This window comes from Tamandua tetradactyla, chromosome 10, assembly GCF_023851605.1.
Source record: "Tamandua tetradactyla isolate mTamTet1 chromosome 10, mTamTet1.pri, whole genome shotgun sequence".
In the NCBI taxonomy this organism is placed as follows: Eukaryota; Metazoa; Chordata; class Mammalia; order Pilosa; family Myrmecophagidae; genus Tamandua; species Tamandua tetradactyla.
In genome coordinates, this window is record NC_135336.1 from 4,897,869 (window position 1) to 5,042,047 (window position 144,179).

The 144,179-nt window shown below is 41.4% G+C and overlaps 2 protein-coding genes and 1 long non-coding RNA gene across 9 annotated transcripts in view; 1 reads left to right on the forward strand and 2 right to left on the reverse strand.

The window, feature by feature from the left end:
* Positions 1-25,584: 25,584 nt before the first annotated feature.
* Positions 25,585-85,169, reverse strand: ETV5 (ETS variant transcription factor 5). 4 transcript variants are annotated; one of them, XM_077117817.1, is made up of 14 exons: positions 85,034-85,169; positions 84,220-84,408; positions 81,719-81,837; positions 81,500-81,587; positions 81,316-81,363; positions 81,170-81,220; positions 58,381-58,510; positions 57,160-57,450; positions 45,433-45,692; positions 43,263-43,322; positions 36,315-36,383; positions 35,971-36,140; positions 31,634-31,735; positions 25,585-28,032 (listed from the first exon to the last, which is right to left on the reverse strand). In XM_077117817.1, exons 2-14 carry the CDS (start codon positions 84,311-84,313, stop codon positions 27,811-27,813), a joined length of 1,704 nt encoding a protein of 567 aa, XP_076973932.1. In that variant the 5' UTR covers positions 84,314-84,408; positions 85,034-85,169; the 3' UTR covers positions 25,585-27,810. The 4 variants fall into 4 exon arrangements, with proteins under 4 accessions (XP_076973932.1, XP_076973933.1, XP_076973934.1 ...); XM_077117818.1 differs by lacking the exon at positions 84,220-84,408; XM_077117819.1 differs by lacking the exons at positions 84,220-84,408; positions 85,034-85,169 and adding an exon at positions 84,906-85,012.
* Positions 85,170-112,280: 27,111 nt separating this feature from the next.
* Positions 112,281-144,179, reverse strand: part of DGKG (diacylglycerol kinase gamma) — a 206,791-nt gene continuing 174,892 nt past the window's right edge. For all 4 annotated transcript variants that reach the window (XM_077117823.1, XM_077117820.1, XM_077117821.1 and 1 more), the window contains 3 exons: positions 127,831-127,951; positions 125,501-125,561; positions 112,281-117,763 (listed from right to left, as the gene is read on the reverse strand). In XM_077117823.1, coding sequence (XP_076973938.1) covers positions 117,665-117,763; positions 125,501-125,561; positions 127,831-127,951 — 281 coding nt within the window. In that variant the 3' untranslated portion in view covers positions 112,281-117,664. The remainder of the gene's footprint in view (positions 117,764-125,500; positions 125,562-127,830; positions 127,952-144,179) is intronic.
* Positions 114,356-125,370, forward strand: LOC143648175 (uncharacterized). The gene is made up of 4 exons (XR_013158422.1): positions 114,356-114,380; positions 115,052-115,151; positions 117,646-117,748; positions 125,137-125,370. It is a non-coding gene; the product is annotated as an uncharacterized LOC143648175 (long non-coding RNA).

The following is a 144,179-nucleotide window of genomic DNA, read 5'->3' on the forward strand; positions in this document are numbered from 1 at the left end:
ATGCTCCTTTTATCTACCTTGTCAACAGATGAGTAGAACGTATGGAATAAAAATAAATAATAAGGGGAACAAATGTTAAAATAAATTTAGTTGAAATGCTAGTGATCAATGAAAGCGAGGGGTAAGGGGTAAGGTTTGTGTAATTTTTTTTCTGTGTTCGTTTTATTTCTCTTTCTGTTGTCTTTTTATTTCTTTTTCTGAATTGATGCAAATGTTCTAAGAAATGATGAATATGCAACTAAGTGATGATATTGTGAATTACTGATTATAGATGTAGAACGGAATGATCACATGTTAATGTTTTAGTTCGTTTGTAAAATTTTTTTAAATTAATAAATAAATACATTAAAAATTATGGTGTTTTGTTGTTGTTGCTGTAGTTGTTCCTAAAAGTAATGTGAGCTACTATTTGTTTTCTTTTCAACTTTCTATTTTCTCATAATTTCAGACTTACAGAGGTTTGCAAGACTAGTACAGAGAATTCCCACATACTTTTCACCCAGCTTCCCAAATGTTTATATTTTACCGCATTTGCTCTCTCTGTCTCTCATCTATCTAATTTCTGTCTCTCTATCATCTATCTATATAACTTTGGCAGCAGCATTTATCCATATAAAATCTTAATAAAATTTTGTATAAACTTAAGTCTATATATTCTTCCTGAATTGTTGCACATAGGATACTCTATACCCCTAAATACTTCGGTGTGTATTTCCTATCAACATAAGTATAGAGATCAAAATCAATACATTAACATTGATATATTATCTAATATAAAGACCTAATTCAGATTTCACCACTTGTCTAACAATGTCCTTTATAGCAACAGTAATTCTGCATCATGTTTCACATTCAATTGTCATATATTTTTTGTTTCGTTGTTTTTTTTAAAATCTGGAGTAGTTTCTCAGTTTTTTCTCTGTTTCATGACATTGACATTTTTGAAGAATAGTGTCCAGTTTTTTGTGGAATATCCCTCAATTTGGATTTGTCTGATGTTTCTTTACAATTAGAATCAAGTTATACTTTTTTGGTAGGAACACTACAGAAAAGATTGCTGTGTTCCTCTCAGTGCATCCTATCAGGAGCATGTGATGTCCAATTTGTCCTATTACTGGTAATGTTAACTTTGATCACTTGGTGGTGTCTACCAGGTTTTTCCACTGTAAAGTTACTATTTTTCCCCTTGTAATTAATAAGTATCTTTTGAGGCGATGCTCTCAGACTATGCAAATATCCCTTCAGTTCTCAAAATTTTCAGCTCCTAATTTTAGCATCTACTTTGATGATTTTTCCTTGACTCCATTATTGTTATGATGGTTGCCAAATGATGATTTTCTAATCCCCTCATTCCTTTTATATTTATTAATGCATGCTCTCTTAATATTGTCAAATGCCTTTTCAGTGTTTATGGAAATGATCATATTATTTTTCCTTTTAGACTTATTAATATGAATATACCAGTATATTTGCAAGTTTTGAAACTATTCATACATTCTTAGAATGACCCTCACATGGTTGGTATTTACTTATTTTTAAAAATGCTGCTGGAATCTATTTGTTAATGTTTTATTTAAGATTTTGCATCCATATTTATAAATAAGATTGATTTATAATTTTTATGTGTGCAATCTTTGGTACTTATCAATATCAATATTATAGTCTCATTATAAATATAATTTGCAGGTTTTCATTTGTTTCTAATCTTTGGAGCATGAGTATTAAAATGTTTGGTGAAAATTCTTTGTGAAATTCTCTGAGCTTGTTTAGGGGGAATAGCGCTCTACTAAATTTCTGAACTTCTTTTATGGATATTGGTTTATTTGTGTTTTCTACCTCTTCTAAGATAGATTTTGGAGAATTATATTTTCCTGGATATTTATCCATTTCTTTCAGGTTTTCAAAATTATTTGCACAGAGTTAGGAAATTAAACTCATAATTCTTTAATTTCCTCTAACTCTAGGTTTATTTCTTCTTTGTCATTTCTTAGTTAGTGAAGCTGAACTTCACTTTTGTATTAGTTGTCTATTGCTATCTTCCCTTTAGCAATAGACAACTAATGTAACAAACTACCACAAATTTAGTGGTTTAAAAACCGATATTTATTATTGTTCAGCAGTTCAGAAGTTCAACAAGGGTCTCACTACGCTAAAATCAAGGTGCAGCAGGGCTGTGTTACTTTCTGGAGATTCTTGGAGAGGCTCTCTTTCCTTTCCTTTTTCAGCTTCCAGAGGCCACCTGTGTTCCTTGGCTTATGTTCTCCATGTTTCCATCTTCAAGCCAACAATGGAGGATTGAGGTTTTGGGGTACATGGGCTGGGAATTAAACCCAGATCTCCCACATGGCAGATGGGTATTCTACCACTGAACCACCTATGCACCTTCTTTTTTCTTTTTTGATACAAGTAATTTAAGCTCTAGAGTTTCTTCTGAACTCTATTTTAGTTCTATTCCCTTGGTTCTGACATGTCGTTTGCATTATCATTGTTTCTAGATGGTCTGTAACTTTGATTATTTTCCCTCAAACTTAAAAGTTTTAAAATTTTCAAGTGGAAGGATCTTTTTTTTTTATTATAACTCTTTTTGTTTTTATATTGATCTGAGAATGCTTTCTTATGGCCTAATAGTCAAGTTTCATGAATGTTACATAGGCCCATTCTTTATTTTCAGGGTACAGAGATCAAATTCTATTTATCAGAACTTCTTTACTAATAATTTTATATTTAAGGTTTTATATGTAATTGCTTGTCTGCTTACCTGTGATAGACTGAGAAGTGAATTAAAATCTTCTACTAATGTGTTTCTATTTCATCTTGTATCTTGTATAAATTTATACAATGTGATAGTTATTGTTATATTACTTGGTGTGTGGATTTTTATAAGATTATATCTGCATTGTGGATCTTCTGTCATGGTATATATATTTTTTCGGTCATGGTATTTTTGATGCTATGAAAGCTTTTAAAGTTCTATGTTCTCAAATTTTATTGAGGTTATCCTTTATGGTTTCTGTGTTTTGTGACATCCTTTGAGGGGCTTTCTATAATCCAAGATTTAAAAAGTATTCAGTTATGCTTTTCTTCACTACTTTTGTGATTTTATGTTATTTTACATCTAAATTTTAGTTCATTTGGGATTTATTTTGATGTAAAAAGTGAGTAGGTGCCTAGCTTCACCCCCACTTCTCAATCTTGGTTTTCTCAAATGGCTTCTGATAAAGATGTCTAAACATCTTTCTTGAGTAATCAGTTAGTTATACATAGACTTCTATTGTTTTTGCCTCTTGCCCAGCTCTCTTTGCCTCTGCTTTTAATCACAACCTCTCTATTTTCCTGGGGGAGCCATCACCTCTCATATTGTTCATTTGAAACTGACACCAGCTCTTGCTCCAGAGTTGAGTATGTAAATCAATCTTGGTCACATCTTCCTGGTCTCAGTGATTGATTCAGTGATGGCACATGATCCAAGCTAGGCCAGAGTCAAGAACACTCAACTCTAGGATTTCCATTGGTATCTATTCAGAAGAGACAGTCTTTTTCTCTTGAACTTGAAGCTGTAAAACCTGGACTTTTCTAGGATCACCATCAGCCCAAGGATGAAATCCAAAGAGACTAGGTACTGGTGAAATCATTTGAATCTCTGCATCTAACTATGCCCTACCCCTGGACTTTCCAATTGTGTGTGCTTTATGAGTCTGTTCATATACGTATATGTATATATGTACTATTATTTGTTCGAGTTGGGATTGTCCTTAGTAATCAAAAACCCTAAAATATCTACTGATGTGAAATAATGCTTTCATCATATGTAAGATTCCACTATGAATTTTGTCCCTCTAATCTGGCCCATGTATCTATTCCAAGGGTTCTAAACAAGAGGAACATAGTCTTCAGATTCTTTTGTTTCAAAACATTTTGAATTTGAATGCTGCTGTGAGTTGTGAGTGTTGGCTGCTAGTTCTCATTTGTCCCCTACTTTAGAGATTGTGTTTAGCCAAACAGAAGCGCTCCCCCTAGGGAGCCTATACCCCATGGCTACCTCCAAACTCTGCTAATGATTGACTGGCATGGGGAAAAAAGGCCAACCCTTTTGCCTCAAGGTGGGACTAACTTTCTGTTCCAGAGAATTCTTGCTGAGTTTTCCCTCCTTGCTCTATCCTGTTACCTATACTTCCACCCTTATATGTAGTGCTTGAGCAAGAAACCCCATCAATGGCTCTGCATCTAGGGAATCTGGCCTAAAAGAGAAAATGATTCTTTTCAGCTATTCTCAATACTCATGTCTAGATGCTGTCACTAGCAAGAAAGATCTTATAACAACAGAAGCAATGCAGTTTAGAGATGTTAATTCTTTTAATTGTATTTGCAAAGTTTTCTGGATCTACTAAAGTATCAAGATATATAAGACACTGAACACTGGACAATCATAAATGTGTAATGTGATTCAGGCAAGATCACCAGAGGATGATAAAACCATTGGGTGAAAATTAGTTGGGGAACATGTTACTTTTGAATTGCATGAAGGTAAAGTTACTTTTGTAATGAAAAGAACTGGCGTGACTGCCTAACCAAGTGATCAAATTCAGCATCACTAATAATTGGGCAAACTGACATCATGTGCCTCCTGAAGTGATGTGATAGAGAGCACATAATAACACATACACAGTATTCCTCCCAAAAGTGTTTAACCTAAATCCAACCATGAAAAAATATCAGATTAATCCAGTTTATGAGACATTCTGGTAGACTATAGACCCAGAGAATGTCCTTGCACTTAGGAGCTGAAGTTCATTAAAACATGTACAGACAGAAGAATAGATGAATTTAAGTGAAGTGTTTATATGTGTTCGTTATACTGTTCTTCCAACTTTTCATAGATTTGAAAATTTTAAAAATAACAAATTTACAAAGAAAAGTGTCTTCCATATAAGTATATGAAATATATGCTATATACAAAGCCTCACATGCTTTCAAATTTGTGTGTATCATTCAATAAAGTGATAATATCTATTTTAGCAAATCTTATTGTGAAATGTATATTTTCATAGTCAATACTCATCTTATTTCAACTTATAATAAAATTTTCTAACTCTCGTTAACAAAAATAAAATTATGTCCTAGCTGCTGGACCAATTTGTTTTAGCAGTATATACCTTTCTTTTTCATTTAATACATGGGAAATTTAATCATAATGCCTAATGAAATTAATGGAGCTATTTGGGACTTTTTATTACATTATTTTATAGCATTATGACCCAAAGCTGTCCATGAGGGTTTAATACCCATATGGACACACATGCACCTTGCCTTCAGTCATAATCATCACATCAATAAGAATCGATCGCTTCAGCCACATATCACATTAGATAAGTATAAAATAATGAGAAATATCATCATCGCTTGTTTGGCAACTTACATATGATTGATTATATGGGATCTGAATCCGTTTGCTCTTTTTTTTAATTAATTAAAAAAAATTGACTAACAAAACATTTAGAAATCATTCTGCATCAGTTTACTCTTGACCTGACTGCTTTTAGTCATCTTCCTTACAGTATGTGTAACAAAATGTGTTACTCCAGGGTTTCTATATCACTCCTTAAAAGGTGCATTAACACATTTGTTTGAATTGAAAACTGACATCGGGGATTCTTTCCGATAGAAAGTAAGTCTGAGTTGGCTGGTTGGTATGACAAATAAGATCTGGCTCTGCCAAAACTTCCTGATAAGCATTTTCCAGAATGTTTATTTATTGAATGATCTAAACTGAACCTCTGAATTTTTTGATAAAATATCAAAGCCTGTGATGAGACAAAGGCATTTAAGCAGTATGTATTGGGTGATGTGACCCCATGCCCCCCACCTGCCTTTGTGTAGCCCCCTCCCCTCGAGTGTGGGTAGGACCACACTTCGCTGACAATACAGCAAAGACAATGGGATGTGTGTGATTATGCGCATGTGATTATGTTGCATAAGGTTGCAACAGCTGTGTCAGGAGAGGCTATCCTCCGCTAGCTTTAAGGAAGCAAGTGGCCCATGGGGTGAGTTGCTGAGGATGGGCTCTGGCTGGTAGCTATGGGGGTACTGAATGCTATTAACAGCCACATGCTCTCAGAAGTGGCTTCTCCCCTAGTCATGCCTCAGATGAGCCACAGTCCTGCCCGAAGGCTCGATTGCAGCCTTGTGAGACCTTGAAGCAGAGACTCCAGCTAAATTATGCTCAGACTCCTAACCCACAGAAATTGTGAGATGATAAGTGTGTGCTGTTTTAAGTTTCAAGTTTGTGGTAATATTGTTAGGCAGCAATTGTATACTAATACAAATGCCAAAAAGTATGTTGAAATGAATATTTCAATTTTTGAGCTCTTTGGAATCTATCAGATTAAACAAGGCTCCTCTAAGTGAAAGAGTTACAGATACAATGCAGAGTAGTTGGTAAACTCGAGCATGCATCAGAATACCTGGAATCTTGGATTGTTGGTGAAACAGATTGCTGGGCCCCCTATCCAGATGATTTAGGGTAAGTCCCAAGATTTTTTGCATTTCTCATTTTTCCAGGTAATGCTGATGCTGCTTGATTGGTATTCACATTCTGAGAACAACTGATGTAGAGTCATTTGGTAGCTATCTCTTAAGTAAACTTTTTTGGTATGCTTCTCAGAAACAAGGAAAATGAGTAGCTTCTAGTGAGGGACCACAAATTCCTTTGCAAGTTACATTGTTTCCAATTCTTTTATTTTCAACAAATTTGAAGGAGGACCTAATAGAGTTGTCAAATGATAGATCATTAAAAATAATTTCTGATGAAAGATCAGTATGTGAATTTTGGCATATAACTTGGACGGCCTTCCAAGAATTGATTGATGTTTTTTATTGAAACACACACAAACACATACAAACACACACACAACTCCATCCATTCCTAAATGCTTATTTAAGTGAACAAGATGTATTAGTTATGCTACATTAAACAGCTGTTACAAATAGACCCAAACATGTAATGGTTCAAACATGCAGAACTTTATTTCTTACCTGACTGCTGCTCTCTTGCATTTGGAGAATCAGAGACCCACGTTCCCTCAATCTTGTGGGTCTGTATCCCCCAGGGTCTTGTCATCATCTACATTTAACTGCGTGGAAGAGACACACCTGTTCTTTTAATAGCCATGCCTCCCAAACAGCACATATCATTTCTTCTTATCTTTATTATGGAGAACTAAATAACATGATCCCTGTATCTCTCAGGATCCAATCAGGGGAGAGAAACCATAAAGTAATTTGAGTAGGGAAAGTTTAATTGAAGAATTATTAACTATAACAGGGTATTGGAGTAACAAAAGATTGGCAGTTAACAAGTAAAGGGATAGCAGATATAAAGAACACAGCTCTAAATTGAACTGCCAATGGCTGAGATAGAAGTGCAAGGAAAAGTCCCTCCTTTTCCTTCCCTCAGGGCTAAGATCCAGATCTTGTTGGAGAAGCAGCCTGTGGCTCACTGAAGAGCTGAGAAGTCATTGAGATGACTTTCCTGCTGGAAATCTGCCCCCTGCCCCCCCAGGGTGCTGGGAAAAGCTGTTCAAGACATCAGCTACGAAACTGCCTGGGAAGGTGTGGTGCCAAGGGAAGCACAGGCTGCAGGGTGCTGCTGACCATTATGCACTACAGGACGCAGGCCCTGGAGAAACTGTGAGCGCTCAGAGTGCTTCAAATTAGAAACTGTCTGCTACAAAACCACTCAGGGTGAGAGGTGCCAGGGGAAGTGGCTGGAAACTGGCTGCAGTGCTGGGCACTGGAGAAGCTGTGCTCACTCATCTAGGAAGTAAACTCCTTTCTCCTACATTGTCTCTCCAGCACCCTCTCCTGATAAAGCTTCAGTGCTAGCTGGCAAAGGAAAAACGTTCAAAGGCCCAGATTTGTTTCACAGAGCAGACAAAAAGTATTAATTTGAGCTGAGAGGTAATGTAACTGGCACAGCATACTACTAGGGTTTCTGGGAGATAAAGTCCAGCCTTGTGTCTGGCTACAATCTACAATCTTATTACCAAGGAAGAGGGGGGAAAATGAGCTTGGTGGATAGCTAGTGTTCTTTGCCACACTTCTTAGCACTTACTCTGTAAAATTTAAAAATAGGAATAGAACTGATGCTAAACCCTGTATCATTCTTGTAGTGAAAGAACTTTCTTATCTATCCCGTTGAGAGATTCATTTGTGAAAAGTTTTTATCTTTTATGTTTAATAATTATATGTCACATTTGGTTACATTTGTGTTTCTTTGATCAGTTATGAACTAGTAATAATTGTAGTAATAACTTAATACAGAATAATATTTAACCTGCAGACCCTATTGCAAAGGAGATTTAAAAAATAATTTGTTATATGCAAGTATGATAGTGTAAAATTTAAAAGTGGATGTAAGATTTCCAAGCATACAAATTGTATTGTATAAAATTCTTTTGAGGGAAGTACATGGAAATATGAGTTCAAGGATAAAAAGAAATGACATAAAATTTCTGTTAAAGAAGAGATTGTGTATTTTGGTGCTAATTAATGTTCATAATTTGGTAATGGTGACATTGCTATCTATATAGAGTTCATTATGAAACTGAAATCATTTTTTTCTCTTTAGTGTTTATTTTTATTGTAGAAATATATATACAACAATAATCTTTCCATCTCAAACTTACCCAAACATACCATTCAGTGGAATTAATTGCAATTCACAATGTTGCAATACTCTAACCACCGTCTACTAATAGAATTTACTAGAATTTACCCTTCATTCCAAACAGAAACCTTAACACATTTTGCATTAACTCATTGCCTCTCCCCCCACATCTGTTAACCTGTAATCTACTTTCTGTTTGTCTAAGTTTGCTTATTTTCTGACATTTTCTTTGTGGTTACCATGAGGCCTAAGTTTAACATACTAAATCTAGAACCGTCTCGTTTTTGTTTTGTTTTGTTTTGTTTTTTGCATGGGCAGGCACGGGGAATCAAACCCAGATCTCCGGCATGACAGGTGAGAACTCTGCCTGTTGAGCCACTGTGGCCCGCCCAATCTTGTTTGTTTTGATACCAAATTAATTTCAATAGCATACATAAATTATGCTCCTTTACCTTCCACCACTCCACCCTATGTAGATCTTGTCAGAAATTATATATTTGTTAATTATGAGTCCAAAATCATTTACTTATCGTTACATTTTATGCATTTACCTTTTAGATCCACAAATCATGAAAGGTGGAGTTACAAATGAAAAAATACAGTAGTACTGGTATTTAGAAGTCCCATGTCACATCTTCATTGGAGGTCTTTATTTCTTCATGTTGATTCAGTCAATTGTCTAGTGTCCTTTCCTTTTAACCGCTAGCATTTCCCGTAGGGCTGATCTAGTAGCGATGAAACCCTGCCGTTTTGTTTATCTGGGAATGTTTTAATTCTTCCCTCATTTTTGAAAGACAGTTTTACCAGATATAGAATTCTTGGTTGGCATTTTTTTTGCAGTCAGTACTTTACATATGTCTTCCTACTGCCTTCTTACCTCCATTGTTTCTGATGAGAAATCAGCATTTATTCTTTTGCTGGCTTCCCTATACGTGAACTGTTGCTATTCTTTTGTGGTTTTCAGAGTTCTCTATTTTTGGCATTCAACAGTTTGATTATAATAGTGCCTAGGTGGGTTTTATTTGGGTATATCCTGTTGGGAGTTCATTGAGCATCTTGAATGTGCATATCCATGCCTCTCATTAAATTTGGGAAGTTTTCAACCATTATTTCTTCAAATATTCTTGTTGCCCCTTTCTCCCTTTCTCCTTCTGGGACTCTCGCAATGCCTGCAGAGGTATGCATAATTATATCCCACTAGTCTCTCAGGCCGTTCACTTTTTTTCATTCTTTCCTCCTTCTGCTCCTCTGACTGAATGATTTCAATTGTTTTTTACCTTCAATTTCACTGATTCTTTTGCCAACTCCAACCTGCTACTATACCCATCTAGGGAATATTTAATTACTGCTACTATCGTCTTCATCATCTGTTTTGGTTTCTTTTCATAATTTCCATTTCTTTATTGAGATCATCGTCATACTCATCTGTTGTTTTCCTGAATTCCTTTATTTCTTTGTCCATGTTTTCCTTTTGTTCTTTGAGGATATTTGAATCCATTTTTAAAAAGTCTTTGTTATGCCCAAGTCTGATCCTCCTCACTGATGGTTTCTAATGCTTTAACTTTCTCTTTTGCTTGAGCCATAACTTCCTATTTCATTGTATGTTTTGTAAACTTTTGTTAAAACCTCAATATTGTTATTATTCTTAATGTGTTATAGCTGGAATTGATATGCTAATTATGCTGGTTTGAAGCTATTATGTAACTCCAGAAAAGCCATGTCCTTTAATCCTCATTCAGTATTGCTGAGTGGGATCTTTATAATTAATTAATTTTTAAATCATCATAATCGGCTTTTTTTCTTTTTTGTGAAAATAACATATGAACAAAAAAAAGGAATACATTTCAAAGCATATCACAGCAGTTAGTTGCAGAACAGATTTTAGACTTGGTTTGGGTTATTCCACATTTTTACATTTTGACTACTAAAAATTATTTTTAAATGTCAGAATTTATAGTAAATTGGAGATTATATTAATTTCAACTTTTTTATTATGATAGAAAATATTAATCTTCAATTTAGAATACTGCCAAGAGATACCTAGCTTTTTATTTATTTATTTGATACCTAGCTTTTTGAAATTATTTTAGTATGTGACAAAAAAAAAGGGCATCTAGCTTGGTACATGGTACAAAATAGTTGTTCAATAAATGCTATTTGAACAAATACATTACAGATAAGGAATGAACAGCAGATATAGCTATAAATATAAACTATACCCAGCATAGACAAAGGCTGTAAGAACCAATCTCCTGCTAGTACAGAAACAAATTAATGCAGTCTTTCGCTATTCATATAAATGGCCTTAAATAAGTATAACTTTTGATCAAGCAGTCCATCTTCTAGGAATTTATCTCAAAAGTCATAAATGAAAAATGATGCTCATTATTGTATTTACTTATTTCATAGCTATTTCTTAAGCACCTAAAATATATTGGGGATGATGCAGTTAGCAAAAATAGATACACCCTCTCTTCACATAGATTACATTCATTTGGGGAAAAATAAACTAATCTTGCAAATAAATGAATAATTAAAAATTATATGATAAATGCTGTGAAAAAAAGATAGTGGTGCTGAAAGAGTATATATTGGAGACAAGGAAGTCTAGGATGACCAGGAAACCTTCTCTGGGAGACCCTTTAATTGAGTTTAAAGGATTGGTGAAGTTTAAACTAGTTATAAGTGTGGGGTGGACTCAGTGGAAGTATAACATTTCAGGTCCAGAGAACAGTTTATGTTAAGACTAAAATGGAAGGAGCAAGGTAGATTTGAGAAACCAGAAGAAAGCTAGGGGCACCAGGACATATAAAACCAGTGAGAGAACCATGCAAGATGGGGCTGAAGAGATAGGCAGATATTCTGTTAAATTGAACTAAGGATTTTGGTTTATTCCAAGAAATAGCCATAAATAAACTTTGGAGTTATAATTGACATAAAATAAAATGCACAGACTTTAGGGGTTCAGTTTGACAGGTGTGATAGCTAGGTTCTGGTGTCAACTTGGCCGAATGATTATGCTGAGTTGTCTGGTCAGACAAGCACTGGCTTGACCATTGCTGCAAGGAAATTTCATGGCTGGTTGGTAAACTGGAAGGCTGGTGTATTAAATCGTCTGTCAGTTGATTGCAAATGTGGATGATTACATCTGTGGTCAACTAAGGCCTGCCTTCCATAATGAGATAATCCAATCAACTGAAGTCTTCTAAGGAAGGAGAGACTCTTTCACATCCTCTCCTGAGAAGTTCATCCAGATCCTTCATCAAAGGGGCCAGCATCACAGCCTGACCTATGGATTTTGGACTCTTCCATTCCCATGGTTGCGTGAGACACCTTTATAAATCTCATATTTATGGATATCTCCTATTGGTTCTGTTTCTCTAGAGAATCCTGACTAACACTGTTTGGTACCAGGAGTCTTGAGAAACAGAATCTTAATGATGGGTTTTTACAGTTGGTTTTCTACTCTGACTAGACTCAGAGGTACTAATGACTCTGTTTCCAATAATCAAGATGGCACTGACAGTCCATGGGGTGAGTTGGCAAAAGAGATACTCAAAATATCACCAGTGGATTCTGCAAATTGTATGCTTATATGAGGCAAGGCTCTGGTGAGAATGTTTTTGACACATTTACAGAGTTTTGTGGAATAAGAGGTACAATGATGCTGGCTGGAAACAGTGATGAGGGAAAGGAATTACCTGAAGGCTTCAAATTTGAAACTTAAGCACTGTATGAATGATGTAACAGCTTCCACATTTGCACTGAAGGAAAATCTTATTTCCTGTGGTCACAGAATTGAGATCTCTGAAAACCAGACACAGAGCCTCATTGTGTGAGTAGCAGATTTATAATGCAAACTAAAATCTCAACCTTGCAAGGTGTCTGTTGTTAAACTAAGGGCTTTGATTGGAATAGAATGGGATCCTGAAACTTGAGATGGGTATATATAGCTTGATAATGATGGCAATGGGGAGATGAACTCCCTGGAATCTGCTGAGCCTTTGCTAGATGGACCTATAATGAACAACTCCGAGAAAAGAGTTTCCTGACTTCCAACCTGCCTTAAGGAAACAGTTTCCCAGCCTCCAGTGTTCCCAGAGGAGTCTGCCATCCAATCTCCACCTAAAGAGAATAATCTTGCACTGCCTGCTAACCCTGTAATTACCTCCCCTGGGGAATCAACCCTCACTCCTCTGTCTGGAGCAACTAATCCTGTTTCACCAGATGAGACTGCAATGGAATACTCTGAGGTAATTGGCTTAAAAGACACTCCCATTTCTTTTCATGACCTACCCCCAGTACCCCTCTTTTCTTCAAGACCTATAACTAGACTAAAGTCCCAACAGGCCCCAAAAGGTGAAGTACAAAGTGTGACCCATGAGGAGGTGTGCTGTACCCCAAAGGAACTGCCTGAGTTTTCCACTCTATGTAGACAGAAATCAGGGGGATGTATTTAGAAATGAATATTAATGGTGTGGGATAATGGTGGAAGGAATATAAAGTTGGATCAAGCTGAATTTATTGATATGGTCCCACTAAGCAGAGATTTTGCATTAAGTGTCATATTTTGAGGGGTTAGAAAAGGCATTAACTGTTTGGATGCTTGGCTGAAACATAGATCAAAAGGTGACCAACATTACCTAAGGTCAAAATGCCAGAACTGCCGTGGTTTAATGTAGATGAAGGGATCCAGAGGCTTAAAGAGATTGGAACATTAGAGTGTGTTTATCATGGAAGACCTGCTCACACACCCCAGAAATGTCCAGAGGACACATCTTACATCAGAACCTTGAGAAATAAATTTGTGAGACTAGCTCCATCATCCCTGAAGAGCTCTGTAGTAGCCCTTCTTTGTAGGCCAGATAATACTATGGGAGTTGCTGTCACTGAGCTGGAATCCTTAAACAGAACGGGGATGATTGGATTCTGAGTTGGCAGAAGTCATGTTGTGACAGTTAATCACCATTAATGGACAGCAGACTCAAAACAGCGGTCAAAATAATCTGACTCACAGAGACTTGTGGCATTAGCTAGTAGATCATGAGGTACTTAGAAGTAAAATATATGGGCAGTCTACTAAATTCTTGTTTGAACTGTATAAACAGAAGAATTCTCAGTCAAGTGAACAGAAGTCTAGCTTGAATTACAAAGCTCCTTAATCAATTCCCAGACTTGAGACAGTTTACGAACCCAGAGCCCCTTGAATGAGCAGAGAGCTGGGTAACTTTGGAGAAGGAACCTTTGACACTACCCCAAATTTACAGCGTTAACCTTCCCCCCAGCCTTCCCCAAGGAGACCAACAGCATTTTGTCAGGGTGACTATGAACTGGGGAAAAGGAAATGATCAGATATTTCAGGGATTATTGGACACTGGCTCAGAAGTGACACTAATTCCAGGAGATACAAAAGGTCACTCTGGTCCACCAGTCAGAGTAGGGGCTCATGGAACTGTGGTCATTTCCCCAGTTCCAGAATGCATAATGGAATTGAAATACTCAGCAACTGGCAGAATCACCACATTGGTTCTCTGACACATGGAGTGAGGGCTATTATGGTAGTAAAGACCAAGTGAAAACTATTAGAACTACCCCTACCTAGCAAAATAGCGAATCAGAAGCAATACGCTATTCCTAGAGGGGTTGCAGAGATTAATGCCACTCTTCAAGGACTTGAAGGATGCAAGGGTGGTAATTCCCACCACATCCCCATTCAACTTTCCTATTTGGCCTGTGCAGAAAACAGATGGGACTTGGAGGATGACAGTGCATTGCTGTAAACTTAACCAGGTAGTGACTTAAGTTGCAGCTGCTGTTCCAGATTTGGTATCATTGCTTGAGCAAATGAACACATCGCCTGGTACCGTGTATGAAGCTATTGATCTGGCAAATGCTTTTTTCTTGATAGCTATTGCTAAGGATCACCAGAAAGGCCAGCAGTATACCTTCATTGTCCTGCCTCAGAGGTATATTAACTCTCCAGTCCTATGTCACAATCTTGTCTGCAAGGACCTTGATCATTTCTTCATCCCACAAGACATCACACTGGTCCATTATATTGATGATATTATGTGGAATGGACCTAGTGAGTAAGAAGTAGCAACTGATCTGGACTTATTGGTAAGGCATTTGTGTGTCAGTAGAGATAAATCCAACAAAAAAATTGGGGACTTTCACCTCAGTGAAATTTCTAGGTGTCCAATGGCATGAGGCATGCCAAGATATCCCTTCTAAAGTGAAGGATAAGCTCCTGCATCTGGCCCCTCCTATGACCAAAAAAAAAAAAAAGGCACAATGCCCAGTTGATCTCTTTAGATTTTGAAGAAACATATTCCTCATTTGGGTGTGCTACTCTGGCCCATTTATCAAGTGACCAGAAAAGCTGTGTGTTTTTAGCGGGGACCAGAAAAAAGAGGAGGCTCTGCAACAGGTTCAGGCTGCTGTGCAAGCTGCTCTGCCACTTGGGCCAATTGATCCAGCAGATCCAATGGAGCTCAAGTGTCTGTGGAAAATAGGGATGCTGTCTGGAGACGTTGGTAGGCCCCTATATGAGAATCATAATGCACACCCTTAGGATTTTGGAGCAAAGCCTTTCCATCTGCTTCAGATAACTACTCTCCTTTTAAGAAACAGCTTTTAGCTTGCTACTGGGCCATAGTAGAGACTGAACGCTTAACCATGGGCCATCAAGTTACCATGAAACCTGAGTTGCCTGTCATGAGCCGGGTGTTGTCCGACTCACCAAACCATAAAGTTGGGTGTGCAAAGCAGCACTTTATCATAAAATGGAAATGGTATATTAAAGATAGGGCCTGAGCAGGTCCTGAAGGCACAGGTAATTACATAAGGAAGCAGCCCAAATGCCTTGGCCCCCACTTCTGCCACATTACCTTCTCTTTCCCAGAGCTATGGTCTCTTGGGGGAATTCCTTACAATCAGTTGACTAAGGAAGAGATAACTCAGGACAAGTTTACAGATGATTCTGCATGATATGCAGGCATCACCCAGAAGTGAGCAGCAGCACTACAACTCCTTTCTACAATGTCATTAAAGGACAGTGGTGAGGGGAAATCCTCTCAGTGGGCAGAACTTTGAGCAGTGCACCTGGGTGGTTCATTTTGCTTGGAAGACCTTGGAAGGCCAGAGGTGCGTTTGTATACTGACTCATGGGCTGTTGCTTATGGTTTGGCTTGAGGGTCAGGGATTTGGAAGGAGAATGATTGGAAAATTGGTGACAAGGAGGTCTGGGGAAGAGGCATATGGATAGACCTTTCTGAGTGGGCAAAGAACATGAAGATATTTGTGTTCCATGTGAATGCTTACCAGATGGTGACTTCAGCAGAGGAAGGTTTTAATAATCAAGTGGATAAGATGACCTGTCCTATGGATACAAGTCATCCTCTTTCCTGAGCCACTCCTGCCATTGCCCAATGGACTCATGAACAAAGTGGGCATAGTCATAGGGATGGAGGTTATCCCTAGGCTCAGCAACATGGACATCTACTCACTGAGGCCAATCTGGCTAAGGCCACTGCTGAGTGCCAATCTGCCAGCAGTAGAGACTCACACTCGTTCCCCTATTGGCATCATTCTCTGAGGTGATCAACCTGCTGCCTGGTGGCAGGTTGATTACACTGGACCACTTCCACCATGGAAGGGGCAGTAATTTTTTCTAACTGGAATAGACAATACTCTGGATATGGGTTTGCCTTCCCTGCATGCAATGCTTCTACAAAAGCTGCCATTCATGGACTCATGGTTTGCCTTATCCACCATCATGGTATTCCATACAGCATTGCTTCTCCTCAAAGAGCCCACTTCACAGCAAATGAAGTGCGGGAATGGGCACATGCTCATGGAATTCGTTGGTCTCACCATGTTCCCTATCAGAGGCAGCTACGTTGATAGAACAGTGGAATGACCTTTTTTTTTGCATGGACAGGCACTGGGAAACGAACCGGGGTCTTCAGCATGGCAGGCAAGATCTCTGCCTGCTAAGCCACCATGGCCCTGGAATGGCCTTTTAAAAACCCAATTAAGGTGCCAACTAGGTGGCAGTACACTGCAGGACTAGGGCAATGTTCTCCAGGAGGCTGTATATGCTCTGAATCAGCATCCACTCTATGGTGCTGTTTCTCCCATAGCCAGGATTCACGGGTCCAGAAATCAAGAGGTGGAAATGGGGGTGGGCCACGGTGGCTCAGCAGGTAAGAATGCTTGCCTGCCATGCCCGAGGACCCGGGTTCGATTCCCGGGGCCTGCCCATGTAAAAAAAAAAAGAGGAGGAAATGGGAGAAGCACCACTTACTATCACTCCTAGTGATCCACTAGGAGAATTTTTGTTTCCTGTCACAAACCTTAAGGTCTGCTGGTCTTCAGTTCTTAGTTCCAAAAGGATGAGTGCTCCTACCATGGGAAACAACAATGATTCCATTGAACTAGAAATTAAGACTGCCACCTGGCCACTTTGGGCTTGTCATGCCACTGAATCAACAGGTACGAAGGGGGGTTACTATTCTGTCTGGGGTGATTGATCCTGACTATCCCAGGGAAATAGAACTGCAACTACACAATGGAGGCAAAGAAGAGTTTTTCTGGAGTACAGGAGATCCCCTAGGGCATCTCTTAGTACTACCATGCCCTGTGATTAAGTTCAATGGGAAATTGCAACAACCCAACCCAGGCAAGACTACCAATGACCCAGAAACTTCAGGAATGAAGGTTTGGGTCACCCCACCTGGCAAAGAACCATGGAAGCTGAAGTACTTGCTGAGTGTAAAGGGAATTTGGAATAGGTAGTAGAAGGTAGTGATAAATATGAACCATAACCATGTGAACAGTTACAGAAATGAGGACTGTGATTGCATGAATATTTCCTCCCTGTTTTGTTATGAATATATTTGCATTTGTACATCAGCAAATATCTTGTTTTCCTCTTTTCATATGACATAAATTGTATTGCTCATGTTATAGTATTTGAGTTATAGGATATGAAATTTAAGAGTGAATGCTACCTAAGGATTTGCACCCTATTCTGGAGAGATATAGTGCATTTCCATTTGTACACAGGAAAGTTGAGCATTGTTAAGCGAAACATATGTCTGTTATTGTGTTCTATTTGGAAATTAAGCATGTTTCAAGGTGATGTGTATATCTGACAAGTTGACAAGAGTTGGACTATGATGATTAGATTCTGGTGTTTACTTGGGCAAATGATTATGCCCAGTTTTCTAGTCAGTCAAACACTGGCCTGACTGATGCTACAAAGATATTTTGTGGCTGGTTGATAAACTGGAAGGCTGATGTATTAATCATCAGTCAGTGTACTGCATCTGTGGCTGATTACATCTGAGATCAATTAAGGCATGCCTTGCACAACGAGATAATCCAATCAGTTGAAGACTTTTAAGGAAGAAAAGAGAGTTTTCCACTGCTTCTTCAGTCAGTGAACCTCTCCTGTGAAATTCTTCCAGACACTTCATTAGAACTGCCAGCTTTCCAGTCTGTCCTCTGAATTTTGGACTCTTGCATTCCATGGTTGCATGAGATACCTTTATTAATCTCATATTTATGGGTATCTCCTGTTGGTTCTGTTTTTCAAGGAACCCTGACTAATACATCACGTTTTAACAAACATATATACCTATGTAACAACCACCCAAAAGTAGATAGAGAACATTTCTATCACCCTAGAATGTCCCTTCTGCTCATTTCCAACCAATTTCTGCCCATCCAGCTGCTGCTGCCACTTTCTGATTTCTTTCACCATAGAATAGTTTTGTCTATTCTAGAATTTCTTAGAAATGGAATCATACGTCATGGATTCTTTTGTGTCTGGCTTTTTTAAAACAATGTCTTTGAGAAATATCCATGGTACTGTGTGTAGTTCATTCTTTTTTATTGCTGAGTAGCATTCTGTTTCATGAATATCCCAACTTGTTTATTCGATCTGTTGATGGACATTTGGGTTGTTTTTAGTGGCTATTAGGAAACATTCTTGCATGGGTCTTTTTGTTAATACATGTTTATCTCTCTCTTGGGTAAATACTTAAAGTTGGAATTGCTCGGTCATAGGATAGATGCATGTTTACCTTTATGAGAAATTGCCAAACAGTTTTCAAAAATGGTTGAACCATTTTACACTCAGACTAGCATTGTATCCTTGCCAACATATTAGTCTTTAATTTTAGCCATTCTAGTGGGTATGATTGAAAAGTCTTAAGTGGGAGAAAGACAGTATCCATCTGGGGCTTTAAAAAAATTACTCAGACTACAATATGGAGGGGCTTGGAATGGGCATGAGTACATGTGGTGAGACCCATTAAGTGATTGCAACAGTTCAGGTGAGAGATGATGGTGTTTTGGATTATGGTAGTGATGACAGAGATGAATTTGACATATTTAGAAGACAAAATTAATAGGACAGGCTTAATGATTGAGAACACTTTAAAAAGGTCCAAATTATTATTATTTGTTTTTGAGGGTGGAGATCATTTAGTTTGGTCTTGGATATATCATATTTGTGGTGCCTTAATCTCCAGCAAAGGGGACTCCTTAAATAAATTATGCTACTTATATGCTATGGAATGCCAGGCAGTCTTTAGAAATGATGTTGTAAAAGAATACTCCTCAATATGGGAAGATATTTAAAATATATGTTTTAAAAAAAACTATTACAATATAGAGTATGATCACATGTTTATATTTTAAAAATAGTATAGAGAAAAGCCACTGGACAGGATGTACAAGAAAGTGTTAACTAGGATTTCCAGATCGAATTTTCAATATATTGTTTAATTTGGTTATGGCTTTTTCCTCTTTTTTCTTCTACAGAGAACATATGTTAATTGCATAATATGGAAAAAACAGTTATTAAAAAATGCCTACTATTTGAAAAATATAAATTTATTTTAAGAACACAAAACAATAGTCAAGTCCTGGGGTGGGGAGAGAGGGTGGGAAAGGTGGTGGTGTCTACAGCAGTATCTATTTTCTTTTTTCATTGTAAAAGTTATGTCTTCGAACAATTGTCTTCAAGAATCCACGCTATTGGAACACAGCTCACCAGTTTCAGGTACTTCCCTCCAGCCACTCCAAATACACCTTAAACTAAAAAGGGGTATCTATATAATGCATAAGAATAACCTTCTGACTCTGTTTGAAATTTTGCAGCCACTGGAACTTTGCCTTATTTTTCTCTTCCCCTTTTTGGTCAAGAAGGCTTTATCAATCCTTCAGTGCTGGGCCCCAGCTCATTTGGGAGTCACTTCCCACACTGCCAGGGAGATTTACAATCCTGGGAGTCACGTCCCGCTGAGAGGGAGGGAAGGCAGTGAGTTCACTTGTCATGTTGACTTAGAGAGGTCACATCTGAGCAACAAAAGAGGTTCTCTGGGTGTGACTCTTGGCCTAATTTTAAGTAGGCTTAGCCTATCTTTTGCAGGAATAAGCTTCACAGGAGCAATCCTCAAAATCAAGGGCTCAGTCCATTGATCTGGTTGTCCCCACTGCTTGCGAGAATATCACAAATTCTCCAAATAGGGAAATTGAATATTTCTTCCTCTCTCCCCAGTCTCTCAAAGGGACTTTTCAAATACTTCTTTATTTACTGCCCAAATTATTCTGGGATATATCGGGGCATCATACTAACCTGGACAGCCAACAAGATCTCACGCCCTAGTGAAGATTCCATGTACTTATGGTGTTCAATTAATTGACCATACAAGTTAAATTTAGGTAATGTGCTACCCAAAATATAAATTTTGTACCAAATAAACGTCTCTCTAGAACATGTTCAACTCTAAAGTTGAGGCTGTAAAATATGGATGATATAATCTTTAACCCTGTATTCTAATCTACCTTAGTCCTATCCAAATCGGCTTCATTCATATCTCTAGTCAAAGTCTGATCCTTTTTCAACTTTTTAAACAGTTTCTGTATGGGGTACTATTGACTTTCATAGCTTCAGAGCTCTAATTCTGAGTCTCAGGTGTCACATAAATACCCAAAGTTTCTGGGAATAACCAGGTTATATACAAACAGCTCAGTATCTCAGAATTTAGAAATCACAGTTACAAATCCTGAATAAATTACAACAGTATCTTAGCCCCTCTTCTTTTATCCTCAAATGGCTCTTTCTCACCCAGTAGCTTTTGGGTAGGCTGGGATTCCTAGTCTTCATTCAGAGATGGCAATTTTGGGAGTCTAGGAGGGCAAGTGTTGGTGAGAGGCACTTAGCTGAACTCTAACTCAGGATTTTGGAATGTATGGAGGTTTCTCTAATCTCTACCCCAGCTGGGAGGCAACTTAAACCTCCTTAGGATTCCAGTAGTATTGCTCAGTTCTATTACCTCTACTCCATGGAAATAGCTCTTGCAAGTCATCTATGACCTCTGCATTGTAAATCCAATTGTCAAGTACCACCCTTCCTTCCTCCCAGAAACACCCCCCTGGTTCGATTGACTTCATGGTCCACTCTTCTCTTTTTCAGTCTCCTTTGCTGGTGCCACTTCATTTTCCCAGCATTTTGATCTTGGCATCCCCTAGGACTTGGTTCTTGGAACTTTTCTTTTTTCTGTTTATGTTCATTCCCCTAGTGACCTCACGCAGTCTCAGCTTTAAATACTTTCTTATACATTGACAACTCCTAATTTCTATTTCCAGCCTGGATCTCTCCTTTGAACTAAACTTAAATATCCAAATCAGTGTTCCCATTTGGATTTCTGTATAGGCATCTCAGGCTTAATATGCCCAAAACAGGACAGTCCTTCTAATGGTGAAAGGTAGGTAGAGCAGATACCACTGGTGCCTGCTCCCTGTCTTCTCAGTCCATGCGAATTCACCGTGTTGACAGATAGTTCCCAGCCCTAATGCCTGCATCTACTCTCTTCTCTTCCCAAGTGTGAAGTACATGGAAGCGTTATCATCCCTGGGGACATCCCTCAACCAGTTGGAGTGGGAGCTGGTGAATGCCCCAACCCCCTCAGCCTCTGGTGGTGGTGATTCTGAGGTGAGTTTCACAGGGTATATCTGAGGGTCCTTCAGGATCAAGCCTGTATTGCTCCTGCTGCTCATTCATGCAACATGTTCTGGCCCTTCTCCCTCTACAGGCTCCTTTTTCCCACTTCCTTATTTGTGCTTTCAGGGCTAAATAACCTATCTGAATGCAAGTCTTTGACTCAGGTTTTTCCTTCGGGGAGACCAAGCTAGTTAGTGGGTCTTCTTTTCATTTCCAGAGGAAAGTAGTTAAAGTTTCCAACAGGTTGACTTGAATGCTGCTCAAGATTGACTTTAGTTGAGAATCCAGGTGTATTGGGGGTGGGGAGGATCTGGGGTCAAAGCATTAAACATAAGGGTATTAGAAAAGGCTAGGGCCTGGGGCTTCAACATGTTTGGAAGGAGATGGTCTGAGTAGTGTTTAAGAATGAACTGTTTATTCAAACACCGTAATTACATGGAACCATGAATAGGGAGTGAGACCTTGTTGATTTGATGCTCCAATACATTCTAGAGTAAGCTGGGTGGCAAATTAAAAGTATTTGCAAAGTCCCCTTAAGGGACTGGGGATAAAAGGTGAAAATATTAAACTTCCCCACCTGGAGAAGACCTGATGTTCTCGCAGTCATTTGGGATTGCCAATTTGATGGGCCAGGCCCTTGATCTTTGGGATTGCCTTTATGAAACTTATTCCTGCAAAGAAGAAGCTTAGCCTACTTATGTGTATGCCTAAGAGTCACCCCCAGAGAACCAATTTTGTTGCTCAGATGTGGCCTCTCTCTCTAAGCCAACTATGCAGGTGAACTCACTGTCCTCCCCGCTACGTGGGACATGACTCCCAGGGATGAGCCCAACCCTAGCAGCATGGAAATGAGAAAGCCTTCTTACTAAAACGGGGAAGATAAATCAAACAAAATGTTTCAGTGTCGCAGAGATTTCAAGTAGAGTTGGAAGGTCTTTCTGGAGATTATTCTTATGCAGTATATATGATAGCCATTTTCCATTTTTAGTGTATTGGAGTAGCTAGAGGAAAATACCTGTAACTGTTGAACTGTAATCCAATTGCCTTGATTCTTGAAGATGATTGAATAACTATAGAGCTTTTAAGGTGACTGTGTGATTGTGAAAACCTTGTGACTGACACTCCCTTTATCTAGTACATGGATAGATGAGTAAGAAAAAAAAAAAGACAAAAAAAACCTCTCAAAACAATAGCAGGTGTGCGGGTACAGATATTCTTTTTACTTTTATTTTTATTGTTATTGGAGTAATGAAAATGTTCACAAATCTATTGTAATGATGACTGCAGAGCTTTATGATGATACTGTAGACCACTAATTGTACACTTGGGGTATTATATCTCAATAAAAAATTATTGAAGAAAACAAAAGAATGAGCTGGTATGAAATGGCAACTAGAACACTTAAACACGTGTATTACTGGGCTAAGATATGGCTTTAGTTTGAAAATGCCACCTTAAATCATTTATTTTTAGCATCCAGCAGTGCCTGGCATTTAGTAGATTCTCAGTGGATGCTTGGAAAATGTATAAACATATGGCTTTAATGGTGGGACTGAGCAATCTTCAGAGCTTGCTTAAGGCTAGTGAGTTGAGAATGATGTTCTTAACTGTCAAACTCACCCTCCTCCCAACTTGAGTTTCCCGGGAAGCTTCTCTCTCTTTTACATCCTAAGAGATATGGGAAGTAGCAGTTGATCTGAGCCTTCACTGGTGTAACAGGTCAGGACTCAAAAGGCCTCTAGTTAAATCCAACCAATCCCAGAGCTGGAGGACTAGAACCCAGTGTCCTGCCTCCAAGATTTAATCCTCCTTCCACAACAGCCACTGTGAACATTCAGGGGAAGAAGGTAATTTTGGAGGCTAATAGCCCGGCGTGTTTTCAGATTCAATTTCAACAAAGTGTTACCATTTAAGAAAGCCTGCCAAAAAGATAATGGGGATGAAAAAGTGCTCTGTAAACTGTGAAGTGCTATCCAAAGGTTAGCTATCTATCTGTGGCTCATTGCCAAGGTCAACAAACCCAGGCAGGGGTGTAGAGCCAGCTCCTAAAGTGAAGGAGCTCAGGAAAGGCTGGTCATTCAAAGGGCCCGTCTAAATGGGGCACCAAGCTCCTACTTTAAGTACAATACATTTATGCTGAAATAGAATCAATGCTTGCATTATATATTTGTATTAAAGCTTATCATTTTCTGGCCTACTTCCTTTCACTTGTGTTTCAAAGGCCACACACTGAGCTCCAGCCACCTGCACTGCCGGGCCACGGGCTGTCTCTCCGAGGCTTCCAACCGTCTGGGACCATCAGTGTTTTTCTCCTACATTAGTTTACATTTATCCCAGCTGCATTAGAATTTAGATTCTGCACATACTCTGGCTCTCAAAACCACATTCTTTTGCCTCACACTACCTCTTTGTCATCTAACAACTGAATAAGCATTGTTTCTGCGGCTTGGCTCGTGAAAGGGGATCCTGATGCAGAGTAAACGTCCCATTTGCTGGGCTTCCTTATCCTAGCACCCAACACTAGAAGGGCGGCAGTGTATTTGGTGACCTCCCTGCAGCGGGTTAACGATTTGGGTCTGGGCCCAGGCTGGATAATAAGCCCGTGTATAATGGGGAGCTGATTGTCAAAGCCTTATCATGGTGAAGTTGAGAAGCAGGGCTCCTTTTGTCCTGCACTTCCCCATCCTTCTCCCCAAGCATCTTTTCTTAATCTGTCAGAGCTAATGGGTTTATGTGGAGACATTCATTCTTCACAAGCTCTGATTTGAGCGGCTGTGCATGGATTCAGTCTCGGATGTTTCTACACTTAAGGGCTTGTAAAACAGTGAAAGAAAGAGAGTAGATAATCTTACAGAAAGCCTTCTGTTCTAGGCTTGAAAAACAGCACCACTTATTCCCCACTGTAATAGGAGTCTTGAAACGTCCAAACTAAGGGTGCAGAAAAAGAGTGAAATAAGAACACTAAAAGGCACAATCAAGCTGTACACAGCCCTGTCAACTTTATTTTCCTCCACACATTTCCCGAGTGATTTATGTCCATGAGAAAGAGGCAAAGTTGGAGCAAAGATATTTACTGCTGCATGGATGGAAAAAAAACAAAACAGGCAAAACCTTCTAGTTTATTTATTTTGTTTAGGGACCAACCATTAGTCAAATTTTTACTTGTTAAGATCAGAATGTGCTGGGGAAAAATGAGGACATGAAAGGTCTTTCTAAGCTCTAATTGTTTTTGAAGTATCTGTCTAGAGGGCTGAGCTAGAATAATTCTGGGACTCAAAATCAGACTCGTTAGTAATCTTTTTGCACAACCCAGAGTTTCAGTAAGAGCTAAGCCTCTTTAAGAAACAGAGTTGTGAGTGGGTGGGCTCAAAGGGATGGAGTGGTCTTAGCTCACCATTGGCCAAGAAGAGTATCCCTCTACCTTCTACCTCTTTGGATAAAATTTTTAGCCATGGCTTAAGAGGTGAGACCAAATAGCAGCTAAGCATTTCCATTCCAGGTAACAATTCCTTCAGCCCCACCATCTACTGGTGAGGTTAAACAGTTTAGGGAGAGTGGTGAAGACACAGTTTTTGATTGTTTTGAAGTTTAAGCTTTGGCACAGTATTTAAGATCTAGCTCCATCACCTACTAATTTTATGATCTTAGACAAACTTTTCAACGTATGTTCAAACCTCTTTTACATTTCAGTTTCCTCATCTGTAAAATGATAAAAATTACAATGGTTGTTTTAAAAATAAATTGGAATCATAGAAGTAAAAGTGATTTACGATTTGATATCGTCTCGCTTATTTGCTCATTCCCCTTTACATTAATAGGCACAATAAATGTTTATTAAATTATTGGAAAAAAAATTAAAGCTTTGGGGGGGGCAAGAAAGAGGCGGATTTCAGGCATGTGGTAAACTGAAAAGCAAACTTCTTTATTGTACACAGTACAGAATATAACGCAGCTTGGCAGGATGCATACGGCCCTGCGCAGGGGAAAGCATTTCAAATCAACCGGCAGGCTAAAGCCTTTCTGCACTGTAGTCTCTCCTCACTCTGGAAAAGAAGCAAAAAACCAAAAACCAAAAACCAAACCACCCGGGAGGTGCATGAGTCCGATGGAATGCAACGGTGATGCCGCCGTCCTGTGCCCCGCGGCAGCACAGGACCACGGGTTACGGCAGGGCAGGGGTGGGTAGCTTGGGCTACGGAGGATTCTTCTCATACTTGCTAATACAGCATAAATCCATCCCCAAATAAAAGGATCCCAAACCAGGATAAGTAAAGATAAGGAAAACAAATCCTATACAGCATTTACACAAATAAATCTCTAGCCAGCTGGAGGTAAAATACGCACATATATATAGACTATGTGTAGGTTAGAAAGCTATAAATATGGTCTGTACGATGCTAATTCAAGCCCAAGATACAGATTCAATACCTTTGTGGGTCAGTAAGCTTCCAATAGAGGAAAAACCTTACACTTCCATGGCTATAAAATGCACCCCTCAGCACTGTGAACCACTTCACAAGTGTGCTGCTGGTTATAAGGGGGGGCTGTTTAAGACGATGGAGACAGAAAAACGCAAAGCGTGTTGCACGCTCACCGCCTCAGCACCATCACCTTCATGTAAGAAGCACAGCAGTCACTTAACGTGCTTAGTGGCTCAGGGAGCATGGAATTCTACCCAAGAAGCAGGCAGTGAGGCACTACCACTTCCTAATAGCTTTTCCTCTACTATGAGCTCAACTTTCACACAGCTTTAGTTTGGCTGCTTAAAAATTTTCAATATAATACAGCAATCAGAATAAAACGTTTTCAAAGAAAAAGGTGGCAGGAAACTAAAATGCTAGCACTGTCTGACCTGTCAGTGGCATAAATCAGTACCAAACCCTACTGAATCACAGGCAGGGTTTAAAGTCCAAGACAGAAAGAAAAAGAAAAATAAAACAAACCGATAAAATGGAAATTGTCATCAGTCATGCCCAGAGAAGAGTCCCTGGGGGTCCCACCAGGTGACCAGGTTTTCATGGTCATGATATGTATTATGTACATATGCTTTCCAGAGAGGGCATGTTAGTGACTATGGGGAACTATACACATAGAATCTAAGCCGTGTGTCCAGGTGGCCCTGCACACTTCAAAAATGTACAACTCAGGTGCAAATGTTCCATCAGGTTGTCTGGTGCAGAAAGCACAAAGCAGGCAACAAAGTGGGCTTTTACATGGCTAAGGGGAAGCCCCCAGCAAAGCCCCTTTCAAGCTGCAGCGTCTTCGTAAGTCAGCACAGCCCTGTCTAAAGGACACGGTGCACAGTTACCAAAAGGTTTGTTTTTTGCTTTAAATACCAAAACTACAAAAATCAGTTTATAAACTGTTTTTCCAAAACAACCACCAAAAAAAAAAACAATCCCCCAAATCAAAGCAAAACAAAATACTGCCAAAAATGTTAATCACCCTTCTCCTGAAATTACAGCCGTCCATACATAGCAGTGTGACTGGGGAGAGGAAGGGGAGCTTGCTCGACTTTGTGACCACGTGGGCAGAAGTTCCCAAGAGTGGCAATGGTTCCTTGTTTGAGAGCCATGTAGTGGGTAAAGAGCTGCTCCCCAACAATTCAGATTAGAGCTCTTCTCTATCTCCTAACTCTGAATTATGTTATTAACCCCTCATAATTTTGAGCCTCCCCAGTTTAGCCTACTTACTGTTCTGTGGGATTGTGATTTCTTTTCCAATACATTGTACAAATCAGAGCCCTTCTATGGAAAGGCATTTAGTAGTCCGTGAACAATGTGGATTGTCACACACTCCATCCCGGTCTGCAGGTACTAACCTGAACAAGGTATTGCTGTGCATGTGTTGTCCATGGTACGGAGGCTCCATTTCAATCTCTTTCCAGAAACCTCGTCTGAATCAGAGCCAAGGTACCAGTTCTTGGTGGTTCTCTGACCCCCCGTCCCCACTCTCCAGCCAATGAAACTGCCTTTTAGGGTGCCAATCCAAAGATGGCTTAAGTTCTCCAGAAAATACTCAAGGGCAAGCTTTAGGAACAGCCAGAAACACAAACAAAACCATTGCCCTCATTTGCCTGGATGGGAACTGCTAGCTCTAGGGTTTGGCCGCTCAGCCACTCAGAAACTTAGTAAGCGAAGCCTTCAGCATAGGGGAGGCTGCCGCAGCGATCCACATCCAGGAGGTAAGCAGGGTTGTCTTCAAAGTGGGTCAGTGGCAGAGTTTCCTCCTCGTTGAGGTGGCACTCAGACTCCGCTTTCAGGAACGGACGCTGATTGTCAGGGAAGGCCATGGAGAAAAGGGCATCTGGGTCACAGACAAATTTGTAGACGTATCGTTCTCCTGCCACCTGAGAGAGAAAACGCACCTTCAGAATCAGCTGGAATAGGGCTTGGGGATTAAGGGAAGAATAATGAGATATTTTTAAGTCATCAAGCTCTCAGGGATCCAGGGACCAAAGGAAGTTCATTAGCTAGCTGACTCTTCAAATCACCCAGATTTATTTTGATAAATCTTGGGGACCTTGTTACCTACTGACAAAACTGCCAAGTGTTTTGTTGACATCACAGCTCAGTGGTTGAAAGCGAAGCTATCTGAATTTCAAATTCATATCAGACAGGCTCTTTTAACAGAAAACACTCACTTTCTGTCTTATACACCAAGTTTAGAGAGTCTAGAAGGCACGGCTACACAGAGGCTGGGGCTTGGTGTTATAAGATATAAGGAGTGAAAGGTTCAATGCACAACAAGTGAAACCACGTTTTCAGTTCCTTCCAAAGTTTACAGTTTTCACAGCAAGGCTTTATTATTTTGAAGGGTTAGGAATTTGATTAGAGGGTATATGTGGAAATTTTCAGTATGTTGCAAAGCCAAACAGAATTGCTTTCTGGCTTACCTGCAGTTTTAAATTACTCATACCACAGTTCCTCTATACTGATGGAAGATAACTGTTTTACTGCCCTTATATGGATGCTATGAGTTATAATATTATCAGAAAAAAGGGTTTTGATGATTCAAGGGCCCAAAGACACCACTGCTGAGCCATGATGTAGTCAACGGGATCGCCTGCTCTTTGCTGCTGGTCATTTAACAATGTTTGACAATAGTATGAGTGGGCACACACCCTGAAAATCAAACCTAGTAACTGGTTTTGGTCAGGTAATGCAGAGGGGCAAGGGAAAGTGGCTGATATTAATAACAAAATGAACATTTTAGATTAAAAACGTCTAAACTGTTGAGCTTAGTCCTGCCCTTCACTCATAGCAAACCACAAGCCAATAATCCTTTATCACTCTTATGGTTCTAAAATCTCTTTTGAATTGAAATATGGCTTTGCTTCTAAATCTCTGTTTAAGAAGTCTGTTGCTACAGTAGCTGGTTACAGAGGAACAGGATAATTAATCTAATGGGTCATAAACTTATTTTATGGTGACACTTCTATATCTAGCTACCAGGACACGGGTTCTGCACCAACCTTCCTTGGAATTCCAACAAGGAGCAATCAAGAGCTCTATGCATAAAACTGGACAATTAACATCTCCACCAAAGAAAGTCTAGATTTTTGGGGAACCACAGCTTCATCTTAATTCTGGGTTCCCAAACCCCCAAATCAGCACATGTATGTGGGGAAGTGAGGCAGGGCAGGCAGAGTGGAATTGATACTAAATGGTTCTAGTTTGAGTTCAGTGACTAACAAGCCTTCACTTCTGTGAACCTCAATTTTCCCTTTCCAAAATCGAAGGTATAGGACTCCAGCTTTTCTAAAGTCCCTCCTTACGCTGGCATGTAATCATTCACCTTTTAATTAGTTCCTACTTACTCAAGGGCTATATAATAAATATAATAGCAATTCCTTACACTGAATAACACATTATTATTTCTGGAACATTTTCACATTTATTACCCTCTGAGATTAGGGCAGGGATTATTATCTACATTTTTATAGGAAATACAAGCTTTGGAAAGTTAAAAACTTGCCCTAAAGCATATAGCTAAATAAATGGCAGTGTTAGGATTTGAACCCACCCAAATCTCATTCCTGGGCCTTCCAGTACTTTTTGCCTATTTATTCTCAAAAATAAAGTTCTCTTCTACTCCCTTAAAAACCTAGGAATTGTTCGGTGTGCATTGGTTACACTGCTTTATATTGGATCTGGAGTTGTGATTAGCAAAGGAATAATGATTATCTCTCCTGAACTTAGGACCTGATAATATTAACACTAAAAGGCAAGTACAGGGGTTAGGAGGAGATGGGAACTGACTGCTAATGGGTATGGGTTTTTTTGGTGATGTAATGAAAATATAGTAAAATTGTGGTGATAGCTGCATAATTCTGTGAATATAATAAAAACCATTGAATTATATGCTTTAAAAGGGCAAATTATTAACTATGTGAATTTTATCTAAATAAAGCTATTAAGTAAATAAATGTATATTTAAAAAGAAGGGGTAGTGTAGGGTAACCACCCATCCTACAGTGTCTTTTAACTCTGTGCCAGGCACTGAAGTCAGACCCTGAATTCCTACTCCAAAGGAGCTTACAATCTTGTGTGTGTGTGTGTGTGGGGGGTATCAACAAGTAAGGGAGCAATTTACAATACAGAGAGAAGGGCAGTGATAGAGGTAAGCAGAGATGCTATTTCAAACAGAAAAAGAGATCACTTAACCTAGGCTGAGGACTTAAGATTCTGGAGGTGTGAAGAGATGATATATATTGAAGGAGACAAGAAGTAGGAACTGCCCAGGTAAAGACGTGGCTAGTGCTTGGGAAAGTTCTAGTTCATAAGTAGGATGGTAGCTTAATAGGCCTTTTCATTTTTCCATTTTATCCTACACTTGAGAACTTACATACATGAAACATGTATTATTTAGTAAACAAATACTACCTGAAAAACATAATTAAGAGGGAAAAGTGGCTGTGTTAGCGAAAGTAGTCAAGCACAAGTGAGCAAATGGGAGGAATTAGATGTAACCAGACTGGGAACAGCTTTAGATCCTCTAGGCAGAGCTAAAAAATCTGGACTTTACCCAGGAGACCATGTTTAACACTTAAGGTGTTACGGGGATAATTGGCTCCATTATCATCTGCCTCTGAGAATGATGGATCTGGCTTCACCGTGGACAAGTTCTCAGTGATCTGGCCCATATACTTCTGCCAAAGGAACTTGTTGGCTACTACAATATAAATTGCCTAAATGTATAAATGCTAGATTCTGGGGACCACTACAGTAGAAAACTTGGTGGCCAAAGAAGACCAACCAAGAACTTGCTATTCTTTTCCTCTTACCATCCGTGGGATTTTAAAACTGTGGTTCCATCCTAATAAGAATTTTTTTTTTTGGGTGCATAGTCCGAGAATCAAACCCGGGTCTCCTGCATGGAAGGTGATTGTTCTACCACTGATCGTGCACCTGCCCAATAAGAATTTCGTATTAGCTTCCTCCAAACAAGCTTCATCTTCTGCCCACAAAGAACAAACTGTTACCAGTTGATTCTGCTGCCATTTTATAAACCTTGGGGTTCTACTCTGAGTTCTAGCTCTCAAGGTTCTCAAGCCAAGAGCTTTCAAAGTCAAAAGGTGTAAAACTAAAGCACAAGAAGTACAACTAAAGACTCAACCAAGCTCCTGTGGGAGTAGACACCTTCAAGTTGATTTCCTCATGTACTTCTTTACGGTTCACTTAAGTTTCTGGGTATCTTTGTAATCAGAGGCAGTGTAAGTAAAGCAGAGGAGCCTAGTTTTCCTACTGTATGCTCCACATCCATCCTCTGTTTTCCATGTACTCAAGAGCATTACCGGCCTCCTACTATCTCACCTGACCCTTGTCTTAAGTTTGTTTTTCCAAGTCTTTTTCCTATCATGGAATTACTTATGAGGCTAACATTCTCAACTACCCTTTATAAACAGTTTTACGAGAAATGCCCTTGACATTTTACTTCAATTGCCCCACCTTTTGCATGATTCCCTTTTCATAGTAATAGCGCAGAGAACGGCTGAGCTTGTCATAGTTCATGGCCGGCCGGTTCTTTTGGATGCCCCAACGGCGAGCAACCTAAAGAGACAGGAAAGCAGAGAGCAATGGAAACATGTTCCCTGGGCCTAGAGGTTTTCTCCCAATCCCCGAAGAGCCAGTTCTCTAACCCAAACACACTGGTTAATGACCCATTTCCCTGACCTGAAAGGGAAAGGGTTTAATATTCTCTGAAGACCAAACTTTCAACAAAGATGATGATGATTCAGTCACAACTGCTGGGAGGTGAGACCTGGAGGCAGAAGAATCCTGGTGCTTTAGATTGCAAAGGGCCTGGCTAAAATCCCCGAGGAAGCCAACTCTCTGCCGTTTTTCCATATATGAATTATTGACCAATACTCATAGCCCATTAACATGTTGCCATTAAGTGCTATGGTTTCTGTAGCAGTCAATAAGGAATAATTAGAATGGTCATTTCTGAAACATTAGAAACACACTAGTGAGTTGCTAATGGGCCAACAGAGCAAAAGTTCAATTCTAATAAGATTGGAGAGGGGTTGGGATATGTTTACTGACTGCAGCTTGCAATGTAAGGGGGAATCAGATAATTTCAGCCTGCTGCCATCCAATCCCCCACTCCCAGCAGACTTGCAGAATGGACACTAAAGCATATAGCACCATTATCCACTTAATGAAAAATTAACAGGGCTTCCCAAACAGTTCTGCAGTGCATTATATCCAACCCAGTCCACCTGAGGTGCAGTGACGGAGAGATGTAATTGGTGCTTTGGGGAGAGGAGCCTTATAGCAGAAAAACTTCCTAGCAGAACAGTCAAGCAATTTCTATTCTCAAGTATCTCAACATCCAAAGTGGTATATAAAAATCAAGGAAGGAGAATAACCCTGGAAATCTGAGTCTTCTCAGGAGTCTTTAAATTCATGCAAATCAAGGACCATGTTTTGAGCATTTTAGGTCAGTTTTAGAAACTTCTTTTTTTAAAAAAAGAAAATAACTACATTCTTTTCATCTTTTAAATGTGGCGTGGGAAGAAGGGAGACTGCCAGCAACTCACTTCAAGTATTTCCTTAACGTATTTGGGCAGAATGAAAGCAACACATCTTCCGAATTTAGGATTCTAAATGACCTTTAATAAATACCAGAAATGATCAGATGAGTAAGGAAGAATGCATCTGTCCTGATTTCATTAGAATAATTCAATAGCCATGATTCACTCTGCTTTGCAAGAAACCCTGTGAAAGTTACATTTCCATTCATTTGCTTCATGCCCCTATGAGACACATGATGGCCTTGGGTCTCCTCTTTTCTCCTCTTGCAGCCATTCAACTTTACCATCAAAACAGCCAAACAGGCAAAATTCACCAAAAATCAAATTCTGGTTCCAGAAAGCAAACATTTTTAAACCAGTGGAAAATACAGTGCTAAAAAGGGAGCCTCATAACCAATATGTGTCCTTCTATCCAGTTTAAAAAATGATACTCTATGAAACTACTTTAATTGCACTGGCCACAAGTGATGCAGGGAACTTTAAATGAAGCCCACCTCATTATTTACTATGTTCAAAGGTGGAAAACAATTCTTGAATATTCTTAACTTCAGCCATGACCTCTCTGTGTTGGCACTTGCATATGCAAGAGCTTACTGGGGAGAGGTTTTGTATGCACAGATTTCAAAGCAGCGCTGGTAGCCATAGTTACTGACTCATCCTCTCAGGCCAGAGCCCTCTGATTCAGGACTGCTCCTTCTACACTAATCATGATGCAGCACAGCTCTGGAATGGTTGAAAATAACGGCCAAACTCTTATTTTTTTATTTTTAGTGGGGTGGGGTGTGAGGAGTAGGAAATAGCTTTCCCTTTAGTTACTTTGGCAGCAGATGTCTTGAGGACTTAGGTTGAAGGAGTTAAAACATTCACATCTCTCCCTCTCCCCTTTAAAGAGAGAGCCAGCCACAGCACAGGGAATGGCTCTTTCTAGCAGCCCATCCTTTTAAACCTCCCCATGGCATCAGTTATCTACCACATGTTCAACAAACAACCCTACCCCCCAAAATATTCATTAATGCAGATTCATAGTTAGAATGGCTCCAGATTAAAGCCGAGTCAGTCATAATTGAGAGGGTGCTAAGCTGGATGACTATCAAAAGACATTTGATTAGGGGGCCTGCCAAAACGCAGTTCTAAAACCACAATTTCCATGCACAGTGTAATGGATATTATGGATAATTACCCAGAGTGCACTACTCAGCCACACAGCTGCCTACAATTACGTCCCAAACAGCTTCCTCCTCCACTTCACCCTTCAAGCTCCCCACATGTCGACTCCTTACAGTTTTTCTGAGGGGTTGGTATCATCCTGAGATTAGCAAAAATACGATGTCCAAACTTGTATATAAGGAGTAGAGGGGGAAAGACTCAACAAATGCTGCATCCCAAGGCCAAAGGGCACAAGTGGAAATAAATCAGTCCTGGATCAAGAGAAGGGAAGATTCAGAGCTTAAGGAACACTCAGGGACTTCTCAAGTGGAGGGGAAGGTAGGGGGGTGGGGAAGCACTTCGTAGAGAAACTAAGCTGCTTGGTCAGCTAAGGTGGACCAAAGGCTACCACAGGCCTCTTACGTGACTGGATACTTGGCATTTAAGGCATTCTGGATTAATAATAGTTTCTTTATTAAGTAAGGAAGCAGGGGCGCTTTGCCATCTGTTCATCATTTTCTTTGGTACTGGTAGGAGAGCAGAAGATTCAATAACAGCTTTACAAAAGGTCATAAACCAGGTATACCTGCAGCTGTACAGCCTGTGCTTAGGCCTGAGGCAGTGGCAATAAAGTAATAAAAGCTCCTGTTTGTGAAACAAGATAAATCAGTAAGAGCTGCCCACATAACAGACCTACTTCCAAAAAGCCTAGGTGACATGCTTTCCTCAAGTCTCATATAAAACTAGGCCATGTTATTAGGAAAGCAGAGGGGAGAAGAGTGGGTCTATGTGGGATAGATGACCCTCCAGTATGGCTGGAAGCCTAAAACGTGGCTTAGCCAACAAGAAACACTTAGTAAAACATAGCAACACTAAACTCTGGCCTAGAAAATAGACTGGGCCTTAACAGAAATTATTTACATTACAAGATGTTGATAAATTTCCATTGTCATAACGATTCAAGAGACAGGGAACACCATACACAGATCCTGTTTTACAAATGAACCTTCAATGAACCTTTCTTTATTCTCCTACCATTCAGGATTCTTCCTAAATTTCTAACCCAAACATTCTCCTTCTTTACCCATCTTAATTTTCAGATCATTTTCTTTTTTCAAATCTAGTGCCAAATTGTTGCCACCTGTTATTAATCCCCATGTCAGCTTATCCCCTCGTGCTACAATAAGCCCTAGAGTTAAATGAATGCAAAGTTCTTGCTCAGATGCTTTGAAGACTGTTGCTTCTATTTCAATCACACCCAACCCAATGATACTTTTTTGCACTGCTGGTTTAATATATAATATATGCTACCAAAAGCATGCCAATGTGGGGGGCAGTTATTTCTTTTCTATTTATACTCTCTCTAGATTCCAAATCAAATAGAAATGAAAATCAGCCTCTAAAATGACAGCCTGATCTAATTTACTTTGTTATATGATATTCAAGAAAAGGGCTCTATGGTGTATCTTTTCAGACATTGAAGAAATACTTCTGCTTCTGTTCATAAGCTTTCCTGTCAATAGTTTTGGGTAAACAGACAGAAACAATGTCTCTTCTTCTATTAATAAAATAACGGAGGTCTGTACCATCTTTGAACTACTGTGGTGCCATGTAACACACTCTAAAAATCTAAGCTCTGAATACTGATCAATTTCTGATCATTTTCTTTCTCCAGGTTAGAGTCATTTGAGATATGCAATGCAGTAGTTGCATCCTGAAATATCTTACCAAAATGTCAAACAACATGCATGTGTAACCTGAGATATATATATACTATAACATATAAGGGTTGAGGCCAAAATAAGCCTGCAGCACTGTAACAACGCTTGAGAAAGACTTTGCAAGACCATTTGGATATGTTTTCATAGCCTCACTCCCCAGATATGGCAGAAGTGTTACAAATCCTTTCTGTATTCTATAGTGGAGAATTCTGCCTGTCCCTGTATTATAAACTGTCCTTTTAATAGGACATTGGCCAGGTCAGAATGTGGATGAGAAGGGAGAGCATGTTTCATATAATAAAAAGCCTCAATGCCTATCTAAACAACAATTATCATCATCATAACAAATCCAAACCATCTAAGCCTGGCATCCGGTCCTTACCTCCTCAGGCTCTATCAGCTTGAACTCCATACCTCGGCCTGTCCAGGCAATGAAATGGGCATTGGCCGGGTCATCAAGAAGCGTAACCAGGAACTGCCAGAGCTGGAGGGACCCTCGCCTCTGGTAAGGGGGCCCCTCCCGATACATGGTGGGCTCCTGTTTGACTTTGCCTGTTTGGGGCAAAGATACATAAGCAATGTTTCAGTCTCAGGTTTCTTAGGTGGTTTGGGTAAAAAGGAGTTGTTAACAACAATTCAATCATTTAACTTGGCAAGACTGACTGAGGTTCTCTGACTTCTTCAACCCTCCGTTTTAGCAGAAAACCTCAGGTGGGGGCTACTTACCTTCCAGTCTCTCAGGCACAACACAAGTGTCATCGAAATACAACCGGGGATCTTTTTCAAATGAGAAACCTGAAGGAGAATTAAAAAAAAAAAGACCGTGCTGCTTAACAAACTCTGTTTGTGTTGTACTAAAATGACAGATTTAAGGACTAAAATGGGATTCTATCATGTCAAGCCCTAAAACCTACTGCTGTATCTATGCCAAACTGAATTTTCAGGGATTTCAAAGAGGCTTAGGCATTGCTGTTCTGATGTCATCACCTGACCATTGGTCCAGAGCAGCATCAATTCTGTTATTAGAATTAAGACTGTAGGGAAGCACTGAGTCACCAGTAAGTTCTTTCACATCTTGTGTTGCTATGATTAAGCCTTTATATCTGAAAAAACATCTCATCTATTTTAGTCGGCCTAGCTGGAAGGATTTGGTTTATCTGTGTATAGTCCTGCCATTTTCTATTCAACTAACATTAATTTCAACCTTTCCTACAACATGTCCAGACTACCTACATACCTTATTCAATTATGAAAGAGCTTGGAGAGTAAGGCACTCTCCAAAAGGAGGAAAGATTTGGGCCAGTGGAGGATTGCTAGCAGCAGTAAACTTAAAAGCAACTTCGAGTTATTATCATCCAGTGCAGGGAAAGAATTTTAAGAGATTTTGTACCAATAAGACTTCTTCATTTTATAGATGACAAAACAGAGGTCAAGAACGGGGAATTGACTGGTCCAACAACATATGCATGTGGAAATAAGAGGAAGGTAGAACAAAAGATTAGAGGGGTCAAGGAGAAGGAAGCCAGGGATACTCAATCCACAAACCCATTTCAACCCAGCTTTCGGTGTTGACCACCATGTCACCAAGCTCCCTGACCTCAGTGGTTCAAATCAAAGCTGGTTAACAGACAGCCTCAATGGACCCATATCCTTCCCTGTGGTCTATCCTGTTTCATAGATGTGAGGCCTTCAGTGTAACTCTCCTGTATCAACATCACTTCTCAGGAGAAAGCCTCAGGAAGCTACTGCCTGTAAACGATGCGTCCCTGCGGTTGGCTTTCCATTGGACTCACCTGGCTGTAGGCACAGTGTGTGAGTGTTGGGGTGCAATGGGGCAGGCAGGGCAACATGCCCTCCAATGAAAAGCTTTTGTGCGCGTTTGAGAGTCAATGTAACTTAAATAGTCCCATGGGAAAAGGAGCCAAGAAATAATCTGTTTTCTCTCTTTTTCTGCAGTCAGCCTGGATTAGGTAGTTTCCTGGCAGGCCTGGCACCATGCTAAGAGGCCCAGCACTGAGAGGAACAAGCCCAAGTTGGTGGAAACTGAGATTGTTTTGAGGTTTGTCTTAGTCATTTGTATTTCCTCAGGCCCAAGCATGACTTCTTTGTTGCTCAACTACATCAAAGGCTGTATATTTAATTGACGTGAATTTATTATTTAATCCAATAAATATTTATAAATATTTATGCCAGCACTGTGCTAGAAGGGAATAGCGATGAGAACAACACGGACTCAGGCCTTGCTCTCATGGAACTTATGTGCCAACTAGGGGAGACAGACACTAAAATAGAAAAAGGAATGAATGAAACAAGGTGTAGTGTGGAAGACAAAGGTGCAGGCTTTGATGCTAGACAGTTCCACCCATTAGCTGAGTGACCTTGAAAAGTTAATCTCTGTGCTCCGGTCTCATCATCTGAAAACTAGGGATGATAATAATTCCTAACATATAGGGTTGCTGTGATGATTAATTGAGTCAATGTATCTAAAGTGCCAAGAATACCTTCTGGTACATAAGCGTGCAGTAAATGATCAAGAAACACAATAACTGCACATTGTGATAAGTACTATAAAGAAAACTCACTGAAGAATGTGAGAACCTATTTTAAATCCTGTTATGGATTCTAAATTCTTTTAGGATAAAGACCAGGTCCTGAAAATCTTAGTATCCTCACAGTAGTTTGCATATAATAAGTGCTCAAGAAATACTTAAATAAATGTGGGAGAGTCTATAATCTCCCCTAAAAAAAAAAGATTTAAGAATACAATGTTAGCTTTGAAGTCAGGGATTCAGTGACTCTTGTGATAAATTTATTTTCCAATTTGATAGTAGGAAAGAGTTTGACAAATTGATATTCTTTATTTTAACAACAAGAATTATATGCATAATCCATCATGCTTCGTGCTTTTTCTCTTGCTGCCAGGAAACTATGTATTTCCCAATCCTCCATATGGATTTTGATATTCCAGTGATGTTTTAATGGCCTTATTATAAACTCATTATAAATGAACTACTTCAAAGGTTACACACCTGTCAAACTTGCCATGTTATTTTTAGAGCTTTTCTTCCTCTGAGGCAAGGATAATATATTCACAGTAAATAGGGGGGAAAAGTAAATCTAGATTAAATTCTAGGTAGAGTTTTCAAAGCTAATCAAAGGAAGGGTGGCTGCCTATAAGGAGCGCCGTTTTGGTGTACTTTGTGGTTTCCAGTCAATGCCACATATGGTTCTCTAAAACATCTGGAAGATGTTGTGGGTTTAAATAAAATGTCAGTTGAATTTGCACCAGCAGTTGCATTAGTTGTGGCCACAACCATCAGATCATTCAAATAAAGGTGGCAGGAAGGAAAAACCTGTTTGAGGGGGCAAAGTGGAAATGAAAGACTCAAAACAGTATGCAAGGATTCCAGGTGAGTGTTTAAGGCGGCACCGCAATCTCAGCAATCACAGATGCCAATCAGAAACACTTGTTTCACTGAATGTTTTAAGGGCATCTGTGGTCAAGCCAGTATGAGAAGGATAGAAAAACCTCCTCAGGGTAATTTAGAGCAATTAAGAATGCTGGCCTCTTTCAAACTAACTTCTTTGGATGTGTCTGGGGTCAGGGAAAGGAATGGGAAAGAGTGTGGGGGGGAAATCACACAAAGCCACCAGTTATTCTGTGCGTAGTGAGCAATCCATTACCTTAATGCAAATATTTCTGATGGCTTAATAAAAAAGTATGTGCTTTCCTAGGTGTTATAATTATGAAAAATACTTTCTTCCTTCTTACTCTCTCCCCCCTTTGCCTGCTGCAGACATCAATTGCTGCTGTAGAAACACTTAGGAACCTGGAAGAAAGTTCTGCACAGCTGTGCCCAACATGGCAGACAGTCCTTCCGTTCCAGGTCTAGACGCGCACTCAGAATATCTCAGGTCTCTGGTGCAACAACACTCAGTCCTCTATCTAACCAAGTCAGTAGGAAGCAGCTACCAGTAGAAGCCACTGCTGTGAACTAACCAACCACTTCCAACCGACCAATGCCTTATGGTGCTGCTTCATCAGTTTTCTTAACCTTCCTCTAAAACTCTAAGAGAGGACTGGTTCTCAATCTTGGATGCACATTGAAGATCACCTGCAGTACTTTAAAAATATTTATTTATTTAAAAAATAAATGAAACCTGGGTCCCATTTCAGATTTTTTTATTTAATTATGCTCAGTGAAGCCTAGACATCAGGATTTTTAAAGCCCCCCCACCACCACTTTTATTCTAATGTGCAGGAAAAGTTGAGAATCACCACCCTGGAATAGGAGCCTTCAAACCTGAGTGTGCATCAGAATCTCCTGGATGTCCCACCCTCAGGAGTTTCTGATTCTGGGGTAAGGCCAGAGAAGTTGCAGGGGAAGCGAATACCACTGGTTTGGGAAATCACTGCTCTAGATGGAAATAGAGAAATCTACAGGACAGAAGACAAGACATTCTTCTTGAGGAACCTGCTCTAAAGAAAAAAAATCTTTCTTATTTCAATGTTCAGTAGGGCAGTCCCAATTTTTCCATTTAAAATTGTACCCTTGACCATAAGAATAACTGTAAACATCTGAGCCTATCTCTCAAAGCCTTTCATGCTTCCCAAACTTCACCTCAGTTCCCAACAGGGCTCCTCTCCACCAACTGAACCAATTCATCTGCTGCTGCACCCCTTGTGCTGGAGCTGCTCAGTAAATGCTCCTTCCAGCTCTGGAAGCTCAATTATCCTCCCCTCACAAGATGTCTCCCCTCCTTTCCTTTGATTTCACATCTAATTACTTCTTCTAAGTAATCTTAAATTTTCAAAATCTGTGATGTACTAAAAACAAACAACAACAAAAACACAGGCCCTCACAAAAACTGGCAGCAGAAGCTTTAAAAATGTCATACCCATTTTAGCCAGAAATTTCCCTTTCAGGAATTTATCCTCAAGAATAAATCAAGGGAGTGTGAAAAGATTTAGCTAGATGGCTATTTCCCTCAGTTTGGTTTAGTTTGGGAATAACCTGTAAACGTCTAAATTTTTAGTAACAGGTGACTGGAAAAATGCATACCCATGCAGTGAGTGCTGTAAACAGAAAATTGTACAAAAATGTGTGATGTTGCAGAAAAGGACATCAGTGTTAGCATGTAGAGGGAGGTGAAAAGTGTGCACTTTGGAGCTCACAAGGTGTGGCTCAGAATTCTGGCCTCTCTCCCAAATTGTGACCTTTAGCAAGCCTTTTAAACCTCTGAGCCTCAGTTTCCTCATATAACAAGTACATAGTGGGAATATCCATTGTATACTGCTGCTATGAGGATTAAATGATTTAAATAATCTGAGTGCATGTAAAGTATTCAGAACAGAGTTTGACACATATTAAGGGCTCAATATGTGGTAATGACTATTATTAAAAGAAAAAATAGACTATTAAACCTGACATCAGTATCACCTGATACTGTGTCAAACTTTAGGGACACCTAAATCAATAGGCCATGCCCTCAATCATGAGGCTTACTCTTGTGAAGCTTATGTAGGTAGCATAGAAGATTGAACTACCTATAGGCATGCCTAAGAGTTACTTCTGGAGGACCTTTGTTGTTACTCAGATGTGGCCTCAGTCTCTCTAAGCCCAACTCTGCAAGTGAAATCACTGCCCTTCCCCCTACGTGGGACATGACATCCAGGGGTGAAAGTCTCCCTGGCCATGTGGGAGAGGACTCCCAGGGATGAATCCAGAACTGGCATCAAGGGATCAACAATTCCATCCTGACCAAATGGGGGAAAAGAAGTGTAATGTATAAAGTATCAGTGGCAGAGAGAGTTCAAATAGAGTTGAGAGGCTGCTCTGGAGGCTGCTCTTACACAATCTTCAGTTAGACCTTGCTACCTATCATAACCTGCCAACCCCCAACCAGGACCATTCCAGCCAATCCTAAAGAACACCTAGGGCAATATATAAGATTCCACAAGGGTTCCAGGCACTAGAACCTTTCCAGAAACCTACAACCACTAGATGGGTCCCTGGTCCAGATAAGTCCTGAAACTTAGCCCAGCCTCTCCAGAACATCAGATAGTTCCATCTCCCTACCCCATATTAGTGACAGACCTTCTAATAGCAAAAATTTAGAAATGCCATAGCCCAAACAACCCCAATGAGAGGTATGGAAAGATCAAAGGTGATAGTGGAATTATACATAGAAGATAGGACTTAACAAATGAGTATGAATGCTGAATCGTTAAATTGATATCTTTTAGTCTCCAGTATTTTAGAGCAGCTAGAAGTAAAAACCTAAAATTATGAAACTGTAATTCATGTCAAAGTCTGAAATAAGTTCTACAACTAATTGTGGTGCTGTGCTTGGAAATTTATAGCTTTTCTGTATGTATGTTATTGTTCACAAAAAAGAAGGAACATAAAGTCAATTGTGATAAAAAATTTTTTTTTTAAAAATAGACTATGAAACCCTGGGTCCTGTATGATTCTATATTTATGTATTTAGGAAAAGACCAGAAGACTATACAGCAAAATGCTGATGTTGATCTCTGGATGGTGAAGTTTAATTTTCATCTTTTCATTTGTCTGTACTTTCTAAATATTGTACAACCATCACTTATTGTTTGTGATAATAAGCAACAAAATTTAATCATTTAAACAAAATGAGCTCAAAAGCAAGTTCCTCCAGGAATCTTTGAAATTCTAGGCCCATTCTGACCACTTCCTTAAAGCCATCTCCTGGGCAAAACATATGCATCTTATTTGTACTAAATTAGTTTTGCCTCATTTAGGTCAGGTCTAATGGAGGCAATGTCACAGGTTTAATCCTGGCCACTGCTTCTTCTCTTAATTATAGTCAGATTATCTCAGAGACTCGCTGAATTAGTTGGTCCCAAAGGGACAGGGCCTCAGAACTTGAATAAATATCATAACTTGACATCAAACTATCACCTACACACACAAATAAATGTCAGGACATGTGACGATCCAGGCTTGTGGGTCAATTGCTTCATATCTGTTCTCATGTTTCTCTCTTGAGTTTTTAAAAAATCTATCCAGTTAGACAACATTTCTTTTGTGTCCTTCTACAGAGCATTTTGTACATAATATTCCTCTTTACAGTCTCCTTGACTCCTTCCCTCTCCCCAGCCCACCTTCTCACCAGCCCTCTCAAGGTCAGCAACACAAGACCACAGGATAAAAGGCACATCTCAGCTCTCCCTCCTATTTTAAAAGCAGTAATCACTTATCAACTAATAATAATTACAATTAAGTGTTACCCATGTAAGCACCCAAAGCAAGTGAAAACTAGAAATGCATTGTCAAACTCTTTCCCAACACATTCTTGATCCACATAAACCTCCCTTCACTGACATATTCCTATTCTTCTATGGCTGACAGTGTTATATTCAGCTATGTAACTTCCTGTATGAAAATATGAACATCAAGTTGGTTCATTTTTACTATCCTAATGGACTCTTAAATGCTAAAGTCGCTGCCATTCAAAAGGGTGGCAGCCCCATACTGCTTAGACTGTGCCCCAAAACCCTCTGTGCAAATAACTGAAGGTTACGATGAATTCATTCTCATATCCATGAGCAGGTTTAACCTGTGATCTCAAATCTTAGCCCAGAAACAGAACAATTTTAAGCTTCCTTGTTTTTGTTTTGTTTTTAAAGCTCCTTACCATCATGGCTGCTGGAGAAATATCCGCCTCTCAGGTAGGACGACTGGCAGTTAGGCACTTCTGAAAGGGAAGCACAGACATGTATACAGCCCTATCAACTGCTCTGCAGTAGCATTAGCACATTGGTTCAACTGCAGCTCTGCAGCAAAGTCCCTCAACTCTCTCCTGGATCCAGAGTCATGTCTTTTGTCTTGGGAAAGATACAACACCCTGATAACCACACAGGAAGTGAGACACCCTCAAGCAAGAGTCCCAGGAGGAAAAAGTTGATACCTGGCTCGCCTACCTCACTCATGTTAGAAATCAATTGACACTAAATCTAGGGGGAATTAATGGTAGAAAAAAAAATTGGCTTTTAAAAGACCAAGCCTGGTCTTCTGCGTATCATTGACTCAGGGGCTCCGGGAATTCGGAGGGAGAGAAGGATTGCTTTTAGATCTTTCCCCATCTGCTCTCCTTTATGCTGCTTGTCAAAACCAGTTCTGCTCCAAGTGTCCAGGGTAGTTTTAGGCCAAAATATTAGGGTATTTGAAGTTATGAAGCCTGAACAAGAACTGGCAGGGCTGGGGGATTTGCAGTTTCGCAAGTACATTTTAGCTATGCTGGAACTGTTCTCCTGAAACTAAACGACATTCAAATGATTTCTTCCTCAGGCATCACGTATCAAGCTGTTAGTCAAGAGCAAAGATAGTTAGTTGAGTTGTGCCCACTGCAATGAGCCTTCATGCCAAGAATGCCAAAGAATTACAGATATGGTTAATATCTGATCAAAGAATTACAGATATGGTAACATATGCTGAGTATCTTGCTTTAATGGAGTTGGTCAGCACAGATTAAAATGTCAGTCTCTGAAAAAAATATTGCTGGTCGAGTTTGCTTCTGAGAAAAATACATCAAAACCTTAAGGAGGATTACCAGTGGTAATTTTTCTGACACAAAGCAACAGATGTCTCCATTTTTCTACCTATCTTTCCAGACTTTCCCATTTCAGCCCAATTTCAGCCGAATGGAGCATTCTATGCACTATTTCAGAGCAGACCAAGAGCAAATTCCATATTCCATCCATTTGCAAAAAGCCATTTGTAACCATGTAGCCCAATCTCTCTGCCGGATCTTCAAGAAAACTTAAGCACATAGGCAAAGGGTGCAAACCTACCAACTACTCTCAAATTCCCTTAGCCTCAACTTCAAAAAAAGAGTGAAAAGTAAAATCAATTCTGAAAGGGGAATGGTAAATATAGAGGAGCAAAGTGTTTCTACGTGTGTAAGCTGCAAAATTCCAATTCTTCTTTTCCCTGAGGGTTTCATTGTAATGTCTGCAGAGTATGTGTGGGTGGGTGTTTGTGCGTGTAGGTCCTTGTAAGTACAGCTTAAACTTCCTAGAGAAGAGATAGCCCATAATTAAACAACAGGTACCTTCACATGTTATACCTCTCCCTGTATAAATCAGAAGCTGCTGAAAGACATAGGAACTTTCCTAGTCAAAAGAATTACAATACAGCAGTGAATCCCATCAAGCAAAGAATAGGACAATCTTTCCCACGGTGTATCCAGTGCTCCATAAAGCCATGAAACAGCTGAAAACCATTTCAAGAACAGAAAGAATCATGTTTTTACATGTCTGCTATCTTCCTTATACTTATATTGGGAGTTTTATGGATTTGGTGTGCTTAAAACAAAAGGAAAAAAAACAACTAGGGGTAGGAGTGAAATGCAGAAATACCATGCCCTGTGTAGTCCAGCAATCCTAAAGTTAAAATACTTTAAAAATGGTTCCAAAACTGGAACCCAGCAATCTTTAGGCTTGGACTCAGAGGTATACTCTGTGCCATTTCTGAATGCCTACCACACTTGCTGCCATTCACGTGACTCTTGCCTTTTGTTTTGTATTCAGTTATGCTAACATGTCAGCTTTACTAGACCTAAAGTTCTTTGAAAACAATCCTTTTATTTATTTTTTTTGCATGGACAGGCACTGGGAAATGAACCTGGGTCTCCGGCATGGCAGGCATGGCAGGTGAGAACTCTGCCTGCTGAGCCACTATGGCCCCAAAGACAATTCTTATAAAACAATTTCCCAAGGCCTGGCACACAGAGGACACCCAATAGCTAAGTATCCGGCAGATGAACGGCACAATGAAGAAATGAATGGGGCAATCTGTATGCCAACCTGAGTCAACGCAGTAATCCCGGGGCTCCTGTTTGATTCCCATGGGTGACTGGAACCCATGTGCTGGGGGCCCCGGCAGACCTGGCACCCCATGTTCATAGAGTGGGTCATGGTATTCTTGCTTGAATCCCTGAGGAGGTGGGGGTGCTGCATGGACAACAGGTTCTGACATCTGACGGTGGTAACCAGGGCGATGATCTCCGGGAACGCCTGGCTGAGGAGGGAAGGGGTGGCAGGGCTCAGACAGTTGTCTCTGAAATCTGTAAAGAAGGGAGAAGTCATGTTGTTTAACAGCAACATGATGAATACCCACTATTGTTTAGCACAGGGACTAAAGTTCAGATTAGTGAAATTATTTTTAATGTAGGTATTAGTGCTTATTTCTGCACATTTTAGCCTCTTCCCCAAATTACAGAGCACATTACAAATCTATGTCAGGGAGTAGTAAAACAACAACAAAAACAACCAGCAATCAAAGCAATGATGTAGTAGGCTCTCATCTTCATTGACTATTTACTTCACGCAGTCTATTTATGTAGTTGGCTTAGACCAAAGATCTGAACGTATAAGACCAATTATGTGCAAATAGCAGTAAAACTGCATATATGTTTGTTCACTAGTTTATTGCCTTTTACCTGTAAAATGAACTTGTAAAGACTGAAGAGTATAAATCAACCAGTTAGAAAATGTAAAATAAAACGACAACAAAAAGCCCATTCATAACAGCAATCAAAATGATAAAAATCCCTACGGATAACCAGGAATTGTATAAGAATAAAACTTAAACAGTGCTCACTGAGGAACAGAAGGATCTGAGTAAAGAGAAAAACAGCAAACCACAATTATTTAAAACTTTGAAATGGTTGATTCTTTAAAAATTATTCTATAAAAGCAATGTATTCCCAACCAATTTAAAAGGATGACTAAAAAATTTTATCTAAGATATCAAATAATCTTTTTAAAGAAATAATGCCTTACCAGACATTGACATACATTATACAACCACAACAATTAAAACTGTAATACAAGACATGAAAGATAGGCAAATCAAAGGGACTGAATGGAAAGGCAAAAACTGTCAAATGTATTTTAAAATTTAACATTTGTTAAGGTTAGCATTTCAAATCAGTAGGGGGAAGAAAGCTAGACCTTGTTTTACATCACATGCCAAATTTCATATGGATTAAAAATTTTTATCTAGAAATGAACCTATAATATTAAACATATACACAATAACTTACGTAGTCTTGGAGTGAGAGTAAACATTTCTAAGCATCACACCAACAGCAGAAATCATCAAGGTAAATATGGCTATAACTTATTGTTTAAGTATGAGCTTTACCAGAAACAAAACCAAAAGAAAACTCGGGGAAAATTTCTAGCAGATATAGCAATGTTAATACTGTTGAAAAAACGAGCTCTTAAAAATCAGTAAAAGATAAAGGTACTAATAGAAAAAAAAATGGGTTAAGGGTGTAAACAGGAAAATCACTAAAGAAGAAATAGTAATGACTATAAACAAAAAGTTTATCAGGAACCAAAAGGTAAAAAGTAGCCTAGAAAAATATTTTTTCCTGATAACTTAGAGGATGAGTAAGGCAACTAATAATTGTAAGGCACAAAAAATGCGCTTAAATCATGAATATGATCAGCTGTAGCTACAAACATGGCCCTCAACTCAAATGGCTAACAAGGGGAACTGGCTAAGTTACACTGAGATAGCGTCATTTAGTTGAATGCAGCCATTAAGCATGATAGATGTGCAAATACATAAGGTTCTGGACAAGTATTTTTGATACATTTAGAAAGGCAAGTTACTAAACAGTATATGGGGCATCAAATTTGGGAGGGGGGAGCATTTACAGCATCACATAAAATCCTGCAAAGATTTAACCTATATATTGCTAATGCTCATCTTTGGGTGGTTATGATTTTTGGTGATTTTTCTTTCTTGCTCGTAATACCTAATAAACATGTGCTCATAATACACAATAAATATGTATTAAAGATAGAGCAAGTTTTTTGCATTGTTATTAACCAGTATCATTAACATTCTTTAGCTGTCAGATAAATCCACATGGATGCCAAGTGCCCCTTCCTTGTTAGGCAGTCAGTATGGCAGAGGGAGAGCCTGAGGTCCTGAAAAAGGGCAAATTTTCTTGGCTCCAGTTTCTTCATCTGATACCTGGAGATATGATATTTCTTCAAAATGCTATTGGAATGACAAAATGAAATCATGTCTATAAAGCATAGTTTCTGCCATAGCTAGGATCTTCTAAAGACAAAAAGCTGTAATTACAGACTATGGGTTGACCTCAGAAGGGTAGCTACAGAGGTTAGAGATGAGTGACCCCCTGCCCCAAGACTGCTGGCCTAAATTCACAAAATATTCAAGTGCCTACTCTGCATAAGGCACTAGTCTATGTGTATATAAAAAAAAGCACTTGCCAACATACATCCTCAGGAAGAAAGTAGGAGCCAGGGTTCCTAGAGAAATAAAAGAATTGAGAACAGCCAGTTTTGTTGAGGTTGTAAAAAATCAATATAATTCCCTAATACTACTGCCTTATTTTCTAATTTTAGCCTAAATCCTATTAATACTTTAAATCAAATAATTTGAATTTGATTTGCATCAACCTGTGGCAGTAGGTGGCCAATAGATTTCTAGAACATCAAGATTTAAAATCTTCAACTGAAGAGATCTTATGTACAGATAAAGCACCGTTATAGCATGGTATCATGTGTTCTGTGTGATTCTTTACTATCAAAAACAGCATGGTAAGATCATTTTATAACATGAAGATCACTGAACAATTTTACAGTCATCTGTTTATCCCAGACACCAAAAGCATCAGAATCTGTCCAGTCAATGTCTTAAACAAGTTTTACAAACTATATAAGGTTCAGCGGGGTTGAGAGCCTTTTATTAGGGATACTGAATACACTACAATGTGACTTCATCAGGAATGTGATTTTCAAGGTTGTTGTTATTTACAGAAACCCTTCAATGGTCTTTGAAGAGGTGTAAATTTGAAACTCAGGTTTAGGCTTCACACTTAGAATATGGGCATGAGCAGCACACTGCAAACCTGAAGGTAAATTCTGAAGCTGAGGGTAGAGAACAAAGACAAGGTGTAATTAAAGCCTTATTTTACAAAGTGCCCAAACCTCATGCTACTTGGAAGGGACAGTAACAAGGGTACACATTTTCTCTCCTTTCCCCTCTGCCATCAGTCAGTTTCTCTGATGGCCCAGAGCATGCACCACTCACTTCTGTAACTAGAGTCTCTGCTGCTGACAGGCCCAAGCTCCACTACCGCTCAGTGCTCATCTTACCTCCCAGAATGAAATCTCACCTGGTACTGCCTCTTCAGGAAAGGGTACTTCCACCCAGGCACCAAGCCTGCAACCCCCACCTCTTTACCCAAGCATAATTTTAAACATGCAGGATGCTTAGAGGCCTGTGGTTCACAGGAGAGACCCTGTAATTTGGAATAGTTCGGTACTGGTTTGTTTTGAGGAAGTGGGAGTAGCAAAGGGGATCTTAAAGGTAAGTCACAAAACCAATACATTTGGAAGAAAGATTCTCTCAGAGCTTGCTGCCGATAACGGCTTTTATTTGCAGAGATTAGTAAAGTAATGCAGTTCTTGTTCTCAAAATACATTCTGTGAACTTTACTCACCTTCATTTGAACTCCTCCTTTTCTCCACATCCTTTTGAAGGATCTAAGAATGTGCTGTATATATAACACAGCTATGACAAGGATTCCTCTTATTTACCGAGGCAGGCAACCATTTTCAATTGTGGAACAGCTCTGTTCCTAATAAATCTTTTCTTCTTCCCTCTAAAACCCCTCCCTTTCTTCTATCCACCCCCTACCCCCACCAAATGATCCCGAGAGAGATCATGCCTTAATAAACGCACATTCGGGTAAGCAAAATAACACTTCTGACTGCCAAGTAGGTCTAAATTCAATAGGTTACAGATTAAGGCTTTTCAGTTCCAGCTTATTTAAAGAATCATTTATTTATTTGTCAGATTTATATAGCACCTTCCTCCAAAGAGCTCACCCACGCTACCAACATTTTGGTTTACGTTATAATAACCGTTACGTGCTTTTTCTGCATTTCCTTTTCAGTTTCTGCTGCCAACACGCAGAGTAAACCCAATGCTCACAGGGAAAAAGGAAAAAAGAGTGGATCTATTGAGGGCTACACAGTGGCTATGAGTGCCAGGTGAAGTAAAGACAGTCCTGAGGCAGGATGAAAGATGATACACAAAATCTGTGAAGAAACTGACACCATGTACTTCATATTTCTGTTAAGGCTAAAAGAAGATGCTGGAAAACAGAGACGCAGCATAGCTGGGTAAGAGGCTCTGGCTGTGGGGTCAGACCATCCTGGCCTGAAATTTAACTTTCACCATTTACTACAAGTTCTTGGGACCCTGAGCAAGTTATATAACTGCTCTTAGCCTCAGTTTCCTCATCAGTGAAATGAGGACAACCAGAATATCTGTCTTAAAGGTTTGTTGTAAAAATTTCATAAGACAATTCAGGTACAAGGAGCCCAGTTCATTGGTAGATTCTTATACATTACCTTTCAAATCTACCATCGACTGCCCTCCCACTCCTAAAACACTGAACTCAGAAGCTATGCAAAATAAGGGAAGATCTTCAGGAATTTGGAGAAGACTATCACATATTCACAAACCACACACTAGTAGAAATAAAAGATACCACTACTCGCTTACCCAATATCCATTCTCCTTTCTCAGTAAGAGAATGCTGATTTTATATAGGCTGGCAACGTGCTACCCAATTTCACTTCATTATTTATTTTCCATGTAAACAAGGGCCAGACACTGCTGAAAAACAAAACCCAAATCCAGTTCCTAAAAACACATCAAAGTACTCTGAAATGAACTCCAAGGGCTCGATGAGGCTTGCCAAGGCTGCTTAGGCTCAAACTGGCCCATCTAAGCTGTAATAAAACATTGAAAGGTGGGCAGGCCATGGTGGCTCAGCAGGCAGAGTTCCTGCCTGCCATGTGGGAGACCCAGGTTCAATTCCGGGCGCCTGCCCATGTTAAAAAAAAAAAAAAAAAAAAACAACATTGAAAGGTGAGGAACAAAATATTTCCTTTCAAGGCCTAAATGTCTGTCTCATTGTTCAAGATCAAATACGGGAAAAGGAAGGTGATGCAAATATGACATGCCCCCAGGTATTTAAATGGTGAAAGCATTAGTTTCATATATAAAGTATTAATAAGTCTGATGATAAAGAGAAAAGATTAGGGATATAAGGGAACTTTACATTTTAAAACTTAATATTAAAAGATGAAGCAACTGAACTGTGTTGAGTTTGTGATACATCATTTTAGAGGATTCTTTTAGTACAGTTTTCTTTATGCAAAATTAAAGTGATCTTTAAAATGTAATACTGTCACAGAAGCTAACATTTACTGAGCACTTCCGCTCAACAAATATTATTTCATTAAATCCATTCAATAATTCTATGTGGTATTTGCCCCATTTTCTGATGAAGGAACCCAAGGTTGGAGAGGTTAAGGGCCTGCCTGAGGTTACACAGACAGCGAGTAGCAGAGCTGGGATTCAACCCGAAGTGTTCGTTCAGGCTGCCTTACTCCAGAGACAGGGCTGGTACTGTTTCTATAATTGCTTTAACATACTCTCTTGATGATCTTTAAATAAAAATCATATAGTCTAGACAATTAGAAAACTCCTTATGTTTGGAAATTAAGAAACATACTTTGAAAGAACTTAAGGGTCAAAAGAAATCATAATAGAAAACATTCGGAACTGAATTTTAAAATTACCACAAATCAGAACTTATGGGATACAGCTAACACAGGACTTGGCTAGAGATCAAATAATTGCTGGTCTAAGCCAAGATACCTTGGGAAGTGAAAGGGGGAAACTATTGGCTATTGCTTCCATATAAGGCATAAATCATAAGTGATATGGGCAAACCAGATTGTATGGTAGCTCCAGCCTTAGAGGAAATTTTATTTGGTTATATGCATATACTATAAAGAAAAAAAGCTGAATATTAAGGAGCTAATCATTCAACTAAAGAAACTAGAAAAAGAAAGAATAAATTCAAAGAAAACAGAAACAATATTTTAGTTAAGAGAAAAAAAAACACAAGGAAACAGGAAATACCCAATAGAGAGAATAAACAAGGCCGAAAGTTGATTTGTTGAAAACACAAATAAAATTGTCTGGCCAGACTAAGAGTGAAAAAAAAAAATCTAGTCAAATAACATAAAAAATGAAAAACGGACAACAGATGCTACAGAGATTTTTCTTTTCTTTGTCCTTTTTTGTTTTTTTGCATGGGCAAGCACCAGGGATCAAACCCAGGTCTTTGGCATAGCAGGCGAGAGTTCTGTCACTGAGCAACCGTCACACTGCCTGCTATAGAAATTTTTACAAGGACATTATGAAGAACTTTATTCCATTAATTTAAAAGTGTCACAAAATGAAAAAATATCTAGAAAAAATAATTCAAATTCACTCAACTAAATAGAAATCTAGAACGTTCAAGACTATAAACGGTAAAGATATTGAGCCAGTAATTAAAAATCTTCTCACAAAGAAAACCTTAGACCCAAGTAGTGAATTCATCTAAAAATCAAAGGAATAAAGGAATTCTAATTTCATACAAACTATTTCAGGGCATGAAAAAGAAGAAATACTGCCCACTCATTTGATTAGGATAGCTGGTTGTAACCTCGACGCTAAAACACGAGCACAATCTAAAAACTATATTTTATTCTCAGACATCAATATAGATGCAAAAACCCTAAATATGTATTGGAATACCAAGTTCAGTGATATATAAAACATAATATATAACAAACATACCTAGTTTATCACAAGAATGCAAGGTTGGGTTTATATAAATCATATACTTACCACATTAAGAAATTAAAGGAGAAAATCATCAATCATCTCAATAGAGAGGAAAAAGTGTTCGATAAAATTCAGCCTCCACTCATGTTAAAAATGCACAATAAGCTCAAAATAAAAGGAGATTTCCTTTAACTTGATAAACCTGGTGAAATGCTGAAAACAAGCCCTGTTAAGATTCAGAACTTAAAAAAAACTCTCACTGTGACCATTAAAAGTACATTATTGAGTCTGTCAAAGAACGGTCCATTAAGTATCCATGAAACTCAGTTTTGGATCCCAAAGTTAATTTGTGCTGCCATATATAACATGCTATTAAAAGGGGTGTGTGGAGAGGAGATGAGTCAGACACATTGATTTCATTCCAGGGCAGGCTACAAACGTGAGTCAGTCAAGCTTTTCCCTCTCTAAAAACTTCAAATTTTGAAGGACAGAAATAAACGGCAATTAATTAGGGATGGACATTATGATGGGAAATAGAAACAAGAGAGAAACTTGATGATATTCAACCTCTTAATTTATCTGGCATCTTTAGGGATGAGTGGTTGTTATAAAGCAAAATTCCAGAAAACTTAATTCATCCCTTTAAGCTTTGAAATCTTGATCATAACCACCAAGAGAGAAACTTTTCTCTAACAGGCTATTTAGGATATATATTTCCTCTTTCAGAAGATATTATGCATAACTGATCTTTTCTTGATGACTCAGGGCACTATATTATGACAATAAATTACAGCATGATAGCCTACTATAATACTGTTGCCCTTAGGAACTGTCAAAGAAACTTAGGCTTTTCCATCATCAGCAGGAGTATTTTCTTAAATTTTGCCTTTTCATGAGTTTTGCTTCTTTTCTGGATGCCAAATAAAGAGCAGTATACTACAAAATTCTTAGATTATGAGTTTGTTAGTGGAGCCTCTTCGGCTGAATTGTGGGGCCTTGGATGCCTCCGTCAACCGGAGATGTGATGAGAAGACGGTATAATAAAAAATACATGTTCAGCACTGTGTTGGTTTGAAAGGATATATGTACCCTATAAAAGCAATGTTTTAATCCTAACCCCATTTTGTAAAGGCAGCCGTTTCTTCTAGTCCCTATTCATTACTGTATGTTTGAAACTTTAATTAGCTCATCTCCCTGGAGATGTGACTCAATCAAGAGTGGTTGTTGGGCTGGATTAGGTGGAGACGTATCTCCACCCATTTCAGGTGAAGGGTCTTGAACGGTTTACTGGAATCCTATAACAGAGGAAACATTTTGGAGAAAGTGGGAGATTCAGAGAGAGCAGAGAAGAACAGCTACGAGAAAGCCACAACAGAGAACACACAGAACCATGAAGCAGAGAGTCCACTAGCCAGCAACTTTTGGAGATGAAGGAAAATGCCTCCTGAGGAGCTGGAGAGGAAGGTAGCAGATGGCCCTATGTTCACCATGTGCTCTTCCAGCCGAAAGAGAAACCCTGACCCCTGACTGTGTTCACCATGTGCCTTTCCACTTGAGAGAGAAACCTTTAACTTCATTGGCCTCCTTGACTCAAGGTATCTTTCCCTGGATGCCTGAGATTGGACATTTCTATAGACTTGCTTTTAGTTTGGACATTTTTATAGGCCTAAAAACTGTTAACTTGCAATTTCCCTTTAAAAAAACCTTCCGTTTCTGGTTTATTGCATTCCAGCAGCTAGCAAACTAGAACAAGCACTATATGCTTAACATATGAATATTTTCTAAGTTCTTCAACCAAGCACATGTAAACACTGTAAACAGCATGATGAAAAAATATACAAGATTTGGATCGCTGAATGAAAAGCAATCCTCCTCTTCAAGGAGCAGCTGGTCTTGAAGGATAAATGGAACATGTCTGAACATGCCAAATTACATGGTTTTTTTCTTCGTTGGGGGGAGGAAATCACCAATATAAATCACTGCTTTCAAACATAGTATTTATCTTCTAAAAATAAATTCTGAGTTGTGAAGAAATATATACTAAGATTATATAAAGCATGAATGTTGCTTTGACTTGATCATGTTTTAGTTGTTTAAAGTATAATCGTAGCAAACTACTGTCACTATTAACAAATATGTATTGAGGACAAGTAAATATCCAGCTAAATGTGGTCTAAAAAAAGGGGTCTAAATTGTAGTTTTTATTTTCAAAAGAGCTTATTCTATTCAGCTGCAGATATAAGCACACTGTGAGCAAAATGAAAAAGATATGTGTTACAAGATGGGTTTAGATAAATGAGATGTCGGAATTCAAGATTTTGTAGCTTAAGTAATGGATAAAGTCCTGGTATGGGTCAAGGTCAAAACATATTTCTCAACGTCAGTTATTTAGCTTTTAGTAGTCATTAGTGAACATCAGCAATCCAAAGAAAACCAAAACAAATGGTTTAGTTTTAAGTTCATATTTTGGTTTCTAAATGTAGAACTCAGAATTTGGCTATGTGACACTGAGGAAGTCCCTTCGCTACATCTACTCTACCTTGGTCCCAGAACTGTGCAAAAGTTCAAATAAGACTATATGTCTTTCTAACCTGTAAAATACTATGTATTTTTGTTAGTGGGTTACTACTCTCTTTTTAAATAAAAAACTATGAACAAAGAACAAATTACAGTACTAAACAAAAGTAATCTGTCCCATTTCAGAGCAGACATAAAAGTTATTTAAGTACATGATTATTAAACTTGACGTCATAGACAGAAGGTTTTTAGTTCGTCTCATTTTCCCATTACCCAGTATCTACCAACAAAATCTGGGGTGGGGGTGGGGGGCGGTGTGTGCATGGTCTGGGAATTGAACCGGGGTCTCCCACGTGGAAGGCGAGCATTCTACCACTGAACTACCTGTGCACCCTGAATGTCAGGTTTTTGATGTATTTTGCATCACAGATATCACATGGATGGCTTCATTAACCACAAGGCAAATGGTTCAGATTCAGGCAGAATCATCTGCCCAAAAGATACACTGACTTTCAGATTCTGGTCTTGGACACCTGAGGGCAGACACTTGGGAATCTCAGGAATTCAAGTCTCCCCCTTTCAAGAGGAGGCTGGGTAGCCTGGAGATAAACCTGCTTCCTTAAGTAGCCTAAGGTTACCCTGTCTGCCAGGACTGCAGGAAGAGAAATAACCTCCAGTGGAATTAAGGTATTTCTCTCCCAACTCAGTTAACACAATCTGTTTACATGAAGCCCCTGGATAAGAAACAAGGATTAAGGGGGAAATGTTAGCAAGAGGCATGACACGAAGTAATTTTCCTTTATACGTGGGATACCAAACACAAAGTTTGCGAGTATTTCAAATACTGAATATATACCCTCTTCCTCCATAAATAATCCCTGAAGAAAATCATGATGCTGCTGCTTAAAAACATAAAACCAAGAAACAATAGAAATAAAAATGGTATCTAAGCCTGAGTTCACAAACTGGCAGGTCTGCAGGGGGATTTTACCCACAGAGAGGTTCTGTATAGACTGCAGAGTGTTGGTGTTTTTAGTTTCAATTAGTTGCCAACTTTAAAAAAAAAATCTGGGACTTTCATATCAAAACTCAGATTTCCAAATTCTCTTGAAAAAGGGCAAGATTGTTTATACAAGGTAACAAATGGCAAAAGCTTAGTGACAGCTGTCTCCTATAGATGAGCTCAGACATGAGGAAACCCACTATGAGTCCCCAGATCCCCCAACACTAACCCCTTGGCCCTTTACTATCCAACACTTCAGTTCCTGGTCCTGGACAACAGAACACACGCTAATCGGAGCTCTTTACCATGGCTTTCACAGCAAGGGGGTAGAAGAGCAGAACTAGACAAGAAGCCTACTTTTTTTTCCTACATTTCATTTAGAAATAAAGTGACTTCCAAGTAAATACTGGTAGGTGTCTTTGTTGGACCAGGTGTGGGGAAGGCACACTCATAAATCCTCTCAACTCTTCCTTGCCTTTCATTATACCCACTCAATGCAGAGTAAAGAAGATGGAAAGGAAATGCCATGGTCACCATCTTGAAGCACTGGTAACATCACTGACAAAACATTACAACTACCTGCCTATAGTGTCTCCACATCCCACAGAGACTTTTTAATTGGTACCCCAAATTTTAGAATGCCCTAGATAACGGACTTGGAAGGCTGGGACTTAAGCAGTCAAGTTTGGGGCAGTGTTGGCCCCCTTTATGCCTTAGCTTGTTTGGCGAACTGAATGACACCGGAGATGTTATTCCTGATGCTTCAATACTGTTATTAGGAATGTGGAACTATCTGGAGTATAACCAGAAGATTTCTATCTCAAAAGTAGGTAATTATTAGGTAAGGCTCTTAGCTAATCTCCTATCGTTAAAATGTGTTAAAATCAAATGAAATACAACAGTTCCTATAATTCAACAATATCTCCTCATATAAAAGTAAAACGGTAATAAAATAATTATGGGCAGCATAAATGAAAGTTCAATTCTAGTAAGTAGTATCCAACATGGAGCCAGGAAATCTGCCCTTGGCTAAACTCAACAGATCTGTTCCTCTAGCTCTATAATGGGGGGATAGTGCTAATTATCTCTCCCTTACCTGCTTTGTAAGGATCTTGGAATGTCCATAAACTAAGATTCCTTGGAGTACCTCAGGAACAGGGTGTGTGTAAACAGGTCACATTATTCATATTATTTAATCTTACCTCACAAGAAGCCTCAATGGAATGAGAACTTTATAAGTACCTCATAAACCTGACTAACTGCCTACCCTCTTCTAGTGAGGAAAAGGAGGGATGAATAAGGCAGTGAGGAAACCCAAGTCAGCACTCACCTCTGTTCTGATGGATACTGGTTTTCTGGCATCATCTTTGGCATCTGCAGGGGCTGATGTGGTGGTCGGGGAACCGCAAAAGCTTGCTGCTGGGGCCCAGGTTCTTGGAGTGAATGCGGGGTGGGGGCAGGGCCCACACCTTGTACAGGGCCAGCTGGAGGGGCATGCTGTGCAGGGGGGGGCAGAGCTGCCGCAGGTGGGGGAAGCAGGGAATTCTGATGACCAGGTGACAAGGGGGTGGTAGGGGGGGTTAATGGCTTGAATCCAGAGGGAGGCTTCCTATCGTAGGCACTGTAAACAGAAAGAGAGAAGGAACCACTGAGTTGCTTTCAAGCCATTAGCAGGGTTACCTGGTCCCCCAGAACTCTAGCAGGCAGCACACGGTTGCCAGGAAATGACAGCATTAACATAGTTAAATTGCCAGCAGCCCAGAGGGAATATTTGTACCTCTGCAAAGTGACAAACACACTGCGTCACAGGGACTTGTTTAACACTTCTAGTGATTTTTCTCAAAGATAATTTTAGCCTCTGCTTCCGGTTTCCTTTCTTCCCCCCTTCTAAAAAATTCTCTGTGTGTGCATGTGCTGGGGTGGATGGGTGAGGGGAGAAGCTAAGCCATGGGAGGTGTTCTTTGGCCCTGCTCGCAAGTATTCCAGGGTTCTCTGAATTAGCTGGAATTCTCGAGTGAAGGATAAATTTCTGCTGTAGCGTCACTTGAATTAATAACCACTCTCCTCCTGTTTTCAGACAGATCTTTGTTTATCTTCTAGAGCAAAGAATGGTTTAAAATTAAAGCTTCATTCCTGGGGCCTGGATATTCTTAAGTAAAGGGCACAAGCATCAGGACTTTTCATATATTCTGATTTGCAGATTGCTTCTTTGGTGCTTAAAGTTCACATTAACATATGATAGACATGAAGAAGTATAGATTCCCTCCCTTGAAGCCACAGATCAAATATCCCAGTATTTTAGGCTCATTCCCCTAGGAGGACTTGGTACTGCATGAGCTTGGTTCCCTGCAGAGTCCCAGTGCTTCAGCAGTTCTGCATTACACGTACGGCACAACTGCCTCAAGTGGATTGGTCTGCAAATGGAAGATTACATTCCCATGAAACGCAGAGGTGCTCTACCTCTGAGTATCTGCTGGATAAAACCTGAAACAGTCAGCATGAGGGCTACTTCCAGAGCCTTTCTGAGCAGCCGTTCTTCAGCCCTACTTACCAATAGTTGTAGAGGCACTTTTCTCCATAGTTAGCACCAAGAGCCTGCTCATGGCTACAAGATGACAGCTCAGAAGAGGGGCTGTGCAGCTCCCGTTTGATCTTGGCTGGAGGTGGGGCATGAAGCACCACTGGAATCAGAAGAGGGTTGGGGGTGGAAGAGAGAGAGGACAGCTGATTAACATACTTCCCTTCTGCACACCTTGTAACTAGCCAATTGTTCTTGGAACTCAGGTCAAGTAACATGCCAGAGAAAGCAAACACTTAAACACAGAACCCTTCCATGTAAAAGCAATGAAAAGTTTTTTAAATCAGAAATCATCATCTAACACTTTAAATCAGCCAAGTTTTTTTTTCCTTTCAAATTTCCTTGGTCCTAGGTCTGCTTCCCAGAGGCTCTGAAACCCTTAAAATTTCTGCAGATGATGAGTCTTCAAGAAAAATGTAGGTGGTGATAGAATACCAGGGTTGCAGACATGAAGCATTCTGCTTCCAAAAAGAACAAAACAGCCAAAAATATGCTGGTAGTTATTGCATTTCTTGAAAATGCTCTGAAAACACATTTCTTATTCAGAGGCATATTACAAATTAAATATATGGTTTTAAAAATCTTTAAGCAGCTCTAAGTATCAGATCTGAGCAAGAAATATACTCAACTCTGGGGGCATTACCTAAACTCTTAAAACAAAAGAATAAAACATTCAACAAACTACTACCCAGGAAAGGCTAATTGCTCATAGATGTTATCCTGGAAACCTTGTGCTTATAATGCTTTCTCCATGCCTTTCCCAGGGAGCAAACCAAGAAGGGTAGGTTTTCATCGTCAGTCCTTCTAGAGATAGTGCCAGTTACTACTCCGGAATTGATGGAGTAAGTACACAGAGGTGCTGCTTCATGTTTGGAAGCCAACTGCATGCTCTTTGTGTGATTCTGAGAGGGCAAAGTAAACAGCAGTTTTTCAAATCAAGTGGCCCAAACAAACCAACCCAGGTTTGCCTTTTTTGTCTTATCTAGGAGCTAACTGCTTTTAGAGAGGGCAATTTACTCAAAGTAGAAGGACAAACTCTGAAGATGCTACACTGGAGAGCTGTCTTTTTCTTGTTATGGGTTATAACAGCCACTCCCAGTCTAGCTACTTTGGAGGATGGGGGAGGAGAATGAGTTAGCGTCTTTGCCAGCTGCCTTTTACTGTACCAAAGGTCTCATTAAATGGCTAACTATGGCCAGTGCCTTAAGCAAGCCACTGAGATTTTCCTGGACTTTGTTTACTTCTAAAACACTTTCAGGAGTTTGGGTAGTTCTTAATGATTCTACTAGCTAGAACTAGCTACAAGATCATCCGTTTTCTGTCTGATAACAATCTTCAAGCCAACTGGCTTCTCAGGTGCTTCTACAACCCTGAATTCTTGACTCAGGAATGAACACATGAGCTGGATGACTTCCTCACAAATGATAAATTCATAATGTAGTGTGGCTATAAAGTCCTACCAATGATTGACAGGAAAGGACAGGTTTTCATAATTCCTTTCTTACATGATGCCAACTGCATTTCTTGAATAGATGAAGTAAGTACAGAACTGGAAGATTATATTTAGAAGTCATTAGAGAGTTCTCACTGGTGATTTTTTTGATGGTGACATCATGGCAGCCAACGCTCAATTGTTATCCAAGGTTTTCAGATATTCAGACACAGAAAATAGCTGAGCTTGTTGTTGTTTGAATGTTTGTAGTAAATGACAAGGGAGAGTCAGACATTTGCATTTCCCCATGGCAGTGGGGGCTCTGGGGGTTCTTAGCACTGCTCCTTGGTTGTTACCCCTCTCCTCCCTAGTCCTCTGCAGTACAAGTTTTGGCAAAATAATGGGGATTTATTTTAAAAAAAGTTTTAATTTAAACAAAATTTAAATTTTACAATTTAAACAAAAGTTATATGTCCTTGAAAAGTCTACTTTTCTTCCTTTAAAGAAAACCGCTTACAATGAGTATTTCACCTAAACTTGAGAGGTAAAGAAATGGTATTAATTTTCTCATTTCAGGTTTTAAAAATGTCCTGACATCTTCACATTATTATAAAAGTTACCAGAGGGTAAACCTAACACCAGAGTGTAAACCAAAGTTGCCCAGAAAGAAAAACTGTACAGTGCTTTTAGGAGCAGCATCTATCCATTTTGAAATAGAACCTAAACTATCAGCTAATTCTGATGTCTTGATATCTTCCAAGCTACATAACACTCTTAAGGGCATGCCACACTATTTTGGCAATAAAATTCATGATATTTTCTTCTATCCCAAACTGTCTTATATGTGGAATTTTGTGCTAAGTCAGGAATATTTGAAGAAATAGATTGAATGGATTATATTTCCAATTGTTTCTTAAGTTGCAGCGACCACATCTCCCTACAAGGCTGAGCACAATGCTTATAACTAACTACAGGTATTTTTTTCCCTCAGGAATCAACCATTTGAAGGATAGAAGAGACTGGAACAAGGCAGGAATGATTAATGGAAAGTTTCTCAGATCCACAATGACAGGAAAGCCTATTGGGGCCCCTGTGAGTGGTGACAAAGGTGCAGCTCTACAAAGCAATTGCTGGGCCACAGACAATGTGTGAAGGAGCCTGATGACAGCGTGTCTCAGCCAGAGGCAGTGGTGTATTTAAAGCAGAAACTCAGAGGCTCAAGGAAGTTTCCTTCCTTTGCATCTTTTCCATTATTCGCAAAATGAGGTAAGCGATGCTGCCCTGAGAAATAAAGAAAATGGTAGGGCACTTTGCAGATGGTGCTATGATGTGTAATTATACACTGTACTTTAAAAAACAGCATATTTACTTTTGTAAAATGGACTTACTAAACACTGACAGAGACCTAGTACTATAAAGGGTGTAATGAACTGGAATTGAAAAAAGATCATGAACTCTTGAAGTGTGAGAAGAAATGCTATAATTCAAACTGATAAGCATCTCCTACAATTGGAAATTTTGAGTTATAGAAGATGGACCCATAAAGTCAATGGTGTGCTGACAATTCCTGGTGAATACTGGCCACCTTTACTTGTCATAAAAGATTCATTTACTCATTCGCTTATTGGACATCTACGGTTAGGCATTCTAGAGGTGTTGGAGTTACGATGGTAAGTAAAACAGACAGACGGGTCCTTTCCTCCTGACATGCATAACTTAGTGATGTATCTGACTTAGTATATTCAGTTAGACATAGAAGAGGGTCCCACAGTATAATTAATTCAGGCCATTATATTTATAGAGAAGGATCCTGAAGTCCAAAGGATTTAATTTCTCAAGGTCTTGGATTTGCTATTAAAAGGGAGATGAGGCAAGGACCTTCCACTGTCATTTTAATACTTTTCTATCACACTGAAAGAAATGAAAATATTCCATTCATCTATTTTTACATTAAATAAAGAGGCCATAAACCCTTTTTTTAATTAAAACAAACAAAAATACTACACTATATCTGGTTGAGAGTGCTCCAGAACAAAAGAAAAATGGATGAGAGGAACTCTACCTCTGGAAAAGAACAAGGATGACAGAGTAAGAGGCAGTCAGACTCCTTAGTATTTACTATGTGCCAAATTGCTTTTACATTTTTTCATTTGATCTTCACAACCCAGTGAGACAGTTACCACCTTCGGCTCCATTTTATAGATAAGAAAACCAAAGCTCAGACGGAAGAGAAGCTTTCAATACATTCATAGCTAGTAAGTGGCCAGGAACATACCTAGGCAGTTGTTAGTCATTTTATTATATTGCCTCCCAGAGGGTATCTGAGAGAAAAAGACAAGGGACTAAGGAAATAAGGAAAGAGATGGAAAAGGAGATTTAAAAAACACCAGAGAAAAGCATGACACACTGTTTTGCCAACTCTCAGGGTCTGTCTGTATCCTCGTATTAACTTTGCACTCTCCCGCTAGAGGCACTTCTGATTTACCTGAGTTCCACTCAAGGACTTAAACGGGCACCTCCCATTATCTCTAGGTCACTAAATGTCCTATTATCCCTTTTCCTCCCCTCCACCAGCAATGAACATCTCTGGCTCCAGCAGACTTTGCATTCGGTAATCCTTGCCTCCCATTCTATTTTTCCACCTAAAAGGTCTTATTCTCCCTTCTGTACCCCAACTGATCAAACTCTTAGTTAGAAGGCCCTTTGGAAGACCTGGTATCATCCATAGCCACTTACTGACCAGCCAGAATTGCCACTGCTGCCACTGATACTATCGCCTTCTCCAAATGTCCTGCCCCTTCCACCAAATGATATTGCTTCTGGACAATCCTTTCTTAATGCCATCTCTGAGGCAAGGAGAGTTGGAGTGACTCTGGGTCAGCAATCACTGTTCAGGCTAAACATAGTGCAACATATACCAGGAATCAACTCACTCATGACAGGACACATTGCTTAAACCTCAGGACAAAAAGTATAAAAAAGGGAAGCATGGCCCCCAAATGGGGGGTGGGTGTGGGTGGAGTAGGTACTGCATACATCAATGTAGAAACAATAAGACGTAGAGATTAATATTTAATGAAAATATAAGAATAACGCCAAAAAAAAATAAAGTCAGGATGGAGGTTGCGCTGGGATGGGGTATAGTAAATGTCAAGGAGACTCAAAGTGTCCCCATATATTCTAATAAGTTCTATTTTCTGATCTCAATGCTTGTTACAATGGGTGTGTTCAGTTTGTGAAACTCTACCCTTATGATCTCTATATGGTATTTCAATTAAAACTTCCTGTTTTTAAAAGTTTGTCCTGGTCAAACAGCACCATTGAGTTCATATGAAAAGATTTCTCAAATTTTAGAAAACATTTCTTCTCTGATGGTATTATAGTAGCAGTTTTCCAAAGACATAACATGATTGTTTTAAAATAGAAAAAAAAAAGACAAGCTGGTCCATTCAAGAGAAATAATAATTCCCTCAGCTGACAAAATCTGTTTCCTGCCCGTTAGTACAAGCTTGTGGACACTGTCCAAGGCAGTTCTCCATGCCAGTGCTGGCAGTAATCTTCACTATCACAGCTCTGAGGACCAAATCAAAGGGAAACACTTTTGCTGAATGTTATGAACCACAGTTCAATTCAAAAGGAATTTTTTTAGAAAGACAAAACCCACCTTGTACTCAAGGCTTTCCTTTGGTGTTTAATAACCATCCAAGTTTCATTTTGTCACAGACTTTGTTGTGAATACATGCAAGATTTATGTAGCTGCTGAGCATTAAAGAAATGACCACTCAGTTATACTACCGTCTGAGATGGGAGAACAACTGAGCCTATCCTTATTTCTCCTGCTTCACACATATAGGTGCTGCTTGCCTTCCACCAGCTGTGCTCCTTCAGGTTTTTTCTGTGGTTCTTCTCCTCCATTCCTCTGTTCATTACCTTCATCTGGGGCCGACTCATCTTCCCCAAATCAGTTACGCAGGCCTGACCTCAGCAGAAGATCTTATTTGATCACACTCAACAGCCACGATCATCTTACACTGTATGGGCAGCTGAGTATCACGGCAGACGCTGACCAGATCACCAACACCTGCCTCCAACTGGCATACTGTCCGTCAGGCTCACTCTCAGGTGGCCACACTATGTCTCCAGGGCCTCCGGCAGCACTTCTGAACAAACACGATGCAGAATGGATACAAACAGTAATGGCCAGATACTTCTCAGGATTCCAGAGCTGTCATCCTAAGGTGAAGACCAATCCCTAAACTTACTACTGCTCCTCTCTTAGACCATTACAATCCCCCATCTCATTCCTCTCCAGAGGAAGAATTTTGTCCTGTTTATTTCAAGAAGGAGGGGCAGAGCTGGAGACATTTGCCCATAGTGCTCTTCAGTTGCTGGCAGTGGAACATGAGGAAGTTTCCCATCTTACTAGGTCACATGAGAAGAGGGACAGCATGGAAGTAGGAATAAAAAATGGCACTGGCAAAAGAGAACTGAAGGAATCCACCAGGGGAGAGCAGACATGGCTTCTCCTCTCTTGATTTACCCTTAACTTGTCAGAGGAACCCTTTTGGCAAAGACCAGAAGGCTTCAAGTTACCACAGGCAGTTTCCCTAGGTTCTGTGGTTTGAGAAGCAAAACAAACCCTGGACACCTACTTTGGTGAACACACTGCTGCCTTTCCTTAGCTTGCCTCTGTGCTCTGGTGAGACAAAGCTCAAACAACTAGTTGGTAAGAAAAAAAGAGGTAGAGAGAACCAGGCTTATTTTTAAAGTTCTAATGTATTACAACAAAGGGTCAAAATTATTTCCTTATCTTAGGGCTGAATGGATTAGAAACTCATTTCAGGCATAAAACAGATTAATCTCAATATTCTCCATAATTCCTATAGCAGCACTAGTGACTGTTATAGGGAACAAAGAGCTTAAAGAAGAGAAAGTAAATGGCACTTAAAACAAAGTACCTGGAAAAAGAGATGCCTTTTAGACTTCCAAACCAAATAAGAGGCATGCTTAAGCTCGTCTGTATGGTTAACATAGATTCTGCCTGGTAACAGTTTCCAAAAATAAAATTTTGAAATGTCACCAAATTTAGTCAGGGTCACAGGTTCTAAAGGCAGAATGGGAACAGGTATGGGGAATGTGCAGTTTTCTTTAATATCTGACACAGCTAACCTTTTAAAGCATACATTCTCAAATTTAAGGTAGCATCTATAAATAGTAATATCAACTATTTAAGAAACTGTGCCAAAAATTTTAATGAGGCCCTAAAAGTCCTCTTCTCGAACATGTACAAACTTTATCCAACCCAGTTACATCCATCTGACTGGGTCTGTTCTGTTACCAGCAAGTTAGGGTCAACACAATAAACCAGAAGTGAGAGGGGAGACAAATACCAAGGGAGACTGCAAGCCTCAGATGGGCATTTCTGTATGTTTTAGGGAATACTAGGTTTGTATCCTGCATATTCTATAAAGTGTACTCTTAAAAAGGCAGCAACTACAAATCAACTAACAAGGACTCTTCAAAAACGTCAATGTTGTGGGAGAAAAACGTAGGGTGAGTACTCTAGGTTAAAGGTGTCAAAAGTGGCATAACAATAAATGCAACATGTGATTCTTTGAATCCTAGATAAAAAACAGTAAGAGCATCAGTTATAATAGGTATTTGGAAAAACAGACATTTGGGGTACAGTTGGGGAAGTATGACTAGAGAATACATGCTAGAAAAGATTACTGAATTAAAGCTCAATGGACATTTGGGAAAAGACATTTGCGGTACAGTTGGGGAAGCATGAATAGAGAATATATGCTAGAAATGATTATTGAATAAAAGCTCATTTTCTTAGGCTATGTAGGAGAATGTCCTTAATCTTTGGAGATAAACACTAAAGCAGTTTGAGTGAATTGTTATAATGTCTTAGCACTTGCTTTCAAAATGGTTCAGAAAGAAAAAGCATACATACCCAAAGAGAGATGAAGCAAATGTAGCAACATGCTTTAAAAATAAACCTATAAACAGGAATTAGATCCCCCTTTCCCTGAGACACTTCGGGGGAGAAAACAGCCTATCTCTTGAATATAATGACTAACGTCAAAAGTAGATGTGCTAGTCGAGGGCATGGGTTATCAGGTTGAGGCCTACTGTAAAGGGTCCTAGATTGTAAGCTGTTACACCTATCACATCTATTCCAAAGTTGTAACTGTTATTTCTAAATCCTAAGATCCTGAGCTGTTTGTTTATAACCTGGTTGTTTCCAGAAACTTCGGGTATTTATGTGACACCCAAGACTCAGAATAAGAGCTCTGAAGCTACGTAAGACAGCAGTACACCAAACAGGAACTGTTTAAAAAGTTGAAAAAAGTGATTTGACTTCAAGTAGAGATATGAATGAAACTGATCTGGGTAGGACAAAGGTATATCAGAAGATTGGGTAAAGGATGATATCGTCCATATTTTAAACTTCGACTTCTGTGTGAGGCCAATGGGAGAGATGTTTATTTGGTGCAAAATTTACATTTTGGGTAGTGTATTATCTAATTTAACTTGTATGGTCAGTTTAGCTGAACACTGTACGTAAACGGAATCTTGAATAGGGCGTGAGACTTTGTTGGTTTGTTCAGGTTAGTGTATATCTCCGATATATCCCAGAATAATCTGGGCAGTGAATAAAAAAGTACTTGCAAAGTCCCCATGGGGCACTGGAGAGAAAAGAGGAGGTGTTGAACTTCCCCACTTGGAGAACGCCTGATATTCTTGCAAGTAGTGGAGACAACCAAGTCAATAGGCCAAGCCCTCGATCTTGGGGTTTACCCCTGTGGGACTTTTTCCTGCAAATCATAGGCTAGGCCTACTTAAAACTGGCCTACGAGTCACCCCCAGAGAGCCTCTCTTGTTGCTCAGATGTGGCCTCTCTATTTAAGCCAGCTCAGCAGGTGAACTCACTGCCCTGCCCACCCCCACCACGTGGGACATAACTCCCAGGGATGTGAATCTCCCTGGCAATATGGGATAGAAATCCCAGGATGAGCCAGGACCCGGTATCAAGGGACTGAGAAAGCCTTCTTGACCAAAAGGGGGAAGAGAGAAATGAGGCAAAGTAAAGTGTCAGTGGCTGACAGTTCAACCAAGAGTTGAGAGGTTATAAGAATGTGTAAGAACACATTATATAGATATCCCTTTTATGGATTATGGTGTATTAGAATGGCTGGAGGGAAGTACCTGGAACTATTGAACAGCAGCCTTGACTCTTAAAGACAATTGTATAATGATATGGCTTTTACAATGTGACACTGTGATTGTGAAAACCCTGTGTCTAATGCTCCTTTTATCTAGGGTATGGACAGATGAGTAAAATATATGGATGGAAAATGAACAAATAAAAGGAGGGACAGAGGGTAAAATAAATTGGGTAGATGGAAATACTAGTGGTCAATGAGACAGAGGGGTAGGGGGTATGGTAGATATGAGTTTCTCTTTTTACTTCTTTTTCTGGCGTGATACAGACGTTCTGATAAAATGATCAAGGGGATGAATACACAATAATGTGATGATATTGTGAGCCACTGATTGTAAAACCATGTATGGAAAGTTCGTATGTTAAGATTTATCGATAAAAATATTTTTTTAAAAAGTGGATGTGTTAAAAAGTTCAAAACCATGTATCACACATGAAGAAGGACACCCCTGGCCTATTATCAAATTGGAAAGAGGATGTCCTGTCCCTTGACCATATTTGAATAAAAATAGGAGAAATGTTGGTCATACTCGAAGTCTAACCTCGCAGTTCTCGTATAGTTTTTTTGGCTCTAGTCCTCTTAAAGAACAAGGGAACACCCAGAGAGGGCAAAATAAAACCACCACCACTATTATTATAACCACTGCCACCACATGGGGGGAAAAAGGCATGTTGTGGGGCAATCACACAATTACTGAATTCCACACACATATTAACACACATGTTACAGCAACTAAAATGTACGCCCAACTCAAGACCATAAAGCATCCATGGAAAAATAAACTTCCATTCCCTGTGAGTATACCTACACAATAGGTTTAGAACATTACCAGAACAGCTGGACAACTAATTAGATTTCATCCCCCAGGGTCCTCAAGAGAACATAATGCAGCCATCACCAATCTGTGAGTGTTGGCAGAATTAAAGTTCTCTTTCCTTGAGGTCTAAACTTTTGCTGCGCTGAGCCTTAGGATAAAAAGACCCAAGAATGCCTGGAGGTTCGAACTGGTCCAATGTAGCTTACCAGGCTTGGAGATAAGAAAGGAATGTGGAGCTGAAGACTACGTTAAAAAAAAAGTACACTGGCTTAGAGAATCCCATGTGCATTTATGTTTCAGAAACGAAGGAGGGTGTTTCCACCAGTAGGACTCTGGTGTGGGATCAATTCCTGCCACACAGCTTGTGGGACATGTCAAACATCTGGTGCAGCCCACCCTTAGGTGAGCATATTTTGTACAGGCTCTGAGATTCCAAGTCAGGCTCATTCTGTAATCTCAAATTCCAAGAACAGCTGCATTTATCCTGGGCAAAGTCATCCACGAAGAAAGCAAGACTTTTGCTTTTGGGATAGGTTTGGTATCAGTAAGTATAGGGAAAGAGCGCTTCAGGTTTGGCACAGCTGCAGTCTTCAGGATTTTAGATTGTAGTTCAGTTATGGTGGTAGTGGTGGTGGGTTTATGGTGTTGATTATTTCAGCTTATTCTTCTCCTCCCCCCATTTGTGCGGTTTCTCAGCCAGGATCAAAGGACTGTCATCCTGGTGGCATGTTGTGGGGCTCCAGGGTACAGGGTCAACTGCAGGGTGGCAGAATTCATCAATGGACATTTATAGAACAAAAGCTGTTCCTATTTGGCCAATATCATCTCCAATACAACAAATAACATAAGAGCCAAATTAGGAGCTGATAAAGCCAGTTTCTGAAACATCTGACTCTAGGAGTCAAATTTCTCTTAAGCAGTGGGAAAGAACTTCAGCCAACAGAAGAGAAGCTTCAGGAACTGGTGTGTGGACAAAAAAAATACAAAACACCCCACTATTGTTCATGATTTAGAGCTAGAAATTTAGAAACTCAGATTAATTCAATTAGCTTAAGAAAAGAGGTTTTGAACTTATAATCATGACATGGATTGTGTCAGATCCAACAAACAGGTTAGGGTCACAATGGTACAGGAACAGGACCAACCTAGGAGGCAGATTCAAGTTCTTGAAATCCTAATGACCTTGCATGTAAATGGAGGTTTAATGGAATACCAAAGTGAAATAATAACTAACAAAATTAGAGCCAAGTCTTGCTAAGTGGGAAGAGAGGTATGTGAAGGAGCCACCTTTCTTGCCCATAAGAGTGGATTAAATTATTCCAAATGTTAGGACATTCAAGAGGCAGGTACTTTTTAGGAAAGGATTTCTGGGATGCAAATGCAGAAATTTGGTTGGTGAGCTCCCATTAAAAATCATGGGCACCTTGCTTGAAAGATAAAAGTGGAGACTGCTTGTAGAGACCCCACACAAATGGACAGCAGAAACCCTGGGTCAACAGATGCAATGACGATGACTAGATATCTGAAAAGGGAAACCCAGAGGACTTGAATAGAAGAGTTAAAATTTAAAGGGAGGAAAGGAGGCTAGTGAAGAACTGGACCAACTTTATAAACGTACACATAGCATTAGAATATAGTGGTATCTGCAACATCTCTGAAAGGCCTCTGCAAGGCTGGTGGAATTTTTCCCAGGATACAGGAATTACAGTTATCAAGAGACTACCACCCACCTGGCTTTAGATTACAACAGAATTGATACAGTGAAGGAGTTAAAACTACAAAGCAGTTCTCTGTAGTAAGCCTTTCTTCCATTTTGCCTGTTTGCTTTAGTAACCCTAAATTTCTCTTATGGATTCCAGCTCACATCAGTAACACAGGTCTAGGCTGTGACATGTTCTGGGTTGGCAGAAGGTTGCCTTCTCTGTGGAAAAGCTGGCAGCATGTAGAATTGGTGCTTACATGACCAGCTGCTGCAGTCTTCAAATTGGTTCTGGAGATTGAGGTGTTTTTTAAATTTTGTTTGTTCAGGGCTGGTGTAATGTATTTTGTGTCCTCACTGTTCCCTGGAATGTGGAAGAGATGTGAGACAAGATAGACTCAACAACGGGGAAATCCAACCTGAAGATGCTAAAGGATGCCAGTAGTTCCAAGGGCCCACAGGCTGTAGCTTCTATTAGATTCTAGAACAAAGACCTTTTGGCCAGCAAAGGCAGGTAAACATAAAAATGGTGGTTTTAAATTAAAAGAGATTTTACTCTGGGAAAAGAGGATTGACTTGATTTGGGGACACGTCGGAGGAAAGCATTTTAGTTGGTGACATTCTTAAACTGTTGGAATCACTTTATTTGAACTATAATGCTTGTTTATTTAGTGACCTCATTTAACGCGGGGCAGGTGTAGGAATTGGAGGTTTGCTTCTGCTAGGCCCAGCTCAACGATTACAGCGGACAGCAAAAAAAAAAAAAAAAAATTTCCCCACCCTTCTAGAAGGCCAGGTCTCTTCCTGCAGTGGCAGCAGGTGGCCAGCAGAACCACCACATGTCTCAAAATAAAATCATCAACTGAAACGTTAGTCAGAAGATTAAAAAATATAATTTTGCCTATGAAAGTCACTTTGGGAGTGTCACTATATAATGTGCACAATAGGTGGGATAGTTAACACTCAGGCTGATCAGAAATGTGGCTGTTTAACCCACAGGATTAAACTTAGCAAAAGGTCAAAATGTGAAGGGTACTGTAAGCTCCAGGGGGATTTCAAGGCATGCCCTACTTTTTCACCGCCCCCCCCAATCCCCCCAAAAGGGAAGACAATAAGATCCAAGTCCAGGATAGCACTTGGGTCCTAAAGGACAGACAGTCACTTTGGCTAAGGAGAACCTCTTTGCCCCTTCTGCTAAGCGGCCCCTGCCCTACAAAGGCTGAGAGAGAGCCCTGACACTGACTGGGAGGCCTTAGGAGCCAGAGTCCTCAAACAGGACATATGCTACAGGGGCAAGCTTACTAGGTTAGATAGAGAAGGTGGCTGGGCATGCATTTGGAAATCAACTACAAGGGCCAAGCAGCTGCTGCATGGAATTTGGGGGTATGGGTTGTCCTTTTCTTACCTCTATCATTACTAATAATGACACAAGTGAGTTTCAAAGGTTTCTATTCTAAGTCTGGATAAAACAGAATAGATAGATTCTTTGTATTAATACTTCCTCTCTCTTCCTCCCCAAAGAAGTGGGCATGTAGGAGGAGCCCACCTTGGATGTATACTAAGTCAGAAATGTCCTCGCTGGCTCACGTAAGAGCGACTGCCTATCATGCACATCTACAACTTGTTCTTGGTACCAAATTGAATCTTTCAAAGAATCATTTCCAAACAGAAAACCTCTCTTATCAAATAAGGAAAATAATTTACTGATCATGTTAGCAGGGATTTTTCTTTTTATTTTTTCACCCAAATGAACTAGTTCCAGGTTTACTTCCACTAAGTTTATACTCTTCTCCACCCTTTAGACATTATTCTTGAAACAGCTTGGATTTGTGCCAGTTCCTTTTCTTCAAAGAAATCATTTATCCTAACAATGTTGATTGAGGTAAGACTCCACATATTAATAGATACGGGGCTCTTCCAAAAAAAGAATATTTTGTACAGAATGACTATTTCTCATTGCATTAAAAGTGCCACATCCCAAAACTAGTAGGTTCTCATTCCAATCATCCTTACCACTTTGAACCAATTTTCACATGGAGAAACCAAAGCATTGAAAAGTCAACTAAAAGGCTTGTTCAAGTGTACATAGCTGACTCTAGAGAGAGTCAAGATAGAAATAAGTTGGTTCCTCTAGCTTTTTAATACACTGCCTCCCTTTCCCCTACCATGGGATGGGTCTTTTCAGATGCACAGCTCACAAAGCTTGCTTATACCTGGTCATTTGTTTATGTTCATGCTTAGGAGCCTGAAAAGGAAACTGATCGGCTTGATTACACCAAAAGGCATATCTGAGTATTATTTGGACCAACAATTTACTATTTTCCTAGGGCAGCTTTTGAAAGAATTTTAATATTATTCAATTTTCATCAACAAAACGTTTTTTTTCATTTTCAAGATCAAAAAAGTCTAAAGAGACCCCTCTTCTCCCAACTCAAGTGTTAGAGATGATAGGATGATTTCCTCTACTGTGGGTTTTATATTAACCACAGATTTTACCAGGATGGACTGCTCTCAGTAGAACACACAAGGAGGCTAAGCGGGAAACAATGCACACTTAAACCTTAAGCTTTAATATCCCTCCTGTAATTTACTCCCAATTTTTGTAAATTGTCATCTAAATTGGCACTAAAGTGAAGTGTTAAAGACATTTAAAATAGCATTTAAGTATTGTGGGAAATTTTATCTCCAATTCAAATTTAAAATTGATCCTTAAAAATCTGACAGGAGAAAACCCAAACCCTGGGGAAATCAGCTTCTCCCACCATTATCATTCCCTTCTATCTATAGTCTCACTTCTCCTAAAAGGAGAAACTCAGCAAGTACGTCAAGGGTGCTTAAACTGTGACTTGTTCTCTAGCACATACAGTCTTACTGGGAAACATAGGATTACTTGCATAAAGTCTAAATGCAGCCTAGGGAGACTTGGCTAGTGTAGGTGTTTAAAAGAGGAAACAGAAAATGAGGAACAGCTCTAACTAGTTTTTTCTATTTATTTCTAAGGTCATGCCAAGGGTTCTTAGAACTCAGGTTTTGAGACCCTTTACTGAGTTACTCTCCTACCAGCTGGAGGCTGGTGCCAGACGCTGTTGAAAGATGGGGTGGGAGGGAATGGAATAGAGAAGCTATGGTATGCAAAATCCATTCACCAAGTATTTACTTAATATTCACTATGCAGTGCAGAGTGCTATGGCCAGAGGTGGATATAAAGACATATAGATGACAAGAATTCTTAGTGGTTGGAGACAACCTAGGGCCTAAGAGAAACCGTTTCCTATTTCAACAATAAGGGAAATAAGGGAAGCAGGGACTAACGTTTAATATTCATCAAAATACACAATAGATCAAAATCCTTTGCTGTTTTCTCCTTATTCTTCAAGAAACAAGGAAAGAAAGGCAAAGCAAGTTGAGGAGGGGCAGAAAATTTCTGACTCAAGATATCCCTTAAGCACAGTCAAGTTATCACCACTAAATTATTCTCTATTAAAAATCAGATTAGAAAACCTGGGGTAGGTGTTCTAGGATCTGGTCTTTATTATGGGTGACCCTGTGGGGGAGACATCCCAGCTCTTCTGTTCTACCTTTGCTACGGAAAAAGTATAAAAGACCCTCATTAAGTGTCCTTTCAGGCAATTACAAAGCGTTTCCAGGCACTCAGCTGAAAAGTGTTTATGTAAGCTTAAATCCTCCTTAGCCCTCTGGAGATGCACAAATAGCAGCATCCTCTTACACAGCTGATATCTAAGGTTACCTCCTGAGAGGTTGCAAACTTGCTCGCAAAGGGACAATCTGCCCAGGCCTGTTCTTTTTTTTCATAGAGAAGGAAAGACATTCTTGCTCAAAACCAGTTTACAGCAAATGAAACATTTCAGAAAAAAAAAAATCCTTCTGGCAAAATACACATGCAAACAGTTGTGAGGATGAGGAATGGGCCCTAAGAAGAGCTCTTAGAAACCTTAAGGGAGGAAATAACTCTGTATCATTACTTTGCTTGTGTTGTTGTTTGTTTCCAGCTGGTTGTTCTTAGGTTTATCGCAGCACCCTGGTCTAGCCCATGCTGCCATCTAGAGTCGTGCCTGTGAGCCGTCAGTCAAGACGTAGGAGGGTGCTCAGGGTGAATGCTGTTGAGAAAAGGATAACGCCAGAACCTGGCCTCGGCCCAGGGTATGAAAAGGCCACTCTGGTTTTAGGGCTGCCCCGAGGCTGGGTTCTTTCTGTCACTTCCTGGAAGTGTGATTCTGGAGGCAAACCATTTCATTAATGAAGAGTGGAAGGCAGTTTGGGAAGTGTCCATTTAAAATGACACTTACCTGACCACAGTGGGAAAATTAAGAAAGAGAAAGCCAAGGCGGAGCTTTTTTTACCCCGCGTTAAAATGTAAGCCTAAGCAAAAAATATCTGCGTTGTGAGAGGCGAACACCCAAGGTTTTCAGGCCTGGAGTAAACATGGGAGGTCAGAGTAGAAGAGCAGGCAGGAACCTTAGATGGAGAGCTGAAGCCACAAAGCCCATAAGAAGCAGAGATGAAAGGGTAATATCCTCAGATCAAGTCCCAACACCTCTCTCTCCAGGGGAAGCTAAACCACCCTCTTTTCTATTATCATTCCCTTCAGATAGCTACAGTCTAAAAAAGGAGACAAGGGGGTTGTGAGGGTGGGGGAGAGGACTTCGCTAGCCTCGTCTCTCAGGAGGTGTCCTTGCCCACAAGCCCAGGCCATCAGCCTGGCAGTGTGAGGGTTAAACTGAGCACTTAAAACTCAACCCCATTAAGCCCAGGCTTGAAGAACAGGGAGCAGCAGGGAAGCCAAAGGAAACTAATTTTGGAGGCTCTCCAAGCTGCCAATCACAAGCATATTTCCAACAGTTCCCGTGTTGTTTGAGTTGGTTGTTTTTCCACAGGCTGCACAATGGGGTCTGGTTATTCATTGAAAAAGTCTGCAAGTGCGCCCCGCCCTCCATTCACAACCAATTTGGAATGCTCCATTCATGCAAGAGGGGGAATCTACAGCTAAACTCGCTGGGGCAGACGTGTAACAGAGCCCAGCTGTCGCCGCAGGGACGCTTGCTCGCCCAGTGCAGTGTTTATGTAAGAAATTTAGACACTGCCTGCTCTGCGCCTTCCCCGGGAATCAACTGGCCAAGACTCTTGCTGAAATCGGCAAGGGTGTGCAAGTCAGTTAGAAGTGAGGTCTGGAATTGCTGTCTGGCAAAAGGGGAAAGGCAAAAGAAAAACTCCTTGTGCTGGTCTGTTCAGAATTTGACTGTTATTACCAGCCGAGAGAAACAGACTTCAGTGGTATTTCTCCTTGCCCCTGGGAGAGCTGGTTTGCATTAGGGGACGGCTCTTTGTGGAAGCCAGCCTCTCCGGACTGGCTTTTCCACTCATCGCCTACAGCTACATCGGCAGCCACCTGGCTTGCTCCCCAGGGGAGAGGGTCTCTGGGGGCAGTGGAGGAGGGGGAGGTATCTACCTATTATAAACATCTCACAGTTTCTTTTCCTGGCTTTGGATCCAGCCTAGCCTGCAGGGTTTACAAGCTAAGGCTGGAGGATGAAATCTGCTCCAAGGACATTGCAAAGCACAAGGCTAAAAACTGGTTTGGTTTCTTGGGGATTTTTTTTCAAAGCTTCAATAATCACCCTGATAGAGAGCTGATGGAGCCCATCATTTTGACAACCAGACTTTTATTTCAAGGAAAAGAATACTACTTTATAAAATCAAATCAACACATAAATTTTAGCCATGTTTTTTGTTTTTCCATAACATATTTGGAAATTTCAAATTCCTTGTGTTTATCTCTTTTCACTGCCCGCCCCTCTCCCCCTGACCACACCAGTGAACGCAGATGACATTTCTCTGGAGTCTTTCTGGTCATAGCATCCCCATTCAATGACTTGACTGTCCTGCCGATCAGCCTCGATGTCCTGGCTTCTTAAAGCTAGATTTTATCCTGCCCCCAGAAATCTTGCATGCTCTGCTACCATTCTTCCTTATATACTTCTTCCTTCTAGATAGGGGCACCTCCTTTATTTGGGACAGAGGATCCCCTTTAGGTAGGGCTCTTCTCCCTTTACAACCTGAGTTGCTAGTTACTGTCATCTACTTGCCAGGCCTAAAGGTGTTATACACATACACTGGAGACCCAAACCCTTGCCCTTCCTTTAAGGAGGGATGGGACAATGATAGAAACTAATGACCAAAGCCTCTGTTAAATGAGCTTGATGAGTTCACAAAATGAATTTTTTAAAAAGCAACCTAATCCGGTACTGGCGTCAGCACACCTGGCACTTGTCCAAGAGCTGGGAGCTGCAACATGACAAGACTCTGAGCTCCTTAGCTTCCAAGTGGAGAAGTATGGTGTGCCAGGGCACAGATGGGGCCCAAATTGCCTCAAGGGCAGCTGTATGCCTGCAAGGGGGCTGTCAGCCCCTGAGACTGGATATACTTTATCGTTATTAAAACCCAAGAAATGTGTGGAGAGAGGAGGCTCTTGGTAGAGCCTCACCCCCTCACCAGTAACATTTTTTTCTGGGGCTGAAATTAAAACAATGACACTACTAGATGGTAGAGATGGCAGACAGTACAAATTCTCGGCTTCATTACTCTACCCACCTCTTAATCTGAAGGACCCTGAAGAGCAGGGGATAGAGAGTAATTTCCTGACTGATGCCAGGATTTTGTTACTTCTGACACTTAGGTAAGTGATCTGCCTGGCAGACACAGATACGTAATTCTCTATCCCAAGTCCCTCTCACCAAGTTCAAAGGGCTGGAAAGACTGCTGGATTTTACCAGAGGACTAAGAGCAAAGAGACAGAGAGGCGGAAGAAAAAAAGCCATTGTTTTTAATAAGCCTAAGAGAACTAAAGTGAGATAAAAACAGATTTTGTCAAACACATGGCTCTTTTAGATAAACGGGTCTTGGGTTGTTAAGAATCCTGGGACTAAGAATCCTTAGACCCTTAGACCTAAGCTACCCAAAGAGGAAGCATTTCAAGTTGTGTAACGCCCTCTTGGGTAAGGCAGTGGGCTAGCTAACAAAGGCTTTGGAAATAGTGCTGTAAATAATTTCTAAAATAATTTCACCCCTTCGTATTTTCTTCCGACTTTTCTTCAGCATTCTTCTCTCTCTTCCCTCATTTCCCCCCTCAACATCTGTAACTGCTGGTTTTTAAAGAGATAAACTACCTTTAAAGAAGTGCTTACTGTTTTCTTTCTTACCTTCCAAAACAGAAGGACTTTCAGACGGTTCTTTCACACAGACCTCAAGACCACAATTTTGCTATTCTCCACCTGAGTCCAAAATGACGAGGTCTCGCCTAGAGGAAAGTGCTACTATTCTATTATATAAACCTCATTAAATATTAAAACAACAATAACAAAAATCCAGCTGAATAATCTCAAACTGAAACAGGATGAAGGTCAATATGTTTTAGGCCCAAAGGCTGTTGCTGTCCCAACAGTTAATCCTGCTCCCCCAGCATCGAATATACTGCAGTGGATTTATGAAAAGTCGATTCTATCAGTTAATTAGCTGGTCCTTAAGAAATTATGCATACTTTCTTCAGTCATCCCATTCTTTTTGAAACACAGATCTAAATAGAACTCTTCAAGGAGAAAGAGGGATCATTTGGATTTCAAAACAATTCTTTAAATTATATTTGATATGGAGGCCATGATTTTGAAATAAGATTTTATCATGCCCTCTCCCCAGCTTAAAGTAATTTAGAAGCTGAAGAATCTGAATGACATGTACACATTCACAACATTACAACTAAAATGAATGAGACTGAAAAAAATCAAAACTCAAATATGTGTTTAAAAACTGCTATTTATATATGCTAAAATCAAATACTACCCTCAAGTACCCAAACAGTCAATTCAGAAAAATGAGGGTAACCCCCTCACCCTGCCCAAATCTGAGCACTCTTGAATTCCAATCTCAGCCATGGCCTTGATTTGTAATTGATTCTGGGAAAATGTATAGTAAAGATGTGAACACATCTATGTGTGACCCAGATACCCTGGTTTGATAGCTCTAAGTGTTAATTAAAGTATTTAGATATATATTTATATATATAGAGAAAGACATAAATTTCTAATGTACAGTATACAAATACATGTACACACTCAGTTTTTTGGGGGGTTTTTGTATGCTGTATGGCGGGGTCACATTTCATTCTTTTCCATGTGAGTATCCCCTTATTGCAGCACCATTTTGTTGAACTGCGTTTGTTTGCTCGTTTTTGTCGGTTTCTTTGTTTTGTTTGTTTGGGAAGTGCATGGACCAGGAATCAAACCCAGGTCTGCTGAAGGCGAGAATTCTACCACTGAACTACCCTTGCACCCTCCACATTCAGTTTTAAAGATACACACAAATGTGTCTTCTAGGAAACGTGTCAATACAACTTTTCTGTTTTTTCGTCATTATCTCTCTCTCTCTTTCAAGTCCTAGATTAAAAACTTTCTCAATCATAGAGGGAAGAGAACTGAGGTCTTGGCCAACATTCTCCCCTAAGGCTGAAGACTTTACATGTCTTTATGTCTCTAGGAATTTTAATGAGAGAAAGCCCTGAATATACGCGAACACGCTGGCACTCCCCAGCTCTGCAGCTTTGTGAGAGCTTCTTCAAGAATATTCTTTTCTACTCTCCCTCACTTCACTAACCCCTCCCATTTGGCTCAAAACCTCTGATCATTCTCACCAGAGAGCTGGACCTCATGGCCTCCCTTCTGTGAAATGGGTGTGTGTGATGAATACCTCCAGAAGGGAATTCCAGAGTTACTTCCCAGGACCAAGAAGGGACAAACACCCCTGAACCTGACCTCAAACTTTCCAGGTGGGTGATACCTAACTAATGTCTACATTTCTGAGGTAGAGGTGAACGCCATACATCTAGAAGTAAGCTGGGCATTTCTAATAAGGATTTAATAAAAATGGTGATTTCATTTATTCAAATCACACTTGTGGGTGGATGTGTATGGGCAGGGAACACAAATATGGACAACTTCGAAATGTAATCTCTTTGGAATTTGAGCCATAGCGTTTACAAAAAAAAAAGTAAGCCATAATCTTCAAATAATTGCTCTTCCAAAATAAAAACAATTTCCCACATTACTATAATATTTCTCATATGCACACACACTCATACACACATAAAGAAAATTAATCAAATCATTGTTAATGGGAAAAGTTGTCTATCGCCAGTGGCAGGGCATAGGAGAACATTAAATGTATTTCTGCTATTGAAATTGTAGAACCAACAAGTTTAGGAAAAAGATTTGCTTTACTGGGTAAATGTAAGTTTGGTTTGTAATGAATGATTCAACCCAACTCATAAAGTTTCATTAAATTTGAATGGCTTTTTCCCTCTTCCCTGGAGAAATCGCGGGCTCTTCCAGAAGACTGGAGTGGGAACTTGATCCTCAGCACAACCTTATAAAATGTGCTCATAGAGAAGTAGGAGTCTGCAGCCTAGCAGTGGGCCCTGCCAGCTCCTGGGCTTCTGCACTGTCAGTCTGAACTACACTCAAACATAAAAGCAAGAATTAATGGCTCAGGAATAAACCACCCCACACTTCTTGCCTAACCTCTAACTAAGCAAGTCAGTCTATTTTTAATATATCCTTCTCCAAGTATCACCTCCAGATATAAGTCAGAGAGGGAGAATTATTAAAAGGCTTTTCTAGGATACTAAACCATCTCTTTTATTCTTAAAACAGAGGACAGCTCAACCTTAAGAAGTTAAAGCAAAAAGCAAACAAAGTAAAAAAAAAAACACATCATACATGGGAAGCAGAAACATCTCCCAAAGCACCTCCATTTTAGGTATGGTATTTTAATTAAAGAACTAAGCACATTCTATTTGCTGAGTAGGCATTATTTCTAAAGAGCCAAAACACATTTATTAATTCCTTCACTTTAGCCTATTCCTGCAGATAAATACCTTTCCAAATATAAATCCTGTTTGCCGACATCTTTCTCTAAAGAACATATTCTTGCTTCAGCACATGAAATCAATTTGAATGCAGCCATCTTGCCTCTCTATTAACTCTTTGGGTTAGGGAGAAACAAACAAAAATGTCATAAAAGCATTTCAAAGAATCTCTGCCAAGAAAGCCATCTCCCAAACAGACTGCAGTTTATGCTGCTCCAAGTGAGAACTGGAAAGGCTGCGCCAAATTATCAACAGAGAACAAAGTTGGATTACAAATCCACTGTCTTTCATCTTGCGAAAGGACCCACACACATACACACACAATTTGGCTTGTCTTTATTTAGCCTTTCAGTGGCAAGCTTCCCAATCACTTGAAAGCAATCAAAGGGCAATAATTACATGCATTTACTTTCCTATAGAAAACTTCCATGGCAAGCTGTGACAGAGCTAAGGTAACCATGCATCTGCAGGTTACGGTTTATTCCCTCTTAAAGTTTCATGGCATTGTGCCTTGGAAATGAGGCCTATCATTAAAGAATGTTTAGCTGGTACCTCCATTCTTTCATTTAATGATTTAGAATACCTAGTTTTTATATGGACCCAAAGATATCCTCTCTCCCGGTGACATTTCACATACATACACACACACACACACACACACACACAGATAAAACAAAGCTGGGAAGAATTTGTTGGGTGCAAAATGAGAAATCGAATCCTTGCCTGGCTCAGGTGCTTGCTATTACAGACTATGACTAAGAGACATGAATTTCTCTATGATGTAACTCTCAAGAGAGGCAGCATTTTCTCTAGGCCTCTCTTAAACCTGCTCATTCGCCAATGACTAATGCTCTCTAGAGCTGCCCTGTGCTGCTCAAATTTCATCAGCCAGCTTTGTCCTTGATAGCTCAGCCTGGACCATAAAAGCTCCCAAACCTGTTGAAGAGCCCTGAAAATTCAGTGAAAAGCCAACTGTGCCCTTGCCAGCACTGAGAGCCATCTTCTGTACTCCTCACTGAATTTTGCTATCTCAAGTAATGAACACTTAATGACCATTTTAAGAAAAAGTTTTTACTCTTCTCTGGATAATAAAGTATGTGACAACTACACGAGAAGTAAGAGTAAATCAGGGTCATGCTGTGATTACCCTTAGGTTAGAAGTCAAAACAAAACTGACAACACTTTGGGTGAAACCACAGTTAGTTGCAATCTTCCATTATCTATTTTACATACCTTAAAAGAACTCATGATTCCCCTCAAGGACTTATTTACAAATTTATAAAAAAAAAAAAATATGCTGTAAGAGAATGTCTCATCAATGGACCTCAATCCAACACTTTATACATTTTATCAATTAATTTATAAGTTTGAGCTTGAAGTCTTACAATATTCTTTGGAAAAAAAATTAGGATGAAATTATCTTTTTAAATCTTACCGTCAATGAAATAAAAGAAGCACTTCAGAAATCATTTCAATAAGGAATGAAACAAAAGTTTTCAGGGTTAATTGAATTATTTAAACACAAAAACATACTAACAATTTAATGCATTCTACCTCCCCAAAGCTGCTAATTACAGCTTTCTAAACACGGATGATCCGAGACCAAACAATTTCAGAACAAATGTGCGACTACCAGAAAGGTACTTACAGTTATCAGACTGAAAATCTGGGACAAATTGTTCATCATCAGGAACTTGTGCTGGAAAAGAGATTTTTATTTTAGATCTTTAAGTTTTACTAAAAAGCACAGTAAAATGTTTTTTATGGAAAAAATAGGACAGCCAAGAAACTTGCCTTCAGCTAACCAAGCCTCTTGAAGTTGACTGAGATCCTGAAACAACTCTGGAATTGAGAATAGAAAAGAAAGAATGAGGAAAGCACTCCTCTGGTAGGGAGATGAGGGAAGAGTCTACATGTTGCTTATACCCGGGGCCATTTGAGGAAGCCACAACGTAAGAGTTTGGGAAAGCTTCACTACCTTCAGAGTCATGAGCCAGGTCTGTGTCCAAAAACTTCCTCTTTCTGTCAATCACAGGCCGCCCTCTACATTCCTCTGATCGAGATTTCTGCAAAAGGCCAACAGAAGGAGAAGACTCAAGTGCTACAAAAGGGCCCAAAGGGAGTTACTATGAAACCAGTAAGAAGAAGACTAATATTTGAAGAGGACAAAACAAATCAAAAAGCCACATAAACTTACCCCTGGGACCATAAAAGGGACTTGCTGATCATAAAACCCATCCATGGTGCTTCCAACGTCTCTAATGTCACTTTGAAAGGTTTCAGCATTGAGTAATTTAGGCAGGGAAATGGGTCCTCCTGTAATATGAATTTGGGAGATTTTGATTATGGGGGTTGTGGGTTGGGGGAGTAGGGAGAGAAATGAAGTAATTTTATATTACTTTCTCTTTAGAACCTGTGCAAAATCATTACCTTTCTCTGAAGTAATTAAAGCCCACTTCTCAAGGTGTAAGCTTTACAGACTAACATGGGTCTTGATTATCAGTATCGAGTGTGCGCAATGCACTCAGAAATCCATTTACTGAGTCTTTTCTTTTCTTTTGGGTAAATTATGATTATAGGTTTGCTTCTGTCTGCCGCCCACCCCAGAAGCATTATTTTCATTATAAAAGAGTGTTGTTTTCAGGATTCTTTCATATAGAAGAAACCCCACGGTATTTGTAATGTTTGTTTGTTTGTTTAAAGAGATAACTCAATTTTTGAGAGTACACTGTCAGGAAGTAGACAAACTGGATTTAGATTTTTTTTTTTTTTTTTTGCATGGGCAGGCACCAGGAATTGAACTTGGGTCTTAGGGGATGGCAGGCGAGAATTCTGCCACTGAGCCACTGTCACACCGCCGGAAAAACTGGATTTAAATATTCCAAATTATGGGCAATTAAGAATCTGACATACATAGTGTTTCTAAAAGTATTTTGTAGGTCAATGTTGTAAAAACTATATATAGTTCCAGGAATGCATCAATCAGAGGCACACTTATCTTCACATACAACTATTTAAAACCTAAACTTTTGTTCCAATACAGGTATAGGGTTTGTAATGGCACAACTGTCTCCATGGCACTTACAGAGATCTCCCTGATACCTCCAACTTCTAAAAGAACCAAACAGATATGGAAAGTAATGGATAAAGGAAACTAAATTCCACAGCACGTATTCTAAATGCATCTTTATCACAGGGCTTTAAAAAACCATTAAAAGCAAAGGAAGCATGGAAAGAAAATTGTTTCTCATAGTGAAATCAATTTTTGCAGACATGTCAAACATAATTAAACTTTTTTCAAAACTGGCAAGTATTGGGGCTGGGAAGAGAGGTTGCAATCAAAAGGGAAAGGAGAGAACTTCTAATTTGGGAGGAACAAAGTAACAGTTTCAGGAAGGTACCATCTTTCTGACCACTCTTGTTTTATTCTCCAAATAAAAACTCTAAGTCAATAAAGGGGGAGGGGGCGGGTATTAATTTCACTCACCCCAGCTCTAAGCAATGTACAATACTTAAAGGATAATTTATTTTGTTTAACTTGTATAAAAATTTTAAATAGGAAACTTTTCCCCAGGAGGCAATTCTATCCAAGTGTATATTTCACACTGTGTTGAACATATCAGATTTTCATAAGTGAGCACTTTGGCCCAAGTAATCAGATATTTTCAAAGTTAAAGAGAAAGGGGGAGAGGAGAAAACAGCAAACAGTTCATGAAACAGCACACAAATCACAACTTCCTATTAAAACACTCCCGCCAGCCTGCCTGCGATCCTTCCAAACAGGGCTGACACCCCGAATAAGCCTCTCTTCAATGTCACCAACCCGTGCGCAAAATCTGAGAAACCTCAGCAGTAAAGCCGAGGGGGCATAAACACGATTTCTTTGTAGCCTTCAAAAATCTAGATTAAATCGCGGTCTTATAAATTCTGTAAATGTCTGTTGGAGAGGAGAGGGGACAACGGGTAGGATTCTGGAAGGTGAGATATTGAGAGTCTCATGATGAAATACGTTGCAAAATATTTCACCAGGAAGAGCAAAAATATCTTTAAAAAAATAAAAGAAACTGCCGTAAACGAATTCAAAAGGATAAGAGGATCTTTAAAGCAGCCCTCAGAGTCCAAGGGGAAGAAAAATTGTGTTCAAAGTACAATTTTTTTTAAGCCTGAAGGGTAGGCTCAAATTCATCCAAGAGTTTAAACCACTTCCTCTGTGACCCCCCTTCCCGGAGCCCCCAGGAAAACTTTTAACACTGCGGAGCGGAGAGATCGAGGCCCCTCCCCCGCGGCGCGCAGCGGGCCTGGTTTTATGAATGGGCGAGCGAGCAGCGGCCGCCACCTCAGGTAGAGGCTGTAACTGGATCCCTCGCGCTGGGCCCCATTCACAAACAAGACACACTTCCACCCAATTCCCAGCCTTCCCCATTCATGAAAACTCCTTCAGATGCGCCCCCGCCCCCACTCTCAACGCACGCCCAGGCTCCAACGCAGGCCCCTCACCCCAGCGTTTTAGGAAGAAAGCTCAATGCTTCATTCACAAAAAGGAAAGGAAAAAAAAAAAAAAAGCCAGAGAGCCGCGAGCCAACGAAAGACACCCGCTTCATTCACAAAGTCACCTACATTCATAAAACCGAGTTGCGGCGCGGGTGATACCATTCCCTCCTCCCGCAACAAAAAAGGAAAAAGACAATCAAAACAAACCTCTTCTTGGCACCCCCTCCGCGAACAGAAGTTCGGTTCTCTCCAGAATCCGGAAATGCGGCCAGACCCCTAACACAGCCACGGGCTCCAGCATCTCTGCGTCTCCCCCTTTTTTCCCACCATCCTCAGGCCGCTGCTCTGATGCTCCCTGATTTCTCAAGAGTCGCAGCGAAGCCCGACGCCTTCAGTCTGCTGGGAAGGAGTTGTGCGTGTGTATGGGGGGACGACTGGTGTCCACTTTGCACAACCTGGAACTTGCGAGGCCTGCATAAGTTCCTGGCCGACCCCCAATCCCGCAGGCTGCACATGCCTGTCATTTAACCCCGCCCAGTGCTCTGGCGGGGGGTGGGGGGGCCATCACCTCTCAAATATTCCCCTTCAAGCTGCTTCCCGTCCCCTCCTCCTAATTGCAAAGCTCCACCAAGTAGGTCTTCTCGCGAGCCTCCAAGTATCCTCTGGGTTCTCAGATCTCCAAAGACTGTAAAGCCCCGCAACTCCGCGCTCTCCCCTCCAACCGATGAGCCCCCGCACCTCGCGCTCCGGCGCGCCTCCCCCACGACGTGCGGAAACCCGTTCTCCGCGGGTTCTGGAACCGTTACCCGCCCCCGCCCGACACCTCCCAGGAATGGAACTGAACCGGACCCCACCGGACCGCAGAAAGGGGCAGTCAGTCTGGGAGACCTCACCCCTGAGAGAGTGCACCCCGACTTTGAGGATTCTGAATCAGCCGGTGAACTCTCGCTGGCTGGGCCCTTCGGACTCATTCCTGGATGCCCCCCTCCGGAAGCCCTCTGCCTCCGCAATGCCCCCTCACCTGAGGCGGCGGCTCTCCTCCCCTTGCAGCCGCCCGGGCGGCGCAAGCGCGCTCACGCACGCGCGCACCGGGCCTGGGCGCCTAGGCGAATAGCTGGGCCGAACCGCTCCGGGGACAGTGAACCTCTCCGCGCACCAGCGGCTGGACTCTGCGCTGCAGCTGCCAACCAGGCTGGAGCGCTGGCCCGGCCCCCCCGCGGCCCCCCGCTCCGCCCGCCGCCATTGGCCCCCAGCCCCGGCCTAGCCTCACTCCCATTGGCCCGAGGCCCCTCCCGCAGCTGTCCATCACCTGTTGTTTACCCTGTCTTCGGGCAAATCCAGCCGAGCCGCCCCATCAACTCTGGACCCCATTGGCTTACGACCTGTTCCTCCCCACCCCCTTAGGGGCATGTTTTACATAATTTATGCACCGGGGGACATTGGCCAATCAGCACAGACTTGTTTATATAATGAATGTAAGGACGTTTTTCATTCATAAAAAACGCAACCTGAGGGGGAAGCTTAGCTGAGTCAGTGAAGCACTTAAAGGGGCCGAAGCCGGGATAAACCGCCGTTACTTTCCTTCTCTCTAGGCTGTTCACCGAAGCACGGCTCTTCTCCCTTCCCTACTTACCCCGACTTCTCCCCTTCAGCAAACCCGCGGCCAGAATTGGGCCCCTTGGCGCTGGAAGTTCTCAACTGCAGCACGAAGCATAGTTATCATTGTAGAATTCAGGAGAAAGGAATTTGTCATTCCACCTAGAAAGAAACTCGCTGACCCACCTGGGCGTTCGGCCCACAGAAACAAAAACGGAAACCGAGTCTTCTAATCTTAGTTACCTTTAGGAGAGGCCTTAATTTCGTTTAAGCGGATTTCCAGTGGGGAAGAAGAAGCAGTGTGTCCCTTTTAAAAATCTAAGCCTATAAACAGATTTCAGTTCCTATTTTGCTGGCAAGGCCCAGGGCCCATCCAAATCCCGTTTTCTCCTCCTGTTTAATGGCAATCCTTAACCTCCGCCAGAGTAGGATCCCGACCCGAGGCGAAAACGGGTCTGGACTCCGCTCTCCGGGGGACAGCACCTGCCGCTCAACGGTTCTGGAAACATGAATCCCACTGAAACGGGCTTGCAAGAGTTAGACCGCCTGCCGGTCTCCCCGGGCTGCTTGTTTTCCATTTAAGTGTTGAATGCAAGATGGTGCATTTGCGAATTCGATCCCATGCAGCTGGGAAGGAAGAGAAGCAACTCTGCTTGCCAAACGATCGGGCACTAACTGCAATTGCTGAAATTCTTAACAGGGTGTTCCAGGAAACAAATAAACAAGCAATCCTCTCCTTCCCCGCCCCCGCCCTCGCCCCCCTCTATCCCCTCCTGCGAAGGCTATGAGGCAGCTCTCCCCTGTCCCTCAGGATGCTGGGGGCTCTTGAGGGAGCCCTTCTATTCGCATTCTGTTGGTGTGTCCTGTCGTTCACCCATGTGCCACCAGTGAGGAGGAAAGATGCCACATGTTAGGAGAGAGCCCCTAGCAAAAGGGGGCCCTTGTGTAGGGAACCCTTCAGCTGCCCCTCCTCCCCACACCATGGAGAATGCAGTGTGGATTTTGAGAAATAATTTTTTTAAAAAGGAAACATGCACTGAATATCTGCACGAAATAGTCAACTCATCCCTGTGTTAGCTTACCTTCCTTTATGCCTCCAAGAGCCTGCTTGAACTGTTGCTTAGTCTGTCATTTATAGCTCAAGAAATATCTGAATGTAGAAAGATTTGAGTGCACTTAAGGAAACTGGACGACCTAGAGTTCAATTGGGGGTACAGCCCTGACCAGCGAAAAGTTATTGACCTTGCAAGAGATTGAATGGATGTGAGGCGAGGGGTGGGAAAGTACTCTGAACCTTAAAAAGGAGTTCCTGGATATTTCATTTCCTGGCTGAGCATTTTGCTTCTGACTCCAGCTCCATTTTTGATTGGAAGTTTTACACTAGTCTAGTTGTACTCCCAGCTTCTTGCGATATCCCTGTGGTTGTCCATTCAGAGGCCTCTATCTTCCCTGCTAGATTCAGGGCCCAGGTTAGCTCCCCATTCCTCCCCTTTGCCTACCCCCACACCTACCACGCCCTGCTCCCCCATCTCATCTTGCTTTCTCATCTACTTTCGCTAGAAGAGCTTTCCTACTTGTCTTTGCTTAAGTCTGTCATGGGCCCCCAAGTCCTCATCATATAAACCATAGCACATCAATCACATTTTATAATTTTGCCTGCAAGAAAATGGTGCAAGACACTTCACAGTGACTTCCTCCTCAGGGTCAGACTCCATGCCTATAGTGTGGCTCTTAAAACCTTTGCCTCAAGCCAAGACTCTCCATCCCACCTTAAGAGGAGAAGTAGTACTTTGGGCTAAAGTAGTGATAAACAGTGGCTGAATTGGGAGCAAGAGAGGAGTTGGGGAATAGGTTTTTATAGAAAGATTGTCAAACATACAAGATCATGTGTAGGAATTTAGTACGAGAAGAGAGCTACCGTCGATTAGTTATTTAGTCATTCAGTAAATACTCATCTTGTACCAAAGATTCAGCCCAACCCTGTGCTAGGCAAAAAAGTTAAGGAGATGAATAAGACTCAGTCTTTGCCTTGGAAGAGCCCACAGTTTATTGCACAATTTCAGTAGCTGAGGTTTACTGAGTGCTTCATATATGACCTGCTTTATGCTATAGACAATTCTCCACAGACTATCTCATGTAATCCTTGTAGTAACCTGAAGTGGTGAGTACTGTTGTTATCTCCATTCTATAGATAGGAAACTGAGGCACAGAGATGTTAAGTAACTTGCCTGTTGTCACAGAGCTAGGAGGTTGCTGATCAGGATAAGAACCAAAGCAGTCAGGCCCCAGAGTGGATACATGGGAGACCTAGCATGTGCCTCTGTTGCTTGGCAGAGTGCCAAGGAAAATCATTTGAACCCAGAGTTGTAGAGGATAGAACTGGATGAAATTACAGGGAAGCAGATTTCAACTCAGCATAGTGTTAGGAAGGACTTTGGAATGCTTGGAGTAGTCTTACAAAGAACTACTGCAGCTGGTAATGAATCTCCTGTCACAGAAGACATTCACACATTTAGGAACAGTGTCAAGAGATTTCTGTGCTGGGTGGGACAGATAAACCCTAAGGGTTGTTCTAGCTCAAAGATTCTAGGATTCTAGAAATTTGGAGCTTTGTGTTGGACAGGATAGGTCAAGCCCTGGGCAGAGTCACCTTCAGTCCAGCATGGAGTGGCTTGTGAAGACCTTGCCAAGCCAACTCCTGGGTCCAGGGTTGGTTTCTTATTGTTAAATTTTCACTGATGTTTTCTCTATACTCTTCTTTCTTCTTTTCTTCTGCCCCTCTTTCTTAGTGACTTTCCTCACCCACCCCCACCCCCACCCTCACTCTCGCTCTCTTGTTATCTTTGCCTTCTTAAGAGTTAGGGATCAGTATTTAGAAGTTCTTTGTCTGGTACATTGAGTCTTCCCTCTGAAGAACATTACTTACATTAGCGCTTTTGTCAAGCGTGTGTTCTAATATACCACTCCCTCTCTTCCAGGAGAGAAACAGGATAGGAAAAGAAAACAAAAAGGGAGACCAGTCCTCTGGAACATTCATCTAGTGACAATCTAGCCTTTGTCCTCTGGCAGTAGCAAAACTCAGTTAATCACAATAGAATAACCAGACCCTTGTTCCTTAAACTCAGTTTGCAGGGCTTCTCTGCAGAGAAGCAATGGTGGAAGAGTAGAAAAACAAACACCTTGCCTCCAGCCTGAAAGCCTTTGTTTCCCTTTAGAGGACAGCTTTTAAAATTGCCTCTAAAACGTCAAAAGCACGTCAAAGGGTAAGACAGGCAACTCATAGTATGAGCTGATCACCAACCTGGTGGGGGGAAATGTGGCAACTTCATGATCTTGGTCCCTCGCAGGGGAAATGCCCCCTCCTCCTCTGTTAGAAGTGCTGTGGGGAGTGTAGCCCTGTCTAGAGGCTGGGCTGTGGGCTGCCTGGGGACTGGGCCAACAAAAGATACAGAAATAACACACGTTCTTTTCTAAACTTCGGTAATAAGTGCCCAAAAACACAGAGGGAAAAAAAGTAAATCTTTTTAGATTCTATGTCTCTCTAAATAAATAGGGGCCATTTCATCTTCAGTGTTCCTTATGACCAGGGAATAATACTAGCTAACTTTTGCTGAGCACTTAATAGGAGCCAGATACTGTTATAAACACTTCACTTGTATTAACGCATTTAATCCCAATAACAGCCCCATGAGGGAGGTACTGTCATAATCACATGCTCTTTTCATAGACGAGGAAGCTTAGTTACAGAAAGGCTAAATAAATTGCTCCTGGCTCGAAGGGGTAGGAAGAGAAAGTGGAGCCAGTGGGCTTTTCCAGAGCTGGCCCATGCCCCCCTCTCCTGTGGAAGACATACGTACTCAGTGACAACAGCCAACATTGAGAAAGTACCTACTCTGGGGCTGGCAACAGTGGCTCCAGTGGCAGAGTTCTCACCTGCCATACTGGAGACCCGGGTTCGATGCCCGGTGCCTGCCCATGCTAAAAAAAAAAAAAGAAAGAAAGAAGGCATCTACTCTGTGCCCTGCCCTAGCTTGGGGCTTTGCTTATCTGAACCCAGTTAGGGTTAGGAAGGAACCAGCCAAGGCTCTGGCCAGATGTGTATTCTCGACTCTCTGAGCCAACTGGGCCAGTGCAGCTTTATCCCTGTAATAGATCCTTTCCTGAACTTAGGACACCTTCTCAATTCTAACTCTCAATTCTTAGTGATTATAAAATATCCACTATAAAGAAAACCTGGGGGACATGTCCTGTCATACTTAGATTCCTGGTGGCTGAAGGATTTCTTCTTTAAGCCCATATCTTAAAGAAATCATTAGGTGCAAGTGTTTGAAAACTGCCCATGGTTTCCCACTGCCTCCAGAATCCAGTCCAGCTCCTCAGCGGGATTTTCGCAGCGCCCTGGCACCCTGCAGTCAGTCTTTTCCAAGCCTCCTGGACTCCGTGGTCTGGACACAGGACAAGGAAAGCGCCTGTTCCTTGAGCTAGCCATGCCTTAGCATCTTGTTCTTCCTCGGCGTCCCGCTGCCTGGCAGGACTGCCTGTCTCTACATCAAGGAGCCTCAGACGTCTGGGATTTCGGGGACCCCGTGTTTGACTTTTAATGTATTCTGCCCTTCTCGATGTTAGGTTGCCCATCAGAACGTCTCAGTGCAGTAAGCACATGCTTCTCCAACAGCCTCTTATCTGCCTTGGGTTTGGAAATCGGCAAACAGAGTGAGATTGAAATGGTTGTAGGCAGAGTGTACGTGGCTCCGAGTGAACGTCAGTGGGTCTCCTCCAATGAGGAAGTGGGTGAGTCTGAATGTGTGGGCTTGGCAAAATCTATTTTGACCGTTCTGAGGCCTCCCTCTCTTTGCTTCCTTTTATGCCCGTAGTTGTGAGTTCAGACGGTCGAGGGTTAACCCTTGCGGTGACATCTTCAGGCGCTGGCCCAAGCAGGAGTAGACTAATCAGAACTTGCCCACCTTGAGCTATGGAAAGACTCTGCTTAGAACATCTCTGTACTGCCCCGCTGGAGGAGTAGGCTTAGGGGATGGTAGGACTGGAATCCACATTCTCTCATGGGCCTGCTGCAGTGTGGCAGCTGGAGAGCAGGTGGTAAGGCAAGCAGTTCTTTCAGCTCTTGCCTTGGTCTGCAAGTGCCCAGCCTCCGCTTTGGCTCTTCTGGCCTGTGAAGAGCCTGTATTTATTTATTTATTTATTTATTGCATGCTGTATGGCAGGGGTCACATTTCATTCCTTTTCCATGTGAGTATCCCATTATTGCAGCACAGTTAAGTAGACTTTTGTTAGTCTTTTTCTTTCTTTTGTTTGCTTGTTTGTTTGTTTTTGGGAAGTGCATGGGCTGGGAATTGAACCCAAATTTCCTGCATGGCAGGCAAGAAGTCTACCACTGAACTACCCCTGCACCCTCACTGTATTTATTTTGAGTTGGATCAAGAGAAGATCAACCATAGCCTGTTGGTAATAGAGTCCACAGATGAAAGGCCCTTTGAGTGGATTCAATCAGCTGGCTTCGGTCGTCCAGCCTGCCCTTTTCACATGAAGCAGGCCTCCTATCTACTGCCCGACTCGAAGCCAAACAACCACAGCAAGTGTTTATAAACAAGGAGACATCTTCTTGTGCCTCATCCCACATATTTCTTGCTAATAGTCTGTATGTCTGCCCCTGGTCTCTGATTTAAACCAGAACCCATCTCAAACCCTCTCCTTGCTCCTGCTCCTCCCCTTAACTGCAGTATTACCCATTAAGAAACCAAACTATGTCTGAAAGTTCAAAATATGAGAACAACATCCCATACCAAGGCAGCACTGACTTCTCAGCACTGTGAGGGTCTCAGGTCCTCTATCTGTTCCACCTTGAGGAAGGACGCACGACGCTCCTTAAACCTTTCGGGACCCCTGTTTAGCTCCTTCCTCCATCCTGGCCCCCCTCTGGGTGTCAAGGGGGCTGGAAGGCCGGCCTCTGGGTCTCAAGTGGGATTATCAGCTCCATGTAAGGGAATGCTCAGGCATCTCAATTTGTTTCCTTTTTGATATTTGGATACATACAGGAAAGTGCACAAATCCTAAATGTAGAGCATGATGAATTTTCACAAAGTGAACACCACTGTGTATCCAGTATTCAGATAAGGAAACAGAACTGTACTGGCCCCTTCCTCGAAGTCCTCCTATATCCCCTCCCAGACTCTAAGTCCCTTTCCCCTCTGCAGACATAGGGTTGCCACATCATAAATCAAGTATTTTCTGATTATTATTATTATTAATAATATTATTATTTTACTTTGTATAAGTGGAATTATGGAGTACACAATGTTTTGTTCCTGGCTTCTCTTCCTCAACATTCTGTTTGGAAGATTCATCCATTTTGCAGTGTGCAGTTGTATTTCATTTGTCCTCTTTGATGTATAGTATTCCATTATATGAATATATTTCAACTGATCTATCCATTTTACTATTAATGAACTTTGTATTGTTTCTAAGCTTTCCTATCACTGATGACAGTACTATGAACATTCTAGTGAGACTCCAGTACATACATGCCTTTTAGTTAATAGCAACCTAATTTTACTGGCTTATTTAGGATGTTGTCGTAGGATTCATTTGAACATGTTATTTCTTTGAAAAGTAATATAGACTTATGACAAAATTTCCAACATCACTGTAAGTATGGAATGGAAAAGAAAAGCCCATACATCATTTCCTGGCCTGTACCCATTCTCCAGAGCCAGGTATTATTAATAGTCTCTTGTGTATCATTCCAGATACTTTCTATTGCCTAAAAAATTATATCTAAGTATATACATTCTAGTCTTTTTAAAAAAAATTAGATTTTACTACAAATTGTATTTCTGCACCCTTCCTCCCTTTCCCCACCCATCTCCGTCCTGTCTCCCCCATCCATAGCACTTCAGAGTCCCAGTGGTGAGTGGATGAGAGCTTCTGGTGAGGGAAGGGGAATGGTCCTTTGCACCTATCAGAAGAGGCCATGCTATCACTTTTAATAGACCCTTGTTTATGTAAGACACACAGGAGTTTGCACAGCAGTAAATTTCATTTCTACTTCCATAAACATTTGTGGAGTGGCTGGTGTCTGTGCAGCTTGGGGCTTGGCCAAGAAGAGCTCGCAGTCTTGTGGGAAGAGCGAGAAAAGCATAGGAACAAACAGCTATTATACAATGTTTACAAGTATCATAAGAGAGGCCTGTAAATGGGTTTGGGGAGTACAAATGAAGGAGCAGTGGGTGCTTCTCATAAAGATCATGGAAAGCCCCAGAGATGACATTTGGGCCAGCCCTTGGAGGACTTTGCTGGGCAGAGCAAGGAGGGAAGGGCTTTCCAAGCAGAAGGAACAGCACACACAGGGACTCAGAGGCTACGCAGACATTGGCACGTCCAGGGCCTGTCAATCAGTCATGTGCACCTAAACGGTAGGCTGTCAGGGCAGGGAAGGTGACTGAGAGGAGGTTAGGATGGGTATTTTGAGCACAAAATGTCAAGGGTCTTATAAAAGCATTCGAGGGATGATCATTCACATTTTTGTAATCTGGCATCTCATAGGTGCCTAAAAATAATCAACTAAGACTCAAAAGTACTGCTTCAAACGTCATATCCTCTGTAACGGCTCGATTAAAGCACCTATCCCATTGTTCACGTGTCTTTGTGGCCCATTGAACAAAATTGTCTGAATTCCCCAGTCCCAACCACATCACCTGGTAGCATCTTGGTTGGGAGAATTTCACCCTCCCTTTGACTTGAACCAACTGTTTGTTGGTTCTTTCCTCACTCTCATTATCCTTGCTCCATCATCTAATTGCTTTGTATATTTATCTGGGTTTCATGTGGACCTTCCCACTTAGGAAGGCTCATTTTTTTTTTTTTTTTACATGGGCAGGCACCGGGAATCGAATCCTGGTCCTCGGGCATGACAGGCAAGCACTCTTACCTGCTGAGCCACCGTGGCCCACCCAGGAAGGCTCATTTTTTTTTTTTTTTTTATGGGATCTGAAGTGAATTTTTAATCCTTTAAATAAAATTGATGTGGGTCCTGTGAAATGAGTATCATACCCACTCTAGCATAATTATTGCCCCTAATGCCCCAACAAACAACAGTCTGTATGAATCAGTAATTTATAACCTTTAAAATAGTTATTGCTTGAGCAAAAGCCATTTAGAGTAGATCATTGGCCATGGGCTATGTGGCTGGACAGAAACACATTCAAAGTTAGCCTACACATGTATGAGCCTTTGTTTCACTCATAAACCCACATAAATACTTACACAATCAAAAGGGGCAACAGGTCAATAGCAAGTTTAATACCTAAACCAACTCTCAAGCATCAAGACTTGGTTTAGGAAGGCTCATTTTTAACCTGCAAGTGGACCTCAGGGCCTGCTCTGACTGGGTCTGTCTCAGCCCTTAGTTGAATTTAAAAGCTAAATACGGTCTTCACCTTTCTCTCTATATGCTAAACTGACTTCAGTGCCAAGATGTAATATTTCATTACAGGATGCAAGTGTTACCCTTTCCAACCCACACAGTCCCAACTGGAATGTGTGTAGCATTCATTTACAACTATGTGTATACCTTGCAAATGTAAATGGTAACGAGGTAATCCATATGGTAATATGGCAAGAGCTCCACAGTCTCACGTCTGGAAAAAGTTCTTTACTTATTCAAAGATCTTCAGTGGCTTAAGCTTTTTCTCTCTGCTTCCCAGATTCACTGCTTCCTCTGGCAATTATTAAATTATACCTGCGCCTTCCTGTGGCAGCTGGGGCGTGGCAAGAAGAGCATAGGCAAGAGTCCAAAGCCCCATTTCTATTTCAGCTCCATTACTACTAGGTGGCCATTGGTCCAAGCCATTTCATTTCTCTGCCCATCAGTCTGCTACCCTTCGAATGGGACTAAAAACACCTGCCTCGCATAGTTGTTTGACTATTCAGTGAGAATAGTATGTGAAGATGTCTGGTGCCTAGAAGGTTTGGGCAATGGGGTTGGTTTTTTTTTTTTTTTGGTTTTGTTTTGCATGGTCAGGCACCGGGAATTGGGTCTCCAGCCTGGCAGGTGAGAACTCTGCCTACTGAGCCCCCTTGGCCCACCTTGGGCAATGGGGTTTTAATCATGGCTCTATTGCTTGCTAACTGGGTGAATTTGGTCAAGTAATTGAATCTTTCACAGCATCAGTGTTATCAGTTGTAAAATGGCGACCACAATGCAAACCTTATGTTTTCTGAAGAGGAATAAATAGAATATTCAAAAGCCATCTAGCAGGGACCCTGCATAGAGTAGAGATATAATACATTTTGGTTCCTTTCCTTTTTTTTCTCTGCATGAATTTAAACATCAACCTTTCACAACACCACTGATCTTATCAGTAAGATCTACAATACCATTCCCTGGGATAAACTCAAGAGTACCCAATGCCTTCCTTCCCACGTGATATTCCACCTGTAGATTTGGCTTAGTGTTTTCTTTTAACTATCTTTCTCTGATAGCTGCTGCTTCCCTCTTCTTCATTCATGAGTTCCGTTGGATCTCAGGAAGGAGGGGCAGAAAGTCTTCAGGGAGATGTGCTATTTAAACGGGATGTTACAGAATGCCTAGATGTCCTTTGGCAGAGAAGGAGGATTAGAGATCACAGAGCAGCAAGGCACATGTATAAGTGTGTGGTGTGTTGGGGGAAGAGGGGTATAATGAGGCTCAAGCAACGGTTTGCAAAATTGCCCAGGTGTCTTGGCTCGTGGCAATCATAATTTTCTTAGTAGAACACAACAATTTTTTTTGAAGACTATTACAAAACATGTAGTACATAAACCTATCCCATGAACCAAGAAAACACATTTATTAGCTGAAAGAACTTATTCTGTGGGTATGTCTAATCCCAGAACTGTAAGCACGTGTCTGTGAAATAACAAGCTGTTGGAGGGCATGTGACGGGCTGTTCTTGAGGCTTTTCCATGATTACTCACCAGGGACTTGTTCCTTCGCTTTGCCATCTGTGGACTCACGCTAGAGATAGGCAGAGATGCTGGTGCCAAAGGTTGGACAAAAGTGGATGGAAGAAAACAACACGGAGAAAATTGTATCTTTGAGTGTGATTTGGAAAAGACTCCACTGTTCTATTTTAGTGAAGGAACATTTCTTTTGCAACTGATGAGGCTAATGAGAAAAGTGCACCCTACAGGACAAAGAGGGCTGGGCTGGATGGGAGGGGACTGGTGGAGAGCAGAGGAAAATGAGTTCAGAGGGAATGGGATATTGGAGATCTGAAAAATATGGGTCTGAGTCCGTGAGCAGGAGCCGCGGTAAGTTCTGGAGTAGGGGTCTGACAGTGGAAGTGGGAAGTCGAGGAAATACAGAATCCAGATAAAAAGATGGGCGGATCGGAAGATGCATTCATCAAATGCTAACTGATCCTGGTCCAGAACACCCATAAGTGCAGATGAACAGGACGAGGTCCTCAGGAAAAGGAAGAAGGTTGGCTGAGGGCCACCTGCACTCCAAGTGCCTCAAAATGAATGGAAGCAAACCAGCATGGCCTCCTGCTGCGGCTAGCTTGGATAGAGGAGGGAGAACAGCCAGACTTTTAAATTCCTTCAGTCAGTGACTAAGCTCTCCATACCAGGCATGGGTGAAGGCTCTTATTTGGGCCCCTTACCTAATAGATTGAGTGGAGGGACTTGTTATCACCCTGCATCCCCAACCAGGGATTTCTCCCTAGTGCACTTCACCAGGGCAAATCATGAATGGTAGAGGTCAAGTCAAGTCATATTGAGCCCAAGTCTAGGGTTGACATGTAACAGAATCCTCTAGGCTGCTACATTTGTGATTTTAAAACTTGATACTTTACTTGTAAGGGAGTGAGGCAGAAGTAAAAATTCGTTCTTTCAATTGGAAAGCATGCGTATCTATCATGGTGCTTTAAAATTTTAAAAATTTAGAGTTCAGTTCCTGAGAGGTTTCAAATATTTAATAATGTCTCTTTTTTGTGTAGTTTCTCCAAAATTGTTTGTTTTTGTTACTATTTTAGATTAGCCTTTTTAATCCACCCAAACAGGGAATTTGGTCTTTGAAAAGTTCCTAAACATTTCAGATTACAAAATTATTATATACCCATCGTGTACAAGGAGGAAAATACAAAAATGATGAAAAATAAATGATCAGGCATCCATATTTCCACATGACTAATGTTAACATTTCAACACATTTCCTCCCAGTTCTTTTTCTTTGCTTACATACATAATGCAGTTTTTTTCTTAATGCACAACTTTGCGTTTTGCTTGTTTTGCTCAGCATTATAGCATAGGCATGCCCTCAAGGCATTCACCACTCTCATAAATACCATTTTAGAGGCTTGCCTAATAGACCTTCTTAAAACTCTAACATCATTTACTTAATTGCTTCTCTAAGGTTTGGTATTAGGTCCTTTCCAGTTTTTTTGAGGTTAAAAACAACAGTATCATGAACATCTTGTGTCAATCTCAGGCTTCTGGTTTTTTTTTTTTTTTTTTTTTTTAAAGTGTAGGTATGACTGCCAGAGATCTGGCCAGACCCAGTTACCTATTTCAGATGAGGGTGGGACGTCCCTCTTGCCACTGTGAATGACAGCTGTCAGCCAAAGGGAGGGCTGCCCCAGATTTTGTCAATCGGGCTCCCAGGAATAACACTCAGCACAGGGATGGTGCAATCACATCAGAGAGATCATGCAAATTGTGCAAATTCCACTTTGTCGTGGAGGATCCTAAAAGACCTTACTTACATTAACCCATTTCAAAGGAAACATAGAGGTCTTGGATCAATTGGGTTAGGACTGTGTGGCTTTTAAATAAATTACATATGTTTTTTTAAAAATAGGACATCTAATGAGGTAGAGAAGAGCGGTTGCTTCGAATAACAAACCAGTAGGAATACGCAGAGCAGACATTAGCTCTGTGAAGTTCAGGGCAGACTGGCTTCCTGGGTGAAACAGCCTTGTTAGAAGGTGTTTTGGAATCAGCAAATCCGAGTTCCTGCCCTAGCTGGTCCATCTCGGGCACATCTCAGCCTCTCTGAGCCCCAGGTTCCTCATTTAACAAAGAGAAACAGCAGACAATAACACATTTCACCTGCAGCTAGTTGAGAGGTCAGTGAATGGCCGCTGTGACCCTGCCCTAAGGGCAGCCGAGGCTTGTTCTCTAACCGGAGTTCTAAATAGGTGTTTCTCACTTCAGGCCAGCTCCCAAAGACTCACCCTTACAGGACACGGAATTGAAGGGAAGAGTCCCCTAGGTTATGTTTTCAGAATCCACTCCAGGAATCTTAAGCCATCTCTCTCCAGGCACTTAATAAGTGGTTTGATCTGTGCACACTGGGTTTCCATAAATGACTGGTTCGGCACTATGGTTTTTTTTTTGTGTGTGTGTTTTTTTTTTGCCCCAGCCTGTAAGAAAGGACGTGGCTGAGCTAAGACGCGGAAACATTGCATTCCTCTGTCAGATGCTTAAAAACCCTGCAGTCAAATACAGGCTGTATTCTGAAACAACTGTATCCGATGACAGGTTATTATGGAAGGTTCTGAACTTCTAAGAATTCCTTACTAGGAAACAAATGAAATGTGAAGATCTCTTCTTACTTTTTACAACCAGGAACCTTCTTTTCGATTCCTGACTTTTCCAACCGTTCTGTGAGTTTGTTAAAATGCAGGCACCCAGGGTCCGTGGTGTGGGCCAGGGACGCAGACTAGGTTTAGGCCAATGCACACACATTTCTGAGCTGAGCTTCTCCCTCCTCAGTTAAACATGGACATCAAGTAAAGATTTCCGGTGAGAGGGTATGGCTGTGTGTGTTTTCACATCGCTGATTTGGCACTCCTGGGTCCACAGAGTGACAGGAAAGAGAGCCTGTGCTGTCCTGTCATCTCTGGGTCCCCATAGGCTCACAGGAGGTTTTATTTAGAAATTTCCAAGGGAAAATTTGTCATCCAGTCTTCCTTTGCCCTTCTCTCTGGGAAGGAAAGAGTTACATGTTTCCTGCCCCCAAAGCGGACATTTTATTTTAGTAGTTCTTTGAAGTGCCTTCAGGGATCCAAGCACCAGGCTGTAGGCAGCTCTGTGTATCTTTGTAACAGATTAGAACATATTCACATTTTATTTGCTCACAGTTCAAATATTTCCTTTGGAATGAAACCGAGGCAGTGGAGCAGGATCAGGCAGGACCAGCCACCCAAGGCACCCCCAACCCCCAGGCTGGCCCAGGGCCCACAGGGCTTGTGCTCCCCACTTGCCTCATTTAGGCCCTAGAGACTTCAACTGACTGATTCATTGAGTCCTTTATTCATTCAGAAATATTTATTGAGCCCCAACTGTGTACCAAAGGACTGTGCAGGTCACAGGGATACAAAGAGCAACAGATTCTGTCTTTAAGGTATTAATTAGGTAGGGGAGAGAGATGCTTGTATATTAATGACTCTCACTGAAGTGGAAAGGATGTGTCTTCAGAACTTACAAGGTATTTTGAGGTAGGTGATTCTATTTTTATGTGGGGGGTGTGTAGGGGGTGGGGCCCGAGGGATGTGTAGGGTGGAGGTGGTATATACATGCCTGTGTGTGTGGTATGTATTTGTGGTGTGTGTGTGTGCTGTGGAGAGTGTGTGTGTATGTTGTGGGGCTGGAGTGTATACGTGTATAGGCGATAGTAAGTCGTGGTGTGTACGTGTGTAAATGTGTTATAGTAGTGGTGGTGTGTGTGTGTATGTGCGGTATGGGAGTACGCGTGTTGTGCAAAGTGCTATGTGTGTGTGTGTGGTGTGGAGAGTATGTGTGTTGTGCAAGGTGTTTGTGTGTGTGCACGGACGTTGGTCATGGTAGTGGTAGAAATGAGGTAGGGAAGGCTGATGGGCACGTGAGGAAGGGCGGGAATAGGAGTGACGGTGCCAGGCTAGGCGGAGGGTGTGGCAGGCAGAGGGACAGTGTCAGCAAAGGCCGGGCTACGGGAAAGCTCTGGAGGGCATGCACAAGGCGGGGAGGTGAGTGGTGGGAAAGAAGCTAGAAAGGAGTATTTCATTTGGACAAATACGTTCTGACAACGCAGTGGCAGTCCGCCCCTCTTCCTGAATTCATGTGGGGATCTTGGGCTAAAGGAACGGATTCCTTCTCTGAGGATCAAATCCCAGCTGGGACTGAGGCATCCACACTGGCTAGGGCCACGTCAACCTGTGCCCTCACGGGGCTTCTCCTCTACGGCTGGTGCACCAAGGATGGAATTGAGAGCTCCACCCTCTGGAGCTCTCGGAATAGCAAAGGTAAACTCTACTGGGCTTGGGCCAGAGGAGGCCTAAATATTACAATCCTGGAGACAAATGTTAGAACAAAGTACAGGGTGCATCTACATACTGGCAAAGCAGGGAAGTCTCTAGCTTCCTCCTCATTCCTGGTCTACCCTTACTAGATCTGCATTAAAAACAAACAAACAAACAAGAGCAAGAAGGCAGATGGTAGGAGCTGGCTCCCTTTCTCAAATTTTAGTTCATTGTTCATGGCAACCCTTGTCTAAATAGGGTCAAAGCTGCGGCATAGTTAAACCTTGGCCAGATAAGAGTTCTTTATTTCCATTTTATTAAGCAGGGGAAGGAAACCAGCATCTAGTGGAAGTCTAATGTTGGCAAGATCCTTTACCAGTCATAGGCCTTCATGTCATCCTGACGGTTAGCTGCGAAGTGGACACCATCACCCACATTTTACAGATGAGGAAATTGGGGTTAAGAGCAGCAAAATAGAACAAAGCCACTCTAATAACCTCTGTAGTTGAGTTCCCCGACACCGGTCACTTTTAGAGCCGAAATTTAACTCAACTCTGGCACTAAAGATCATGCTTTTGTCATAATGCTTTCTAATGTTTAGGAGGCAACATGACATACTGGAGGGATGCGGGCTTCATCGCCAGATAGGCTGTGATTCAAACCCAAGCTTTCCAGGGCACTGCTTATGCCTATGACCTTGGGCAATTACTTGTATCTTCATCTCTCTCTCTCTCTCTCTCTGCCTTTCTTCCCTTTCTTGTCAAATGTTCACTGATGTCCTAATATATCCGTATCAAGCACTAAGCTGAGTTCTGGGAGTATAGCAGTTAATGCCTCAGCCTCTGCCTTCCCAGAGCTCGCAGCCTGGCGGACAATGCAGACCATTAAAGCACTATTATAGGGAAGCACACACGGGGGAACCTGGAGCTTCTCTGCCCAGGATGGTTGGAGCCAGTAGCACTTGAAATGTGGCTGATCCGAATTAAGATGTGGTACAAGTATAAAATACACACTGAGTTTTGAAGACGTTAGGGCAAAAAAAAAAAAAAGAATGCAAAATATCTCATTAGTAATTTTTTATATTGACTGCATGTTGAAATGATATTTGAACATGTTGAGTTAGATAAAACATTTTATTAAAATTGACCTCACCTGTTTCTTTTTACCTTTTTTAATGTGGCCACCAGATAATTTAAACTTACATATGTGGCTTGCATTATGTTTCTATTGAATAGTACTTCTCGAGAAGAATAAAAACACAGTCTGATATTTTCTATCTTGGGCGGTTAGTTCAAGAGCCAAGGAACACTTCCCATGTGACATATCCAGGAGCACACGAGAGATGCTTAACAAGTAGGGGTTTCTCTCCCCCTCCTCACGTCTCGATGTGGCCACTGTAGGGAGAGCTATTCACCGTGGTTCCCTCCCTCCCGTCCTTGACAATGTGGAGAAGGCACTAGGTGCCATCACTGCAGTGTTTCTTGCTCAGCACCCCTTTGAGATTCCTTCATCTTTGGGTCCCACATCTTGAGAGGTAGAGGTATGGCTTTTGCACTCCTTCCTCTCCCCTCCCCCAAAAACAGAGCTGTTGATAAGATGAAATCAGTGTTGTTTGTTGCCTTGGCCTTTTGTCATCTTTGTTTATGTCTTGTTTTAGAAGAAGAAAGTCCTGCTGAACATTTTGAGTGAAGTATGATTTTCAATATCTTCACTGGATTAAAAGAGAAAAGGGACCATTGAATTAGGGATGAGGATTCTTCTACTTATTAGATGCATCACCCTGGGAAAGGTCTTGGGAATTGACTAGTTGCATGCAGATGCCCCCTCTTCCTTCAGCAAGTGAGGCTTGGAGAGGTTAAGGGTCCCAGGGATAGCCAAAGTGGGCTGAGGTGCTCCTTTCTCCTCCCCTTCCTTCCAAAGTCTCCTCCTGTTTGGTACCTCTTCCTCTTCTTTTGTTCTCTGTCCTTGACCCAGCCACTTCCCTATAATGTAACAGGTGACAGAATTGGGAGTCAAGGGGCAGGCAGGTTAGGGGATAGGTGGAAACTAATATGATAAAACGGAACAGAAAATAAAATAGATCTCAGGTTGTGGGTTCTAAACACTAACACACTGAAGTCAGGGAGACCTTCCTTCGCCTTAATAGTGATTCCTAGGAAAAAACAACATAGTGAGTTTGGAGGAATGTGTGGAGCTGGCATCACCCGCTCAGGGCTTGGAGCTGGGCTGTATGGCCCTGGAAAAATCTGAACTTCCTTATCTGCGCTCAACTTCACAGGCTGGTTGTGGGGAGCAAATGAGACCATGTGTATCATTAAAATTCATAAGAGGCCAGGATTATTTTGCTGACTCTGAGAGCAGGCTGAATTAGTGATATGGCTGCCAAAGAAAACTAAAGTGATGTCCAGAACAGGGGCTGACGCACTGCCCTTGCCGGTCGGTGTCCAGGGCACTTTGCTGGGTTTGGTTCTGAGAATCACAGGTTAAGAGGGGGCCTTAGCAAACTGTTGCTGGTTCAGAGAAAGACGCAAGGATTTGGAGGATGCTCCCTCTGGAGAAAAATGAAATAAAAGCTAAGAAAAATGAAAGAAAATATCTGCATTGCTAGTGGACTAGCCAGGGTTAGGGATGGGAGTAAATGGGGGGCAGATTTGTGGTACAATAGCAGCCTCAGAGAGCTGCTCCCAAACGGACTCCTCGGAAGGTAATGAGCTCCTCTCAGGCACGGAGTCTTGGAGCATAGGTGGCTGCCCCTGTGACAGGATGCTGTGTTACAGGGGACCCTGCTTTGGCTAGGAAGTAGGACCAAATGCTCCCTGGGATCCCTCTATTTCCGAGACTACACTTTTTTTTTTTTTTTTTCTGATCTGCTTCTCTCACCAGGTTTGGTTAAGTTTCTAATCATTCTGTGAACAGCTTTTGTGTTTAAGATTCAGAAAATTTTCGGTAGTAATTGACAGTCTGGCTTAACGGAAAGCAGGAGGGATGGACATTTAAAAACAAAGGCAGTTTTGTTACTTTCCAGGGTGCCCAGTAATCTGCTAAGAGGCATATGTGTTAGAGAACCTTGTAAATGCTACAGCAAATGCGTAGACATCGCTGGCTCTTAGCTCATTGTTTGAAATGCAAACACAACTGCTAAAGGCCTTTGTTCTCCAGCGGACCAGCATTTTCAGTGTTCATACAGTTCTTTTGTTGGCTACAGAGATTTAGGAAAATTCTCACTATGAGAGTTCCATATCATAAACTACTTTCTAGTTCCCTAATTCAAGTGCTTTGCTGATTTTGGTTGTATCAAATTCTGTATAGCTGGTGTTTTCTTGAGTTCTTGACTCTAGGAAAGCCACTTTCTTCAGGAAAATACTTTTTTACGCATAAATTAGTGTCACAGCTGGGAGGGTGAGAGGATAGCTGAATCTCTGCAGTTGAGTGGGCAGCTGAGCTATTTACAGTTTTTTTTTCTGTCCCCAAGTAGCAATTATGCCTTACCATGCCCCACCTCAAACATCCCAACTATCATTTCAGAAACCTCCACCTAGAATCTTAGGCACAAAATAGAATTCAGCAGCTTCAGAGGGAAGGAGGAGGGATTGGGTAAGAGTAAGAGTGAATAACATTTTGGTTTGGTTCCCTGAGCCCAGAGTCTTGGCCCAGCCCTGAGAATGACAGCAGGGCTATGGGGAAGACTGAGGGTACTGGGCACGAGTGCCAGGGTTTTGGAGACTTGGGTCAATTGTGGCAGGAAGGGCCAGCCAGGCAGAGGTAAAAGGCTGAAAAGGCAGCAGAAGCCCTCAGGCAGCTGCAAAATATCTGTGGCTTCCTACTTTGAGGTTCCTACCCCATTGCAGGTCTGCTGACCCTTCAGCCCCAGTACCTGAGGCTGTGGTGTTGAGCCCACACCTCCTACCCAGATGTGACCTTGAACCTTAGACTCAGGATAGCCCTATCCGGGACATCACCTGTTCTTGGGTCTTAACTCTAGGGAGAATGGCCTGTTAACTCTGGTGTGAAGTCCATAGCCTTGTCTTCTGTTTGCTCTTTCACTCCAGACCTGCTTCTTCTCCTGATTTCTTCCATCTAAGGGTGCCTTCTATGGCTCCCGTTGCTAGGTTGTTCTAAAGTCTTGGCTTGTCTCTGTCTTCCCAGGCTGTTCCTGCCCTCCCAGCAAGGTATGGCACAATGGTTCTCAAACGTTCATGGGCACAAGGCTCCATTTCCAGTCTCACTCATAAACTATCAGATTTAAGGGTCCCCCTCTCAGAAATCCTGATTTGGGAGGTCTGGGTGGGACCCAGGTACCTGAACTTAAATAAGGCCCCCAGGTAATTCTGATGTAAGTGATCCATGGGCCATACTTTGAGAAACAATAAGAACATGAAGTTTGGGATATGAGAGAGACAGAGCTGGGTTACTTATTGTGTTGCTGAGTTAATGACCGTTTATAAACCTTCATTTCCTCACCTCTAAAATGCTAACCACATCACAGGGGAGTTTTCAGAGGTCAATGTGATGATTTATGTAAAGTGTTTAATAGGGGCATAATGGGGTTTTTGCCCTCCTCTTTCTCTCCTTTAAAGGCAGGAAGGTGGCAACAGAGAGTTCCCAATTCCTCTCAGTCCTGGCATATGAGTGGTACCTCCCTGGAAGTGGGCAACTGTGGAAAGGCCATAGAAGAGTCATGTGGAGCAGGCGGTGCCCGTGGATGATCAGACAATACTGGCACGAAGAGAAACTGGTGGGAGGTCTGAGGTTAGCCATCTGCTGTCACTTTTATTTGCAATAAACCACAATCAGAACATACATATACATAGTGCTTTACAGAACAGGTCCACGGCACTCTAGGCAGGCAGACAGGCAGGCAAGAGCAGGCAGCACTGTTGCAAAACAGCACAGCTACGGGTTGGGGAGGCAGTTGGGGTGGGAGAGGACTCTGTCACTGTGCTCATCAGTGACCAACTTAATCTTGGCTAGTAAAGTTTACCAGAAAAGTTTAAAGTTTCCATGGGCCACCGTTGAGGCAGAACTTCAGTTTGTGCCCAGGATTACCCCCAAATATTGAGTTTTAGCTGGGTTCCCTAAGAGAGAAAGGTATCCTTCCATTGGCAGGACTGAATTTTCTCCTAACACACTGGCAATTAGAAAGGATAAGAGAGGTTGGATACACAAAAGGGAAGATGCTTACATTTGGGTGTGTTTGGTTGTATGCGTGTGTGTGTGTGTGTGTATGTGTGTGTATAGGTGGAGCTCTTACCAAAGGGTTTCTTTGTAGTGTTTTTTAAACATTGACCACCCCTAAGTTAGCTGATTTCTAAGCACGATCAGTCCCCAAGAGGGGAGAAAAGAAGATTCTCTTCTAATCTTGCTGAGAGGCTAGCAGTAGCCCTCCTGAGTCAGCAGGGATGGGGAAGACCCTGGGGGACAATGGGCCTGCCTTCTTGCCCACAGCCACAGCATTTGCCCAGATGAAGGGAAGAAGGACTTTAGAGGCACCTTGTTTGAAGGATGGAGAACAAGAGGTCCCAGAAGGCCAAGGACATGCCCGAGGCCCCATGGCTGAGACAGAACTGTAACCACTCCCCATGATCCTTGTATTTTCCCAGGCAGGGTTTTGTTCCTCACACCAGCATGGATCTGGGGCTGGCTCCCTTCTATAGCAGCCTCTATAGAACATTCGCCAGACTTTCCCAAAACATGTAAGTCTTACTTCTTTTCCGCAGAGAGGAAAAAAGCACCCATCAGAGCCCCTTTAGCAGATGGCTTCATGGCATTGTGATTACTTGCTTATGATAACATTTCTCTGAGAAACCCACCTAGCATTGAGGATGGTGGAACCAGGAGAGGCACAAAAGGTTACTAGTTACCTCTTCCCATTCTGCAGAAGAGGACAGCTGTGCTGTAAGCTGGGTAAGCAACTTGCTGTGGAAGCCTCCTCTCTTTAGTTGGGTCTCCTGCCTCTTGCCATCTGGAGGAGAAAGAAATTAAACACTGTAGGTTTTGAAAGCTGCCTCCTTGTCAGATGAAGCATGCACTGGACCACATTGCCTCTCTCAAGACTGTAGTCTGCCTTGACGAGTTAGCCTAGCTCAGCAGGGACAGCATCTAGAGCATCAGCCTGTCTGAGTGTAGATCTGGCTTGTCTCCGACCCAGGGGCCTGGGAAAATGGCTTTGAGAGGGATTTTGTGCATATCGATAAAGGAACCAATGCTGAATGACCACCATTTGTTATTCACCTATAATCAGCAGAGCACAGTCATTGAATTATGCTGGCTGCTGATTAGACTAGATGACATCTATGGAAGAGACTTGCCAACACAAGAGTACTGATTCCAAAACTCTGCTCAATGGAGCTTTCATTTTAATTGAGGTAGTCTATCAGAAATTGTGACATCGGTAGGGTTATGCTTGTGGGTTTTGTCATATTTGTTTTGTTTTTGTTGACTTTACAGGAGCCAAAAGTCACTTAACTGCCATGGCCTCTATTTGTTCCTGATTCTGTTGTTTATGAACTGAAACTAATGTTTTGTGGTCTGAGATTTCAACTATGTCATTTTTTATCAAACTTATCAATGGTTTTATACTGGCAAAATATACTTCATATCTACAAAGTGACTCAAAAAGTAAAGGGAAAAAAGGAGGGAGTATTAGTGAACAGATGTTTTTAAATTCAACATTAAGAACCAATTCTTGATGAGAGAAGTTGTGAGACAATGGGGTGCATCGTGAAATTGGGCTATGGAGTATGTCTTCAGCTATGTCCTGGGCATTTTTTAAAATTTTATTTTATTTTATTTTTTCGCATGGGCAGGCACCAAGAATTGAACCCAGGTCTCTGGCATGGCAGGTGAGAACGCTGTCTGTTGAGCCACCTTGGCCTGCTGTCCTGACCTTTTAAAGCTCATGTTTGCCTGGAGATAACAAAGTGGGTAGATGTCTCCTTAAGATGCCTTTCAGTCTTTTGATTCTGGGTATCAACATTCTAAAAATGGGGAGAAAAATAAAGACAAGCATCATGAGAATAAAAGAAAGAAGCAAAAAAATATGGTGGGAGCAGGCACCAGGGATGGGAGGAGATTGAAAAAAGTAGAACATGATGAGAAAGACAGAAAATGTAGAAGAGAATGACATTGAAAAAGATTCAAAGATTAGAGTGCAATGCTTGGCAAATCGACTTTGTTTTTAAAAAAATAATTATTGATGAACAAAGGAGTAAAGGCACTAATCTTCCTATCCAGTTCCATTTTACATATAGGAAAGCTGAGACGTGATATGACTTGCCTGAGTCCCTCTTGCTAATTGGTGTGAGGGCAGGAACTAGAGTTGGCTCTACAAGAGAAGCCCAATGCTGAGCAGAGGGACAAGCGTTCCCAACCCCCGACTCCAATGCTATGTGGTTAGGAAGTGTCCTTAGGATGTGGGCTGTGAAGCTCAGGAAGGAGAGAGAGAAGAGGCACAGGATGAGACCCCTGCATCTTTGCTGACAGTGCTTCAGAGCTGCCCTTGTCCGGAGTAAATCAGGCAGCAGAATGCAGTGATCACCTGGGCCTCACAGCTCTTCCCACTCCCTTTCCCTTCTTCAGGGACAGGAGGCAAAGAATCATAACCATATGTAAAATCTTCCCTTTTTCTCTTGGGAGCCATGTAAACATTGTACTGAACTTGGAGACTGAGCTTGAGACTTTCCCTCAGTTCCTTTCTCCCCTTGCTTCTCTTTGAGTTTCCTGAGGGCAGAGTCCAAAAGTTCTTCTCCTTCCTCAAGAAAACGGGCTCTGGAAAAGATGGGAAAGTTCTCACCAACTTATATGGAGGCAACATCAATTTCCTGCAGATCACCTGCCTTTGAGAACATCTGATTTCCAGAAATGTCCTTTGTTTTTTTCCTTTCCGGGAGAGATGATAACTCCCAACTATCTTGTCTCTTCCTCTGCCCTGGGCACTGCTCACAAACTTCTTAGAAAGACACTGTCCTTCATATCCCCTTTTATTTCTTTCATTGCTTCTCTGTGGACACTCCAAGTGGGATGGCTCATTCATGGGAAAGGGCTGAGAGGAAGGACAGTGCAACCGTGAAGGGTGTTCAACACATTTAAGTAAGTGTTGTCTTTTGAATACTCATTTTCTTCCTCAGAAACTGTGTCCATTTTAATCACTGGGATATCCTAAGAAGCATTGTGTTTCCTGCCTGTTATAAAACAACTAGCAAACAGTAGTACAAAGACACCTCTCTGCTTCGAGGAAGTAGAGAAGAAAAATCGCATTGCCTTGGTGAGGTGAACAGGAATCTGCAAAGAAGAGACCCGGCCCGCCATTTGTGTATGGGAAGGCTTGCCAGAAGCTCTTATATAAATTCCAGCGAGCTCATGTGTTTTCACGGCCATCAACAGGGCCAGGGGTTAGGCCGGAGCAGGACACTTCAGAAGAGATTGTATTCTTCCAATGCTTTGGGAAGAAAATGTGTCCCTACTCCCAGGATAGTGAAAGCAATTTTCATCTCCATGTCAGCCAATGCTGACTTTCATTTCTCATGGCTGCAACATCAGGAAAGGAAAAGGTAATGTTCGGTTCTATGAACACCATGGTATGAGGGATTGGGGTGGTGATAGTTGGGGCACTTGATGAGTCAAAGGTATGCAGATGAGCACGCCAAATATGGATAAAAAAGCTTTTCCTCCTGATGTGTGGGAAATCAGATGGGTGCTGCTAGGTCTACCATCCAACAGGCTGGGAGGCAGGCCTTTGTTTCCACTTATTGCCATGGCTCAGGCTATGCTTGAAAAAGAAACTCATTTCACTCATTGACTGAGCCAGGCTGAATATTCTGGAATCTGCTGCTACTCATTTCACCTGCTTGCCTTCCCAGACTCAATGAGTCTTCAGACTAGCATCTGACCAACCAATTTGCCTCACTATCTTGTTCAGAATATCTACATCAGCCTGCCCTGACCTTAGCAGCCAAGCACAGAGCAAGTGGAATGATTCCACCTTCCTTATCCTTTCCCTATTGAAATTATAAGTGAGCCAGTGCTTTCTAACCAGCCTTCCCAGACACTCTCTCGGGGGTCGACACACTTCCATTTCATTATGTCCCAGCAGAGGGGGAGGTTCTGTCTGTACATTTCAGTAGCCTCCTCCTCTCCCAGACTATTTTTCACGTGATGGGTGCAATAACTGTTACTTAAATGAATAAATGAGTTTGTAGATAGGACGGTCTATTGTTTTTTCCTGTTCAGAATAATGCCATGCCCAGGCTTTCTGTACCTACTAATGCTTTAAACAATTTCTATTCAGAAATAAGAACTTGAATTGTTCAGGTGAATTTCTAAATCCTCCAAGTGCTTTGCATTTTCCCTCTGGCATCATCAATGCTTTTAAAGCTTCCTAATTTAGCATCTTCTAAGTATTTCCTTCCAAGTAAATTGATTTCTTCCCAAATCAATTAGGGATTTTTTGAATAAGGTAAGACCTTATATTAGGTTCCAGCCTAAATGTTCTCATAAGTGATAGGGTTATGTCCTGATTATCTTCTATTTGGGTGACAACTGGCTTCAGTCAGTTGAGAAATGACAGAGCTCAAATGTACAATACCCTAAAATCTTTCTCCAGCAATGTGGATGACGCATGCAACCTTTAATTCTTAAAAATCATTACCCCCTGATGATGTATGCTTGAGTGTTTTGGTGTGAGATGTCATAATATCTGCCATTTACCTTAAAATATTTCAGTGAACAAAAAGATGAAGCAAATATGGCAAAATGTTGACAATTGTTAAATCTAGGTGATGGGTATATGAATGCTCATTACACTGAGGGCTCAACCTTTTGCGTGTTTGAAAAATTTCATAATGAAAGGAAATTATTCCCAGATGTTCAATTCTAGGAAGTATATTTAACCTGGGGGACTTCAGGGGGCTAACAGGGTGGGGGGTGGATGTGGGGAGAAGGCGTGGGATGGGAGGTGGGAATTGCTTAAGTCTCTTAAGTTTATTATTGTTACTCTAATGCCTGGTGGTAGAAGAGTATGATATTAGCAACCCCAAAGAGCGAGTCAATTAAACCCTCTGCTATTAAGACCCTCAGGCAGGTGAGGTTCTCTGAGTTATCAGGTTGAGTTCTTAATCCTTCAACCTCAAGGATGTTGAGGAAAGAGGAAATATTCACCAGGAAAACTTTTCGCGAAGATCATGCCATTTTCTGGTAACCCATTGGTACTGGTTTTCTTTTAAATAAACAAATAATTTCATTAACTACTTTGAAAGCAGTGTGGTTTACTCCTTCAGCAGAAGACACAGACTTTCTGGAATTTCCTTCTGGATTGCCACTTGCATTGTGCAGTTTATAAATTCTTTTCTTTTTATATTGTCTAAGGTAAAAAGAAATGACCATTTTTATTATCCCTCTCACTGTAATTTTTGCTAAGATTCCGTTTTAAAAAGGAAGTTCAAATTTTTGCATCCTTCTAGAAATCTCTTTTTATCCCAAAGTAGGATTCACCTTGACTCTAAAATTTTTCCCCAACAGATTTTTTAAAAGAACACTTCTAATCGCCATCCCACCTTTAGATGTCAAGTTATTGAATTCTATCTGACTACCTGACCTCATTCTCCTTGCTCCAGATCTTAAATATGGTCTGTGTATCTTTTAATAGGATCGTTAATATTATGTGAATACTCTGATCTGGTTGAGTTCTTCACCAGGATCACCAGATGTTTGCTGTCGGCTCTCTGTTCTCTGAATAGTATCTTAGGATATAGCCAGCTGGTGCCTTGGAGAGGGGTCTGAAGAGGAGCAGAAGGTAGGGTGGACACAGGGCTTCTGCTGCCTAGACCTGTTCCTTCTCTTCCGCATGTCCCTGTACTCAGACAATTGAACACTATTTCCCACTGCCCCTCTGTGAGAGGTAAAGTCATACACAGAGGATTGATTTGGGGTGGTAAATCCCTGTCACCATGCCTGAAGCTGAGAGGACTCGATGACACCACTGCAGTCATGAACATGGGCTTTGAATCGAGATCTGAAACTGAGATCTGCTGCTATGAGACTCGCTTTGCTTTCCTCAGGTGTCAAATGGGGAATCACATAGCATCAACTTCATAAAGCTTTTGTGAAGTTTAAAAGTGATCATAGAATTAATAGGCTGTGGCTGTTATTTAATAATTTCATTAATGCTGGGACATTTCCATTTTTGTTCGTTTTAGGATTTCTCAGTTTGTTTTTCCATTTTTGGACTGTTGTGGTCAATATTTCATGCTCACTTCCCTTGCCCAAATAAATGGGCAAAAAATTCAGCCCTCCACTCCTTTTCATCTCATGAATCTGTATCTTTATAATGCTGAACTCTTACTGCGTTGTCACTCCACTTCTGTGCTGCCCTTTTATTCCTTGTCAATTCTGTTCTGATCTCTAAGAAGTGGAGTGCATATATTTCTGTCTTTTGGCCAAGCTGAACTTCATACTTGCTAAATGATGAGGCTGTCCTCCATGTGACCTAGAAAGCCCTTTGATGATCCATATTTAGCTGCATCCATCATTCAACAGATGTCTGGGTAGTTAAAGGCCCCCATGAGCTCCCTCTACATCCTGAGATTTCAAGTTCCCGAGTTAGTTAAAAAGCTTTTATCCCCCTATCCTCCTCTCCCCACCAGTTCCAGTGTAGAAGGAATGACTCTCAGTGACAGATGCTCACTTCAGCTATTCATTCAACAAATATTTACCTACAAATGCTTGATACTGGGTTAGGTGTTATCCTCTTTGGTTTCAAATAGAATTTTCCTAACTTGCCCCATTTAGAGTAGTCTTCTGTATTTTCTGATTATTTCTCTAGAATCTGCATTGAGTATACGGTGAAATGGTCTCTCCTGCCTGCAGTGTCTCCTGACCCCTGGGAGACATGGAGGTTTACTTTCAAACCCAGGTGCCTTGTTCTCATGCATCTGCCACCGCATGTCCAGATTTCAGATAATATGGGTCCATCAGCGGCTCCACCTAAGGGAGTTTCATTAGCAGATGAGGCTGACGGGCTCGGTTGTCCTGCACCATGGTCATGAAGAATGAAGTGGCAGCACGGGTGGAATGCCCAGCGAGTTAAGCAGTTAATTTCCCAATCCCTTCGGTTTTCTGTGTCCCAGATGCCCATGAGGAAAGACTTGCTTTTTGAGCTCTCTGGATCTTCCCAGTAGATAGCATCTCTTGGCATCTGAAAGGCAGCCTGCCATTCTGTTCTCCTGTGGAACACAGATGGCCCAGCCCACGCTGATCACTAATGAGGATCACATGCTGAGCCTCCTTGCTGGAGGCTCCCTTCAGCAGCCCCAACCCCCTTCCCCATGCAGGCTGGTCACTGTTGACCATGGCATTTAAGTCTGAGAAGGGTGCTTGCTGCTCTCCCACTCACAGAGCTGAACATAAAGACATTAGGTTGTTCTGGAAAGTGAATATCTTTCAGCTAGAATTTGGAGACATTCAGGATTAAGGGCTGGTTGCCAATTTGATTGCTGGAGTGAGGTTTTGCCATCCAGCTGTCCCTGGAAGCTGCTGAATTTAAATATGACCAAGTACTGGAAGTTCTTTAGTAGGAACACGATTAGATGGCTCTATGGAAGCTGACCAGATAGGAGATCAATTTGTCAATGTCATGTAATTTCATCTAGAATAGTATTAGTGTTGGAAACATTAGATGAGACTGTGAAAGGCACCAAAATATACTATAAAAAGCATTAATTTTGACATCAGAGCCATGTCAAATCCCAGCTCTACCACTTGCTATCTGTTTGCCCTAGGATGCATTACTTCATCTTTCTATACACCAGTTCCTTTATCTGTAAATAAATGTAATGTTCATATCATAGGGCTGTTTTGAAGATTAAATGGGATAGTACATGAAAAGAACTTGACAGTGTCTGGCACCCCACAAGCAATATATGGGAATTAGCTTTTCTATTTCCCTTTTCTGTTTTCTCTTCACTGTAGGAAAAGTTGAAAGATGCACTTCAAGGTGGTAGGATGTCAAACCGAGCAAAAAACAATGCCCCCATGTGAAATTCTATACAATTCTGCTATCTCATTTTATTGAAACTTGATTGGTATTTCAGATGTAGGATAATTTCCTTTTCCTTGCTGTTGTGAGTGTGATGCTGGGTCTACTATATGTGACAAGGAGAATAGTTCCAAACTGCTAATATGGATGGACCCCCAAGAGAAATGTATAATTACTTTTGGTCTTAATACTGTAACTCATTCTTTTAATTATCAGAGCCACCAAGGAGAGATCACCACCATCACCAGTTGCCTTTGGCTTGTAAGTATAACTTTGTTCTAATTGACCAGTCTTGCCATGTGTAACTTTCGCCTAACTGGTCAGTACCCACTGATCAAGAAATCTCTCTGGGAGTCATTTTTCATTCTTTAAAAAAACAAGGGACACTGAAGTTAAAGAGGAAGTGACAGACCCATTGATTTAATCTTGATGGTTACAAAAAGAAGTTCAATAATCTTTTGGGCAAGGTAGATCAATTACTGCTTGTTACCCACCCAACCAGATCAAAGATTTTTTTTATAAGAACAGGTGGATGTTCATTCCCCATAATGCAGCTCTCTTCACATTGGGCCATCTCCAAAAGCAGTCATTAAATTGAATAAAAGTCTACCTCTCTGCAGTTGTGCTCTTTAGACCAGGTTCTATTCTCTGGTGCTACACAGATTGAGTCTGACCCCTGGAAGGTATCATGTCTTCCCTTGTTTTTTCCCTTCTTTAAGCCTCTCCCTACTCCCTTCCCCACTCAGGACACAACGTCCAGATTCTTGGTTCTTCCTTGAAGATGTGTAGAGAGGAACAATAAAAGTAAACAATCACAATAAAATAAACTAGGAAGAAAGTCTTAAGAATTGGAGATTCTTTGTCCTGGAAAAGTACTTTCTGGAACATTATTATTGCAGAGGATGGTTAGCTGGCATGTTCCCATCTCCACTGAGAACAAAAAGAAATGGTGGCCTTAAGGTAGTGTTTTCTAATGCTGACAGACAAACAAAGGACTCTCTGGTTCCTTATTGTGAATTCTGAGTTAAGCTTCTCTTTGCATCTCCTAAAAGGGGATCTAGTGTTTGAACACAGAACCCTTTTTTTCATGGGGCATTTTATGGATATAAGTGTTTGGTAAAAAACATTTCAGGAATTTATGCTTCAAGTATGCTGTGGGGACTTAGACTAGACACTTTAATTTATTTCCTTACTGATAATTGTCGGATCCTGGAACTGGTGACCAAGGAAGGGTATGAAGTTCCCTTCTTTGGTGGGTTGATGGACTCTTTCTCTCTCCTGCCTTCCTTCTCTCCCTCCCTTTACTACTAGCATTAGGCACCCACCTGCCTGGGAGTGTTGAGGTGTAGGCCTGTGACGTAGGACTCTGGGGGCCTAGATTCTTCTCATCCTTGTGATTCTATTTTTATGGATCTCAATTGTGGTAGCATTCCATGGCAGGCACAGCCGCGCTGATACAGGAGGTAACTGACAGTCTTGGCCAAGAGGATCGGGGCTAGAGATGGGAAAAGCTGATGCAATAATTTTTGGAAGGAGTTGAAACCAAAGAAGCAGAAGAGAGTAAATTTTAAGACTCTCTGGCAAAGTAACTTCCTAATCTGTCACTGAGTATGTGTAAAAAAAGTGATTAGTGGGTCTCTATATTTATCACGATTACTCACAAATATGTAATTTACATAATATATACAGCACATTAAGTACTATTTCACCTTATATAATGTGTACATGTATAATGTATATGCATGTTATGTAACACCAGTCTGGAGGCTCTTCCAGGCTCTGCCAAGTATTTCCAATTTATTTGGCAATTTTATGTATCTTTTCCATCTGTAAAAAGAACTCTCTTGAGAAGAGCTGGTCTCTATCCTAAAATATAGACATCCTATAAAGTCTATCTCCTCTTTCAGCTCACTGGGGGACACAACAAAAGCTAAGCATTAATGAGACACAATTCCTAGCCCATTAGTATAGGGATGGTGCAGTGTACTAAAGAATTCTTCTTTCATTCTTTTTAGTGCCAGTGGGGCAGTGAGAACATGTCTGTGGCATGGTTAGGGCCAGAATAAGAGGAGTGAGGGTCTGGGTTCTCTCCTGACTGTCTAATTGCGTTGCTTTTGTTTTCCTTATTATTAAGAAAGGGATCATAATACCTTCTCTGCCTGTAAGGATTGATAGGATCGGGAATTCTACAATAAGAAATCACAGTCACAGTGGTTAAAAAGATGATTTGCAAGGTAAGATTAAGCAATGATGCAAAATTTACTAAGGTTACCAAATAGGAAGTGCAATTTCACTGGTGTTTTTTATAATCTGTGGTTCCAAGGAGGACTTGGGACTTGTCTTTCAAGCAACACTGGAAGTCCTGAGCACTAGGGTAGAGAAAGCAGGAGCCAGTCTACATGGCCCCCCTCTGAGAATCAATTTCACTTGTTGATAATGCCATGTCTGAACAGCCTCAATCTTGGGGATCAGGGCTGAAACACACGCAGAAACTTCTGTCAATGTCTTAGGATCAATGATCCTAAACCTGAACCTGCCTCAGTTTCAGAATCAAGTGGCTTCCAAGATAATACCTGTTGTCACCTCTGGAGCTTGTTGGTCTCATCACCAAAGGATCCCATCACTATGGCTATTCTTCAGGTGGCCTGGCTATTTCCTGCCCAACCAGCAGGATGGTTCTAGATCTCAGGAGGAGTGCTTCCTTTAGAGTGAAGCTCAATTTGTACACACCTTCTTAATTTTCCCTTCTTTGTCCAAGGCTCCTGACCCAATGCAAGGAGATTAGAGGTAGCTCAGTGGAGTGACCTCAAGTAAGCCCAGGTTTCCTCTTGGGAAATCGAGAGGTGGATGGAGTCCCAAGTGAGGAAAAGACAGATGAAGCTCTGGTGAGATTTGCCCTTGGGAAAAGATTGCAATGCTGGTATCAGCTGAAGCCCACTGAGCTTTGCAGAGACCTCTCTGTCCTGGCTGGCAGCACATTGCAAAGGGTGCCTCTGTCCTTGCGATTCTCTGCTGAGCTCACACCTGCAGCCAGGGGTGTCTTCTAGATGAAAAGATACAATGACCATGATGAGGGTGAGATGTGGAGAGTTCAGTTTGCTGTCCTGTGCCTTCATCCCCAGACCACTGTCTTGCCAGTTCAGGCCAGAGAACCTCTGGGAAACATCATGAGGCCTGGTGTTCTCATGTAGACATGTCCCATCCACACATGTGCTGCACATTCATTCTTCCCTATCATCCCGGATTACACTGGGATCATTTCCCGGTGATGGAAGTGACCCTATTCCAAAATGTTCAGGCTATTTTTTTATTGAATGTTTTGTTAGTGGTACCTATACCCAAAATACATTTGCCAAGATACCTTGGACAAGTCTCTTAACTTTTCTGGGACTCAGTTTCTTTATCTGACAAACAGGAGAGTAAATCGTGTCCAGCATATCTGTTATGGTTTTTTTGAGGATCCAGAATAGAAGTTCTCAGTCTCTTCGTGAAAAGGAGCTACTTTCATTTCCTTTAAACTTTATGATCACCACGGGGAAGTGTGTCTTGACAATGAAATAATGGAGTGGGGGAGTAAAAACTTTTTTCTTTCTCACTTTCTGTTCCTATGCTATATATATTTCTATCAGGAAAAGTCCATCAGGTAATAAATATTTATATATATGTATAAATAGATATGCTACATATAAACACACATTCACAAAACTATAAGAAGGGCCTTTGGGTTATACGCTGGGAGATGGTAGAGGCAAAGAAGCAGGAGGGAACCCCTAATGGCTTGCCTTTGGTTTGCCCCAGTGAATGGCCTTTCTCTCCCATCCCCTTTGCCTTTAGGAATAGTCTGCCACCAGGGTTTGGATCTCAAACAGGAAACATGCTTTGGCTTGAAAGAGAAAGAAGCTGAGGGTGTTTTTTTTTTCCCTTCCTTTTTTACATAATATTATGACACCACTTTGAAAAATAAATCCCAGATTCTCTGCTTTCCCTCCCAGGTGTTCACAGAACTAAGAAAATAAATACCACATCTAAGGTGTACTGCGCAGGCAGCACTGGGGGGCTCTTGGAGCCATGGCTAAACAAACACACCGCCACCAGGAGACGGCTTCAGGAGAATAACAAGTGCCCACTGATGGCTCAGAGAACCAGAAAGGGAAACAGCTTTCCACAGCACTTCTGCCTCCTCAGCAGGTTCAGGAAAAAGTTGTCTCTCAAAGGACAACCAAGAAATCAACGTGTGCTTGCTGGGCCCTGCCAAGGATTTTGCTCACAGAGTCGGAGGCCGTTTTGTCTCTGTACAGAGGGATCTTTGTGCAAGTTCTCTGGAACAGGAGCCCTTTCTCTCTGCCACATCCGATTTCACCATGGGCAGGAAACCTGCAGCCTGCTCCTTATGTGCGTCCATGAGGAAATTTGCAGGGCTGGTAGAAAGAAAGGTGGACTTCTTCAGTCCCAGAAAGTCTTACTCAGGGCTGGGAATATGGAGGTTGCTGCACAACCCAACTACACCCCAATGGGCCCCAAGTTCATTCAAAAATGTTCTTTTGGCACTGGTTCTGTTTGGGGTATATCCGTTATTGAAATAGAATGTATGGCAAGGTGAAGGTTTTCTTCCTAAAGGGTGGCTTTGCTTCCCACTAGTTAGATAAGAATGTATGTGTGTAAATGTGTGTGCATATGGGTGAGTGTGTGTGTGTGTAGTTACAGTTTCTATTTTCTCTCTTGGTTTAGCTGGAGTTTGGTTCATTGTTTAGTCTTTTGAACGACTCTTCCTTCTCAGTGAAAAGAAGCTGCTCTTCTGAGGAGGCCCCATCATCATGGGGGCTTGGTTCTTGTGAGTAATTTCAATCTGAAAGTAAAGAGGCAGACATGAATTAGTGCCATGCACATCCCAGTAGCTCAACCGAAAGAGAGAGAGTCACAGAGAGAGGAAGGAAGGCCCACTCTGGGCTGGAAAGGGCTCTCTGCCGAAGGACGACTGTCCTTGAACAGCTTCAAAACTGGCAACCCGACCCTGATGGGGCCTGGAGTTTGGCATTGCTGGAAGTGGGGGGCGGAAACACTGGGGAGAGACAGGTGTGAACTTCCCACGTGGTGATCAGCTCGCACCTGTCTTGCGTCCTTACTATTCATAGACTTTCAGAATGTCATAGCCGGAGGGGACCTCAGGGAATGTCTCATACAACCCCTTTGGAGGACAGAGGAAGGAATGGAGGCTTAAGGCTCTGTTGGCCCTAATTTGGCCTAACGTCACCCCAAGAGGGCAGAACAGCCAGATCCTGGTTCTTCAGATTCCCTGCCTCGACTACCCCTGGCTGTCGAGAGGTCAACAGTAACTCAAAGTTGACTTAGAGACTTCAGTCTGACCTCTGACCCAAGCAACATCATGGGGAAAGTTCCCAACTGGTCCCTTAGGTGTTCCTTCCTTTCTTGGTCTTCCAGAGAAACTCAATTTTATTTTAGGAACAGTTTTTAGAATTTTAGGTTTTCTTTTGCAAACTCTAAGTCATTTGCAAGTGTAAGACACTGGTGTAAGACAAAAAGAGTTCTCATCTTGCCTTTTTCCCCAAACTTATCCTCGGGGTATGGCTTCAAAATGCTTAGCCTATATTTGAATGTGGCCTGGTCACACTGCCTCCTTAATAGTCTGCAGTATCAATCAGTCCATCAATAACATTTATCAAGTATGACACATGTTCAAAATAAGAAGATGACAGGGCAGGGCACAGTGGCTCAGCAGGCAAAGTTCTCACCTGCCATGCCGGAGACCCGGGTTCGATTCCCGGTGCCTGCCCATGCAAAAAAAAAACAAAAACAAACAAACAAAATAAGAAGATGATGTGGGAACAGGAGGCAATTAGTATTCAAAGACCCGGGTGTGCTCCCGCTCTCACTTCTTTGCTGTAAGCCTTTGCTCTATCATTTAACCTTCAGAGTCTGTGCTTCCTGAACAATAAAATATGGATAATAATATTTATCCTATTTTTCTCATAAAGTTATTGTGAGGATCAAATGATAGAATGCCAATGAAAGCCCACTGTCAACTGAAAATGGAAAGTAACAGTTATTTAAATGATTGTTTTCTGACATTGGAGAAGGAAAGAGATAGGTATTAAAAGAAACATACCTTCTGTTATGCAGCCACTCTTACGGTTTTTACCGTGTTATTCAAAATGACAGCGTGAACACAAAGAACAACAGGAGATCTCTTGAAGAGAGAGATCCATCCACAAGTTTAAATTAGTGTAGGACAAACTAACTGGAATCAAAATAATTTATGGAAGGAATGAGAAGAGTCTGATGGAACCAGTTAGGGAAGAATTTTATGTTAAGATTTAAAGGAAGGGAAAAAAATATGTTGGTGAAAAAAAGAACGGGAAGGAATTGGGTAGAGGAGCCACATAGGAAGAGGCTGAGTGTGGGGCAAAGGATGAGAAATTAAGTCATAGGATAGGGTGGGGATGGGGTAGTTGGTGTAGGTCTGTAAAGGGGAGGCAGCAGAGATTGGGTCAGATATAAGTTAAAGGGGAACTATGATTGATAACTTTTTAAGCTAGAAAATAATATCAAGAAAAAAACAGTTTTGGGGAGATTATTCGGAAACTATTGTCAAAGTGAACTGGAGTGGAGGAGAATCTGGCTAAGGGTATGATGGTAAGGCAGGTTTAAATTTATAAAGTTGGTTCAGTCCTGGGTTTCAGCATCCAAAAAAAAAAAAAAAATTTACAAAGGCTCAGGAACTGGAAATAAAAGGATGGAACCAAAAGAAATTGTGGAGAATCAGCATAGCCTGGTGACGGGAGCTGAAAATGACTTCCCCTAGTCTGGAGATCTGGAAGGGAGTAAATCTTTCCATGTTGCAGTAGTTACCAGAGGAGCAAGCCTAGAATACAATTAGCACCATTTTTTTTTTTTGTCATGTGCCTTATTGTGGGTGTTATGTTTACTCCAGCATTCACGGAAGTGAAGGATAGATGGGGACTCTGGGAGCACTTATATAGGTGGCATGCACATAGATGACAGTGTGTGGCACATTCTCTTGTGGGACGTCTTCTCTCACTCCTGAGCACAGGAGCCACTTGAGGGGAAGGATTTTGTCTTATCATACCAGGCTATGCTGATTCTGCACAATTTCTTTTGGTCCCTTCCCGTATTGGTATTCCCTGAATGAGGGCAAGGCCTGGCTCAGAGTATGTGCTAGGGAAGTCTTGACTGATTAACATATCCGAAAAGAGAGAGACAATATCTGGGCAGCGGAGATATCTATGTTTGGAGTGGAGAATGGCAGCTGGTGCACTGCCTACATTTCCTGCTGATGGAGCCCATTTATTTCAGATGTCAGAGGACCTTAACTTCTCCTTTTTCTCCCTCTAGCTGAGCTATTCATTTACTTGTTAGCACCTCCAGGGCAAAGAGGAGGAAGTGAGACCCAAATCTCTCTCATTTGGCATTTCAGCGGTCTTGACACAAGTTTTGCAAGGGTAGGAGTTTGGAGCTCCTGGGTAGCATGGAATTTTGGTCTGGGTTGAGGATTCTATCACCACAGATAAATGAGAGTTGACTGTATGCACACACATTGAAGGCAAATGGTGTGAGATCATTTCCTCATTTGGAGTTGAAATGATGCCAGGCCTTTACACCACCTCCCCTCCACCCACACCCCCATTAGAAGGAGTTAGTGGATTAAACAGTTAAGATACCATTATAGGAAGGTAGCTGGACAAGGCTAAACCTGCCTTTTGAAACTATCAGAGAGCATCCCACGTTTCTGCCATCAGAAACCGAACTTTTCTGGTAAGTGTGCAGGTCAGGCATAACTAAAGTCTCTATGATTTTCTTAAAAACCTTTCATAATGCAACTCCTGACAAGCACCAAAGAAAGCAGCCCGATGCAGTAGACAAAACTACTGCAGTCTATGGTTTTCCCTTTGAAATGGAGTAAAAATGTAAACTTCACCAGTGCTGGAGGTTGATGTTGTTTGGGGGGCTATTTTCCACAAAGCAACACATTTTTATTGCTTCAAGAGAAGTAGTAAACCGAGAGACTCCTTGCAGAATGCCTCTTGGGCCGCATGATTCCAAATACGCCCAGTAAAATGGCCAATGTCCATATGGAAGGACATTCTGAAATCAAGTGGAAAGTGCTAGAGGTCTGCCCTAATTTCAGCTGGAGAAAAAGGAAATGGCAAACCTGAAAGATCTTCAATAGTTTCTTTGATATTTGAAAAATTTAAGGAAATATTCCTGCTTAAAGGAAGCCTGGGGGAGGAGGGAGGACACTTGCATAATCTCTCAGGTATGAACTATTTCTGGGTTTTCCAAGATCCAAGAATGCTCTTCTTCATGGAAGGGTTTCCTGCAATCAAAGACCTTCAAATATAGCTGGACAATCGGGCATTGCAAGGGGTGAAGAAGTCTGGGATTTACCGATAAGTCGGTAAGTTGGACTATACTCCTGGCTCTCAAAGTGTGGTCCCTAAACCAGCAGCATCAGTACCACTTGGGAACCTGTTAGAAATGCAAATACTCAGAACCTCAGATCTACTGAATCACAGTCTCTGGGATGGGGCCCAGCAATCCGTGTTTTAACAAGCCCTCCAGGTTCTTCTTTAATGTTTTTTAACTGGTGAATTAACTGTTATTTTGCAGGTTTATTAGCCCATAGCCTTTCTTCTGCGAATTGTCAGTTCATTATTGCATTGCTAGTATTTTTCCGGCTGGTTTCTAAGCACTCTTTGTATACAAGGAAATTAACTTGCTCTTTGAGATAGCTATTCAAATACCCTTTCCCTTGCCTTTTAAATAGCTATACAATTTTAAAAATTTTACATTTGTTGAGAGTCAGACATACCACCTTTTCTTTGTTTTTAGGCTTAGAAAGTTTCTACTCACAGTCACCCATTTTCCCTCTAGCTAGTAACATTTGGTTCTTTCATTGAATTGGAGTTTGTTTTGGAATATGATTGAGTGAGCATGTAACAGCATTTCCCAAACAGGCCGTTTCTTGGATACTTTGTATTAAACAGTATATTCTTTTCAAATTAGTTTATGATCGTTCTTTTTTCCTTCCTTAGTATTATGTATAGTAGGGTTTCTTAGGACTCTTTTGTATGATTGTGAGTTGTCTAAATAATATTGTGTCAATAGCACATTATTCAAATTATTGTGCCTTTATAATTATTTTAATATCTTATGAGAAGTCCTTCCTCATAATTCTTGTTTTATAAAATGACTTGACTATTGACCTTGTATTGTTAAGTTAGAAAAACATTGTATTAAGATTTTGTTGGGGTTCCTGTTGAGGAACAAGGGATGTTTTATATTCAAATCTTCTTTTTCTTTTTATATTGGTTCAGTTTTATAGTGGTCTTCATTCACTTTCCACAAGTCAGTTTGCAGTTTTTTGTTGTTCTTGCTATTACGATACCTTAACTTTCCTATATTATATTTTTCTGATTGGTTGTTGCTGATATATAGAAAAGCTAATAATTTTTGTGTATTTATCTTTTTATAGAGCTTCATTGAAAGACATCATCCTATGAGTTTTTCTGTGATTCTATAAGCTTTCTACATACATAATCATAACATCTACAAATAATGATAATTTTGACTCCTTTCCAAATAGTTATATTTCTTTTCTGTTTCATACAGGTTGAATTGGCTAGACTGTCCAAACAGTATTAAATATTAATGATGACAGCAACCATACTTTCTAATTTTTATTATTTTCTAACAGTCCATAATAGTAGTTTTGATCTCCTGCTGAATTTATTTTTATTGTTCCTTGGGAGGATTAAAAAATCTCAAAGTGATTGAATTTTATTTTATTCATTAAATATATAATTATAATTTCTAGTTTTATTTCCCATCAGCAAAGAAAATGACCTTTATAATTTCTGCTTCCAGATTTTATATAGACGTTTTCCTTTGGGACTACTTTATATTATATGGATTATTGAAAAAAGAAGATATCTAATTTGTTTATCAGTTGTAGAGTTTAACACATATCTATTAATTTCATCAAAATTTTATGTAATTTATTTTTTTCTACTTAGCCTCAAAGATGGAAACAAATATTTTAAAGCCTCTCAGAAGTGGTCTTTTTGCCAACTGTGTATATCCATTGATATCCATGGTACTATTGATATTATATTTCGTATTTATATTGATGCTATGCTTTTTCCCAGTATTTGATTTTAGGACTATTACATCTTGTAAATGAGATATTACTTTGCCTAAAATTAATTGACCTTATCACTTCTTCCATTTAATATCTCTATGCTTGATAAAGGGTAAAAATGATATGTATGTCTTTTTAAGAACAGCTCTTGTAAGAAGCATATAATTGAATTTTAATTTTTAACCGAGTGTGGTAGTATTAGTCTTTTAGTAGGCAACTTTAACCCGGTTATGTTTATTGTCAGTACCATCATATTTAGTCTTAAACTCTTCATATTATTTCAAAAAATTTAACATGCTTTCTCTCTGTTATGTGTTACACTGATAGGGTTCAAATATGTCAAATTATCTCAGATAGTTCATGCCTTGTTTTCAGTTTCAGCAATGATTGCTAGTTATTAAAATTTCCTTCTGACATTTACTATCTGATTATCAATGGGAAGAAAGAAAATGAAGACTTTAGCATATTTCCACTATTCCTTCAACAGTGTCTGCCACATGCTTTCAGTCTTTGTTAATATCACCTTAGGTTTGGGGTCCAGCTATTGATGTTTACATTATACAACTTCTCTTTCAAAGAATAGCTTTTGCCATTTGCATTCAGTTACATAACATATTTGACATGTTTCCTTTTTTACTTCGTTGTAACTTAACTGATTTCAATTTTTACTAACAGTTCTTTTGCATTGTGAGTTCCCACTCTTAAGCCTTTACTTTTAAATCAATTCTTGGTTGCTGTGTGCCTTTAAAAAATGTTTCAAAAATGGTGCATTTGTTTTATCACTTGCAAGTTTGTGAATGACTTTTTGTTGCCTTCACATATGAATTTCCATGGACTATACACCAGAAAATCATTGGGTCAGATTTTTTTTTTCATGGAGAGTTATAGTCTCTGTAGGATAGCATGAAGAGAGGGTGGGGGTGGGCACAGGGGAGAGTTTTTAATTTCAAAATCAATGCCTGTATTTAGAGGAATAGCACACACATTTTCACATTAATAGAGGCAATGTCACTGAACTAAGTGGGAGAGGATTTGAAGTCTTTCTGCTATTCTTGAAGAGAAAGGAGGAAATTGCATAGATTTTTCACAATTCAGCTCCATCAAAATTATAAGCTATAGAAATTCCTTCCATCCTTTCTAATTCCAGCAAGGTAATAAGCTATTGTCAGTTTTCACTATTGTGTATTTTTATTTTTTCTTAGTTTTCATATGAACTAGAAGCTTGAGGGAAGATTTTGTAGAAAAATTTCCATCTTTGATAACCTTTAGAGAAGATGATATTGCTGAAGTCTCTAGGGACCAGTTTTATAATTTACAGAAGTTATGTGGAACAAAGAGTTTTAAAAATACCCCTAAGTTCCGGCCTGGTAGAACTATGAAAACCCTTTCCCCAGTACAACAGTAGAAAATAACCTGATGTTCTGAAAGGCTCAAAATAGCAGATTATTAAAGTATCTAAATAGTCCATTAGAGTGAGAAAGCTTAGAGACACTTTTGTTTTTGGGATTTGCACATTCATGATAGTATTGAGGATACTATTAATGTAATACCATAGTAGAGGTCATGAAAACCAGGACAATGATTTTTCATTGTCATAGGGTTCCTAGCTGGGTTTCTTACTGACAACAAAGTAAGAAGGAGGGGTGCATGGCTTCTGGATCAGAGCTAAATAGACAGCCAACATAGATATGGTAAATAAGGGAATGGGGAGGATTCCTTTATTTTTGTTTGTTCATTTTGTCATTCATTTACTCATCATTCAACAAATATTCAGCAACTATTACAAACCAGGCACTGTGCTAGAGGCTGGGTGAGACCACCATAAGGAAGAAAAAAAAATTACCCATGTGGTTACCTTTGCAGTGGAGTTTTCATGTTCATCCTTAGAGCTGTGAGCGTATATATATGTGGTGAAATGTATCTGTGCACTTCGGGAATTTTCCTCCGGGAGCTCAGGGTTAGAGCAACTGGGTGGAAGTTCTGGGTAAGTGGACAGCTTTGGCTTTAGGATGCACTTTCTAACACCTAGACTTTTTCATCAGCAGAACAGTCTTCCTTCTGAGGTGGTATGTTCCCTGCCACTGCAAGGATTCAAACTGAAGCTGTCAAGGATGTGGATGAAGTTTAAGAATTCACCAACTAGAATTCTCAGCATCTTGAAGATGAGTCTAAAACTCATTCACTTTTGTAACAGGTGCCTAACAGTGCCTGGTACACAGTAGGTATTCAAAAAAAGTTTGGTGGGTAAATGAATGGATGGATGAATAAAGTAGAAAAGAGGCTGTATGAGGTGGTCTCTCAGGGCCCCTTCAAATTCTGAGATTCAGTGATTTCATATTAAGTAAGCATCTAAAAGTCACCAAATATAAAGTGTGCCCTCCTCATTTTAGAGATTGGCAAACTCACCGTGCAAGGTGGCTGCATCCAGGGTTCTCCATCTACTTGCATTGGCAGCAGCTTATTAGTCCTGGAACCACCAAAACCGAGAGAGAACACAGTGAGCTCCCTGGAGCTGGAGAATCAGTTGTCCCACCAGGGGAAAAAGAAATGGGAAGACCTTATCTGCACAACTATGAAGTGTTCCCTAAGACACTCCTGGGGAGCTTGATAAAAGTAGATTTCCCTAGGAATCTCAACTCAAGCAGGTTTGGGGCGAGACCCAGGAATCTGCATTTTAATAAGCAGGGTGGGTCATTCTGTTGCCTTTGTCCTCTGACCACATTTTGAGAAATACTGTCCTAGGTGAACAGTGAACTCCACAGAAGTCTGGAAATTGGTTGCTAACAAGTATGGCAGCACCACTGCTACACAGACCCTTAGTTAAACAATTAGCTGGAGGGCCTACAGCTCATGCCAAAAATCCCACTACTGGGGTAATGAAATGGGAACGGGCCTGGTTTCTTTGCTGAGTGAGAGGTTACATCACATCAATGAGGTAACGTCTCCAATCTACACAAGGTACAGCTCAGGTCTGTGTGTGTCTTGCCTTATACGTGATTCTAACTATCACCTCCTACCTCTTGAACAACTGTATGCTCTGGGGTTGCATGGACTGTGGACCTGGTTTAGCTGGGGAATACTGTCCCGTGGATGGGAGGAAAGCAGAAAATGTTGACTTTCTTGTCTGGGACAAGGCTTCTTGGGCATATGGATTTCTTAAAAAGAGAGAGAAGCGGTCTTCTGATTTCCTTCTGTGGAAGAGTTGTGAACTCATACTATATTGCTTTGAGAGAAATGGTAGGTCTTTTCAGAGGCTTCTGGTCTGGGTGAGCAGGGAACAGTTACTACCCACTAAGCAGGAAGCCCTCCCCGGGGTTTGACATTTGCTGTTTTTGACATTATGAAATGAGGGAGGCAAGCTGTGTTACAAAGTAGATGATCCTCTGACTGACCCTAAGGATATTTAATAATAAAAAATAACAAATCTAATAATAAAAACAGGTAATAAGAGGAGAGAGTAGCATTTTAGTTTTGGGGGCTGAGGAGAGCTTCTGGGAAATGCCAAGGAACATGGAGCTCCAGATTTGCCCCCCTGTTTCTGTTTGGAAACAGATCTACTGAATATGAAGAAAAAGGCTTCCCCATTATACATGGCCTCTTTTTGTTTCTCAGGGATCAGATCAGGATGTCATGTTCCGTGTGGTCAACATAAGTTGTGGCTTAGATATGGTAACAGAGTAGACCCACTCAGTATTTGAGTCAGGGAGAATGGACCGGGAAGGAGTTAGAGAGGTGAATTTGCAAAACAGGGACCCCAGCACAACAGCTCAGAAATTAAAAGGGGAGCAAAGCTTTTAGGAGTAATAGAAAAGCCAGAAGATGGAGAGAGGAGATGAAGGAAAGGGGTAAATGGGGTAGACTACAGCTAAGAGATGTCAGGGAACAGCTCTGGGGGCCTTTGTGAGTGATGCAGCATAGTGCCCAGAGCAGAATTTCAGCAAATGTGCTCAGAGGACACTTGCCCAAAAGACTCTGGGAGAAAAGGATTCTGTGGTCAAATAACTTTGGGAAAACTTGCATGCTGTGGTCCCCTTTAGAATATCCCCAAGCACATAAATTGATTTGATCTGTAGAAATAGAATGGAAAAAGGAAAGAAATAATGACTTCTCTAATAACCAGGGAAGAATCTGAGACAACCTGTGACTGGTTGCATTGATTAAACACATGTAACCGATGCCAAAGGATCTCCTTCATTAGACCCCATCTCTTCCCAGGAGCTTGCAGTGGTTGACCTATGTTCTCCATACCCTGAGGAGAGGGTATCCTTGTAGCCAAATGTGACAGGTTTGCTGATGTTCACCTCTAGAAAGGCATATAGGAAATAGCATTTTCTAGGTCAATATGCAAGAAAGAACAAAGCAGAGAACCTGGGTTTTGTCAGAGGGTGCTCTTTGGCATATCTCTAACATTTACATTTCTAAAGATAAAAAAAGGTAAGGAGTTGGACCTTTGGTTCTCTGGACATCATAATCTCATACTTCTGTTTTGAGAATGTCACCAGTCCATTTTAAGAGAATGGCAAACTGGTTGTGGTGGGTCCTATTTTGATGTTCTGGATGTTTGCAATGTACACGGTTTGGGAAATGGCCTGTAAAGTTGTTCTTTACAAACATTATCAGGCTTCCATCCCCCACTTCTCCTGATCTGAAATACAAAGATGTCTTGCTAGCTGTTGTCTGGAAGTTTTATGAGGGAGATTGGGGTCCACAAGCTGCTGGGTAATGAGGAAGCATACCTGACAGTGACAGAGGAGCACTGAGCCAGCCTCCTGCCCGCACTCTTCAGGCCAGTGTAGATCTGACCCATCTCCATGGCTCCCTCTAGCCCCACCACCTCAAGGAGCTGGTCACTGAGGTCTGTAGAGTGAAATAAGCAAAAGCAGTACATACACATCTCTTTGTCCCTCACACTGATCCATGAATGACCAAACCAGATCCATCAACATACCTTCATCTTCAACTAAACAATTTTTTAATACTCACTCTGAATAGAGCATTTCCCCAAAGGTCCATAAATGAACAGAAGTCCAGTTCTAGTGAAAAAGGGTTTTGATTCACAATAATATGTATCTGACATATAGTATGTTGTATCAAGAACCCTCTTCAAATGTAGAATAACATAAACGATGAGACAACTATTTACAAAATAGTTTTCACTCCTCCTCTCCCTTCCCCCTCCCCATACAGCTGAAGATACAGTGGTTAGGAAGGAATGTTGTGGAATTTCATTATCCATAACTGGATTAAGTCTCTCTTCTCTGAAGGTCTAAATAACATCTTGGCCTCACTGATGATGACATGGTTAATTTACCTCGAATGGCCTGTGGTAAGCCACTGGTGAGCCAACCTCCTTGGACATCCTTGGGGGAAATCAGTGACCTCTTTCAGGACACCAGGCGCCTAATCTGAGCCAAGGGAAAGAATATTTCACCTACACCAGGTTATTCTGGGTCCACAGTAGAAAAAGAGAGACAGGAACTATAAATTTCAGGCTCAGGGAATCACACAGGACCAACGGGCTCCCACAGTGGCAGTTACTTCTGATTCAGAACTTGGGAGGGGCCTTTTTTCAGAGTTCCAGGCTTGAATTGTGCCTGCCCAAATTCTTATGAAAGCAATGACAGGATTAAGGTTTGATGTCAGGCCAAGACTCCCTTTTACAGCACAACTTTTTATTTATATAAAAGAGGGACTTTTTAAAAAGCAAGCTCCCATTTCTTTTTCTACCAAGCAAATGCACTTCTCTCATAGGTTGTGGCTATCTAACATTCTACCAATATTAACATATTAGAAGATAGTTTCTACGTTAACTCTTTTGTTTATTTAACAGATGGCTTCTGTCTTCTGCAGTGCCTCCTGGTTGAGTGTAATAGTGTTTGTTGAGATTAGCAAAGGGATATTTGGGTTTGTCTCTACCCTTTTATTTAGAATGCTAGCTATTATTTAAAAAACACTCTCTTGATGGATGTATTCTAATGAAGACTGTTAAACAAACCCTTGGACTGACCGCAAACATGTCAATACGGCCTCAGTCCAACCTACTGATGATCATTGTTGAACATCTGCTGCCAACAGATACACAAACTGTATTAATGTCCTCCTGTGACAGGCACATCGATTTTCTTCTCTCTACCTATTGAAGCTCCCATTTTCTTTCTCGGTACTATTTTCTTCACATCTGTGAAAAGTTAACTGTCTCTTAAACTCTCCGTCTCATCTGGATTTGGAACAAGAAGTTATGGTGGAATAATGTTAGTTTAGGAGATTGCTTTAGGCTTTCTGAAGGAATTTGGATCCAAAAACCCTTCAATGTCTAAACTCTAGTCACTTAATTAGTTCCCTTCTTACCAAAGAGAGTTGAATAACCATTGGATAGTGTACTGTGTCATTCTATCAGTGTCTGTGAAAAAACTGTGGGCTATGGGAAAGAGGGGTGTGGGGGGGGGGGAAGGGAGAAGAAAGAAGGAGCAAGAGGAGGAGGATAGGAGGAAGAAGAGAAGAAAGGGGAAGAGAAAAGGAAAGGAGAAATGAAAGAGAAAGACAGGAAGGTAAGTGGAGGATAAGAGATGAGAAAGAAGGAGGGAAAGGAAAGGGGAAGGGAAGGGAAGAGAGAAATGTGTAGCGTGTTTAGGAATGAGGAGGGTGGACGGAGTTATGCTGGGGTAGGAGAGAGGAACAGAAAAGGGAAATAGCTTTTTAGAAATTTCTCTAGTGGCAGAGACAGATGTCTTATAAAATGTTGCTCTTTGTTCCAGGCTTTGGTATCTGACAGAGCTGTGATAGTTCAATGTTTTCCCTCCTTGAAACATTCCCTGGTAACAAAATGTTCTAAGAAATAGGGAACTTAATAGACTCAGCTTTTACCATGCCTTGGTCTTTTAACAAATTTCCCTGTTGAATGGCTTTAACTCTAAAGTTGTTATCACTTCCCACACATTACCTTGCAGCTATCACTTCCCACACGTTACCTTGCTTCCTGGCTCTAGAAGAGAAGTAATGAAGGCTGATCTCATTGGCAAGGGGGGAGACTGGGAGGTGGGGTGGGGCAGGAGCTGACCCAAAAGTGAGACCGAGGAGATACATGTAGAAGAGGTTAGGATCTTGGTACATTTTTTTTGTCACTCTGCCTTTGACCTTATATTCTGAATCTTCCCCGGCATAAAGAGGGTAGGATGACTCCTGTGTACTTCTGAGGCAAGACTTGACTGCTCTTCTACCTCCCTGCCATTACCCTGATGAATTTACCTTCAACTTCCTAGAAGGCCTCCCAGGAAGTTATGGTAAAGAAATCTATTTAATTTGTTTCCCAAACTTATTGGACCACAGCACCTTTCTATTGCGTGATGTCTTTAAGTAGCCCATGGAATTAGTATTTTTTTCTTTTCCCTGAACACACTTTAGGATGTTTTAGCACCACTTACATCCATTTTACTTCCTTGAGTACAGAGATTCTTAGGGGCAAATTAATTTTTGAGTTAGAATGAAACAGAATAGAGTGTAAGACAGTATCTGAGCATGTGGAGAAACTGAGGTTCAGGGCTGAGAATCCAGGAACAGAACATCTGGTACACCAGGTGTTTATTTTACTATAGCCATTAATGATTCAGAGTGTTGTTTTGGCAATTAACCTATCTCCATATTGTCTTTACATTCTTTCAGCTTATCAATATTTAGTCCATGCATTGTAGTAAAACAGAAATTCATTTATTTCCTGTTTCATTCATTTATTCAATTGTTACTGAGTAACAACTAAGTACCAGACACTGCTGAGAACAGAGGATATAAAATGTTCTACGTTTGAAGGACTCTTGACCAAGAGAGAGAAACAGAATTAGGTGTAGACAATGCTATAATTAGACTATAGAAACAAGAACACCTGAGTGACTGACTCTGACTGGGCAAGGCAGAAAGGAAGGCACCGCAAACATTTAAAGAAGGCCTTAAAGGATGAACACCAAGGTAATTTTTCTGGGTTGAGAAGGGGAAGAAGGGAGGAGCATCCAGGCTCAGGAATGACCACATGTACAGTTGGATAGCCACAAGATAAAGATATTCATATAGCGATAAAAACACTTGCAGTTTTCTGGGGAAATATTTGGAAAAAATTTCCGTAAGGAGAATTATTGTCCACAGTATCTTTTTTTTGCCAGAGTTATAGGAAGAGGATTTCTGGGCTGGGCATAAAACTTGATGCAGTAGCAGAACCAGGCCGTTCAGCATTGTTCTTATTTACTCCCTGCAATCCTTGCTAACAAAGTGTTGTGAAATGTTTCCCATGCACAGACACTTAACGTGCACAGAAAAGACAGAAAAAAATAAAAAAGAAAGAAAGAAAAAAGACAAAGAATGGAAAAACGGGGAGAAGGTGGAAGCAAAGGAGAAAACAGGAAGGGCCACAGTAACAGTTCCAATCTGCTGGCTAGATTCAGCTTTCAGTAGGCAATTTTTAAAATGCCTATCTGATCATGTCATCCCCAGACCAAAAATCCTTCAGTGTCATCCTTCAGTGATAACACTATGTGCTGGGGAAGAGAAGATGGAATGTGCATTCTTTCACACCGAGGATGAAAGAGTGAACAGGGAGAAAACTTTTTGGAAAGAAATTTGGCAAATCTTAATAGGAGTCTTACAACTTACAACAGTTTGATCTGCTAATTTTCTTCTTGCTACTGATCACAAAAAAATCATTGCCAGAACAGTAGTTCATACAAGCATGTTCAATATGGTATCATTTATAATAGTGGCTTGCCCCCACTCCCATTTCTACCTGTACAAGAATAGTTAAATAAATTATAGGATCTTTGTATGTAGAATTAAAAAAATACTTCTAAGGCTTTAATAACCTGAAACATGATTCCTATAATATTAAGTGTGAAGGCAGGATATAAACTCGCTTATATATCATGCTTTTAACTGGGTAAGAATATGCACAATAAAAGGACAAATTCCAGAAAAATTTTAACAGTGTGGAGTCTTGGGTAATCAGATTCAAGGAGATTGTTATTCTCTTCTTTATGCCTTTCTGGATATTTCCTATTTAAGTATGTACTAAGGCTATAATTGAAAAGTCATTTAAAAAATCTATCAAGTGCTCCTCATAGTTGTAAAGATGATGTTCAAACTTCCCTGCTTAATACTGAAGGTCCATTTCCATCTGGCAGGGTGCTGCCCCTGCAGCTTTATTTCCTGACACTGTAGGACTAGGCAATCGCTCCAAACATAAAATAACCCATAGTTTCCAGGTAAACCCTACTGTTTCCTCATTTCTGCCTTTACATATACATACGGCATACCCCTGTTCTGAAATGCTCTTTCCCACTTTTACTTGCCCATCAAAGTCAACTCAAGTATCATCAACTTCAAGAAGCCTCCTTGGACATCTGTACCTTGACTTAGATACTCCTCATCAAACTTTGCTGGAAAGATGTGGCAGAAGAAAGAACAAGGGGAAGTGATGCCATTGGCTTTGGACAAGAGATGGCTGCAGTAATTACTACAGGTCTAGGTTGAATAGGGAAATAGATGGAGAGTTGAATGACAAGAAAGAGGACAAAAAGAGATTTGATGAATCTAGGAAGAGGTGTTTTGAGGCAGTGGAAGAGAGATGGTTGGAAGGAGTGCTGTGAGGAGCTATGGTTGATGACAAGTTCCACCTGTGGCCCCATTGGTGAGCTGCTGAAGCGATGGGTGGTGCTGAGGATTAGGGTGAAGGAGATATGAGGCTAGGTGGGTGATTTCCAAAGTTTGTTGCATGCGTGTATTACCTGAGAAGCTTTTGTAAATGATGATGCCCAGTTGCACCCTATACCAGGTAAATCAGAATGTGTGGGTGTGGGAGATAGGCATCGTTATTATTATTATTTTTTAAAGATTCCCAAATGATTCCAAAGTGCAGCACAGTTTGGGACCCACTGGGCTAGGTTACTGGTAGGTCATCCCCACCGACCCATGGGTCTCAGACCAGCAGCATCAGCACCACCAGGAATTTGTTAAATATGCAGACTCTCAGGCTCCACCCAGACTTTGATTCAGAAACTCTGGGCATGGGGCCCAGCAATCTATGTTCCAATAAACTCTCCAGGAGATTCTGAGGCATGCTCAAGTTTGAGAACTTGAGCATTAAGCGATAAAACTGCTCAAAACGTACGCAGGAGTTGAAGTGAAGAACACAAAAAGTTACTTTCTGACTGCTTTGATCTAGAGCTTCCTAAGATGAAAATTAGGAATAATAATACTGACCTCAAAAAGTGGTTGTGAGATTTAAATGGCAGAACCGTATGTGAAAGTGCCAGAGTAGGCCTTCGAATTATATTAGTTTTACTTTGCTTTTCTGCTACATATACCCTGGCGACTTCCAACTATCCGTCCATCCACCTACCTTCTTGGAGTTAGGTATGAGGCTACGAACTCTCAATGTTTGGGCTAAAACATTTCTTCTTAAATCTTTACTGCTCCTCAGAGTTTTATACTTCCACAGAGAGGTTGGAAATCCAGGTGTGCCCCTCAGTCAGTTCCCTGTGCCTTTCATTTCTTCCCTGACTCTGCTCCTTTTCCTACTTCTTATATCTCAACAGTTCCTCTTGTTTTTATCTCTTAGTCTAGGCTACTACTAGGAGGGGGGGTCAGAGCACAAGTCAGGCAGGTACGGCCTCAGGGCACTAGTATCTAAGGGGTACATTGGACTTGTCCATCCCCCCATTCCAGAACCTTCAGAGGCTCTGCAAGTCCAAGGGACAGTGTCCAAGTTCCTTGATGAGGCATGCAAAATCATTCATTTCTGTTTCCTGCATAGTATCTTTCTGCCTGGAAAACTCCTTTTTACCCTCCTGGGACCCTCAAGCATCATGTGTGTTCCCTCTCCTGTGCTTTGATAGCATATCTTACCCAATGGCAATGGTTCCTGTACATATCACTCCCTCGATCCTGTTGTGAGTTGAAGGCAGGGACATGTTCTGTTTTGTTTATCTTTGCATCTTAGCAACTAGTCCAGCCCTTGGCATATAGAAGGCGCTTAATAAATGTTTGTTGAACAAACAGAATAATGTAAATGCTTTAGTGCCAAAGACCTCGACATGTTTGGCCTGAAAAAGGAATAAGATAATGACTAATAATAACAGTAACTGACTGCCCAGATAGTTCTGTCTACTGGGCTTTCCATGAATTAATTCACATAGCCTGATTATAACAAACAATGATAGGCCAGCCTGGGTTTTACCTCTCCTACTTCATCTATACTTTTTAATGTTCCTTCTCATCCTGGTTGTTGGTTCACAGTATTGAAAATCCAGCCATTTTTGATGCAAGGGAAACTCTGGGTATATGGGTGTCATGATGAGGGATCCTCTCTTGTGGCACCCTTGAGGAGAGTGGAGAGACTTTTGGCTTATAGGATGCCTGTGCTGTACTCCGCATCACTTCCATCCCATCTCCTCAGGCATCAGCACTCCATGATTCAGGCATGAGGGCTGGAATGGACCAGAACAGGGAGCCAAGCAACCCTAAATGGAGTGCTTCATCCTTGACTATGGGATGAAGCACTGAACCATCCCACCGTACGGCAAGGAAGCTTGTCCCAATCCCTAGGATATCTGTGTAATATAATAAAATCTGTGGGCGCACTTCCTTTACCTGGGCTACAGCAGGTGAACTGAGATGTCAGGTGTCATTGCTTTGGGCTGAAGTTTTATCAGCTCATTATCTAACACTGGTTATCTAATACTGATTGAAAGCTCTTTACTGGTAGGGGTATATGTCTGATTCATCACAGATCCAAAAAGGAATTCATCACTACTTAATAAATGGCCTCTGGGATCACAAGAGGCAAAGAAAAAAACAAAACAAAACTGGGAAACACTGAACAAAATTCTTGAGTTTGGAGCTAAAAACTTAACAGCCATATCATTTATCCTCACATCTGTAAAACAGGGGCAACAATAAAATCTATCTTGCCAGATTATTTTGGGGAAAAAAGAGGTGAAGAATGTGAGTGTGATCTGTAAGCAACAATTCGAAATGTCCTTCATTACAGTGCTGCTGGGGTGCTGATGTGCACTGAGGTGTGTGTGTGCCCGGGGAGACGCCTTCCTGCCCTAGGAGAGGAAGGTCTTGGGCCCAGCTCTGCTCTGCGCCTGGTCAGTTCTGTCCTTGCATTAGATGGGTGAGTGGTAGCTGGCAGGCTTCTCTGCAGCTTCAGCTCCCCAAGGCTGTGGTAGGCAACACCCCACAATTCCTCTCCCACCTCTGAATTTCCATGGAGATGGTGCACGTGCCCTGGGCAGCTCAGGCCCTGGGAACCCAGCAGAGCCCAGAACTAAGCAGCCATCTGAGCTTTCCCTGGGACTAGTCTGTGGAGATGAAATCCTGCTCCTGGTTAAAGAGCTTTAAAGCCTGACTTAGAAGCACGGCAGCTGGAAAATAGCTGGGAGCCGGGAAATGGAGAGACCCCCACCCCCACCCCCAAAGACTGTTTCCTGACCTGCTGCAGGACAGGGAGTTTGGAGTCTCGACCTCGAGCCCAAGGGCAGCTTAGGCAGGAGGCTCTTAACCGACTGAACAGAGTCCCCACTCCTCCCCCCACCCCACCATGTTCCTACCTGGCCTGTAAAAGTGCTAGGCCCTCAGGTGTCCTAATTCATTAATCCTAATTAATTCCTAAAAAATAAGTTGTGATTAATGCTTTCCTTAGAAGGCTTGACCCAGTCACAAAGAGAGAGAGGAAGAGGGCTCCTTTTACCTTGCTCATTCTCTGGCATTCTATAAACCCAATGGAAAGAGTGTGCTCCTGCAACATGTTGTGAAGCAAAGAGCAGGAGTTTTGGACAGACTTGGGTTTGAATCTTGCCGCTCAGGCACTCACAGGTTCATGATGATAGGCGAAGTCAGTTAACTTCTCTGTCTGCCCTTTATCAGGACAATGTAGATATAATAATCTGCCTGCAGGGTTGCTGTGAGGCTCAGGAGAGGTAGCATGCAGTGCCCTGCACACTGCTCCACCCAGAAGGCCTGCAAGAAACTGTTGCTGTTGTGATTTTATGTATCCTTAGAAGGGGATGTCCTCAGGAAGTTCTGTCTTTGCTACATGGTCAGTGCATGGCCTTTTGCAGATGGCAATTAATGTAACTGAAGAAGGTAACAGAGGAAGGCAAGGGGGTGGAGAGGACAAAGGCAGAGGGTGAGTAAGGAAAGGGCGTGGGGGCAGGGAGAAGGGTGCTGAGGGAGAAAAAAACAGAATAAAGGGCAGAGATACAGTGACCATGAGCTTTTAGTCACTGCCCCTCCTGGCAAGTGAAATATCCCTCTTTCTTCTTCACCTGCTCTAAAATGGAGAGGGGGCTCAGCCTTTTATTTGGAAATGAGTTTCCTTTCCTTTCCCTGCAGTCACGCGTGGATGTGTGTGTGAATGTATGTGTGTGTGTGTGTGGTTCAGTCCCACGGCTGTCCTTCTCGGAATGAGCAAGGAGGGGGCATAGCAGGAGCCAGAGCTCGGTAAGGCGTGGCTTTGACGCCGCTGCTCTGGCTCTGAGGGGACTCGCCACACCTGCGGGCAGGCTTCTCCTACTCCCAGAGTCAGTCTGTAAGGCTCCATCAGGGCATAAATGTGGCAGGAAGGCATCGAGTGGCCTTTGACTCTGGGGGCTCCAGTTGGGAAGGGGTAGGAGGCGGCAGCAGCCAGGAGCCACTGCTTTCTAAGGAAGAGAGGCTGCAGGGTTTGAGGTGAATGTGTTGGCTGGGTGGGCAGGGGCTGGCTCAGTGTAGTATGACCTTGGGCAAGTCACTTGCCTTCTCAGGGTCCCAGTTTCCCGACTGGGTGGGTGAGCTCTGCGTGAGCTCTTCCAACCACAACGGAGGATGGATTTCCTGCATGTCTGGGTAAAGAGCAGATTGGCAGCAGTCCTCACCTCGCCTCACACTGTGCAGGAGACAGAACGTTCAGTGAAACCCTATACCATGGCAAGAGAAAGCAAGCGCCGGGGGCTCACAATGGCCATTGTTGGTTCCTGAAAGCCCGTTTGTGTGCGGGTGGGGAGGCAAGAAAGCCCTCCACTCTGTGTGGCTTTCTTTTCTGGGTTTAGCCAGGGCTCCAGCAAAGCCTCTGCACACTGGGGTGAGGGGTTTCTAAACGCTTCTGTGCAAAAGAACCAGGTGCTTCAGAAGGGAAAGGGGAAATATGCAGAAGAACTGTGTGATGGGGAATTTTTCAGGAAGAGAGGATCGACTGGAAATGGGCCTCAAGTGAGGGTCTGACATCATCATGCCTGTAAGAGAAACCAAGGATGAGAGAGTCTGGAAAGGCCTGGGAGGCGGTAGAATTTCGACCCGGTGGTGCCAATGAGGATATGAAGGGAATGATTCTCACCAAGCACTGATTCCAGGTCAGGTCTAGAGTTTTACAAAAGATACTGCTTTTGATCCCTGTGGTAACTCAGTGAGTTAGAAACTATTATCCCCACACAAGAAATTGAGGTTCAGAGAGGTTAGGAAATCTGTCTAATTTCACACAGCTGCCATACAGTAAAACTAGAATTCAAACCAAGGCTTGTCTGACTCCAAAAATAAGCTGAGATGAAAAGACTCAAGGCAGAAACAAAATACATTGGAGTGATCTGAAGGCAGGGAGGTGAGCTTAAGAGTGGCATGAGCCTCCTCTTAATTCCTCTCAGAGAAGACTTCTTGGCAACATGATCTTATTAAGTGGATGCTGAGTTCCTTGGTGTGAATATAAAACACTACTTGGTATATTATCTGGCATGACTGCATGCTGAATTCGAGAAGGCTCAATTCTAGGTACAGTGTATATAATAAAATATATCAATTAATAGAGACTTTTCCAGTTCACCTCAAACCTGTTTCTTGAACATGAAATATACATAAGGTACATTATAGAGATCTACACTGACCCAACTAATTACAGCTCAGAGGACCATATACATGCACCCCCTGACCCCAGCAAGGCAAAGCTAGAGGAGAGTCCTGGCTGGGAGGGAGGTAGGACTTTTTCTGGTTGTTGGGTCAGAACCAGTCAGAAATGGGGAGGTACGGTGAGGCTAGGGGCTGGGGTATATTACAGCTTAGGCTCTAGTCCCAGATCCACTAATTAGCATGAACTTGGACAAGTCAATTAACTTCCCTGGCCTTCTTTTTTGTTAATCTATAAAATATCTCTTGAGAGGAGGTGTGGGGGATTGAAATGAGATGATGCATGTAAACTATTTCTAGCATCTAATGCTAAATTCAAGTAGGTGCTGGATAAATATTGGATGAACTGGCCTGAATTGGGAAGAGAAATGTGCTGGAAGTGGAGAAGACATAGGTGTCTGCTTAAGGCACCAATGATTTTCTTTAGCTTTCTTTCTGTTTCCTAATTACTAGATAGAAGCCCCTGGTCCCAGGAAAGGATTTGGGCTTGGAGACTGAGCTGGTGTATGGGTGTTTGTGGAAGAATCTGGGATCCCGATGGGGGTTTGTGGAGAAAGGCAGTGTCCACCTCCTGACCCTTACTTCCTATTGGCTTCTGTCCACACTCCTGTTGGGTCTCTCCCAATCCAGTTCCTTAGAGCCATAGTCCTGCATTCTACATTAGCCTCTAAATGGGTCTTCTTATTGACAGGTCCTTTCCCTTTCTCTAATCCAAACTGCACATTACACTCAGATCCTAGCACTCCTGTCTTAAAAACCTTCATCTCTTTCTACCATTAAAAGGATCATGGACAAACTCCTTGGCATATTACTCAAGGGTCTCTGTCTCTCCAGTCTTTGCTCTTGCTACTTCTGTGAGCTAGTGCCCCAGCCCATGTTCCCCTTCTCTCATTCACCACCTTTTCAAATCCTTTCCAATGCCAAGTACTAGTATGCATTCCATATTTTATCCATTCATTCATTCATATTTATATATACATATACATACCTCAAACATTTATTGACCATCTCCCAGATGCATGGCACAGCACTGGGCAGCTGGAGATTAGCACTGAAGGAGAGCCCCTTCTTTTCTTGTCTCTGCACTCCTGTGATGCTCATCAACTCTACCACTCTAGGGGGCATGCCTATTATTCCAGCATTAACATGATCGTTTCACATATTTTTCTTTTCCTAACTAGATTTGAGCTATGTGAGGGCTGGGACTACATCATATTCTTGTTTTCATCCTCTATAGCACCTGAATCAGATTAAATAATTAAAGGGAGATTTAAATCCACACTCCTTTGTGTATTTTCTGTGTGATTTGGAGCAGGTCACTTAAGCTCTCTGAGCCTCAGTGTATTCACTCATAAAATGCATTAAATAATTATATATGCAACAAGTGTGGCCCATACATAGGGGTTTAATAAATAATAGCCCAATACGTGCTTGTTGATTGATTAAGATTAAATGTTTCTTGCATAAATTAGAAACGGACCAAGGAGAACACTGATGTTCAGGCTGTGCAGAGCACTTGGCCATCATGGAATTTTGCCACGAGTTGGGTTTCAGGAGGGGCCTACTATTAAATTGCCTACGAGATGCTACAGGGGAAAAGCAGCTGGTTTGGGACCATAAGGCAAGTACAGGAAGGAAAAATCTAAGATGTCTAGTCCTACAAAAAAATCTAGTATAGCTGTTTCTTCTGCATATGAAAAAAAATGAAAGACTGCTTGACTTTGTGGTTGTTTGTAACAGCTAACTTGCTGAGGCAGGAATTCAATGGAATGACTCCAGCTTGAACCCGTGTGAGCAAGTTTCTCCTCTGAAGATGCACACCTCTACCTCACCAGCCCTGAACTGGTCTTGGAGGGAATAGTGGGGGAAGAGAAGGAGACATAGCTGAAGTCTGAGAGTCTTCTTCATTCAAGAATCAGCTGGGGACTAGCGTAACTTTCCAGAAACCTACAACCTCCAGATGGGTCCCTGGTCCAAATAAGTCCTGGAACCTAGAGGGCCCAGCCTCTCTAGAACATCAGATAGCTCCATCTCCCTGCCCCATATTAGTGTCAGACCCTTCCAATATAAAAAATTTAGAATTGCCAGAGCCCAAACAGAGAGGGATAGAAAGATCAAAGATGATGGTGGAGTTATTCAGAGAAGGTAGGGTTTAACAAATGAGTATGAGTGCTGAATCAGTATATTGATATTTTAGTCTTCAGTATCTTAGAGCAGCTCGAAGTAAAAATCTAAGATTGTGGAATTGTAACCCATACCAAACTCTGAAATCTGTTCTACAACTAATTGTTGTGCTGTGCTTTGAAATTTATTGGTTTTTTTTTTTTTTGCATATATGTTATTTTTCACAAAAAAGTAGATTGCGATGATAAAAAAAGAGTTAAGCCTTCTAGCCTCCTATATTCTGGAGCATCTAGAAAGAAAAATCTGAGAGGATGGTATGGTATCCCATGACAAACTCTGGGATCTGTCCTGTAACTACTTGTTGAAGAATGGCTTTGAAAACTATTGCTTTTTACTTTCTTTGCTTTACAGATATGTTAGATTATAGAGTAAAAAAGTTAAAAAAAAAATCAGCTGGGAAAGAGTGAATGATTATGTCAGTTGCATTTCCAGTGAATTCGAGTTGGTTAGACCCAGCTAGAAATGGGAAAGGGAGAGTATTGTGATGTGTGTGGAAAGAATTTTATGCTTGGATACTAGGACATGGGTTCTATCTGGTCCCAGACCCAACAATTAGTGTGACCTTGGGCATGTCACGGAACCCTCCTCTGCTCCATTTTGCTAATCTGTCTTCTTGGCATTCTTGTGGGGAGCAGCAGGGTCCATAGTACAGTGCTTCCCAAACTTCAGTGTGTGTGGGGAGCACGAGGGAAGCTTGTTAAAGAGCAGATTCTGATTCAGCAGGTCTGGCATGGGGCTTGGGATTCTGCATTTCTAACATATTCTCAGGCTATGCCAGTGCTGTTATTTCATGGACCACACGAGGCTCTCATATGGGGATCAGCATTCCATGGCTCGAGGGCCAAAGCCAGCCTGAAGCTTGTTTTTGCAAATAAAGATCTTTTTTTTTTTAGAACATAGCCACTCCCAATTGGTTATGTATTGTCTGTGGCTGCTTTCATGCTTATGGGCAGAGTTGAAAGGTTGCATCAGTGACTGTATACTTCACAAAGCCTAAAATGATTACTATCTGGCCCTTTACAGAAAACCTTTGCCGACCTCTGCTCCAGTGGATGGAGGACTGGCCTGTGTGAACGGGAAGACCTGGATTTCGGTCTGGGATTGACTGTGGGCAAGCTTCTTCATTTTGCAGGTTTTCACCTTCCTTATCTAGGGGACAAAAATGATCTTTAATTTCTAAGAGGCTTGATTCTGGGATTTCAATCACAGTTTCTATAGAAACAGGCATCTGAAAACCACATCATTATGACTTGCATTTGAAAGCTGCATAAAAATACCTGGCCTAACCCTGCTGATTCCAGCAAGGCAATTGCTGCCAGATGCCATGAGAGGTATGTTGTCACAGACCTCAGCTACTGCTAGGGAGGGTCTGCTGGGATTAGAGAGGGAATTCAGATGGTTTCCTAATCCACCATGCCACATGCCCCTGGCTCTAGGTGCTTTGGGTCATCCAATACTCCTAAGCCCTTCTGAAGACTCAGAGACTGTGCCAGGCACAGGGACATGGAAGGGACTACAACATGCAGTGTTCCCCTGAGGAGTTCTCAGTGAGGCCTGAGAGACACCACAGAAATAAATCATTATAGGAGAGCTATAAGAGGCAGCTATGAGCAGAAATACAGGAATCTGGGTCTCTAGCTGGGCCAACAGGTGACGTTATTAACAAAGGCAGGGAATGTGGCAGAAGCAGGTGTGGGGAGTGGGTTTTAGAAGAGGAGGGAAGGTATACAGAGACAGCAGAAGATAATGACTAGCTTGGGGCATGTTGATTCCAACGTGGGCCGCTTGAAGGACTACATGACAAAGCTGTGATTTCCTGTGACAAGCAAAGCATAGACTCTGCAGGCCTGTAAACATTCAGCAGGAATGCCATGTATGCTGCCACGCTTACTTTCTAGAGCTGAGAGAGTCCCTGTGCCACCCTCCACCCCCCCCCCCCCGCCCCCAACAAGTACCCTGGGCTCTTTATCTTTGCCTACAGGAGAGACCTTGGCCAGAGAGCCTTCCATCTCTTAACCTGAATGAGTGGTAAGACCCTGTCTTTCTGGTCATCTCTGTACTGGATGGAAAAATTTGGAATCTACAACCCTGGACAGCTCCTTAATCCAAGTGGTCTTTCTGTGAGGGCTTCCTATAAGTGGAAGGCAAGTTATGAGAAACAATCCACTCGTGTGTTGGCAATTATGTTGGTTTCCCAGCTGGGCTCTAGTTCCTCACCTGGGAGATGGCTGGAGGGTGCCATACATCTAGTGACAATCCACACTGGCACAGTGCACAGGCAGATTAAACTACCATGTGCCTACAAATTAGTGGAGTCACTGACTTTGAGCTAAGGCTCAGCATCAGGGAGGGCAGATTTGATGACTTCATGCGCTTTGCTGCAACAGTGCCTGTTCCACTCCATTGGTTCGAGTACCAACACACTGACTGGCTGGCTTTGCCTGGGGTCCTGGGTAGCCATGGACTCTCTTTCTTAGCACTCACTACCATTCCTACGTATCTGCCTACCTGTGTGATTATTTTACTGAAGCCTAGCTCCCCTGCTTGTGCACAGCTACAATGTCTGTTTTTGCTCACCATTGTAATCTGGTGCCTAGCATATGGTAGGTGCTTCATAAATGTGTGTTGAACACATGACAGAAAGCCTGTCCTCACTGCTTGGTGAAGTGTCTCCTCTACCAATGATGTCTGGCTCTCTATCTCGGTTAACCAGAAATTGCAAAAATTATTACCTCATGAAACTCTAGGAATATTTAGCCCTATGTGCTTAAAACCTTGTCTGAGATACCCCATTTGCTGTTCAAATGGGATCAGAAGGCACTAAGAGGAATGTAGCCTTAATGTCATATAGTCAGAGCAGCCAGTGTGACTACCACAGCATTGAGGCTGCTGGTCCATGTCTTGGAAGATAAAAGTAAGGACACAGGGGGTTAGGAAGGCTGGATGGGGGCATAGGTGGACTCAGTGAAGGGTCTGAGAAAATGTGTGGTAAGTCTCTGCATTCATATCTAGAGAAACAATGGAGCTTTCCAGAGCTTCCCACCCCAGTCTCACAGGGACAAGGGCTACTGGCCTGGGCTATGACCTCAGTGTTTTACCTGGATTTACCTGAGACACTTAAACCGTCACTTTGCTTCACTGGACAGCCAGCTGAGGTCCAGTGAGGTGTATCTGCCACATTGGCATCAATAGCCAAACACACTTAGGCAACTGTTAATAAATAACCTTCAAATTACAGGTTGCTAGAACCACAGGTGACTTAAAGATAGTGTAGACGATCCGGAAGTAGAAGTCAAAAAGAGTGAAGTTCTAAATTTGGTCTGTTTCTTAGATACTAAACACCTTTCACTTATCGCCAAGTGACTGTATTGACCAAATATTTGCCATTTTCCAGGAACTCTGCTCTATGTGGATGATCTTATTTAATCATCAACACAATGCTGAGGGAGAGAGAGACTGTAATTATTTTTAATGTGTAAGTGTTGGAATGGAGACCTGAAGAGGTTCAGTGACTTATCCAACATTAAGTGACTGGTGGTGGTAAGGCCTGGGTCTTCTAAATTCTAGTTTATCACTTAGAATGAATGTTTAAGTTCATCATTTCAACAACTCTTAATTGTGAATCCTTTAAGCTAAATTTGAATGACTTATTTGAAGATGACTGGACACATCTTACTTATGAAATGACTTCCTAATGGTTTCATGAAACCATATTAGAATACATAGAACTGTAAGACTTTTTCACTAAAAATTAAGTGCCTAATTCCTTCCCACTCTGCTAGATGAATAAAGGCAAGATTCTTTCCTCCTCTCTCTCCCCCTTCAACAAACATTTCTGGAGAACACATGTGAGCCAGGCTGGGTGTCAGGCTTTGAAGGGGACACAAAGACGAAGAATGCATGCTCCCTATTTTCCAGGTACCGATGGGGGAAAGATAGGAGGATGCAAGTAACTCATAATCAGTATAGTGTTAAGATAGAAGAA

Bases quoted from the DNA above. Each gene is read 5' to 3' on its own strand.
- ETV5 (XM_077117817.1), bottom strand. From the start codon at position 84,313: ATGCTGGAGCCCGTGGCTGTGTTAGGGGTCTGGCCGCATTTCCGGATT. The intron at 81,364-81,499 runs GTAGTGAAGCTT...TCTCAATTCCAG, and splicing joins CCTGGCTCATGACTCTGAAG to AGTTGTTTCAGGATCTCAGT. The intron at 43,323-45,432 runs GTTGGCATACAG...CTTCCCTTTCAG, and splicing joins GGATTACTGCGTTGACTCAG to AAGTGCCTAACTGCCAGTCG.